This window comes from Ovis aries, chromosome 3, assembly GCF_016772045.2.
Source record: "Ovis aries strain OAR_USU_Benz2616 breed Rambouillet chromosome 3, ARS-UI_Ramb_v3.0, whole genome shotgun sequence".
In the NCBI taxonomy this organism is placed as follows: domain Eukaryota; kingdom Metazoa; phylum Chordata; class Mammalia; order Artiodactyla; family Bovidae; genus Ovis; species Ovis aries.
The window spans coordinates 100,124,936-100,232,337 of NC_056056.1; the positions used below are offsets into that span (position 1 = coordinate 100,124,936).

Sequence of the window (107,402 nt, forward strand, 5' to 3'; positions counted from 1 at the left end):
ATCCCCTAGAATACAGCGTGTGTGTGTGTGTGTGTGTGTGTGTGTGTGTGTACAGTCATGTACAGATGTGAGAGTTGGACCATAAAGAAGGCTGAGCATGGAAGAATTGATGGTTTCATATTGTGGTGCTGGAGAAGACTCTTGAGAGTCCCTTGGACTGCAAGGAGATCAAACCAGTCAATCCTAAAGGAAATCAACCCTGAATATTCATTGGAAATACTGAAGCTGAAGTTCCAAAACTTTGGCCACCTGATCAAAGAGCCAACTCACTAGAAAGGTCCCTAATGTTGGGAAAGACTGAAGGCAGGAGAAGAGAGGGTGAAACAGGGTGAGATGGTTGGATGACATCACCAACTCCATGGACATGAGTTTGAGCAAACTCCGGGAGAAAGTGAAGGACAGGGAAGCCTGGTGTGCTGCAGTCCATGGGGTTGCAAAGAGTCAGACACAACTTAGCAACTGAACAACAACAACAGTATATATATGAAATAACTGAAATCATGTTAGCAATTTCTTTCCAAAGGCAGCTGGACATAGGTAACAGTCACAAGTTTACTGAGCACTTACTGTGTGCCAGGCACCGTGCTGAAAGCTTCATCCACCTGCTCTTAGCCTCACAGCTACACTCACTGGTAGCGAGTGCCCTATTTTAGAAACAAGGAAAGTGTCTCTTAGACTTCCCCCAAGAGTGGTCAAGCCCATGGCCCTCTGCAGCCGTGTGACTTTGGACATGGTTCTACAAGCCTTGTTTTCCTCCCTGTAAAATGAGGCGAATAGTACTATCAATTCAAGTGGACTTACAGCTCGTGAATAGGACCCTAAGGGGAGCCATGTTCTCTTGCACCTGTGGGGTGCCGGGCTGGGGGAATCTAAATTTTGGGCTAATCTTCTAGAGTTACCCCATGTAATGATTCATTCAGCCCCCTGAGCCCACTCCCGGTTTCCTTAGGTAAACAGGATCTCTCTGTCAGTTTCTCTTCCCTCCTCTGCCTTTCCCCAGGATGGCCCAAGGCCACATGGGGTCTGTGTGGGAAGACCGCATCACTCATGGTTCAGGCCAGGCCACTCTGGAGCATGACAAAGACCGCTAGAAACAGTGGCACAAGGGCCTCAGGCATAAGCTGCACTGTCCCCGGCAAACCCACCCACGTGGGTCCCCTGGCACACCTTGCCCTCTTCTCTGGCTGCTGGGACTCAGAGGCTACGGCCTTGTCCTCTGGTGACAGGAAGGCCAGTGTCTGAGGCTGGGCATGGCTGAACCTCGGTCACCCTCCCTGGAGACTGGCTCCCTCTCCCTCTGGAGGGCTCAAGGAGGACCAAGGAGGTCTGGATGTGCCTACCCCAAGGTGGCTCCATGCCAGGAGACCCACCCTGTGACCCTGAGTTACATGACCTTTCCGATGAGATCCCTATGAACCACCGTTTGATGTGTTCTATTATACAGAATATTTGGGGTAGCCCTGTTTTCATTCCTAGCCCTTAGTTAGCGACAGTGATGGCTGTGGGTACCACCAGGTCAGGTACCACTGCAATGCGTTCTTACTGAGACCTCTGCAGCCTCGAACATGCATGTCCTATGCACGCGCTTCATAATTATTCACTGAGCTCAAACCTAGTCATCCCTATGCTGAGCCATGATCACCAAGAATACCTCAAAGTGGTCCCCTCCAGGTTGGTGTGGGAGCAACCTGCTCCTCCCAGAACGCTCCCTGAGAAGATACAAGTTTTAAAACCGCATCTACTCATCATAAGATCTTCTTTAACTAGCTCAAGGGCAAAGGCAATTTGCTGGAAAACACAGAGGAATCCTGCAGAACTCAGCTCCAGGAGGGACAGCTGAGCCACCCAGGAAATGGAAAGTCCTCAGGCATCAGCCCTGTCCAGCTCTCGCCACCTGTATCTGTGGCCCCTCACTGCAGAGAGCTTCCTTCAGCTCATCTACCTCCTGGGCAAGGTCCTAAGAAATGTGGCCAAGCTAAGTGATCCAGGTGGGAGATGGATCTCCCTTGACTGCTCAAGTGCACGTATACGTGGATAGGAGGGGTTATGTAAGCGTCTAGGCTTCCGGCACAGTGACGACACGTGAAAGTGACATTTGAGAATGACGATCTTGACAAACTGTTTACATCTTGGATTGGCTTCTTGGGGTCTTTTTTTTCTTTTTTGGCTGCACTGTGCCACCTCTGTGATCTTAGCTCCCTGAAAGAATAAGCACAGAGTCCTAACCACTGGACTGCCAGGAAAGTACCCTCTTTGGGGTCTTAATGTGAGCAATTTTTAACCCAAGTGGAGACATGCTTCTTTTCATCAAACAGACTTTAACAATATGTAGGCACCTATTGCAGAGAAGGCAATGGCACCCTACTCCAGCACTCTTGCCTGGAAAATCCCATGGATGGAGGAGCCTGCATTCCATGGGGTTGCTAAGAGTCGGACATGACTGAACGACTTCACTTTCACTTTTCACTTTCATGCATTGGAGAAGGAAATGGCAACCCACTCCAGTATTCTTGCCTGGAGAATCCCAGGGACGGGGGAGCCTGGTGAGCTGCCGTCTATGGGGTCGCATAGAGTTGGACATGACTGAAGCGACTTAGCAGCAGCAGCAGCAGCAGCAGCAGCAGCAGCAGAGACTTCAGTTAGAATGCCCTGTGCCAGCACTTCTCCAGATATTTTTCCTGCCTTCTTTGTGTTATCTTAGGTCAAAGGTTGCTGACAGATTTTTGGCCACTGGAAGGTCCAGCAGTAGCAGCAGCAGGCACCTATTGGGATGAGTACTTTGGTCTGGAAACAAAGCATCCAGGCAGATGTTCTTTATAAGACATGCCTCTGTTTTTAGATTTATTTTGTAATTATAAATTAATTATTTATTTGGAGTATAATCACTCTACAATGTTGTGTCAGTTTCTGCTGTGTGTATCAGCTCTATGTATACCAAGACACAGCTGGGAAAGTGAGAGTGTTAGTTGCTCAGTCATGTATGACTCTTTGTGACCCCATGGACTGTAGCCCACCATGCTTCTCTGTCTGTGTGATTCTCCAGGCAAGAACAATAGAGTGGGTTGCCATTCCCTTCTCCAGGGGATCTTCCTGACCCAGGGATTGAACCCAGGTCTCCCACATTGCAGGCAGATTCTTTACCATCTGAGCCACCAGGGAAGCTCCTATATACAGCTATATGTGCACATATATCCCCTCCCTCTTGAACCTCCCTCCCTCCTACTGCCCACCACCCCCCCCCCCCCACTCCCGCCACCATCCCACCTCTCTAGCTCATCACAGAGCACTGAACTGAGCGCCCTCTGATAAAGCAGGCTTCTTGCCTCTCCCAGCTGGGGAATTCTGTTCGCTGATTAGCAGGAGAGGGGTCACACATCCACTTGAAAAGTGTCTACTGTCCTTTAGTTGCTTTCAGAGAGATGTGGCAAACAGTGACTCTGGGGATGCTTTAGTGAAAGTTATCTCCTGGTGAGCATCATGAGATGATTCCATGCAGACAGCAGGGGACAAACAGCTGTCAGAGTATGTTTCACCAAAGAATAACATGAACTATGAAGCAAGACGAAGGTTTGTCATACCAGAGAGTCAGCTCACGCTACCATTTTAAAACTGCTTAGAAAATAATTCCTCCACTCTCAAGAAAACTTAAACAAAACAGTATCTATGGAAGTCTAAAGTAATTGCTGCGGGTTCCCCAATGGCTTAAGCAGTAAAGAGTCCACCTGAAATGCAGGAGACTCAGGTCTGATCCCTAAGTTGGGAAGATCCCCTGGAGGAGGAAATGGCAACCCACTCCAATATTCTTGTCTGGGAAATCCCTTGGACAGAGAAGCCTGGCTGGTTACAGTCACAAATGACTGCACACACAAGCATAGTAATTGCTTAATATGCTTTTGCCCATTCTCTTGGGAAATTATTAAATGAGTCAAGGTATAATTTATGATTTTGCACACGATCATGATTTGAACAAGTGCCTTTTGAGGTTATGTGACACCTAAAAAATGACTTTTTTAATTCCTATGTTCCTTTGCACACAAGGAAACCACTTTTCCCTTTGTTTCTGCTTTGTGTTCTATCAGCCTTCCAGAAAAATCCCACTTTGACTGTAACAAAAGAGTTCAAATGTGTTACTCTACAAATTACAGGTTACAAGCAGTCAGTGAGGAATGAAGTCCATTCCTTCTCTTTCCACACATTCTGAGAGTTCCCGGCAGATAATACCGTTGATCACGCTGCAGGTGGCCCACCTTTCACGTGAACCGAGAGGATGGGAGACCGCGGTCAGCGGAAAACAAGCTGTGCAGAAATGGCATGCCCCTGCACGGCTCCAGACCATGGGCTTCAGAGCAGGAAATGGCAGAGACGCACTTGGTGTGACTTGGAGCTGCCCATCACCCACATGCCAGGGACTGTCATGTCCCCATCAGTTTCAACGAGAGCCTGATCCAGACACTCAGAAGGTGAGTCCAGACCAAGGAAAATTTCAACATACGGTAGTGATCTGGAATCTCTCCAGTGAGATTGTCTTGATTGAGCACAGTTTGAAAGTCACCATGGTTTATGGGTTTAGAGCCCAGTGATCTTAAAAGGTCCCTTTCAGGGGCTTCCCTGGTGGCTTGGTGGTAAAGAATCCACCTGCCAATGCAGGAGACACAGGTTCCATCCCCGATCTGGGAAGATTCCACATGGCTTGGAGAGTTCCAGAAAAACACCTATTTCTGCTTTGTTGAGTATGCCAAAGCCTTTGACTGTGTGGATCACAATAAACTGGAAAATTCTTAAAGAGATGGGAATACCAGACCACCTGACCTTCCTCCTGAGAAATCTGTATGCAGGTCAGGAAGCAACAGTTAGAACTGGACATGGAACAACAGACTGGTTCCAAATAGGAAAAGGAGTATGTCAAGGCTGTATATTGTCACCCTGCTTATTTAACTTCTATGCAGAGTACATCATGAGAAACGCTGGGCTGGAAGAAGCACAAGCTGGAATCAAGATTGCCAGGAGAAATATCAATAACCTCAGATATGCAGATGACACCACCCTTATGGCAGAAAGTGAAGAAGAACTAAAGAGCCTCTTGATGAAAGTGAAAGAGGGGACTAAAAAGCTGGCTTAAAGCTCAATATTCAGAAAACTAAGATCATGGCATCCGGTCTCATCACTTCATGGGAAATAGATGGGGAAACAGTGGAAACAGTGGCTGACTTTGTCTTTCTGGGCTCCAAAATCACTGCAGATGGTGATTGCAGCCATGAAATTAAAAGACACTTACTCCTTGGAAGGAAAGTTATGACCAACCTAGACAGCATATTAAAAAGCAGAGACATTACTTTATCAACAAAGGTCCATATAGTCAAGGCTATGGTTTTCCAGTGGTCACGTATGGATGTGAAATTTGGACTATAAAGAAAGCTGAGCACCGAAGAATTGATGCTTTTAAACTGTGGTGTTGGAGGAGCTTCTTGAGAGTCCCTTGGACTGCAAGGAGATCCAACCAGTCCGTCCTAAAGGAGATCAGTCTTGGGTGTTCATTGGAAGGACTGATGTTGAAGCTGAAACTGCAAAACTTTGGGCACCTGATGTGAAGCACTGACTCATTGGAAAAGACCCTGATGCTGGGAAAGATTGAGGGCAGGAGGAGAGGGTGAGAGGACAGAGGATGAGATGGTTGGATGGCATCCTGACTCAATGAGCATGGGTTTGGGTGGACTCCAGGAGTTGGTGATGGACAGGGAGGCCTGGCATGCTGCGGTTCATGGGGTCGCAAAGAGTTGGACACGACTGAGCGACTGAACTGGACTGAACTGGAGCGACTGAGCCCACGCACCACAACTACTGAGCCTGTGCTCTTGAGCCCGGGAGCTGCAACTACTGAGCCCTGCAACCCCTGAAGCCCCCGCACCCTAGAGCCCGTGCTCCGCAACAAGAGAAGAAACCGCAACCAGAAGCCCGGACACAGCAACAAGAGAGTAGCCTCGCTCACGGCAACCAGAGAAAGCCCGCACAGCAACGAAGACCCAGCGCAGCCAAAAACAAAGAAATAAATTAAATTATTAAGAAAGGTCCCTTCCAGGCAAAAATGGAACATACAGTTGTCTGTTTTCTATAATGCTCTGTCTGTGCAGATGCCAAATACATTCTACTTTCTTGACCGAGTGCATCCGACTCATTAGCTGTGTTTAACACTACATCTATTGCCCAGAGACACCTGGTATATCTACAGAAAGCGAATACTTGTGAGGATTGAATAAAATTAAGCACCCTGGATCAGAGATGGTTTTGTGCAAGGAAACGGCACAGCTGTTGCCCTTTTAAAAGATGAAATGTGACTAACCGGATCACCTGGAAACCAGTTAGACTGAAGTAGGCAAAAGATATAGCTGTTTGGCAGAGGGGAGACAGAGCTTTGTGTGCACAAAATGTGACATCAGGAGTTGGAATTCTGTGGATATAAACTTTAAGATTTCCTTTCCCTTGTGATGACAAGGGGACATTTTGAGGGCAGATGCTGAGCCTGAGTTCGAGAGAGGTTGGACTTTTCAGGTGCAAGAGAGCCTATATATAACTAGGTCTGACTGCCTCATGAAAATTTTTGTTATGTCTGTGGCAAGGCCACATTCTTTGAAAAGAAAATGGATTTTATGCCTAATTCTCTTTAGCAGTCTATGTGGCTATATGCTGAACTCAAATGAAAGCTGTAATTATGCTGCTAGCGGAAGGATCGTGTACAGAGCCAAGTGTCCTTTCCACATCCAGCACATAAGGAAGGCAGAAACTGTGAAAAAAAACCTGACTGTTACAGTGCTAACATGTATCTATTCAAATGCTTCATCTGTAAGGGACTGGTTGAACTAGGGGCACCAGCAGTGGTGGGTGGAATTAACCTGTCCTTTGGGTGGAGGGTGTGAAATTGACCCAAAGGCCTCATTAGTAATGTCCTCTCACCACCAGACCTCAGTAGCTCTGGAACAAAACGAGGTAATGTGTGCACTTTGTAGCATCTCATGTTTGATGCGGTAAAGAGCAAAGAGGCCAAAGTCAACCAAAGAATCCTGGTACCTACTGTATTTCCAGGGTTTCTCGGTGCCTGGTGCTTGCCGGGGCTCAGTAAACATGTCAGTGTTACATAATCGGCAGTGACGCAATAGGGCCACAAGTTGGCCTTGAATAACAGTGAGCTCATCTCTTGGTTATTTCCAATCTCTGTGGAAATGGGTGGGCTTCTTGGGGAGCTTCTTGGGTGGCAGGGAGCTACTGCAGGACGGAAGCTGACATGCTCTCAGCTCCTACCAGCCACCAAAAAGGATGCGAACCGCTGGGGACCCAGGACCTGGGCACGCAGGCCAAAGCAAAGCCCATGAAGGGGCCTCACAGGGCCCCCACCAAGTGGGTGCTACCTCTTCTCAAGACAACCAGAGAAGAAGGGCTGCCCTCCAGTTACCTTGGAGGAGCTGCCATGCCATGTCCTTTTCCCGGTGGCTTCCTCTCCCCTCCTGCGGGTCCTCCTTCACCTCTGCCTTTCTGCTTTCTCCATCAACGGTGCTTCCTGGCACTGCCTGAAGCCTGTGCCAACCTGCTCCTTGCCCATGCCTCTGGCCTCCCATGCTTGCTCCATGAAGGAGTCTCTACAGACACTGTTCCCTTCAGTTCCTGTCTTGAGAGGGGCTGACGTGGGGTCAGGCTTTCCAGGAAGCAGAGTGATGAAGAACCTTCCTGTCAATGCAGGAGACCTGGGTTCAATCCCTGGGTCAGGAAGATCTCCTGGAGCGGGGAACAGCAACCCACTCCAGTATTCTTGCCTGGAGAATCCCATGGACAGAGGATCCTGGCGGGCTACAGTCCATGGGGTGTCAAAGAGTTGGACACGACTGAAGGGACTCAGCACGCACGCATGACACGGGGTCAGCTGTTCCCTGATGGATGTTTTAAAGCAGCCAGTCCATAAAAAAGGACATTCAGCTGAAAAGAGAACTAGGGCAGACAGCGGCCCCATCACTTAATTACAAGATCTTCCCACATATCCGCCCATCCTACTATTACCTTCCCCCAAAAAAACCTCCCCAAGTTTCAGGACCGGGGTGATCCCTGGCACAGCTCAGCAAAGGAGAGTCAGGTGCTGTCTGAGGTGGCTCCATTGACCTGGTCAAACCTCAAGGCTCAGACTCTGCAGTGAACATCCTATGATGTCTCCACTGGGACTGCCTTGGAGTCTTCCCCTGACACCCTGGTGATGGGGACCCTCTGACAACTACATCACAGTGCTGTCACAGGGAAGGCGGCTGACATTGTCTGTGGACTGAATCTCTGCCTTGCTTCCAGAAATGGTTGTCAAATGTACATGTGGTGTTATTGGTGGTGTCTGGTTTCCTGTTTTGATCTGTTTTTTGACATTTTTAGAAATTTTGGTAGAATACACATCAGTTCAGTTCAGTTGCTCAGTCGTGTCTGACTCTTTGCGACCCCTTGCACTGCAGCACGCTGGGCCTCCCTGTCCATCACCAACTCCCAGATTTCACTCAAACTCACGTCTATTGAGTCGGTGATGCCATCCAACCATCTCATCCTCTGTTGTCCCCTTCTCCTCCTGCCTTCAATCTTTCCCAGCATCAGGGTCTTTTCCAATGAGTCAGTTCTTCGCATCAGGTGGCCAAAGTATTGGAGTTTCAGCTTCAACATCAGTCCTTCCAATGAATACCCAGGACTGATCTCCTTTAGGATGGACTGGTTGGATCTCCTTGCTGTCCATGGGACTCTCAAGAGTCTTCTCCAGCACCACAGTTCAAAAGCATCAGTTCTACGGCGCTCAGCTTTCTTTATAGTCTAGGTCTCATATCCATACATGACCACTGGAAAATACACATAAAACATAAAATTTCCCATTTTAAAGTGTACAATTCTGTGGCACTAAGTACTTTTACATTGTGATGCAACTATTTCCACTATTAATCTCCAGAACTTTTCCATCATCCCAAACCGAAATTTTGTATCCACTGCACAACCCTCCATCTCTCTTCCCCCAGCCCCTATATGTGTGTGTGTGTGTGTGTGTGTGTGTGTGTGTGTAAATGTAAATGTCGCTCAGTCGTGTCCGACTCTTTGCGACCCCATGGACTATAGCCTACCAGGTTCATCTGTCCATGGGATTTTCCAGGCAAGAGTACTGGAGTGGGTTGCCATTTCCTTCTCCAGATCTTCCCAACCCAGGGATCGAACCCAGGTCTCCCGTGTTGTAGGCAGACGCTTTACCATCTGAGCCACCTGAGAAGTCTATATATATATACTTTATATATAATTCTTTGGTGATGGACAGGGAAGCCTGGCATGCTGCAGTCCATGGGATGGCACAACTGAGTGACTGAACTGATACAATTGTTTATATTTAATATATACTCTTTATCTTTACTCTTTTTAAAAAAATAACAGCAATTTCAATGAGTATGGCATGGTAAATCAGCATGGGTTTTGATTTGCATTTCCCTTTTGATGAAAGTGAAAGAGGAGAGTGAAAAAGTTGGCTTAAAACTCAACATTCAGAAAACTAAGATCATGGCATCTGGTTCCATCACTTCATGGGAAATAGATGGGGAAACAGTGGAAACAGTGTCAGACTTTGTTTTGGGGGGCTCCAAAATCACTGCAGATGGTGATTGCAGCCATGAAATTAAAAGACGCTTACTCCTTGGAAGAAAAGTTATGACCAAGCTAGATAGCACGTTAAAAAGCAGAGACATTACTTTGCCAACAAAGGTCCATCTAGTCAAGGCTTTGGTTTTTCCTGTGGTCATGTATGGATGTGAGAGTTGGACTGTGAAGAAAGCTGAGCGCCAAAGAATTGATGCTTTTAAACCGTGGTGTTGGAGGAGATTCTTAAGAGTCCCTTGGACTGCAAGGAGATCCAACCAGTCCATCCTAAAGGAGATCAGTCCTGGGTGTTCATTGGAAGGACTGATGCTGAAGCTGAAACTCCAATACTTTGGCCACCTCATGCGAAGAGTTGACTCACTGGAAAACACCCTGATGCTGGGAGAGACTGGGGACAGGAGGAGAAGGGGACAACAGAGGATGAGATGGCTGGATGGCATCACCGACTCGATGGGCATGAGTTTGGGTAAACCCCAGGAGTTGGTGATGGACAGGGAGGCCTGCTGTGCTGCAATTCATGGAGTTGCAAAGAGTCGGACACGACTGAGCGACTGAACTGAATGACTAATGATGTTGAGCATCTTGTGCTTATTGGCCATCTGGATATCTTCTTTGGGAGAACAAAATCCTTTGCTCAGCTTTTAACTGGGCAATTCTATTGTTCTTATGGCTTCCCTGGTGTCTCAGAAGGTAAAGAATCCTCCTGCAACGCAAGAGACTTGGGTTTGATCCCTGGGTCAGGAATATTCCCTGCAGAAGGGAATGGCAATTCACTGCAGTATTCTTGCTGGAGAATCCCATGGACAGAGGCACCTGGTGGGCTACAGTCCATGGGGTTGCAAAGAGTCAGACATGACTGTTCTTATCGTTCAGCTGTCCCATGTGTTTTTAATCTAGATGAAGAAGTCCTTCCTAGGGACTTTGGAGCTGTCAGTGGCCCAAGTAATAGTGGCCTGACTGAGCCTGTGTCCCTGCCACATGCCCTAATACTTAAACACACATGCCAGGCCCCTGAGAAGCGGGGTTAGGAGACAGCAAGCAGCTGGTCTCCCCAAAAGGGAGTAATTAAATAGTTCTTGAGGGAAGGACCGCTAAGGCAGGGCTGCAGGTCCAGGGACTCGTTTAGGGCAGGGGGCCTCACTAGGCTCCAGTTGGAGTCGCCCCCACCTCTCCTCCCTCCGATTCCCAGCACCAGAGGTTCTCACCCCAGGTCGAAGGTTAGCATCACTAACCTCTGAGGAGCTTATAAAAGTGAGTTTGAGCAGGCCTTCCCCTCAAACCCCAGACCCTCTGGGGGTGTCTCTTGGGAGGCTACATCTTTGAAACGTGCACAAGTAACTCCAAAGCGCAGTCAAGGTTGAGGACCACGGTTGAGGGATTCACAAGATGCCCTGACCTGACTTGAACTCGGTGCGTGCACTGGGTTTTGCGTGTTGCAACCTTGTTTGACTGGTTGGCAGGGGGAAGAGCGCCACGTGTATTTCTGTTCTACGGTCTTTAGATCCTGGGAGAAACGAGGACACCGCCCCCCAAACCGTCCCAGCAGGCACGGGGCGTGGCCCAACGCCACCACAGGCCCGGGGGCCTCCCAGACCGCCCCGCAGGACTACGCGTCCCCCCACTGCCCCCAGCAATCCCCCCACCCCGCGCTCTCCAGCCCTCCTCCAACCACGCGCCCCCCATGCGCGCCCCGCCCGCGAGGTCCCCCGCCCCTGCCCAGACCTCGCTGACCCCGCGCCCCCGCGCGCCTCCTCCCCACCCCCGCGCGCCCGGCTCTAAAGTAAACAGCAGGGAGCGGCGGCGGCCCGACGGTGCTGCTGCGGACTCGCCTCCTCGGAGCAGCGGGCGAGTCTAGCCATGGCCGAGGGCGTGCCGCCCTCCCGGTTGGGCGGCGCGGGCGGCCGGGGCCTGCACAGGGGCATCATCCAGTGGTGAGCGGCCTGGGGGCAGGGGGCTCCCGGCGGATGGGAGGGGAGGCGGGGGGGCGAAGAAGAGGGCACAGCTTCCTCCGCTACTGCCCCTGGGACCTCCGGCCAAGTGCCAGGGGCCACCGCCTGCGCCCGGGGCAGATAAAAGGCTCGAAAGGACAGCCGTTCACACGCAGGAAGGACCAGCGCTTTCTAATGTTGGTGGGATAGGTCTAGACACACACACACACACACACACACACACACACACACACACACACACACAAAATCGGCCATTTGGGTTTCCCACCTGGGGGCTACTTTGTTGGTCTGCCAGACACACACACACCATGACCCACGGGGGTTTCCCACCTGGGAGCTCCCCGACGGTCACACTTCCCTGCAGGAAGTAATCCAGCCCGCCCTCGAGGGGCTTGGTGGTGGGTCTGGGCTTCCATCTACATGGAGAGCACCCAGCTAGGCCAGGAGAGGAAGTGTGTTCTCTGACTGTGCCATTCTGCCTGGGAAGTTCTCTAATTTAAGGCAAAGCCGTTTTTTTAGCTCTAACAATGCACTCCACATTTGCTTGTGAAGTTCACTTCTGGCTATTTAAAGAGAGGAAGAAGAAACTGGAAGAAAAACACCACCAGCCCTTGGGACTGATGAACTCAAGGGTTTGTAGCTCTTCCTAAGTAGCAAAATAATTGAAACCAGCCCTAAAACCTTCGCTTTAGAAGGTGAACAATGAGTAGACAGCTGATTACTTCTCCTTTTAAGTTTTAAGGCGTATTTCTTCAGAAAGACTTTCTGAAAAGTTTCAGTGGGTGAGATAGAAAAATGAACAGTGTGTTTGTGATTGGAACCCAAAAAAGTCTTAATTGGTCACCCCTTTTCTCCAAAAGGCGATTCTTGACGTCTTTTCTCTGGCATAAGAAAGAAAATAAAGAGAATAAGTATTTTTTAATGTTTTAAAATAATTTTAAAATTTTAAAAACAATAACCACAGTACACACAGTATTTTCCAAGTGTTACAAGCAGGCCTCTGCTTCTTTCACACTTACTCAGGCCCCTCATCATATCAGCAACCTTCTTACAAAAAAGGGCTCTGAGGAGGCCGTTGTCAATTTTCAGGTCACCCTTTAGTCAGTTAGACTTTCTAGGACTGGAAAAAGTCTAGAGACTTGAGAGAATGATTCGAGATTCAAAAAAAATACCTGGAGCTTCTCCTCGGGTCTTTTGTAAACTGGTGGGATGCAGGCTGCCCACGAAGCTGGTGCCCTAAAGGCAGGATGGTGTTCAAGGCCTGTGTCGCCAGTTTTGCCCCCGCAGGCCTGGGATCCCTGGGTGGGGTTGCGCTCTTCAGGCTTGGGAGGGCAGGAGGTGAGGAGGGGCAGAGTTTCCCCAGGAAGACTGCTCTTTAGGCATCCAGTCTATGAGGTGCTAGAGAAGACTCTTGAGAGTCCCTTGGACTGGAAGGAGATCAAACCAGTCAATCCTAAAGAAAATCAACCCTGAATATTCGTTGGAAGGACTGATGCTGAAGCTCCCATACTTTGGCCACCTGATGCAAAGAGCAGACTCATTGCAAAAGACCCTGATGCTGGGAAAGACTGAGGGCAGGAAGAGAAGGGGATGACAGAGGATGAGATGGCTGGATGGCATGAAGAAGTTAGAACCCTTGTGCACTGTCGGTGGGATGTAAATTGGTGCAACCACTATGGAAAATTATAGCGAATCCTCAAAACATTGAAAAGAGAACCACCGTGTTATCCAGCAATTCCCCTTGAAAGCAGGGATTAGAACAGATATTTGTATCTCCATGTTCATAGCAGCGTTATGCACAATAGTCAGAGATGGAAGTAACCCAAGTGTCCATCAGTGGATGGATGGATAAACAAAATGTGGTCTATACATAATGCACTATTTTTCAGATATAGAAAGGAAGGAAATTCTGAAGCAGACAGCAACATGGATGAACCTTGAAGACATTATGCTAAATGAAAGAAGCTAGTTCCCAAAGGATAAACACTGTGTGATTTCAGTATATGAGGCACTGAGAGGAGTCAAATGCGTTGAGACAGAAAGAAGAATGGTGATCGGCAGGGGCTGGGGGGCTTCCCAGGAAGTGCTAGCAGTAAAGAACCTGCCTGCCAATGCAAGAACCTTGAAGAGATGAGAGTTCGATCCCTGGATCAAGAAGGTCCCCTGAAGGAGGGCACGGCAACCCACTCCAGCTTGCCTAGAGAATCCCATAGACAGTGTAGCCTGGTAGGCTACAGTCCGTAGGGGTCACAAAGAGTCAGACATGACTGAAGTGACTTAGTTCGCGCACACACACAGGCAAGGGCAAGGAATGGCCGGTACAGAGTTTTAGTTTTGTGAGAGAGCCAGAGTTCTCTGGATGGATGGTGATACACAACAAGGCACCAACAATTTCACAGTAATGAGAAGACAGTTAATGGCACTGAACTCTGCATTTTAAAATACGCTTTATGGTATATATATTTTATCAGAATTTTAAAAAATGAACAGTTAAAAAAACAAACAGAACCCCTCAGTTTGTAACAGAGCCAGCCTGGTGTCCTGGAGGATGTTAGAAGATGGCCTTTGCAGATGTAACCAGTTAAGAGGAACTCTCACTGGCCTTGGGGGCACTGGAGTGGAGCATCCATCCACAGCCGAGGAAGGCCAAGGGTTCCTGGCAGCTGCAGCAGCGAGGAGGGAAGGATGGAGCACATGCTCCCCCAAGCCTTAGGAGGAACCGACTTGGCTGACACCTGGTTTCTGGACTGTCAGCTTCCCCAACTGTGACAGCATACATTTCTATTGCTTAAAGCCACCTGGCCTATGGTAGTTTGTTACCTGAGGAAATCAAGACAGGGTCAAAGCTTCCCCCATCCCCGTATGTTGACTTTCCTCCTTCCAGGAAGCAGATGGGATTAACAACTGTGGCCTGTAGTTTGCAAGGACCTCAGCGTGCCTCATCCCAGAAAATAAGCCGTAGGTCATCAGTAAGAAAGGAGATGCATTGTTGGTAAAGTGTTAGTCACTCAGTCGTGCCCGACTCTGCGACCCCGCGGACTGCCACCCACCAGGTTCCTCTGTCCATGGGATTTTCCAGGCAAGGATACTGGAGTGGGCTGCCGTTTCCTTCTCCAGGGGATCTTCCCAACCCAGGGATCGAACCCGGGTCTCCTGCAGTGCAGGCAGATTCTTTACTGATTAAGCTACAAAGGAAGCCCACATTGTTGGTAAATTCCCTGCTAAAAAATGCTTCTGTGTTTAAAAACTGTGCTGGCTTCACCAAGGAGGGAAAGTCAGGGGTATGAATTGGGAGATTGGAATTGACCCATATATACTACTGATACTATGTATAAAATCGATACCTAATGAGAACCTACTGCATAGCAGAGGAAACTCTATTCAGTGGTCTGTGGTGACCTAAATGGGAAAGAAATCCAAGAAAGAGGGGACAGATGTATATGTACAGCTAGTTCTTTACCATCTGAGCCATCTAATTTTGATCCCTAGGTCAGGAGATCCCTGGAGAAAGAAATGGCTACCCACTCCAGTATTCTTGCCTGGAAAACCTCAGGGACAGAAGAGCCTCATGGGCCACTGTCTGTGGGTTGCAGCTAATTCTGCGTGGCTAGTTCACTTTGCTGTACAGCAGAAACTTATGTAACTGCAAATCAACTACACTCCAATACAAATTGATTTTAAAAATGAATCAAAATATAGTGGCTGTCCTAAGTCACTTGGGTTTAAAAGTTATGTAAACAACTGTTTCAGAGAAAGAGGGGGAGGGGAGGGCTGTGCATACATGTCCCAGGTCACAGGCGCATGGGGACCGGGAAGCCACATGAGCTCCAGCTGTCACCCCCAGGGGTATTGACTCTGTGGGGGCAGGGGGAGTGGCCTTGTTTTGTGTCCTGGTGAGTAAATAATCCTCTGTGTCATAGTTACAGAGATCTTGGCTGCCACCTTTGTAAAGTTACATGAAGCAGTGTCTGCTGAACACAATAATTTGGGCTTCTTATTAATATGCCTGCACACCAAAAAGATATAAAAGCAACAATACTGCACCATGTTGGAAGTCTAACGTCACAATCAACTTATTGATACTTAACTCTGGGCTAAGCACAAAAGGGTACATTGCAGATACTGACAGATTAGCCATGGTGTTCATTCAGTAAACTAAGTATGTTTCATTTAGTTAGATCCACCCTTGTCTCTGACCCTTATGAAAGCATCCCCTTCTAGAATCACTGATGCCAGCCTCCTCTTCCTGCTCTTCCTCCCCGCCCCACCCCAGGTTGGTTGACAATTTCTGCATCTGCGAGGGATACAGTGTGCCTCGCTGCCTCATGTATGAGATTTACGTGGAGACCTGTAGGCAGAATGCTCAGAACCAAGTCAACCCAGCCACATTTGGGAAGGTATGTTGTGAAGATAAAAATACAGTGTCCACTGAGTAAAAAAGTATGCAAGTTATTAATAATCAATGAGGAAATGCTGAAGAGTCGGACACGACTGAATGACTTCCCTTTCACTTTTCACTTTCACGCATTGGAGAAAGAAATGGCCACCCACTCCAGTGTTCTTGCCTGGAGAATCCCAGGATCGAGGGAATCTGGTGGGCTTCCATCTATGTGGTTGCACAGAGTCGGACACGACTGAAGCGACTCAGCAGCAGCAACAGCAAGTGGGTATAACCGGCTTCACCCTGGAAACCAGCCAGATGATTAGCCTACTTCCTCACACCTTCCCAAAGCCATCCCATCCTTTGTCCACACTTCATAGTGAGAGGCCAGGAAAGGGAAGGGTGGGGTTACATTCACCAGAGAGAATGCAGCTCTGGCAGCCCCAGAGACCCCCGGCGCTCAGCCAGGCTTGCTGGGTCATTGTTCCCTGCATAGACATGCCACATCTCAGGACCCCAGAAGCACTAAGAGCTGCCTTGTGAGGTCAAACAGCTGATCCTTCCCACAATTTGCTCATATCTAGAGAACTCTTGTGCTCTCAAAGGTTTCTTCTGGAGGTTAAGAGCTCTGTCAGGGGCTTTGTTTATACCACGCAATATGCAGCAAATGTTAGCACAAGGATGGCCCATCTGAGACCCTCTACATCCAAGAAATATTCATTGAGCAACTGCTACTTCAGCACTGTTTTAGATGCCGAGAGTACAGCAATTAACAGAGAACAGAGAGAAATTCCTGCCTTCACTGCACTTATTATTTTTTTAATTTAAATTTACTCTATTTATGTATTTATTTTGTCTGCACGTGGGCTTTCTGTAGTTGCAGCAAGCCAGGGGTTCTCTCTGCTTGTGATGCTCGGGTTTCTCAATGCAGGAGCTTCTCTTGTTGCAGAGCACAGACTCTAGAGTGCAGGCTCACTAGTTGTGGCAGGTGGGTGTAGTTGGTCTGTGGCATCTTCCCGGATGGACCAAGGGTCAAACCCATATCCCCTGCCTTGGCAGGGAGATTCTTAACTACCAGTTCCTGTGTTTATTATTAGTATATTATAGTTGATGGTGGCAGATAAAGAATATAAAATATGTAGTTATTAGATTGTGTAAATGGAGAAGGTACTGGCACCCCACTCCAGTACTCTTGGCTGAAGAATTCCATGGACAGAGGAGCCTGGTGGGCTGCAGTCCATGGGGTTGTGAAGAGTAGGACATCACTGAGCTACTTCACTTTCACTTTTCACATTCATGCATTGGAGAAGGAAATGGCAACCCACTCCAGTGTTCTTGCCCGGAGAATCCCGGGGACGGAGGAACCTGGTAGGTTGTCTTTGGGGTCGCACAGAGTCGGACACGACTGAAGTGACTTAGCAGCAGCAGCAGATAGTGTAAATGCTGAGTAGAGTAGAAAGAGTTAAGGATCCACGTGTGTGTGCCTGTGTGTGTATGTATATGGATGTGTGTGTTAGGGGAAGGCCTGTAATTCGAGGGGAGGCAAGAAGTAACTTTTGAGTCCAAACTTCCAGGAGATGAAACACTGAGTATGGGGCTATATGAGCAAAGAGCAGAGCAGGCAGAGCCAACGTCAAAGACGCAAGGCAGGAGGGGGCTGACACAGCAAGGAGGCTGCAGTGGTTGGAGGGCAGAGACCAGGGAGAGAGGATCAGAGGCTCAGCTCTGGCAGGTGGGAGAAGCCCAGGTGTGTAGGGGTCAAATCCTGGGTGTATTTGAAGGACAGCCAATAGGATTTGTTGATGGAAAGAATTAATAGAATCACAGAGCTTAATTGTTTTAGCAATAATAGCTTTCATATTGCTTCATATTTACTTTCCATCTGGTTTTCAAGAACAGACAGAATCTACTCAAAACAAGTTAACAGGATACTTTTGATTGTTATCATTTTTTAATTTTCTTTTGGCCACACTGGGTCCTAATGCTGGCGGGGGGCTTATCTAATTGCAGCACTCAGGATTCATTGCCCTATGACGTGTAGGATCTTAGTTCCTGAGCAGGGATCGAACCTTCATCCCCTGCAATGGAAGGTGGATTCTTAACCACTGGACCACCAAAGGTCTTGAAAGGAGAATTTTTTTAGAGGGATATCTCATTTAATCCAATTGCAAGAAGTTTGACCAGACCTCATAGAATCTAATCTAGTACTGCCCAATAGAAATGTAATAGGAACCAGATATATAATTTTTAAATACTCTAGATTTTCCTCTTAAAAGTTTTTAAGGTGAAATTGATTTTATAAATTTTAAATTTCACCCCAAATATCCAAAATACTATCATTTCAAGATGGAGTCAGTATTTAAAACTCACTGAGTTGTTTTGTTCATTCTTCTTGCTAGATCTCAAAAATCAGATGCATTATTTTACACATAGTTGTTCAGTCACCTAGTCGTGTCCGACTCTTTGCGACCCCATGGACTGCAGCACACCAGGCCTCCCTGTGCCTCATCATCTCCCGTAATTTGCCCATGTTCATGTCCATTGTGTTAGTGATGCTGTCCAGCCATCTCATCCTCTGACACCCTCTTCTCCTTCTGCCCTCAATCTCTCCCAGCATCAGGGACTTTTCCAGTGAGTTGTCTGTTCGCATCAGATTACCAAAATACTGGAGCTTCAGCTTCAGTATCAGTCCTTCCAGTGAGTGTTCAGAGTCGATCTCCCTGAAGATCGACTGGTTTGATCTCCTTGCTCTCCAGGGTACTTCCAGGAGTCCTCTCTAGCACCGCAGTTCAAAGGCATTAATTCTTTAGTGTTCTGCCTTCATTACAGTCCAGCTCTCACAACCGTACATGACCACTGGGAAGACCATAGCCTTGACTGCATGGACCCTTTACATGTACAGCCCATCAATCAGACCAGCCCATTTCAAGTGCTCAGTGGCCACTTGTGGCTGCTGGGTCGCCTCTCAGACAACCTAGACTAGATTCTGAGTCACCAGGCATCTCCTCTCTCCCTCTGGTGTGTCTGTAAACCACTATGATGCTGCTTCTCCTTCCAGGCCTGCTCCAGGCCCCATCCCAGAAGCCAGCGTCCTCCCCCAGTGTTACGATTTCCCATGATGGCTGCTTGTATGGTGCTTGCTTTCCAAGATGCTTTACTTGACCTTCTGCCCCAGGCCCTGACTCTGTAATGATCTGCAGGCAAGAGAGGCCGGCAGGAAGGATGGGTGGGTGGGAGGAAACAGTTGGCTTCTTTAATGCCTGGTCTTGTGACAGCCGTCAGCCGAGGCAGGTAGCGTTAGAAGTCAAGGAACAAACCATGAGTGAGTAAGGTCAAGGTTCCCACAGCCTGCTACAACGCGGGGGCAGTTGACTTCATTATGGACTTCATTCAATTGACTTCATTCAGACTTCTTTCCACCTGTTATTCCCTCAAAAGTATCCTGTATTCCCAAAAGACCTTGGAGGTCACTGGTCTAACTGCATATCCAATGACAAGCCCTTCAAAGTCACCTCCAACTGGGAGCTTTGTATGAGAACAGAATGCCCTCTGGGGGCAGAGAGAGGCCTGGGACTCAGAGCTGTGAGGGGGCAGCGTGTTTCTCTGTGTCCGTTACAAGGAAGTGACTCTTCCCCTGGGCAAACAGTCCTCCCCCAGGATCCGTGCTTGGCAAGCAGAGCACAGGCGGATGGAAAGCCACCTGGCTCCTTGCAGGCCTTGGGGCAGCTCACAGCCTGCTGGATCAGACCCCCACTGGAGCCCCCTAGCTGGTGCTGAAGTGACCTGGGGATAAGGAGCCTGCTCACAGGCCACAGAGGTGTCAGTCCAGCCTCCCTCTGGCTTCTAGTCTTTCTTCCCTTCCTGTCTGCTGCCTTTCTCAGTGTTCCTCAGTGGACAGAGTGGAACTGGCTCCTGACATGCCCTCACTTTCCATGCACTCATGGCCTGATTCTCTCAGGTTCTTTTGTTCTTTTAAACAATATGATAAGCATCTGTGAAGCCACCACCCTATAGGAACCATGTGGCCAGAAACCCCTCTCCCTGCCTTCCCCAGCTCCTGGGAACCATCAACCCCTTCATCATTATCTTGCCTTAAGCATATTTTTTTAATTTTGGGGGCTGCATTGTGCATTCTGTGGGAGCTTAGTTCCCCAACCAGGGATGGAACCCGTGCCCCTGCATTGGCAGCGTGGAGTCTTAACCACTGGACCACCACGGAAGTCCCTTTCTTGCCTTTTTAAAAAGAATCTTAGTACATTTATATCATTTCTTTTTTCCTTAAACTTCTGATCCCCTTAACCCATTTTGCCCATGCCCCACCCCTCCTGTGACCTCTGGCAGCAACCAGTCTGTTCTCTGTGATCAGTGAGGTTTTTATTTGTTTGTTTTTAGTTTCGCTTCTGTTTTGTCACTGTTTTTTAGATTCCACATATAAGCAAGATCATACCATCTTTGGCTTCCTCTGCCTGACTTATTTTATAGATTGCATTTCTTTCAAAAAGCCCGGTTTTCATTTTTGTGGCTTGACTTTTTTTGGAAGGAAATCATGCTATGTGTCATCTTTGGGGACTTGTCCACTTCCTCTTACATCAAGACTCCTCTACATCGTTTGACTGCTGTGTAATAGTTCAGTTGACTCGTTCGCTCTCCTGCTGATGAGCATTTGGGTTGTTTCCCAATTTTGCTGTTATGAATATTCACATGTGTCTCCTCCTGTGCACGTGGAGCTGTTCTCTTGGGTGTGTGTCTGGGGGTGAATTTGCAAGCTGATGGGTTATTTGACATCATTTTCTGAAATGATGGCTCCTGTTGGGCTCCCATTGAGAACCCATGGGCAATTCTGTGAATTCCAGTGATGTTTCCAAAGCACTGATATTCACTTCTCCACTGAATATTCTTGGCTCCCAACTTTTAACTTCCCTGCCCATTTGTTTCATTATGACTTCAATGTATTGGTGTTTCTCTTCAAAGATAGGTTCCCCAAGGGTACAACTCAGTGTCTCAGGAGGGCTCAGGACGGAGCTTTTATTTTTATTTTGTTTTACTTGTTTGGGTACTAACCCTTTTATCCTTCCCTGCCATTATGTTGGTTTCATTTAAAGCTTGTGGTCAGCAAAAGTTTTTTTTTTTTAATCACTATTTTTAATCACCATTTTTTTTTACACACGAATTAGAAGTAAGGTGGCTCAATGATGAAGAATCCATTTGCCAATGCAGGAGACACAAGAGATGCGGCTTCAATTCCTGGGTTGGGAAGATCCTCTGGGGTAGGAAATGGCAACCCACTCCTGTATCCTTGCCTGGGAAATCCCATGGACAGAGGAACCTGGTGGGCTACAGTCCTGGGGGTTGCAAAAAAGTCGGACAACACCAAGAGACTGGGCACAGGCCTCCCAAAACTGCTTTGTAAACTGAAACACTCCAGATAAATAGAATGTCTTGTCCTTGTTATCAGATTATTGTCAAGCAGATGGGTGTTGGAACCCAAGAGTGGCTGTTTCCTTATTCCAAGTTGTAGCTTCTTAGTTCTGACCTGCTGAATCTTCTAGACTCAGAGTCATCCAGCTGTGTCAGCTGCTGAAGCTCACACGTAGCCCTCCCTCAATAAATCAAAAGTGATGTGGGCACGAATGAGGTGTTAGGCTCTGGAGCTCCCTGAATGTCTCTGGGTGAGGTCTTCCAACCCACCAGGAACTCCCCAGCTGTCTTATCATTCAGCCCACATTTTGCCCTTTCATCACTCAACATATTGGGACACTTCCTCTAAGGCTTTTGAGTCTGGGCATCCTGGCACTACAGCACTTTCCTTATCTGGCAGCCTTATCAGATGGGAGTGGGGTGACTTGAGCTTGACACATTTGGGCTCTGGATCATCCCTGCCTCCTTTTTTAAGAAACCTAAGGCTCCTGTTCAAAACCTCTCTTCAATTTCCTTCTCAGTCGTTTCTCATCCAGGGTGGTCCCACTGCAGTGTTCCAAAGAAAGTGTTAAAAAGAGCCTCCGGTATGATCGCGGGCATTTGTCCAGTGTTTTTGATCTTCCGACTTCCTTTCAAATCCATCCCCCAAGACACTGGGGTCCTGGCTTTCAGTTCCTGTTGGGAATTTGCCCAAAGAATGAGCCAGTTCAGTGGTGCTGGTCTTGGAAAGGGACTCTGAGTTGCTGAATCTGTGACTCAAAGAAGGGAGAGGAAGGGGAAAAGGATGTGATCCCAAAGCTTGTTTACAAGAGAAATAGCAAAATACCCACTTCTCACTTCCTGCCTCTTCCCCTGGGAATGGAGTTGATTCCAGGTTCCACACAAGTTCCTGTGCAGATGTTGGGGTGTTTCTTGCTCTGCTCCACAGTCCCGGGTACATGTCGGGTCATCTCACTCCCAGTGCAAGTAACAGGCTTACGAGGATGAGGAAACTTCCCAAACGCTGACTTCATTTTTTTTAAAGTAACATTTCCTGATGCTTTTCTGATTATGAAATAATACATTCCCTTAATAGAAAATGTGGAGATCAAGAAACGTGTACAAAATAAGAAGGCAAATGTTGGCCGTGGCCTCATTGTCCAGAAATGCAGCCTGACCTCCCTAGAAATGTTGGGTAATACAAAGCCCCATTGTCATTCTGGTTTACCAAAGGGTACCTGTCTAACAAGGTCCAGCCGCATGTGACATCCACACACTCTGAGTTAAAGTGGAATGGTTTCCCCAATCCTCCAGCAAGGTTTCTCATGAGCAGACTACTAGGAATGGGGACCTCCTTTTCCTCCCTCCCCTCTCCCACCACCTCTCTGGGTTTTGGGAGAAGTAAAAGTGGACAGAAAATTTCTACCACACTTCTTCACATTTGGGGGCTAGGCAGACCCTTGTCTCCTGGTCCCCCAAGGGGCTTTTGCAGAGCAACCCTTGAGAATGTTCTAGAATGCATCCCTGGCTTTAGTGAATGACTCATTCCAAAGCCTGACTGCCCATCCTGGGGCCTTGCTAGGCAGAATCTGGGCCTTCTCACCTGTCAGCTCTGTTTTTTTTTATGATTTTTTTTTTAATATGGGCCATTTTTTAAAATTTTCTTAAAAGTTTTTTATTGAACTTGTTACATTAATGCTTCTGTTTCATGTTTTGGTTTTTTGGCAACGAAACATGTGGGGTCTTAGCTTCCTGACCAGGAATCAAACCCACATCCACTGTATTGGAAGGTGAACTCTTTGCCCCAGGACTGCCGGGGAAGTCCCCTACCTGTCAGCTCTTTATCACTTGTGGCCAGCGTCTGGCTGTGGAAACTTCTCAGCCATTTTTGTCTTGAACAGGCTGTGGGTGTGTTGGAGCCAGGGCAGCGACCACACTCCTCAGCCTGCCCCCAAAGCCACTGGCCAGCTGTCTCTCATTGACTTGGAGTCCTGTACCCAAGCCAGACGTTGAACGCAGGGGCCTCAACATCAGTCCTTGATGCTAATTCTTGAATCTTCTTCCCCAGGGTCTGAGGTAATTGGACTACCCCATCCTACCCACTCTTCACAGGTCAAAGGGTGATCTGAGGGAGCTCTGAGGGAGAGGCTCTGAGGGAGCTGTGAGCAAGATAAGGTCTGCAGGAGTGCTGAGAGAGCAAGGCTCTGAGGGTGGGAGGGCTGGCTGAGGGAGCCAGGCTTTCAGGGAGCTCTGAGTGAGAGGGTCTGAGGGTCTGAGGGGGCTCTGATCCAGAGACTCTGAGGGAGTGCTGAGAAAGGGAGGCTTTGAGGGAGCTCTGATCCAGAGAGGCTCTGAGGGAGCCCTGAGTAAGACAGGGTCTGAGGGGCCAGTGTGGGAGAGAGGCTCTGAGGGAGCAAATCTGGGGGAGCACTGAGGGAGGGAGAGTCTGGGGGAGCACAGCTCTGGGGGAGTCCTGAGGGAGCACGGCTCTGGGGGAGCTGGAGTGAGGGATGGGCTGCTGGTCTGAGGGAGCTCTGATCCAGAGAGGCTCTGAGGGAGCACTGAGCAAGAGAGGGTCTGATGGTCTGAGGCAGCTGTGAAAGAGAGAGACTTTGTGGGATCTCTTAAAGAGGGACTTTTTTGAGACAGCTCTGATTGAGGGAAGCTCAGAGGGAGCCACGACGAAGAGGCGTCGGGGGAGCTCTGAGTGAGGAAGGGTCCTTGGGAGCTCTGAGTGGAAAAGGGTGCGAGGGTGAGGGAGCTCTGGAGGTTAGTTGGTCGGAGCTAGCTCTGAGGAAGAGAGGGTCTGAGGGAGCTCTGAGTGAGGGTGGGTCTGAGGCAGCTGTGAGGGAGGGAAGCCCTGAGGCTCTGAGGGAGGGAGCTTCTGAGGGAGCCTCTGAGGGAGCTCTCCAGTCAACGGTTTCATGTCTGTTTCGGTTCTCCTTCCTTGATTTGGCCTCATGACTTTGATGTTAATTGTGCCAGACCGAAAGCAATTATACTCCAACTAAAATATATGTAAAGTGAATATGGAAAAAAAATAACGTTCCAGACCTGCCCTCCTCTCCCTTTCTGTGCCTCCACACCTGGTCCGGCCGGGCGAGGGGAAGTAGGGGAGCCTTCCTGTAGGAAGAGACAGGCAGGAGAAATGTTTCATGACATCCAACCCTCCCACTTGGAAGCTGAGAATAAAAGAGAGAGGAAGGCAGACCCAGAGACGTAGAGAATATGGAAGAAATCATTACATGGCCGCCTGGAACATCCTGCCCTCCTGCTCTGTAGTTTTGTAATTTTACCAGAATACAGGATTTCCCTTTCCAACAGTCATGCACTTGGATACTGTGTTTGTCACAGACCTTTAGACAGAACAGACTTCTGGTTTTTAAAAAATATAATTGGTAATAGATATCATATCAGTGCTAACAATGTACATCAGAAAGATAGTGTGTAGGGAGGGAGGTGGGAGGGAGGCTCAAGAAGGAGGAGACATGTGTATACCTATGGCTGATCCATGTTGATGTTTGACAGAAACCAATACAGATACTGTAAAGCAATCATCCTTCAATTAAAAATAAGTAAATTTTTTTTAAAAAAAAGATAATGGGGATGGGGACTTCCCTGGTGGTCCAGTGGTTAGGACTCTGCCTTCCCAATGCAGGTTTGATCCCTGGTTGGAAAACTTAAGATTCCACAGCCACTTGGCATGGCCAAAAATAAATAAATAACTGATGGGGAGATGAAACATTGAGTCAGAAGTAGCTCTCATTTAATATTTTGTAACATTTGCTAGCCAAATCTTTCAAATGAAAAGTAAATGAATAAATTTTAAAATGCCAATCACATTGGAAAAAGGAAAGTAGCATGATGGACTGTTTTGCAGTGTTAGTAATGCCCTGGTTTTAGAGGATTTTTAATGACAAGGGGAAATGTTTACAGTACAAGGTAGGGGAAGAAAGTGGAAAGCAGAGCTGCTGACACAAGAATTGTGACGATGCCAGTATTTCCAGTGTAGACTTGCAGAATCCACTCGCACAGCGAGGCTTTGGGAAAAAGTCAGGAATGAGCTGCGTTGGAGTTTACATGGTGGTTTCCTTGGAGTGCTGTGTTTTCTTCTTTATACTTGTCTGATTATTCCAAATTTCATTTATTTATATTTTCTTTATGATTAGAAAAGAGGGACTACAGTTTAAACATGGCAAGAGATGAAGCTGAAAGTTCTATTTCTAAAGTTTAAAATTGCAACTTTAAATCTAACTTATTCTTTTAGCTCGTGCACTTGGTTTTCCCTGATCTTGGCACCCGGAGGCTGGGAACAAGAGGCAGTGCCAGGTAGGTTGATCATTTTGGTTTTATTCTAAATGTTAAAAACACACATTTTGAAAAATCACAAAATGGATGACCAAAAAGTGCAAAACTAAACAAACTATAAATATCAAGTCTTCCCAAAGAATGTCCATAATTAAATGAAATTCCCAGTGCCTGGTACAATTCAGATGATGCCAGAAGTGAATTTGAGTCTCTGTTTTCTCAAGAGATTGTGTTAAAGTAAAAAGTCACAGTGTATTTTTCTGTTTCAACACTTTCAGTGTTTAGACATGTAAATGTCTAATAGTTAAGTAATGATAGCCCTAGAACAATAAAACTATTTTAATTACTCTTTGAACTAAAATTGCTAAGTGTTCCATCTAATTCACATATTTGAATTATATTCAAGAAACCAAAGTACCCAGGTGATATTTTTAACACAAAAGGAAATTCCAGCATTATCGGGTGCATCCTGTTACAATTATCACTCAGTTATCATTGTTACTTGTTGTTTGTTTTAAATCAAGAAAAGTCAGGAGAAATCAGTGAGAGCCAGAAATCACTAAGAAGGGACAGAAGCCAAGTTAGGGAAGGACTTGCCACCCATGAAGGAGTTGAAGGCATGGGAAGTGTTTGCCAAGTTAAGCATTGGGCAAGAGTTAATTTGAAAAAAAAAAATTTGTTGGGCTGCTATGAGCCCATACAAGCTGCTGCCTTTCCTGGGCTTAGCAGAGGAGGAACCAAACTTCCTTCTGGGGGTTTGAGAACCTGAGTCCATTCAGCAGAGGGAACACTGGCCTTGGTCTGCATTTCTTTGAGAAAGTCAATGGCAGAGACGACAGGAGGCTTTCCCTGTGGCATCCCTCAGATTCAAGTGTCATAAGTCGGGAAAGCAGAGGAGGACATACACGTACTTGCTTCAAAGCCGATGCGTGTGAGATAGTATGAAATGGTCCACCTACCAGAGCCTGGTCAGGCTGAATGACTGACTAGCTTTTCCTGCTAAATGGGGTCAATGATGAAACCCAGAGAACAGCTCTAAGTCTTCCTTGGCTAGTCTGTCCTGTCTCTTCTCTAAAACCCACTTAGTGGTTTGATACCATCTTTAAGACCGTGTTTATTTTTCAGGTATCATTACGATGGAATCTGTATCAAGAGAAGTTCTTTCTTCTATGCCCAGTATTGCTACCTTCTGGGTGAAAAAAGGTGCCCCAGGTTAGTACCTGTCACTTAGGTATTTTGGTCTTGGTCATAGCCTGATTCCTATTAGGACCATTGGTACTTGCTTTGACTTGAATTGGCTCTTTGAAGCATGCACGTCACATCAGCACACCTCTGACATGGACAACGTCAATCTCTGGCAACATCGTCTGCCAGAGAAACGTGTACCGCATTCATTTCCTCAGTTATGGATCATTTTCATCATCATCTCAACGGCCAGGGCCATTTTGCACCATCTTTGTTCTTCTCCTCTGTCAAATTTGACAGAATTGGCCACGTCCTTCTTGAAATTTCCTTCAGCCCTCAGGACTCTGAGTCATCCAGTCCCTTCCCTAGAATGAGCCCTTCTTGGTCTCCTGACCTCTCCCCTCCCCACCAGGACAGGCATCTCCCAGATACCGGGCGCTTCATCATTAATGATGCTTTTCCTACGCTTTGACCCCAGGACACCGCCTTCTTTTCTTTCACCTGCCGCTCCCTCCATGGACGAGTCCTCCTTCTGAATCACTTCTCCTGCTCCTCATCTCACCCACCCCCAGGGATGTTCTATTTGGCCATCTCCTGGACGTTTCCATGCAGAGGACCCATTGGTCCCTCCCACTGAAGACGTAGAACTTTAACTTCATTCTCTCCCTCCCGTCACCTCTGCCTCGTGACACCCTCAAATCCCAAGAGATAGAACCTATGCAGAGGGTCACCCCAGAGCCCTCCCTGACTCCCCAGGTCACAAGTCCTGTTAATTCTCCTCTCCTGGATCTCCTGATGGCTCTTCCTGGTTACAGATGTTTCCTGTGTGTCCTCGTCATCTCACATCAAGATTATTTTCATGGGTCCTGTGTAAGCTCCCTCCCTTCACCTCACCACTGTCTGAACACAGCCATGAGACTAACCTGCCCCTAGTTCTTCAGTTTTCCTCTCTCTTGCTTGGAAATCTCAGGAGCTTGCTCTTACCTCCTGTGTAGAGCCTACAGCCCCCTCTTCCCAGACTGGTGACCGTCCCCAGCTCCTTCGGTAGGCACTTCTCATCCATGTTGCCAATTCCTCCCGAATGCACAGCCTTGGTTTCAGCCATGCTCGCTTTGCTCTGAGGACATCAATCAAATGCGTGTCTGTCTTGGCTCCCCATCATCCCATCCTTGCAAGACGTCATTCCTTCTCTCTCAGTCCAGCTATCCGTCCAACCGCTTGGATGAATCCCCAGGGAATTACAGAGTGGGGAGCAGGGGGGCGGAAACCATCTCAAAGGGTTCCATACTGTGTGATTTCGTTTATAAAACATTTTGAAATGACAAAGTTTTTTCTTCCTTTCTAGTTGAAGGGTAGTTGATTCACAATGTTGTGTTAGTTTTCAAGTGTAGAGCAAAATGATTCACACACACACACACACACACACACACACACACACACACGTTTTCATATTCTTTTCCATTATGGTTTATCACAGAATATTGACTACAGCTCCCTGCGCTCTACAGCAGGACCGTGTTTATCCATCCTGTGTATAATAGTTTACATCCGCTAATCCCACCCCCCAAATCCATCCCTCCCCCACCCTCCTTGTCTTTGCGTCAAGCCTGTTCTCTATGTCTGTGACCCTGTGTGTGTCTTGTGGATTTGTTTGTTTGTGTCATATTTCAGGTTCCACAAATAAGTGATACCATGTGATATTTGTGAAATGGCAGAATTTCTGGAATGGAGGACAGCCTCCTCCTTGCTGGGAGTTAGGAACGTTGGGCTGAGGGAGCAAGAGATGGTGCAGCCACCGTCACCTTGTGATGAGACACGCACTGTCTCAGCCGCGGTGCCGGAGGCAAGCGTTTCCATAGGCGAGCTACATGCCCACATGCAAAAATGAGTTTAAGTAACACTTGGGAAATCCGAGTGAGATCAGTGAATTTGTATCAGTGTCAAAACCCAGATTGTGATATTGTACTTGAGTTTGGCAGGATGTCACCATTGGGGGAGATCAGGCAGAGGTAAAATGGAGCTCTCTGAATGATTATTTTATTTTTTATTGGAGTATAATTGCTTAATAGTGTTGTGTTGGTTTCTGCTGTACAATGAAATGAGTCAGCCATAGGTATTCATATATCCCCTCCCTCTTGGACCTCCCTCCTTTCCCCTCGCCCCATCTCCACCCCTCTAGGTCATCACAGAGTGGAGTCAGAAAAAGAAAAACAAATACCGTATATTAACACATATATGTGAGATCTAGAAAAACGGTGGTGATGAACCTATTTGCAGGGCAGGGGTAGAGACACAGACATACAGAACAGACATGTGGACACAGCAGGGGAAGGGGAGGGCGGGGTGAACTGAGAGAGGAGGACTGACGTACAGATACTGTATGTGTGTGAAACAGACTGCTGGCAGGGGGGCCTGCTGTTAGCGCAGGGCGCTCAGCTCGGGACCCTGAGTGATTTCTTACCCCTGCTACCTACATTACAAATCATGAATCAAGCCTGACCCTTCAGTCCAGGAAAACACGTGATGGCAGGTCCTAGGAAGTGGCCAGTCTTCTGCCAGTGTCTTCTGCTGGCGTCCATTCCCGCTTCGGCAGTTAGAGTCCAGATTGTCCCTGAGTCTCAGAGCCCTCCTCACTCTGGCCTCTGTGTGTGTGTGTGTGTGTGTGTGTGTGTGTGTGTGTGTGTGTGTGTGTGTGTTGGGGGCCGGGGGGCTGGACAGGTAGCACAGATGTTCACCTGTGCCCTAACCAAGCACTCCCCCTCTGTCCTCACACACCTGGAAGTAGGCAGGTCGCTGTGTCTGCCCAGGGCACACCCTCAGGTCCCGCTGTTAGAGCTCACTTGCATTCAGAACCCGGAGGGGATCCCCCAGCCAACCACAGACCAGCATCTTCCTTGTTCCCCAGAGTGACGGCTCCAGTGAGCCAGGCGCTTCTCTGAGGGTGCAGGCAACTGAGGTCTGATTAGCACTTTCCTGCTAATATTTGCCTCAGGAAGGAAAAGGCATCTGGATTTTTCAAGGGCATCTTGTGTTGTGTTTTTTTTTTTTGTTTTTTTTTTTTTTGTCTGGACCTCATGTTAAGGAAAAAAATGGAAACCTCGGATGAGAGCATCAGCATAGAGATTTGGCTGGGAGCCAGGCTGGTGGCTTTAAGGGACTCTGGGGGTTTTTCACTTTCTCATCACTGCCACCACCAGGCACTGCAGAAAAAGCAGGTAATCTAATTACAATCAGTTTAGTCTTGAGATAAGCCCCTGTCTCCTCCCTGTCTCCTCATACCATCCCTCAGAGCCCTTTCAGAGGAGAAACTCTACTGTCAGCTCTCTGCCACCACCCACCACGCCCTGTCCCTGACGCCAGCGGCTTAGCAGGAGGACAGGATCCCTAGCCAGGGACATCTTTCACTGGACTCCTCACAGGCGGCCCAGGAGCAAGCAGCCCGGGAGCCCCGGCGTCTGTAGCGTCTGTTTTCCCTGGAGGTGAGGGCGGACAGGGGTGGACGACCATGTTGTGGTGGGTCCCACTGAAAACTGCTGAGGCAGTGTTTCCAAGAAGAGACCAAGATTTGATCTGCAAAACCAACGAGCAGCTTGAGGCTTTTTTTTTTTTTTTTTTAGGAAAATGACTATAAATATGCAGTGTGTGCCAGATGCAAAGGGGCCCTTTCCTAACTCCAGGGTACTCCTGCCCTGCTCCCCTCTCCAGGGTAACATCTTTATACAGGGAACAGACCTCCCCAGATCCCAGTCTTGTTTAGCTGGCAGCTGGACTGAGCTCTGGACCAAGGTCTAAGCGCTGACCTAGAAATTCTTGGAGGATGGAGGCCAAAGTATAAAATGCTCTGTTATCGTCAGGGGAAGGGGAGGGAAATGGAGAGAGAGTGTGTGCCGTCACATCTAGAGAAACAGCTCTGCTTAACGTGTTTATTCTCTACCTCCTAAACACCATTCCTGGCTGACATATCACAAGGAAAACTTTGTCATTTTCCAAATAGATGAGACCCTGGTCTATCTAATGTGACTTCTGAGATTAGTGGGACAGAGGCCCAGGTTTCTCTCAGGACATATGAAAACTAGCCCTTGCCCTCATCCGTCCCCCAGTCCACACACACGCACACACACAAACACACACACTGACACACACACACACACACACACTCACTCGCTCACTCACTCAGCTTTTCCAACTTAGCATATTAAAAGCCTGTAAAAAGCTTCTAAAATTGGGCCTTCCCGAGTCACGCCTGCCTTTGTTCTCTGTGCCTTTGTTCCTCTGCCAGCTCATGAGCTCAGGGGGCTGCCTGGCAGCCTGCAGAACCCAGGACCTTGGGTCCATGGCTGTCTGGTTGTGCCCAAGGGAGCAGAAAGGCTCCAGTTTATCTTTCACATTCATCACCCTGGGAGGGCGAGTTCAAGGGAGCCGTCAGCCAAGCGATCGTGGGCACCACAGACCCAGAACATCTCGGTGACTCTGTGGAGTCTTTCCCGTGGAGTCCACGTGGCCCCAGCGCCTGCAGGAGATAAACCCTCCTGGGGCCAGCCCTCCCCTCACAGCAGGGCTCTGCTGAGTCCCTGGCGGCCTCCTTCTCAGGTATAATCAGGGGTCCAAGTTGCAACCCGCACTTGGGCCGTGTCCACCCTGTGCTTTGCAAGGCTGGTTGGAACTTGTTAAGGTGTTTTGTTTTTTAAAAAAAAATAGGCATTACCTGGTTGTTGTCTAGCAGCTCACAAAACATAGGCGTGGAGGATCCCGCCCTGGACTGCACCCTTGCTGGGGGGAGATTTGAAAAGCAGATGAAGCTCCCAAACCATCTCACCTGTTCAAAGCACCCCTCACATTCTCCTCTCCAGCCCAGACGCCCAGACAAGGTGGCATGCCATCTGCCGAGGAGGCCTGGCTTCCGGTTGCTGTTTTCCCTTGTGAACGATAGACTTTCAGCAGTTTCAAAGGTGTCCCGTTAGATCATCATTTTGTAATTAAGTTGCCCATAAAAATCTAATGGGAATAGAGTTAAGCAATGTAAAAGCAACAGCCCCCAGCACAGAAAATAAGGAATCCACGCCACTCAGCCACACTCAGCCAATCCAGTTTAAAAAGAAGGCTGTTCTTCCTAAATGGGAAAAGAATGAAAAAGAATAGATATATATATGTGTATAACTGAATCCCTTGGCTACACGCCTAAAACTAAGTCAACTTTGTTAATCAACTATGTGCCAATATAAAATAAAATAACCAGTGAGGACCCACTGAATAGCACAGGGAACTCTGCTCAATATTAGTAATAAGCTAAATGGGGAAAGAATTTGAAAACCAGTAGACACATGTATATGTGTGTATATATGTATGTCTATAAAACTGAATCACTTCGCTGTATACCTGAAGCTAACACGACACCGTTAATCAGCTATACTCCAATATAAAATAAAAATTTTTTAAGTTGCTCTTTTCCACTTTGTTTCAAAACCCTCGCATCTTCCTTTGCCCTCCTCGTGTACATTATTCATTACCACACATACGTGTGTCTTACAGCAGTGGTCCCCAACCTCTTTGGCACCAGAGACCAGTCTCATGGAAGACAGTTTTTCCATGGACTGAGGTGGGAGATGGTTTCGGGATGGTTCGAGCGCGCTGCATCTCCTGTGCACTCTATGTCTATTTTTATTGCATCAGTTACACCCCGGGTCATCCAGCATTAGCTCCCGGAGGTTGGGGGACCCCTGTCTTAAAAGATGGAAGCGTGGAAGAGGAGGTAATAGTGATGAAGATGTGAAGTCAGAGCTGGGTTTCTGGCTCTGGGAATTGTTTCTTGTTTCCTGTACGTAACTGGGGAAAATAATGAATTATTATCCGCTACCTACTGGATCGTTGTGAGGAGTAAGGGGGAGTGAATAAGGCACTCAGCGATGCGTAAATGCTCAGTACATTTTAGTCGTTAGTGTCATTGTCTATGTGCTTAGTGTGATCAAAAGTATATTAAGTAAAGCTTTTTGCAATCATAAGACCTATCCTGATATGAATACATACATTGACTATTTAACTTGAGATGTAAAAGTATCAAGTTGATAAAAAAAAATTAAGTGGGAAAAAAATATATCAAGTTGAGAGGCTTCCCTGGTAGCCCAGTGGTTAAGACTCTGAGCTCCCAATGCAGGGGGCACAAGTTCAGTTCCTGGTTGGGGAACTAAGACCCCACATGCAGCATGGCACGGCCTAAAATTTAAAAAACAAGTTAAGGGTGTCTTGCCCAAGTTCATTCCCTGGGTCAGGAAGATCCCCTGGAGGAGGGAAACAGCCACCTACTCCAGGATTCTTGCCTGGAAAATCCTATGGACCGAGGAGCCTGGTGGTCGCAGGGTCAGACACAACTGAGCAACTAACACACACTGCTAACCAAAAACAGAGTCGTTGATTCATGTTCTTTGAGTAAAAATGGAAATGAAGTCCTTCGACGATGAGGAGATGAAACACCTTCCCTCCGCAGTCTGAGGCTGAACAAGTCCGGGACGTGAATTCGGTTTTATTACATTTTTATCTTCTTACCTTTGCGCTTGCTTCCCGTTGTTGTTTCACTGCTGTTAGGGTGATTTGCAAGGGCAAATGATGATGCCAAAATGATGCAAACGAAAGTCTGGATTAATGACAAATGATGTCAGAACCTGAGAATGTGGATGCAAATTGTAGTTAAGCTAGAAGAAAGTTATATGCCAGAAAGCGTATTAAGCTAACACAACACTTGAGATTTTCCGAGGAAAGGAAAAAAAAAAAGGCTGAGTCGTGTGGCATATAATCATGTCCAGCCCTCTTACGCTGGACCCTTTTTAGCCAAATTGATCGTAAAAGCTAATTAAAGTCAAATGTGTTTTTTATGTGTCTACACTGAAGCAGACAGTCTGCAGGACCCAGGAGGGACCCTGACCTTCCTCTGACCTCCTTTGTGAGGCTGGGAGAATCCTCTAACCTTGGTGCACCCCCTGGAGACTCTGAGCGAAGGTTACAGGCTCTGGGGGTTGGAAAAGTTCTTTTAGTGGTGGGAGATTGTTATTGTTTAGACGCTAGCTGATATCCAACTCTTTGCGACTCCATGGACCATAGCCTGCCATGCTCCTCTATCCGTGGAATTCTCTAGGCAAGAATACTGGAGTGGGTTGCCATTTCCTTCTCCAGGGGCTCTTTCCAACTAAGGGATGGAACCTACCCCTTCCTTCCCCTTCATTGGGTGGAAAATTGAGGCTCTCAGAGCTCAAGTGGCACTAGAAAGAGCAGCCAAGGATGCCTGTCCTGTTGTGGAGTTAGCTGCCGCCTCCTTCCCAGGCTGGCCCTCCCTTGTCCCCCAGCAGTTAAATCTTAACCGCCTGGGCCCTGCCTGTGCGGACAGCCCACAAGGAAGCCGAGTGACCTCTCCGGGCCTCTCACCTCCAGGTAACTCCTGCGCCCTGGCTTTGTTTCTGTTGTGGTGATTTGACACCTATTTTGTTGTTGTTCAGTCACTAAGTCGTATCCGACTCTGCAACCCCATGGACTGTAGCTCAGCAGGCTTCCCGGTCCTTCAGTATCTCCCGGAGCTTGCTCAAATTCATGTCCATTGAGTCGGTGATGCTGTCTAACCATCTCATCCTCTGTCGCTCACTTCTGCTGCTGGGGAGTTGGCTCTTTGCATCAGGTGGCCAAAGTACTGAAGCTTCAGCTTCAGTATCAATCCTTCCAGTGAATATTCAGGGTTGATTTCCTTTAGGATTGACTGGTTTGATCTCCTTGCTGTCCAAGGGACTCTCAAGAGTCTTCTCTAGCACCACAGTTTGAAAGCATCAGTTCTTCAGCGCTCAGCCTTCTTTTATGGTCCAGCTTTCACATCCGTATATGACTGTTCGAGAATGGACTGACCCAAACCTAAGATCAAGGGAGAGCTCCTGGGACTTTAGAGAGGCTTGGAGGGGATGAAGGACCTTCTTGCGTGAGATGAATGCCATTTTCCTCCACTTCCTTCTGACTACCACCATCCCAGGCCATCCCTGCCTTGAAGACCATGCACTTGCGTCCAGAAGCAGAAGCAGAGTGTTGGTCTGCTACCTCACACCACATGCGCAGAACTGAATCTATTCTCCATGATGTATAGAATCTTCTCTCCAAGGTGACATGTGAACCCACTTGCTGTGGTGACATGGACCTTACATATTATTCCTTCTCAGTTTCCCTGTTCTGTGAAAGTGCCCTGCCCCATCCATTGACTCAGAAGATATTATCATTTCTGAGTTGATCATTTTCAAAGCTCCAAATCAGAAAATAGAAGACTTCATCTGCATAATGATTTTTCTTTTCTCACCAGAGCAAGTTCTAAGCATGAGGATATCATATTCTTGCTTCTGAAGGGAATAAACTTTTAAAAATAAATTTGTGGTTGTCACAGTTATACAAACGAATTTAAAAAAACCTTAAGCAGGTGATAATCAGCAGTTGTGGAGAGAAACTTGGAGGAGGGTTTTGAAATCAAAGTTGTGTGTGTGTGTGTGTGTGTGTGTGTGTGTGCTGTGTGCTCAGTCGGTTCCGATTCTTTGCAACCCTATGGACGGTATTCCCCACCCAAAATAACCTCACTGCAAAAGAACCTTTATGCCTGAGCTCAGAAATAAGGGTCTAACTAAAATTATTTCTCTCTTATCTGTTATGTCACAGTGGAGACATTGTTGCCTTTGAAAAGTCTACTAATTATAACCGCATTCTCCAAGAAGAAGGAGCAGTGAGTGTTGAATAAAATAGATGTGCTATGATAGACCCTGAAATATTCAGTAATTGTTGAATTAGATGCAATTATTTTCCTGTGTATAACGTTATTACGGCAGCCCTTAGCCACTCACCCCCCTGATCCTCAAGGTGATTCTGGCTGGTAATGAGGGAGCATCAGGTGAGGAGGAAGCTGGTGGCTGCTCTCAGTGAGCGCAGTGCCTGTGGGACACAGGCGGGGTGGCGCTCCTAGCCCTCAGGGTAGGGCGGGCAGTTCAGAAGACCTCTCTGTCCTCCTGTGGCTTGTAGACAAGGGCCTACTGCAAACCCACATGGACCATCTGCTAAGCGAATTGAGTAGCTCAGAAGGGAATAGCTCAGTGAGTAGTTTAGAAAGGCTCAGAGTGCAGAACGAGAAAGCCAAGGAGGATATACTGACCCTGGAGCTGTGCTGCCACAGAGCAGGCCATCAGGTTGGAGAGGATGGAGGGGGCTCCCCTGACCCAGGTGCAGTCCTCAGGGCAGGCTATGGGGCTCAACTTCCCACTTCCCAGGAACGCTCTCACCTACTCTATTAGAATGGAAATTATTCCAAAGATGTCAGGGAAACCCTGAAGAAATCATTTCAGTACAGTCCTTCATGCAAATCAGGAGCAGCCATGCCTCCCCTTGCTCCAGGGTGGAAGGAGGACAGGGAGGTGAACAGCAGTGTGGCTGACACAAGGCAGGAATGTTGAGTTCACTTTCTGCTGCGTTGCCTTTTTCCATTCTTAATGAAAATGTTTTGCACTCTGTAATCTGTTCTTCGAAAGGAAAGTCAGTGCCCCTCACTTTCCTTGTTTATTCGGCCCTGAGATTTTATATGTGACTGACCATTTCTGTAATCCAGGGACGGTGACACAGACAGGAGATGGTTGTAGTTCAAGGGTGGACGACCATGTAGACAAGCATTGTAGAATGTGTTTATGGCATCGGATTTTTCATAGGTAGTCTTTTTATTGTTACTATACTGCCTTTGTGGGCTTCCCAGGTGGCACTAGTGAAGAACCCACCTGCCAGTGCAAGAGACAGACATGGGTTTGATCCCTGGGTTGGGAAGATCCACTGGAGGAGGGCTTGGCAACCCACTGCAGTATTCTTGCCTGGAGAGTCCCATGGACAGAGGAGCCTGGCGGGCTACAGTCCATGGGGTCCCAAAGAGTTGGACATGACTGAAGCGATTTAGCACGCACACGCACATAGAACATTTGTAATGCAAGGCCATTTTGAAATATTAAATATGTGAAATATTAAATCCTAATTGCTCCTTGATGACTAGAGAGTATAGTCTTATAGAGGAAGGTTAGTATCATTTGCAGTGAAACAAGAGGGAATGGTTGCTGGGATCAAGAAAGTCCCCAGGGGTGTGGATGAAAGATTAACCTATAGCAGCAGTGAATAATTATCATCTGACTCGAAGAAATAATCTGTGTGAAAATGGTTTTAGGGTGACAGTCATTCACCGATCAAGACAGAACCTGTTGGATCCCCTTCATCTGAATTCAGGAGATGTCCATTCTGGGAGCAGGAACTGGCAAAGAAATACTCCTACCACACGGTAGGCTTGGGACTTCCCTGATGGTCTAGTGGTTGAGAGTCTGTGCTTCCACTGCAGGGGACATGAATTTGATCCCTGGTTGGGAAGTTTCACATACTACACAGTGTGGGGAAAAAAAAAAATTTTTTTTTTAACAGTAAGTTTGCACACATGAGGGAGACTAATGCTCCGTGCCTTGCTGCCTGGGGCAGTAAATGGCTTCTCAGTCTGCCAGTGACCACAGTTGTACGAAATGGACTAAGATTTGCCTTCTGCCAGGCCCGTGAGGACTGTCATTCCCTCCTGGGCTGGGTGATGGTCAGGAAATTCAGGGCTTCTCCTCATGCCCTATAAAAAGACTCCACCTGGGATCATGTCACATTCTAGAATAAGGGTCTCCATCACAGAGCAAGAAACAGGTCTGTGCATTTTCTAGCAACTGAGTCTGGGGGCATGTGGAAGGGGAGATGGGGCTTTAGAGGGAAAGGTGGCAAAGATCGGTGGTCTTTAGAGTGGGTGGTACAGACCCGGAAGTAAATGTTATGGCATCAAAAATGAAGCGACTTCAATTTTAGTTGAAAAAGTGAACTCACTCAGTCGTGTCCAACTCTTTTCGACCCCATGGACTGTAGCCTACCAGGCTCCTCTGTCCATGGAATTCTCCAGGCAAGAATACTGGAGTGGGTTGCCATGTTCTTCTCCAGGGGATCTTCTCGACCCAGGGATCGAACCCAGGTCTCCCACATTGTAGACAGACGCTTAACCTTCTGACCCACCATGGTGGTCACAAGTTATGCATTACTCCACATGAAATGAAAATGTCGCTCAGTCATGTCTGACTCTTGTGACATCATGGACTGTACCCCACCAGGCTCCTCTGTCCATGGGATTCTCCAGGCAAGAATACTGGAGTGGGGTACCACTTCACATAACTATCAGTAAAAACACACGGCCCCAGGAAAGAGTTTGGCTAATGTCACAGCCAGATAATATTATTATAGGGCCTGCAATGCAGGAGACCTGGGTTCAATCCCTGGGTCAGGAAGATCCCCTGGAGAAGAACATGGCAACCCACTCCAGTATTCTTGCCTGGAGAATTCCATGGACAGAGGAGCCTGGTGGCCTACAGGCCACGGGGTTGCAAAGAGCCAGAGACAGCTGAGCGGCTGACACACACTAGGGCCTCGGCAAGGTCTGTGAGAAACAGGTAATGCTAGAAGTGGGCTGCAAGCTGAAACGACTCTCTGTATTCTCCCAGGTGACCTTTCTTGCTGATGAATACTGCAACTGCTGTCAAGACATTTTGCAATATGTGAGGAACCAAGAACTCGAGAGGGTAGGGTTTTATCTACAAAACGCAAGCATTTATGATTTGTTCTTAACCTTTCTGCTTGAAGAGACCCCTCAAGGGATGTGGAGCAGGAATTCATCGCACTAAAGTGCTTAGAATGCAGCTGTTTTATAGTCAGTGAGCTCTTGAAGGTGATATTTTTATTCAGTTTAATCATCTGGAAATTTTCCAAGGTGCTCATATGGATAATTTTACACTTTAAATATAAACTCAGCTATTTTTAGATCCTCATTCCAGCTGATCTGAAGCAAAGTACTGATGGCTCAGTGGTAAAGAATCTGCCTGCCCATGCAGGAGAGGCAGGAAACATGGGTTCTATTCCTGGGTCAGGAAGATCCCCTGGAAAAGAAAATGGCAACCCACTCCTGTATTTTTGACTGGGAAATCCCATGGACAGAGGAGCCTGGTTGGCTACAGCTCATGGGTTGCCAAAGAATTGGACACAATTTAGCAACTAAAGAACAACAACTTTATTTACATCGGGATTCTCAGTGATGGTTTTCAGAGCTGTTACTGATACATGCTAATGCATGGAGAAGGCAATGGCACCCCACTCCAGTACTCTTGCCTGGAAAATCCCATGGATGGAGAAGCCTGGTGGGCTACAGTCCATGGGGTAGTGAAGAGTCGGACACGACTGAGCGACTTCACTTTCACTTTTCACTTTCATGCATTGGAGAAGGAAATGGCAACCCACTCCAGTGTTCTTGCCTGGAGAGTCCTAGGGACGGGGGAGCCTGGTGGGCTGCCGTCTATGGGGTCGCACAGAGTCAGACACGACTGAAGCCACTTAGCAGCAGCAGCAGCAACGCACAAGACAGTTTGAAGCAGGGTGCTCTGACATGGGAATCATCAAGAGTGGGTTGTATTCTAGAATTGTCCATGAAAGGCAGGAAGAAATCTTTTAGCCATTCTATCTTTTACCATATAAAATGAAAATCCAGAGAAGCAAGTGCACATTTAAACTTCTGAGGCTTCAGTGTTCTAAGCACTTCCGCTTTGGGAGATGATATTTACTCAGCATGAAGGCATTTCATGCTTTGTAGAAAACATTGGCCTGAAGGAGGGACCAGGCTGTCTTCAGAGTGACCCCTGGCCTATTAACACCATGTTATAAACACCCCCCAAGTTGAATATCCAATCCACTCCTTCTTGTCTATGATGCTTCTTCAAGTACAAATTGAATACTTACCCTGTGACCAGCACCATATCTGGAACAAAGAGGGTACTCCCTTGGAGTCTTGAAAAGCTGATAGTCTGGTACTGAAAGGAACAGTGTAAGCCAATGAGTGTGATACAGTACAGAAAGTTCTAGAACACGGTGTGATCGGACTGTTCTCGGCTCCCAAGGGAAGAAAAACAGAGATGCCTGGAGAAGTTTCCCTGGAAGAGGCCATGTTGCCGGCGAGTCTCATAGAAAAGCAGAAGTCCAACAGACGCTACATGAGGGAGAAGAGGGATTCTGGGAGGAACGCATGGTGCACACAGAGGCAGAGGGTGGTCACAGGCGTCCCAGGACAGGAAGGTCGCTAGGACCGGATTTATTATCTCACCGGCCCCGTGGGAAACTCTGACTTACTGAGAAGACGGTGGGTTGGCGGTGACATCAGATGCCATATTATGCGAGCAGAGGGTGGAGAGGAGGTTTTGCCACAGTCAAGGTGAGAAGGAAGGAGGGCTGGGTCGGGAACAGTGACAATGACATCAGAGAGAAAGAGGGACAAATCAGAGAAATATTTCTGTAGCAGGCGAACCGGGATGGATGACTCGGAACGTGGGAGGCGGGACGAGGGGTGGGCTGACACAGTGCTGTCTCATCCAGACCCATGAGCCCCAGGAGCCTCCAGCCTGGGGGTCAAAGGATTACTCCACCCTGCTCAGCCCGTTCTTGTCTTTCTCATTAAATACCTGAGTCTCTTTGGAGATGTCTTCTTTTGAACAGAAATTTGAAGAGGTTTTCAAATCAGGTACTCCGGGGTCAGCACTCACAGCCTACACAGAAGAGACAGCGTAAGAGTCTGGGGTTCTTGGAGTACCTGGAGTCAGTACTGTGTTGCCTCAGGATATCTGAGCTGCAGAAATCTCAGAAGGCCAGAGTCTTCATGAGCTGGCAACTCAGATGGGCCACCAGATCCGCACGGGAGGAAGTAAAGGCAGGGCCCTGCCATTTTGTTCCTCAACAGAAGTCTTTAAAGAAGGCTCCTTAGGCTCGGGGAAGAATGGACACGTGTATACGTGGCTGAGTCCCTTTGCTGTCCACCTGAAACTATCACAGCACTATTAACTGGCTAGACGCCAATACAAAATACAAAGTTAAAAAGATGCAGCTGGCTTTCAGGAGGTACACTCAGAATAAAGTGGCAAATACACTATTTATGGAAGTATAGGCTCTTTTATCAAGATTTATAGCATTAACCCAGATCATGATAAAATGCCATTTCACTTTAAAATGAATAAATATTTTGCCAATAATAAAAAGAAGTACCCTTTGTAGAATCACACTGGCACCCTTCAGCCGGCACTGTCCTTAGTCAAAGCTATGGTTTTTCCAGTAGTCTTGTATGGATGTGAGAGCTGGACTATAAAGAAAGCTGAGCGCCAAAAAACTGATGCTTTTGAACTGTAATGTTGGAAAAGACTCTTGAGAGTCCCTTGGACAACAAGGAGATCCAACCAGTCCGTCCTGACGGAAATCAGTCCTGAGTATTCACTGGAAGGACTGACGCTGAAGCTGAAACTCCAATACTTTGGCCACCTGATGCGAAGAGCTAACTCATTTGAAAAGACCCTGATGCTGGAAAAGATTGAAGGCAGAAGAAGGGGATGACAGAGGATGAGATGGTTGAATGGCATCACCGACTTGATGGAGATGAGTTTGAGTAAGCTCCGGGAGTTGGTGATGGACAGGGAAGCCAGGCGTGCTGCAGTCTACAAAGAGTTGGACACGACTGAGTGACTGAACAGAACTGAACTGTCGTAGGTGAATTCCAACGTGATGTCAAGGAGGAGGCAATATATCTTGGGTTATATATGGTTACACGTCTTCCTGAGCTGAAAGTAATTGAAGGGGTCAGTCCGTCACTGAAAATGTATTCTGAGCTCTGCTTTGTGCCCCCAGGGCCCTATCTTCCTCCTACAGTAATCAGTAGAGCCCCCTTGTTATCATAATCAGCCTTCTTTCTAGAAAACTGCTTCAGGACCAGTCTTCCACCCACCCAGCAGGTGCCCTCTGATGGATGTAAAATCACTCTAAAATACAGCTTGGGAGACCTTCCTTAATGCTCCAGTGGCAAAGACTGTGTGCTCCCAAGGCCGGAGGCCTGGGTTCCATCCCTGGTCAGGAAACTAGATCCCACAAGGCACACTAAGAGTTTGCATGAAAGTGGAAGTTAGTCGCTCAGTCGTGTCTGGCTCTGCAACCCCATGGACTGTAGCCCGCCAGGCTCCTCTGTCTGTGGGATTCTCCAGGCAAGAATGCTGGAGTGGGTTGTCATTCCCTTCTCCAGAGGACCTTCCCAACCCAGGGATCGAACTTGGGTCTCCTGCATTGCAGGCAGACTCTCTAACATCTGAGGCACCAAGAAGCCCTAAGCATTCGCATGCTGCAACTAAAAGATCCTGTGTGCCACAACTGAGACCTGGAGCAGGTCTTAATTATATTATAGATAAAATTATTATTTATTAATAAATATCATTTATAAAGCCTGGAAAATCCCATGGACAGAGGAGCCTGGTAGGTTACAGTCCACAGGGTTGCAAAGAGTCGGACATGACTGAGCAACTTCACTCACTCTATTTATTAATTAATAATGAGATTTACTTACTTAGATAAACATTTTTAAAAGTAAAATACGATACATTAAATACAGCTTGGAAAAGCCGACTGGCAAAGCTTTCCATGGATTGGAATGAAATTCATCCAGTTACCGTTCGGGGTTGATGAACTGCCTGTGGAGGACTGGTCTCACCAGGCACAAAAGCAGGGCTCAGAGCTATGTTCTGTCCCTCACGTCAGGTGGAGGACTTGCTGATGTCCTTCTGGAAGTCTCTGCAGCAAGACACAGTGATGCTCCTGTCTCTGCCTGACGTGTGCCAGCTCCTTAAGAGCTACGACGTGCAGCTGTACAAGGTAGGCTGTTCCTTCCAGGTGCTGGCTTGTGTCCTGTCCAGAAGTTGGCACCCAGTGCTGGGGGCTTCCCAGGTGGCGCTGCTGGTGGTAACAAACCTGCCTGCCAGTGCAGGAGACGCAGGAGAGGTGGGGTTGATCCCTGGGTTCAGGAAGATCTCCTGGAGAAGGAAACAGCAGCCCACTCCAATACTCTTGCCTGAAAAATTCCATGGACAGAGAAGCCTGGCGGGCTGCAGTCCATGGAGTTGCAGAAAAGTCAGACATGACTGTAGCGACTCAGCGTGCTCACACTGGGGTTAGGGCCACCGCCCTCGCCCTCTGGGGTGTCCCTGGATCTCAGATCTTCTGAGCAATCAGTGGTGGGGCCAATGGACCAGGAGCCTTAGCGCTTTCCCTCAGACTCAGTTTTCCTTTCTGAATTCACTGAGAATCCGAGTGACCTCGTGTAGAGAAAAAGCCAGTGAGTGTGATACAGTATGGAAAGTTCTAGAACACAGTGTGATTGGACTGTTCTGGGTGCTCAAAGGAAGAACAGAGATGCCTGGAGGGGGCTTTCCAGAGAAGGCCGTGTTGCCGGCAAGTCTTGCAGGAAAGGAGAAATTCCACGGACTGGACACGGAGGAGAACACACGTGGAGGAGCACGTGGGGCAGGCAGAGGCAGAGGGTGGCCACAGGCGCCACAGGGCGGGAAGGCCGCTGTGACCGGACTTACTGCCTCACTCGCCCTGTGGGACACGGACTTCCTGAGGAGACGGTGGGTTGGCAGTGACATTGGATGCCGTATTATTGGAGCAGAGGGTGGAGAAGAGGCTTTGCCACAGTCAAGGTGACAAGGGAGGAAGGTTGGATTGAGAGATCCGATGACTTCAGCGAGGAAGACAGACAAATTAGAAAGAGGGATGGACACAGCATGACTGGGGGGTCCAGTGACTCAATTCAGTGAACCCCGAATTGAGTCAGAGTCCTTACTCTGATATTTTAACAAAAGAGGACTTTTAAAAATAGGTAATTGGAGTCGTTGCTTTGGATTGTACACAACTTCTGGGGTTTGTAGGTTTGTTTTTTGAACTCTTTGTCTAGAATGATTAATTGTAGTTTGGGGGTCAATTACATATAATTTCTGGAGTGAAATGTACTTTCCTTAAGCTTGTCATGAACTTTTACCTTTTATTTTATATTTGTTTTTAGGGAAAAAAAAATTGGGGCTTCTAAAATTTTAACACAAAGGTTGAAAACTTGAGGTTGGGTTCAGCCCTTAAATATTTTGGTTTGACCTCAAAACCAAAACCAGTCTCAGCCAGCATTCATGTTGTATACATTTGTGAATCTGTCCTCAATATTTTGAAATCTTTCAGAGTTCTGATTCCAGCCTCTCCAGCCTGCTCTCCTACCCAGTGGGCAGCAGCGAAGGCTACGTGGTGGCTGCGTCCTTAGCTGGGTGGGGGCCCCTCTCTCGGGCTGTGGCTCACGTGACCCCTGGCCTCTTGTAATCGGAGGCTGCCCGCACTGGCTGGCGGCCATGTGTCTTATCACTTCTGTTGTAGGGAATTGAGGACGTTCTCCTCCATGACTTTTTGGAAGATGTTTCTATTCAGTATTTGAAATCTGTCCGGTTGTTTAGTAAGAAATTCAAGCTGTGGCTCCTCTCTGCTCTGGAGGGCTTTCCAGCCCTCTTACAGATCTCCAAACTCAAAGGTGGGTTTCCATGGAGAACATGGATTCTTTGAATTCCACGTGGGGTAGGTCGTCTCCCCTCTACTGCAGCCTGAGGCATATAGGATCTTAGTTCCCCAGCTAGGAATCAAACCCGCACCCCCTGCCATGGAAGCATGAAGTCTTGACCACTGGGCTGCCAGGGAAGTCCCCCTCTCCCCTCTGGTGTCACTTTGCCCTCGTGCACTAAAGTGCAGTCCACAAGTCCTGGCCGCTTCGGCTTTCTCAGCTTTTCCTATAATGCCCATCAGGGAGGCATGTGTTGATCCATCCAAACCCTCTTGCTGATTCCCCAAGCAGGGCCAAGGGGGTGGGGAGGTAGAAAAGGGCAAGGGGGAGGCCAACCAGCTCCACCATCCTTGGCTCACTGCCCACCCAAGCAGGGCCAACGAGCTTCCTGGCCTCTCTGTGCTCTGCTCAGGCCCCACGAGGCTCCAAGAGTTTTGCTCCCTCCTTAGAAATTCCTCCCAAGGCCCAACTTGCCCACGCTCCAGGCCTCCAGACGTTCACGCCCATGTGGAGTGTGAACGCAGGAGGCTGTTGGTCTGCTCAAGCCTGCAGCGGCCGCTCCAGGCCTTTCTGAAGCTGACTGTTGGTGTCCCTTCGACGCCATGGCCCTCATAAACTCCAGCACACGCCCTCTGGATGGACAGTGTCTTTTATGGTCCTGGAAATACCCTTGTCTCCCCCTCCTGCCTTTGTGAGGTTCTCCATCATCGCCTCTAGCTCTCCCCGCCCAGCCCCACCCTTCTGGGCAGCTCAGGCCTCTCCCAGCGCCCAGCCCTCCCCACCTATTCCCCTCCGTGCTGCAAGTCCGCCTCCCTGGCACCCTGTGTGTGCCATCTCCCCCGAGGGCCCACAGAACGGGCCATGCCTTATCTTCACCCCCTGGCACCCCCAGCACCCCTGGCTGCATTGATCCCTGTTTGACCCATTTGGAAACTCACAGGCCCAGGGCAAGCGATCACCAGTCAGGAATGAGGCAGGAAGGGTCCCCCAGAGAGAACAGTGAGGTCTGGTGCATGCTGGGAAAGGGGGCCCAGGATAGGGGTCCCGTTTTCCGGTGGCCGCTTCCCCACCTGCCCTCATCCTGCCCTCCGGCTCTTATCCCTCCGCCCCAGGCTCTTCAGTAGCTTCCACTCAGATGGTCCTGCCTCCAGCCTCACTCTCCTTGGTCACACGGCCCTCCCCTCCCATCACCCCCAGCACCTCTGGCTGTGTTGATCCCTGTTTGACCCACTTGGAAACTCACAGGCCCAGATTGTGTGATCACCATGTCCCCGTTATGTGGGTGGGCCACGCTCCTTCACTGCTTGACCTCTGACCCATCCCCGCTCACCTGCCCCCAGGGACCTCCAGCACCCACTGGTGCTCCCCAGAGACTCCTGACTCGTGCCCAAGAAGCCTTCGTTCCTGCTGCTGTTTGTACCCCATCGGCCTACCCCAACCCCTTGCCTGGCCAACTCCTGCTTACATGTTAAGACCAGACTGAAGATCCACTTCCAGGTGGAGCTGCTCCCGACACTTTCTACCCCAAGAAGCCTTCGCTCCTTTCTCCCCATGGCTTATGTTGCCATGAGCTCTTGCCCTGCTGGTGGGAGACTGTGCCTTGGTGACCCGTCCTTAGCCAGAGCCCCCTGGACAGTGGAGGTCGCTCTCCTTCCTCCAGCTGTGAAGGCGCTGGAGGGAGTATCCCCGGGAATGAACGCATGAATATAATGAGTGAATAAGTCCATCCAGGAGGGCGTCCCCCTCTCTCATTTTCGCATTTCTGGTCATTTCCCAAGCAGAGCATGCAAAGAGGAACTCAGAGTTCCTGGGCAAAATGGTCACCTGCACAGAGCCCAGGAGGCAGGTGCTGCTGACACCATTTTTCTAGAATTGGGGGTGGGAGAGCACACCTTGCCCCCAGAGGATCTAGAGCCATGTGGGAAAGGGCAAGGGAGGCAAGGGTACTGGGGGCCTGGCTGTGCGGGGCAGGCAGGCAGCTGTGCCATTCTGGGCAGACAGATGTGCCAGCTGTGGGCACCACCTGTGTGCGCCTCCTCTCCCTGCCTGCTCCCTTTCCCTGCCCCTAGTCAGTCATGTGAACTTGAAGTTATAGGATCAATAATGGCCGTGTGTATTGCTCTTGACAGAGGTTACTGTGTTTGTCAAAAGGCTAAGAAGAAAGACATACCTTTCCAACATGGCGAAGGTAGGTTTCCTGAGTGTCCCCTGGGCCCTGTCCTGGCCCCCCACCCACCCAGGTGTGTGTTGGGGCCACCAGGTTCTGGGCTCTGACCTTCTCTGTCTTGCGTGACCACGCAGCTTCAATGTTAGAGGCAGGGGGAGAGGAGCCAGAGAAAAGATTCTGGAATCTGTTCTGAAATCCCATGGCAGCAGATGGGGACAGAGCCTGGGACCAGTCCTCTGCCCTAAAGCAGCCCCGGGCAGGGAGGCGTCCAGCCAGGCCCGCCTTTGACAGTCTCCATCCTCCTGGCACAGAACTTCTTCCCCAGACCCAGCTCCTCCAGCTGGTTCCCCGTTCTGTGCTCAAGGGCTGATGGTCACGGCTCTGCAGCACAGCCTCCATTCCAACCCGTCTGCAGCAGCCACCTCAGGCTCCAGAGCCAGCCCTGCTCAGAGCCAGCGATTCAGTGTTCCCCGGGCGGGGGGTGGGGGGGGGGGTTTCTTAGTACCCGAGGGCCCGTTTCCTCTCCATAAAACTGAAGTGACTGGAGCGCCTGCTCCTGGGGCAGGGATACGGGTGACCCACCTCCCGTCCTACAGACCCTGAGTGTGGAAGGGATTGGATCGTCCCCTTGCGTGTGCATGCGTGTGCCCATTTGTGTCCGACTCTTTGTGACTGCATGAACTGTAGCCCGCCAGGATCCTCTGTCCATGGGGTCCTCCAGGCAAGTGGGTTTCCATTCGCTTCTCCAGGGGATCTTCCTGACACAAGGACTGAACCCCTATCTCCTGCGTCTCCTGCATCGGCAGGCTGATCCTTTACTGCTGAGCCACCAGGGAAGCATCCCCTTGGGCACTGGAGGCCAAATTCACTGCCCAGGGCTCCCAGGGGAAGAAAAGGCACGGCTTCTGTGTCCCCTCGGCTACCCTGTAGAGTCCGCCCACCTTTTGCTTTTGAGAAACACACTTGCCTTGTAGACCCCGAGTCACCCACTGGTTCTCCCTCTGGAGCATTCAGGCTCCTTGCTGGGGGCACGGAGGATAAGTGGCTGGGAGAGGAGGCGCCACAGGCCCTGAGACCCACCTGCCCCCAAGCAGAAGCGTTCCAAATGCTGCATTTCAGAAAGGCAGTTGTCGAATGTGGGAAATTCAGACATTTTCATTGTCAGCTGGGATTCCATTTTAGTGGGCAATACCCCCAATCCAGTTTTCTTTCTCTTTGATAACTACAAAATCATGGTAATTTGGAGAGGGGGGCATCAAGCCCCAGTATGATGATGAGATTTCAGTAAGTGTTGTGTGTGCCTTTGTCTTCAGACCATGAGGATGGTGCTGAGAAACACCAGAAGGGTCAGCATCCTGAAGTCGGATCTATGCACCATCTTCCATCAGGGCGTTTTGGATATTTCCCAGAAAGTCCTGTCCAGGGACCTGAGCAGCGCCGATGTCCTGGGAGAGAACACAGAGATGAAATGTAATCCTCCTTCAGCCGCTGCTCTGTGCAGTGTTTGGTATATGATCGGGGCTGGCGTGGCCATCCCCAGTATATGAATCTGCTGAACTAACTGGGGGCTTCCATGGTGGCTCAGTGGTAAAGAATCCGTCTGCCAATGTAGGAGACACGGGTTCAATTCCTGGGTCAGGAATATCTTCTGGAGAAGGAAATGGCAACCCACTCCAGTATTCTTGGCTGGGAAATCCCATGGACAGAGGAGCCTGGCGGGCTTACAGTTCATGGGGTTGCAAAGAGTCGGACGTACCTAGCAGCTAAACACCAGCAGTTCTTCATAAGTAGCCCCTCCCCCACCTCTCGTCTGTCCCTTGAAGATCTCCCTGCTCCCTGCTAACCGGCTGTCCCAAATCCCAGATCCTCCCCCAGGAGACTCCCCTCCAACCATACCAGCATCTGAAAAGCATGCACTGAACCCAGTAGACCTCAGGGCTACGGAAACCCCCCTCCCAGGCCACTGACTCCGCTAGAAATCCCAGGTGACTTCCCAAACCTTGCTCTCACCCTCAGCCCAAGCTCAGAGAGACCCAGGAGGCATAAGGCCTCCCCCGCCAAGTGCGTGCCAGCCTTCCAGGGGCTCCCTGGCTCCTGATGGCCTCCTGTGTGTCTCTCCAAGGGGGCACAGATCGGCAGGGAGACAGCATGACACCTGAGAGGTGAATGCTTGAGGTGTGCCTGGAAATACTTCCGGATGGAGCCTTGTGGGGCCTCTGCCAGGGCCGAGGCAGTCCATTGGGTTTCCAAATCTTCCTGGCGTGTGGTGGCACTCAGCTGGGGGGACCAAAGGCTGTCCTTCTGCCCTCTCTCCCCCACTGCTGCCTGCACAGGTGGGGGCCCCAGGTCCCTCATCACTTCCCAGCCTCCACCCCTCAGGTCTGTGCTGACAGAGTCCACAGTCCCCGGCAAGGCACCTAACATCCCTCAGCGGCTTTGATGTCCTTCATCCCCTTTATAAAAACAGTGGGGATGGGTGAGGTCATGTCTGTATCATGCAGTGAGCTCACTTGGAGCCAAGTTCTGCATAATTACAAGGTGTAGTTACGATTTCAAAATCTTTCTTCCCATTTTAACAAGGAGCAGAGGGGGTCGCTGGAAGGCAGGAGCACAGAGCTCTGAACCAGTCGACCTGGGGTGACACATCCCACCCAAGAAGGCATCCTTTGTGTTCACAATGAGTGTGAGGCCCCAGGGAATGCCTTTGAACTGCTGTGAGGATGTGGTCCCCTAGGTTACCTGGTATACAAATACCTACTGGGAAATTCTGCCGCATGGCTCACCATCTTTTGGTTTGTTTTGTCTGTTGATAGGTTTGAGCAGTTTAATTTCTTTGCTGGGGACGTCAACAGATCTCAGTGTATTCATGAATTGTCTGTCTTCAAATCTCCAAGAATTTGTCTTCCAGGTACAAAAACATATTTTTTTTAAAAAAGAGAAGAAGTAAGTGTTGGTCATTCTAGCTATATTATAGCACTGAGTGCTCAGGACCTGGTGCAAAGGGAAAGGGTTTTCTCTGGGGTTCTGGACAAAAGTGTGTCATGGTGGGTATGGCACTTCAGGACAGGGAAGTAATATCTCAGAGGCTTGTACATCATACAAGTGTGTGTGTATTTGCTTGCAAGTGGCACGTGTGTGCATGGGTGAGCATGTGTGTGGGTGGGTGTAGGCAGGTAAGTGTGAGTGTGTTTGCCCTTGTGAGTATGTGAACACCAAGCAGGAGTGTTTAGGAGGGAGATAGGTTTGTCCATTGACAGATATTGACTTAAAAATAAAGTCACAACCTAAAAGTTGAGAGTTATGTTTAATTCAGCAGAAATTTTCAGGACTTCAAGCCTGGGAGACAGCATCTCAAATGACCCTGAGAGAGCTGCTGCAAGGAGGCAGAGGGAAGAGTCAGGTTATATAGACATTTGCAACAAAGGGCAGGTAATCGGAACATCAAAAGCATTTTGTGAATTAAAGAAAACCAGATATCCCAAGTTAAGCAATTTAGTGCTTTTCTGTGTATGGAAGATGCAAGAGTCTGGGCTTTCTGAAATCATTCCGCTCATATGCATCTCAGCTATCTGGGGCCAGAATCCTGTGTTTTCCACACCCAGAGTTCCTCAGGACTCACCGTAGGGAATGGCTGCAGCCTTGTGGATGCCAGATTGCAGCTATTCTTTTCCTTCCTTGGTGCCCTTAGGGCTCAGGAATACACATTTGGAGGGCTGGAATCACTGATGACCGTGACATCCTTGTTTACTGATATGGCAGGAAATACTCCCTTTCTCAGGGAGAACGGTGCTCATATGGGGGTTTTACATACAGTCCCAGTAAAGCATCAGGCTTGGGTTCATGAAAGCCAGCATGAATAGGTTTTGGATGTGGGTGGGTTTGGTCCTTCTGACAGACATGTCCCTTGGGTTCAGTACACCCTTTGGCTTGATTGTCGTCATCACCGGGATCAGAAAGTCACAGTACTGAATCAGGTTCAGCCGCTCACTGCTCAAAAATCAATACTGGAGTGAAGCAAATGTTGGTAGAGAAGAAAATTGGTTTTGATCAGAATGCTTGCAGTCTGGATTGAGATGATGAAACTCGGTGTCCCCAAAACCACCTCTAGAGATTCTGCTTGGCCCTGAACGTCTTTAAAGGAAAATGGGGAAGTGATCTCAGTTAATCGCTGAGAAGAGGAGGGAAGGGTCCTCCCCGTCCTCCACGGCATGCAGGCTTGTGTGCAGCCTCGTCCGCTCCTGGCGGTCTCTCTCTCTCTCTCTCTCCTTTTATTTTTTGTCATGTGAATGTGTACTTCGGTCCTGTCCGACTCTTTGCAACCCCGTAGACTGTAGGCCGCCAGCCTCCTCTGTCCGTGGGATTCTCCAGGCAAGAATACTGGAGTTGCTTACCATTTCCTTCTCTGTAGATGCTTTCTTGTTCACACAGTTTGTTCAGAAGATTACTGAAGGGGAAGCTGGGAAAGAGATCTGGTCATCTGTTGATTCTTACTCTTCATTTCTACTTCTTTAATCTGCGGAAAGAAGCAGTAGGTCAGGCAAAGCACTGCATGATCAAAAGGTCTGAAAGGTGTGCTTGGGCAGGAAATGAGCAGGGCAGAGCCAGGGAGGTGGGGAGGGGGGGTGGTGCCTGGTTCGAGGTTAATGACAGAATGGAAGAGGCCTCCTCCAGACAGTACCTCCTGCCAAAGGCTGCTTCCAGTCACCCTGTCGGAGCTGACAATGCTATTTGGGGAACCCCAGCACCAGGCCCCAAATGCCTTCTGCCCATGAAGACACCCCCCTCTGAAAGCTAAGGCATCTGGGAATGGGCTTGACTAGGAGGCGAAGGGCAGGTAAGAGTAAATTAAGCTGAGAAAGGGAGACAGCATTCCTGAGAGAGGTCGGCAGGAGTGGAGTGGGCATAGGGAAAGCAGGGGACCAGTCTAGGGAAGAGGGGAGACATCGCTGCAGCAGAGAGCCCTGGAGGGCCTGGAACCAGAAGGTGACTCGAGTTTTCTCCAGAAGTCTCCAACAACAGGTCTTCCCAATCCCTCCCTCCTGCAGAAAGCCCAGGGAGGAGCTTGATAGCTGGGTTCTAAGCCTTGGCAGGTGTCTATTCTCATTCTTTGCTTCTTAGAAATAATCTTTTCAGATTCTGTGTGGGCTTTTTAATCATTTTACTCATCTGTTAATTCTTGGCTGGGTCTTGCTCCGTGGGCCTCTCTCTAGTTGCAGTGAGCGGGGGCGACTCGCCAGTTGCGGTGGCCCCTCCTGTGGCAGAGCGCTGGCTCTGGGGTGCACAGGCTTCGGCACTCGCAGCACGTGGGCTCAGTAGTCGTGGCACGTGGGCGTAGCTGCTCCACAGCATGTGGGTCTTCCCGGATCAGGGATCAAACCAGTGTCTAGGTTGGCAGGTGGGTTCTTTACCAGTGATCCATCAGGGAAGCCCTGCCGCGTGGTTTTGATTTCTCCTCCTTGGTCCTTGGCAGAGCTCACTTGTACCAGAGGTCACGTGCGCAGTTGCATAGCTGTGGAGACTCCGATTTGTTCAATAGGGTGAAGCTCTCTGTCCTCTGGTCCTTGTTTCAGGCACTCACGCAGCCTCAGCTGTGCCCCAGCCGAGCCCACTGAAACCACGGGTACCAGTCCTGCCCCACAGCAGCCCAGGCCAAGCCCATGTGACATGGTGTGTCCACCCTCACCCCCACAGCCCTCATGAATGAGACATCTCAGGAAGGCGGTGGTTTTCTGTCTGCCTGCATTTGATGGGGTTGTTTTTCTAAAACAGCTTGACTGATTAAAAAAAAAGACTACTGTCAATAAAATACTCAGACTGTTAAAATGTGAAGCCTCAGGCATGTCCAAGATGACTAATCATCTCAAGTTGTTAGCATCTGGAACACGGGGAGACGCTCAGCTGTGTTGTCTTTCATTTGGTTCCCCCAGTTCTCGTGCAGTTTGGGCCCAAGAGTAATTTCTAAATGTGGGAACCCAAGGTGTCATGCTATGGCAAGAGGAGGAAAGCTCGGGGGTTGGGCTGAAATCGCCCACTGCGCCTTCTCTGGTGGTTTAGGGACATCTTTGTGTGTGCTGAACCCCCTCAGGGGTCCTCCCAAGAGCCCCCCTATCCAGGAGGTCCAGAGGCATGAGGAGAGGATGCCCCTGCTAAGGGGAGTCTGTTTCCAAACCCAGGTTCATGTTCAGGATGCATTGTGAAGCTGAACAGACTGGAAGGTCAGAGGTTGGAGCAGAGAAAGGTTTATTGCAGGGACATGCAAGGAGAACGAGTGGCTTATGCTCAAAACTCCCCAGAGGCTTTCAGCAAAGCATTTTCAAGGGCCAAGTGAGGGGACGGGGCTCAGGGTGTGTGATTAGCTTGTGCACAATTCTCTGGTTGATGCTGAGATAACAGGGCAGTTAACGATACTGATCCTTAGACACTGGAAGGCCTGCGGGCTGTGTGCTCTGATCAGTAAGTAGTTAGTTTCTTCCGCTTGTTGGTGACGTTTAGCATTGGAAAGGCTCAGGAAAAATACAGAAGATGCTCTCATCTGGGTACTTCAGCAAGGAGCCTCAGCAGAGGATATGGGGGTGGAGGGGTGTGTCCCAGGGAGGCCGCCCGCATAGGGTCTTGCTTGGTTACAGGTCCACACCCACCCAGAGCCCTGAGTGGTCCTTTGAGAGTTCTCAGTGGGGGCTGAAGACAAGCAGAGATGGAAAGGCACCTCCTTACTCCTCGCCAGTCACCGCAACTCTTCCTTGGAGACTGTGGTTGAGACTGGGGGGGGTCCCTGCGCAGGGGAGGTTCAGGGGCTTCCCCCTAGCCTGTGCTGGGGAGCTTCTGCAACTCTGTCAGTTTGTAATTCACCAGAAGTGCAACCCAAGGCTGCCGTGTGTCTGGTGGGGGAGTTCCTTGGTCTGCACATACAGCATCCCCCAGTACCCAGTTAAATGCCACTCAGGCCATCGGATGACCACACAGGTGGGCCTTCCAGGCCTCGATAACTCACCCAGTGCAGCAGCCAGCTTGGTGCTTTCCAAAATCAGCCCCCTTCCTCCCATCTCTGTGGGATTCTGGGCCCCTTTATCACAGCATCCGATTTGCCAAGTATAAATTAGCCCCCGATGTCCCCAGTGGCAACTGCCAAGGGGGCCTCAGCGGGACTGCCTTGCAGGGGTTGCCCTGAAGGGGTCCTCACAAGTGACCTCTTTTTAAAAAATTGTGGGGATTAAAAAGAGAAGTAGGCCCCTCTCCCACCTCTTGTCTTCTCCCCACCACTTCAAAAGGTCTTGCTAGGAATCAACCCCGACAAGCGATGGCGAGAGACCAGGCCTGGGCCTCCTCTCCCCCTGCCCTTCCCGCCTCCTCTCCCCCTTAGGCCACATCAGTGTCTGTACCCGCCGTGGGCGACTTTGACAACATGCTCGCCTCAATTTTTATCATAAACCCCAGCATTTTTTCTCTCTCTAAAATGTAACAGCCAAGCAGAAGCAAAGAGGAGTTCATCCAATTGGCCGCCAGCTTCCAGCTGAGGTGGAATTTCCTCCTCACGGCAGTGAGCAAAGCCATGACCCTCTGTCATAGAGACAGCTTCGGTAAGTCCGAGGACACACAGTGGTGTGTAGGCTGCCGGCCAGGTGTGGTTACAGCTCAGTGCTCTCCTTTTTATGTAAAATAAAACACGGACACAGAGAATCACAGAAAACCACGCTAATCTTTTTATAACAACACGATGATTCATCAAATGGTTGGACCCTGCCTCCCTCTCCTGTCCATGAAAATAATCAGTAAACAATCAGAAATAAGAACAAAGTTTTACTTGAGCCAGACCAAGGACCAGCGCTCGCAGGTAGCCCTGGTGGGAAACAATCCTCCTGTCAATGCAGGGGTTGTGGACTCAGTCCCTGGGTCGGGAAGATCCCCTGGGGGAGGGCATAGCAGCCCACTCCAGTATTCTTGCCTGGAGAAGTCCATGGACAGAGAAGCCTGGAGGGCTATAGTCCATGGGGTCGCAAAGACTCAGACACGACTGAAGCAACTTAACACACACACACTAGGTCTAGCCCACAAGCCCGCTCCCCAGACGACCCTGAGAAGCTGCTCTGGATGCTCTGGAGAGCAGCACAGTTTCATTTCTTGTCAGAACAAAGAACATTAAACAAGCCATTTCCTCAAGGTTTAAAAAGAGAGAGAGACCAGCACGCACACAGCAAGTCAGCATGGACTTGACACCTGGAAGGGGGCGGGGGTTCTTATCATTGACGGAGGACCAGCGTTGGTGTCCCCAGAAGGCAGGCATTTAATCTCTGTTTTCAACATGGACGTTCTTTACTTCTGGTCAATACGTCCTTTTCTCTAACAGTCAAAGCAGAGGACCTGTGTAGGGTTGATAGGCCACAAACTTGATACTATTTTCGTTAGCATCAGAGTCAAGTTCACTCATGTATAAAGCCAGATGCCTCCTCTAGAGTTCAATATGTGGAAGTTTCTTTTATCATTCCCCTGCCGTCATTGTCAGATACGCAAGAAATCTCCTCTGACTTTTTAATTATCTGCTTTGGGACATTCTGAGAAAAGAACCAGGCACCCACTTTTACTCCCCCCTGAGATGGAGGGAAAAAATGGGTTCTTTGGGGCACCTGGATTTAACTTCCAGGAATAACAATTGATAAAGCTCCCTCGGTGGACTTCCCTGGTGACTCAGACAGTAAGGAATCCGCCTGCCCATGCAGGAGACCTGGGTTCAATCCCTGGGTTAGGAAGATCCCCTGGAGAAGGGAATGGCTGCCCGCTCCAGTATTCTTGCCTGGAGAATTCCGTAGACAGAGGAGCCTGGCGTTAGAAAGAGTTGGACACGACTGAATGACTGACACCTCTGTGTGCAGACGGTGGGAAGAATGAAGCAGAGTCTGTCTTGCAAACTTTCTTGCCAAGTGGATGGTCTTCCTGTGCTGGGGGAGGTCTCACCTGTCACAGCTGTGTGCAGATGCGTAGGACAGGAGAGTCGTGGGGAGGGACAGTCATCCCTGAGGCCCACAGCCCCGTGGACGGGATCACTCGTTCCAGCAGGTATCTGTGCATCCTGCAAAGTCCCAGGCTCCTTCCTGGACACTGGACACACAGCCATGGACAGACGGACAGAGCCTCCACCCACGAGCTCACACACCAGTCAGGGTGAGGAACCCCTGCCCCAGGGCTGCCAGAGGCCCTTGCAGTGGGTACGGGGATCAGGAAAAGCGGACAAAGAGCAGAGAAGCCCTATTCTAGGCCATTCTGCAAACTCGGGGTCTCTTTGGAGGGTAAGCAGCCACACAGGTGACACCCATTCATCATGAGGCTCTGCCCATGAAGGTCAGGATGACAGGCTTAATGTTGATGCTCTTCCAGGGCAAAGTTCAGGTACAACCACAAGAGGAAAACCAGCCCTGTCTGTAGTTTGTACTGCTGACTGAAAAAAAATGCACAATCTGAAAGTTAAGAGTTATGTTTTATTTAGTGGACAAAACTGAGGACTTAAGCCTAGGACACAGCATCTCAGGTAGCTCTGAGGGACTGAAGAGGTGAGGGGCGGAGCCAGGATGTATATGAGTTTTTTGCAACAAAGACCAAGTAGTGGCAACCTCGAAAGATTGCTGTTAATTAAAGAAAGCCTGACATCTCAAGCTAAGGAATGCGTGTGAGTGTGTTAGCCGCTCAGTCGTGCCCGACTCTTTGCCACCCTGTGGACTGTAGCCCCCCAGGCTCCTCTGTCCATGGGATTTTCCGGGCAAGAATACAGGAGTGGGCTGCCGTGCCCTCTTCCAGGGGATCTTCCCGACCTAGGAATGGAAGCTGGGTCTCCGGCATTGCAGGCAGGTTCTTGACCATCTGAGCCTCCAGGGAAGCCCTGAGGAGTTGAGTGCTCTTCTGTCCGTGGGAGGATGCAAGAGTCTGGGCTCCCTGAAATCATTCCTTTGATATGCTTCTCTGCTCTCCAGGCCGCCATCCTGTGTTTTCTCACCCTGAGTCTCCTCGGGGGGGTGCTGCTGGGGCGGCTGCAGCAGCTGATGACTAGATGAGGAGTGGACACCTTGCCTCCATCCCGCGTTCCCCGAGGGCTCACTGTCGGGGGCTGTAATGTGGTGGCTTGGTGGCCGCAGCACCCTTTGATAACTCATAGAGTGAGTGCCATTCTCGGCTTACAGCGGTTTCCCCCTCCACCTTCTTGGACCTTTATACGACGTCAGAGTATTCACACCACCCGTTCTTCCTCTGCACATGGACCTTGGTTTCACAAAGTCAAACAAGCCAAGAGTTGTTTCAGGGTCAGACTTATTCCAGACCAGGCCATGTCATGTCACAGAACTAGGCTCTCTCACTCAAGACCTAGCAGAGAAGAGTGGACTTTGTGCAGAGCTTTGAATTGCGCAGAAAGGGTCAACACACCCTTCTGGGGTTGTTGCCGTCGATCATGGTCTGAGTTATTTTATAGCTCTTGCAAATCGTATCAAACAGGTAATACGATTCTCCTGCCCAGAAGTGCCAACTATAGTGTGTCGGGTGGGCGCAGCTGAGGACAGCCGTGTGGGGCATCTATTCGTAAATTAATGTCAGCGGCATTCTTTACTGTCTGTGTATGTTTAGTCCTTTGAATTCTCTTTTTCAAATTTATTTTTTATTTGAGTATAATTGCTTTACAATTATACTGTTGGTTTCTGCCTTTCAACAACATGAATCAGCTGTATGTATACGTATATCCCCTCCTCTTGGGCCTCCCTCCCGCTGCCCCATCCCTCCCCAGTAAGTCCTCACAGAGCACCGAGCTGAGCTCCCAATGCTGCAATCAGCTGCAGCAGCTTGCTGTTTCTCTGATTAATTGAGTCCCATAAAATCTTTGAAATGCATTCATTTTATATCTGTGTAAGAATCACAGTTTTATCTTCATTAAAAAAATTACCTTTTGATGTGTGGCAGAAACCAACACAATTCTGTAAAGCATTTATGCCTCAATTAAAAAATAAGTAAATTTGAAATTTAAAAAGATTTTTAAAGATTAATTTTAAAAATTATCTTTTAAGAAATGTTATAAGCCAGATATCCCCCCCACCCCGTTTCTCAACTGAACTGTTAATTATCCTTTTGTTTTCTGGAGCCAGAGGCCTTGGGATTCAGAGCACTCAGCTGGTGCCTGCCCGCCAGCTCCCTAAGGACAGCCCCTGCACCCCTCATGCGTTTCCCCCAGGAGATGCAACCAGGCAGTGGGTGGTCGAGGGGCTCGCTCTCCACCTCCCGAAAGGGTACCCGTTTCCCTGCAGGTGGCCCTCCTCCCAGCTCACAGAAGCTGTGCTCATGTTCCCTGTCATGACTCAGCTCACTGAGCACCTCGTGCTAAAGCCACCTTCTGGGGTCCTCTGGGTATGGGATGCTGCGAGGGTGATGGACGCTGCAGGGACTCGGGCTTTGCCAGGGGGAATGAGGCTCTAGTGCACGGGAGCTGAGAGCCCTGGAAAAGCTGTTCGTTCCACCGGGATCTGTTTACCTGTCCATCTGTCTGTCTGCTTATTCACTGGGGGGTTGTTATGTCAATGTAGGCTCCTGGCACCTGTTTCACTTGCTGCTTTTGGAATATGTGATTCATATACTTCAGTCGTGCATTGAGGAGGAAGATGAGGAGGACAACGTGGGGAGTCTCAAGGAGATACTGTCAGATGACCAGTCTCCCGTCCAGCCAGACCATGAGCCCCACCACCCTCCAGACTGCCCCCCAGCTCAGGAGCGTGAAAGCCTGAGTGCGGATCCCCCCCGGGTGATGCTCAGATGCAAAGGCCAGAGCCCCGGTGCCACGGCAGGGAGCAGTGTGGTGGTCAGGGTGCCTGGCTTCCTGGTAGACACCGTCACGGGCAACAAGGTACGCACACCGCGGCCCGGCCTTCCGTCCACCGGTGTTCTCAGGGAAGTGAGAACCCAGAGGGCTAGGAAACCCATGTGCTGTGCATAGCCACTTAGCTGTGTCTGACTCTGCAATCCCGTGGACTGTAGCCCATCAGGCTCCTCTGTCCATGGGATTCTTCAGGCAAGAATCCTGGAGTGGGTTGTCATTCCCTACTCCAGGGGATCTTCCCAACCCAGGGATTGAACCCAGGTCTCCCGCATTGCATGCAAATTCTTTACCATCTGAGCCACCAGGGAAACCTAAGAAACCCATAGAGGGGGTTATACACTGTCCAAACAAGGACACGGGATTCTAGATTCATCTCTACTTTAAGCGATTTTGCCAGTGTGCCTGTTGACCACTGCTCAGCTCCAAAATGTGCCTGGTCTGATGAGAGCTGTGGAATATGGGGACAGCTGAGCCTGCCTGGCATGAACAGACTCACTGAGCAGCAGATCACTACAACTAAGAGGAGTGACATGCACTGAAAATGCCTCTGGCAGCGTTTAAAGAAAGGAAACACTGAATAGTCTGAGTACAAAGGATTTTTGAAAGGATGGAATTGGGGTCCATCTTGAAAGATATAAAAATAAGGATTGCAGGAATTCTCTGGTAGTCCAGTGGGTAGGACTGTGCACTTTCAGTCCCAGGGCCTGAGCTTTGATCCCTGGTTGGGAAATTAGGATTCTGAAAGCCTTGCAGCATGGCCAAACAATTAAAATAATGAAAAGTAAGGCAATTTCTCTGGTGGTCCAGTGGCTAAGACTCCACACTCCCAGTGCAGGAGGCTGGGGTTCGATCCCTGGTCAGGGAACTAGATCCTGCATGCTGCAACTAAGACCTGGGGCAGCCAAGTAAATAAAAAATAAATACATATTAAAAAAATAATAAAGTAAGAATGGCTACTTATCAAATGTACTGTGCACACTTGATATTTATTGTCTCAAAGCCATACAACCCTGCACAGTATCTGTTCTTATCGTTTTCATGCCATGGATGAGGAGACAGAAGCTCAGAAAAGCTAAGTAGAGGCCCAGAGTCACACAGCAAGTAAACGGAGGCTGACACCCTGGCCTGCCTGATCTCATCATTCTTCTCCTACAGTGCTAGATGGGAGGAGGATGGTCCAGGCCCCCAGAAAGCTAGGACACAGGATGCAGAGATCTGAGAGGGGGTCGCGAATGCCAGGGAGGGGAGGCAGATTGAGCAGGAAGTTCAGCTAGATGAGAGGCAGGAGAGTGGGCTGGTTGGGGAAATAAACCTTGACAACAACTGTCAGTAGTAATTTCTAAAACTCCTGCACACATGTTTGGAAGCTTGGCCTCTTTGCGTGGCATTCTTTTCACATCCACAAGTTCCCCAGACCCCTGAAGGCAGGAGTGTGACCTCAACCTGGATGAAACGTGGTCAAAGCCACGTGGCTGAGTCACAGCTGGAACTGTCTGTGCCCTGCAGGCATCCTAAGTCGCTTCAGTCGTGTCCAGCTCTTTGTGACCCCATAGACTGTAGCCCACCAGGCTCCTCTGTCCGTGGGATTCTCCAGGCAAGAATACTGGAGTCAGTTGCCGTTTCCTTCTCCGGGGGATCTTCCACACCCAGGGATCAAACTTGTGTCTCCTGCATTGGCAGGACGCACCACCTGGGATGCCCGTCCATGCCCTGCAGCCCTTCCCCATTCCAAGCGCACAGAACCTCGGCAGGCTGTTACCGAGCTGGACTGGACGAGACACCCACTGACCTGGACAAATGAAACAGGAGCCAAAGAGCCACTTCTCACAGTCACCAACCCTCTGTCTCCATCAGGCATTCATTTGCTGACCTCGAAATAGTAAATTCAACACCCAGTGCTTCCGCGCTCTCGGTGCTAGAGGCTCTAATGTGAGTCTGTAAATAAACTCATCTCCCTGGGAGTGTGTATATGAAGTCAACAAGACAGAGACCGGGAAACGGGAAAACACTGGCCCCCAATCAGGACTGGTGACGGGGGAGGGGTGCTGGGCCACCGAGAGAAGGAGCAGATGGAGGCGGTTCAGGCTGTACTCATTGAGCTGCTGGTTCAGGGCCGTGGGCAGAGAGAAGGCCCAGCTCAGTCTGGAGAAGGGACAGGTTGGCCAGACTGTGCCCTAGAGAACCCTCTCCTGGCCCCTGACCCTTTGGAGAACACACCCTGTCCCGGGTGACAGGACCCACCGGAAGGGCTTATCCTAATTGCTTGGGAGCCCCAACAGGACGCGTGTCTGAGCTGGATGTTCGAGTCTGATGATTTGGGAAAATATCTGTAGCCCACTGTGAGCAATCCCACGTCTTCCATTTAAGCGGGTTTCCTAGGTGGCTCAGAGGTAAACTCCCCCTGCCAACGCAGGAGATGGATTCAGTCCCTGAGTCGCGAAGATGCCCTGGAGAAGGAAATGGCAACCCACTCCAGTATCCTTGTCTGGGAAATCGCATGGACAGGGGAGCTGAGAACATTCGGCAAGACGCTTTATTTGCCTGCTCAGCTTCCTCTTCTACAAAATGGAAATAAAGACATCTAATTCCATAGGCTATAATGAGGTATAAATAAGTTAATTATTTGTAAAATTCTTAGAAGCATAAAAAGTACCCATAACCCTAGTCATTGTTATTATTTCTCCAACAAAACCTCCTAATCTGAACGCCCTTCCAGAACATTCTCTCCCCAGTCCCCTAGCCACTCTGGAGTTTATTGCAATGGGTGCATTCCACCTATAATTAATTGGTGGCAACAGTAGAAAGGACATTAAATAATTGAACGACATAATAAAGCAATACAAGCAGATACATGTCAGATAATCCAAGGTAATATGCATTAGAGATTAATTAAACCTGCTTGTGCTCGTGCGAGCCTGCCAGTTTAGCCATAATGACTTAAACACTCGAACACTGAAAAGTTAGGCTCGTCTGGTTTCCATTGCACTCACTAGTCAGCGTGTGCACTTGTCTTCAGCAAAAAGGCACACGCTCAGGGTCCCATGTGCTTTCCTCTGCCACGAGTTAACACCTGTTCAGCTGCACCTCTGGGGCTGATGCCCCTGAACAATTCAGCTCAGTCCCTGCACCTACAGCAGCAGCTCAAGTCAGCAGTCCCCACCACCACTTCCATCTGTCGCTCTTGTCCATTCTACCAATGCTCAAAATAGTAAGATGCCAAGGCATGTCTTAAGCATAAAGGAAAAATTATACTGCTATTAAATAAAGGCCATTCTCCCTAACCTGGCAACCAGTTCCAGTATTCTTGCCTGGACAGAGGAGTCTGGTGGGTTACAGTCCGTGGAACTGCAAAGTCAGACACAACTGAGTTTTCAGTTTAGGTCATATACTGAAGCATGAAAGCATGGCAAAAATATTTAAAAATAAGTGACTTCGGCCAAAAGGTAAAGATGAAGACAGGTGGTATTTGTTTTTGTTTTTTGTTGTTTTTTTTTTTTTTGCTTTGTTTTTTGTTTCGAGGGACAGAAGAAAAACATCTTTTCATTGGTTGGTGACGGTTATCATTGAATTTATGGAGAATGGGTGAGATATGTACTTTCATTAACCTTGCATTCAAAGTCATCTTTTGCACATCTTTGTCAAAATATGCTAGCTTATGGAGATGGAGGGGGCACTGTTGAAGAAACCAGACCAAGAAAATACATCTCTGTCAGTTTGAAAGTAATCATATCTGGGGATTTGCCCATCTTTCGAATACCCTTGGAGCTGAGGGTGGCGTATTATCCCTGTTTCTCTGATAGGAAGGGTTGCTCAAGCAACTTGATGACTATCTGAGAGCCAATATAAGAGTCTGTGAATGTCTCATGTCAATTACTACCCTATAGAGTGTTAATGTACAGAGAAGGCAATGGCACCCCACTCCAGTACTCTTGCCTGGAAAATCCCATGGATGGAGGAGCCTGGTGGGCTGCAGTCCATGGGGTCGCTAAGAGTCGTACACGACTGAGTGACTTCACTTTCACTTTTCACTTTCATGCATTGGAGAAGGAAATGGCAACCCACTCCAGTGTTCTTGCCTGGAGAATCCCAGGGACAGGGGAGCCTGGTGGGCCGCTGTCTATGGGGTTCCACAGAGTCAGACATGACTGAAGCGGCTTAGCAGCAGCAGCAGAGTGTTAATGTAACCCATGAGAGTCTTCACAGACCTCCTCCTTTATACACTGGTCTATTTGACCAGTGGTGGAGGGAGGGTCTGTGTGGGAACTTGAGCCAACTGTGCCGGCTCATAGGGTCAGTATCCATCTGGAAAGCAGCCAAGGTGACGAGCATTACAGCTGCGAGGAGACCCGTGAGCACTTCACAGGCTCCCTCCTGACTTTCACAACTGATCCAGGCTCTCTGAGTCTGTTTTAATTTCTAATTTTTTGGCCGAGCTTCGTGGCATGAACGATCCTAGTTCCCCAACCAGGGATCGCACCCACACCTCCTGCATTGGACGCACAGGATCTTAACCCCTGGACTGCCGGGGAAGCCCCTGCCCTGTGCCTTCCATGGCAGTGTTGCTCCCCTCTCTGGCCTCACAAACACCTGCAGTGCCCCCATCCTTCTCCTCAAGGGAGCCACCTGCTCCCACTCTTGCGCCAACTCCCAACACCCTCTCTTGTGCCATCCTGGGTTTCAGATTCCTTCCACAAAGTCTTCAGCAGCCCCTGAGTGCTCCCCTGGGAAGTCAGGGTCCCCTGCGCTAGGTCCAGGGTGAGATGAGTGTGTGGTAGGAGAATTCAAATGGTGGATCCTGAAACAGGAAAAGTGTAACTTTCTCTTTTCATTTTTTCTTCTAAACACCGCCTCCCCGCCCTACCCACCCCACACAGCTCATCCAAGTATTGTTGGAGGATAAAGCCACAGAAAGTACCATCAGACTCAGCCTTCCTCTGGGACAGGAGACCCTCATAACCCTGACAGATGGACAAAAATTTGTGATCCACGTATCGGATGTATCCCAAAGCTCTGAGGATATTTATCTTAGGGAAAGTCATGCTGACACGGGAGATTATTTATTGGACTAGGACCTGAGAAAACATACATGTTTTTCATTCTTAAGGATAGAGTAAATGATAACACTTTTGTATTGGTGAGAAAGAAGATTTTATGTAAATAATAAAGGTAGCACTGTTTTCTGTTTATATGTATTTCAAGGAATTGGTTTTGATGAATCATATAAACTGATTTGGAGAATAATTTTTGCCTCTGTTGCCTTTATTCAGAGTATTCAAAATACCTTTATTTTGCGGTATTTCTGTGGGGACTTGAGAGAAATTTGAGAAATCCTGTTGGTAATAAAAACATGGATCATTCTCCAGTGAAAGATAAAGTTCGTAGAATAGCAACCAGTACAAGCAGTCAAAGTGAAGTGAAGTCGTTCAGTCGTGTCCGACTCTTTGCGACCCCGTGGACTGTAGCCCACCAGGTTCCTCCGTCCATGGGATTCTCCAGGCAAGAATACTGGAGTGGGTTGCCATTTCCTTCTCCAGGGGAACAAGCAGTCAAAGGCCTCTCATAATATTTTTCGTCCTCTTCAGGAGTACCCTAATCAACATAGAGTTTGTAGAAAGATCCCTTCAGGCCTTGAGGAAGAGGGGAAACTCAATTATTTGATAGTGCTGTTAGAGTTACTCACTGCTCCAACACAGCAGGGGTCCCCAACCCCCGGGATCTAATGCCTGATGATCTGAGGCGGAGCTGATGCAATATCAGTGGAAATAAAGTGCATGAGGGATGTAACGCACTTGAATCATCCCCCAGGCCCCCAGTGCATGAAAACATTGTCTTCCAAGAAACTGGTCCCTGGTGCCAAAAAGTATGGGGAGCCCTGCTAAGGATCCCACCTTGGCCTCATTCACATGGCTCTTTTCTTAAAGTGATACAGAACTATGAACCCAACGGTGTCCGCCACGAATGTGGATGTCCTGCTGATGCTCTGTTCCTCTCTAGCACAATCCCAAAAAACCCTGAAACTGAGCATAGATCCCTGTTAAACCAGACCATTTGTATGTAACTGATTATGATACTTGAAAGGAATTTAACAACTCATGCTTAACACAATGTCTGGTAGCAGTGGAAATAAGGGAATGTTTTATTGATCTCCTACTACATAAATGAATTAAATTTCCCGAAATGCTTGGGAATTTTAAAGAAATATCAGAACTCTAGACCACTAGATTCATTATTCATCGTTATGGTTTAAAAACTAATCATGTTTTAGAGCCTTTACTACTGCATTGAATATGTGATTTCGTTTCTTAAGCCATCTGGGGGCAGTTATTTGTCAAAAAAAAAAAAAAAACCACACTCAGAGGCCTGCATCCCTTGGCTTACTGTTACAGTGACTTTGCATATCCTTTGTTCACATCTAAGTGGACAGGTGATGGGCTGAGTCAGGGAACAAAGGCAACAATAAGCTTTATGGGTCCAGGAACAGTGAATTGTGTTTGCATACTTTGGGGTAAACTGATTAGCTGAGAGCTGACAGAGGGCATTCATCCTTGAAAAGACCATTCAGGCAATCAAAGAAAATTCCACTTATCTGTTTTTCTGCAGGGTTTGAAGTTAGGATAAGGGGTGGGGGAGGGTGGGTAGTAACAGAGAGGAGAGGAAGGGGCTTCCGGGGCCCTCATCGGCTCCAGCTCTTGGTCTGGGGGTGGCCCTACGGCATGTTCACCTTGTAAAAATGTGTTTCAAAGCTTCACATTTGCTTTGATTGCTTTTCTGTATATGTTTTATATGACAGCGTACTTTTTAAAACAGAAGTCTGTGCATGTAAGGAGGGGGTGGGGGAGAGAAGGACAGGGAGTTTGAGGGTTAGCGAACTATTATTATAAACTACCACAGTGAGGGCTGACTGCTCAGTCCCTTAAGTCATGTCTATTTGTGGCCCCGTGGACTGTAGCCCGTCAGGCTCCTCTGTCCACGGGATTCTCCAGGCAAGAATACTGTAGTGGGCTGCCATTTCCTTCTCCAGGGGATCTTCCCAACCCAAGGATCAAACACAGGTCTCTTAAGTCTCCTGAATTGCAGGTGGATTTTTTACTGCTGAGCCACCAGGGAAGCCCATAAATGACCACAAACTACATACAAATATATATATTATACTACTGTTATATATAGGATCAATAAACAGCAAGGTCCCACTGTATAGCATAGGGAACTATATTCAGTGTCCTGTGATAAACCATCATGGAAAAGAAATTTTTAAAAAGAAGGTCTATATATGTGTGGCTGAGTCTCCTTGCTGTATGGCAGAGATTAGCACGACATCACAAATCTACTTCAATAAAAAGTTTAAATTAAAAAAAAAAAAAGAAATCCATGCACACATTGTGGAGATTGTGCTGGGGGTTCCCAGTAGGAGAGAACAAGGCTAAGATGCACACAGGAGGGTTTGGAAAGCAACGAGAGCCCTGTATTTCTCATTCCCCATCATCAGCAGGTGCTTGGATGGTTCTGCGAACCTGGGCTGGGCTCACTCAGCCAGCTGCTGTCCCTGACAGGCTCGTGGGGGCCGGCAGGTCTAGGGTGGTCTCCCCTGGGATCCCTAGGCTCCTCTCCCACATCCCTCCGGCAGCCCAGCCCAGGCATGTTCTCACAGCAGAGCTGGGGGCCAAGGAAGCAGAAATAGAAACAGGTTTTCACGCTCCTGTTTGCATCAGTGCCTGCCCCATTATCCAAAGCAAAGTGGAGACGGTTCTAGGAAAGGGTGTGCACACAGAGGGGATGTCGAATGGGTGGATTTTTCCAATCTGCCATATAGAGGTCAATGCTACCTGCTACCCAAATCATTATCCCAGATGTTTGATTAGGGAGACAGTTTTGCAGGAGAATGACCTGCTCGAGGTCATCTGGGCAACACTGAGAACCTGACCATCAGAACAGGGCCCACAGTCACCCCATGGCATCATCCACTGCGACGTTTTGACAGCACTGCCTTCATGCAACGTAACCTGATAAGAAACATAGACATTAGCTCCTTAGTGCTGCAAAGAGCCCATAGTAGTTTCCGCAACAGTCGCTTTAAGTAGGAATAAGGATGAGAACTTGTACAGATGGAAATCTCCCCAGGGCACATCACTGATTGTCAGTGTGGAGCCTACAGCGAGAGCAGCACGTTGAATTTTCTTCACATAATAATAATAACTACACCCACGTAGATCCTGGAACATGCATTTTCACTCGTGATGATGGTGAGTTGGAGGCCCACTAACACTCTGTCAGTGGATTTTTCCAAAACCAGAAATTTTATCTAAAAGGTACAGTGATGTGTTCCAAAACTCATGCATTCTTTTACCAGGTCCTTTTTAAATATGGGGGATCATCAATGAACAAAAGAGGCATCTCCCTGCTCTTAGAGGATGAAGAAGTTCAGAACAAGCCTCCCCAGAAAGTTCCACATTGGCATGGGGGCCGTGCAGCCTTCAGAGAAATATATTCCCTCCCTTGACTATGTATGCTTGACTCTCATACTTTGGCCACCTGATGTGAACAGCCAATTCACTGGAAAAGACCCTGACACTGGGAAAGATCGAAGGCAAAAGGAGAAGTGGGTGGCAGAGGATAGGATGGTTGGATGGCATCACCGACTCAATGGACATGAGTTTGAGCAAGCTCCAGCAGATAGTGAAGGACAGAGAAACCTGGCATGCTGCAGTCCATGGGGTCGCAGAGTCAGACACTTTGGACAACAACAACCCTGACTACCTAAAAGAATTTAAAGCCAAGAAGAGAGTCCTCACCAGATATCTGCTGGGCCCTTTATCCTGAACTTCCCAGCTTTCAGAACCATGAAAAATAAATGTCTTTTGTTTGAACCGCCTAGCCTATGGTATTTTGTTATAGCAAACAGACTAAGACAGCCCTTTGTCCCACGTTGAGTGACATTAAGAACTGAGATTGGTCAGTGGACTCAGGTGTGATGCGGACCAGGCTGATCCTTCCGTTACAGGATTCCACATAAATATTTCATTTAATAATTTTTATATAGATTATTGCTGCCTATACTGATTGAGTCATTCAGTTCTGTTCAGTCACTTAGTCATGTCCAACTCTTTGTGACCCCCACGGACTGCAGCACGCCAGGCTTCCCTGTCCATCACCAACTCCCGGAGCTTGCTCAAACCCATGTCCATCTAGTCGGTGATGCCATCCAACCATCTCAGCCTCTGTCATCCCCTTCTCTTTTTACCTTCAATCTTTCCCAGCATCAGGGTCTTTTCCTGATGAAGTCAGTTCTTCACATCATGTGGCCAAAGTATTGGAGTTTCAGCTTCAGCATCAGTCCTTCCAATGAACACCCAGGACTGATTTCCTTCAGGATGCACTGGTTGGAGCTCATTGCAGTCTAAGGGACTCTCATGAGTCTTCTCCAACACCACAGTTCAAAAGCATCAACTCTTCAACTTTCAGCTTTCTTTATGGTCCAACTCTCACATCCATACATGACTACTGGAAAAACCATAGCCTTGACTAGATGGACCTTTGTTGGCTTTTTAATATGCTATCTAGATTGGCCATAGCTTTTCTTCGAAGGAACCAGTGTCTTTTAATTTCATGGCTGCAGTCACCATCTGCAGTGATTTTGGAGCCCAGAAAATAAAATCTGATACTGTTTCCACTGTTTCCCCATCTATTTGCCATGAAGTGATGGGACCGGATGCCATGATCTTCGTTTTCTGAATGTTGAGCTTTAAGCCAACTTTTTCACTCTCCTCTTTCACTTTCATCAAGAGGCTTTTTAGCTCCTTTTCACTTTCTGCCATAAGGGTGGTGTCATCTGCATATCTGAGGTTATTGATATTTCTGCCAGCAATCCTGATTCCAGCTTGTGCTTCTTCCAGTCCAGTGTTTCTCATGATGTACTCTGCATATAAGTTAAATAAGCAGGGTGACAATATACAACCTTGACGTACTCCTTTCCCAATTTGGAACTAGTCCATTGTTCCATGTCCAGTTCTAACTGTTGCTTCTTGACTTGCATACAGATTTCTCAGGAGGCAGGTAAGGTGGTCTGGTATTCCCATCTCTTTAAGAATTTTCCACAGTTTGTTGTGATCCACACAGTTAAAGGCTTTGCCATAGTCAGTGAAGCAGAAGTAGATGTTTTTCTGGAATTCTCTTGCTTTTCCTATGATCCTATAGATGTTGCAAAATAATGACTTTTTCAATTATATAATTGTTTCTAGACATATTGGCTGGAGTTCATATAGAAAGCAAAATTTTCCCTCATCAGCAATTTGGTGGTTGTTGTTGTTGAGTCGCCTAGTCGTATCTGACTCTTTGTGATCCCATGCACTGCAGCATGCCAGGCCTCCCTGTCCCTCACCGTCTCATGAAGTTTGCCCAAGTTCATGCCCATTGCATCAGTGATGCCGTCCAGCCATCTCATCCTCTGGTGCCCTCTTCTCCTCCTGCCTTCAATCTTTCCAGCATCAGGGACTTTCCCAACGAGTCTGCGTTTGCACCAGCTGACCAAAATACTGGAGCTTCAGCTTCAGCATCAGTCCTTCCAGTGAATATTCAGGGTTGATTTCCTTTGGGATTGACTGGTTGGATCTTGCTGTACAAGGGACTCTCAGGAGTCTTCTCCAGAACAATTTGGTTATCTTGAAATATGATTCATAGAGGGAAGGCAGGATCAATGCTTGAGTTACTTTTGCTTAAAAAAGAATAAAAGTGGGGGAAAGATAAATTGGGAATTGGGGATTGACATATTCACACTAGCGTACATAAAATAGGTAACCAACAAGGACCTACTGTATAGCACAGAAAAACGTTTTCAATATTCTGTAATAACCTAAATGGGAAAAGAATTTGAAAAAGCATAGATAGATGTATATATGTATAACCAAATCACTTTGCTATACCCCTGAAACCAACACAATATTGTTAATCAATTGAACTCCAATATAAAATAAAATGTTTAATTGTTTAGAATTATTTCGGGGGAAAAAAAAAAAAAGCTTTTTCAGATTAAGCTGGATGTCCTAACAGTTTCCACTGATGATGAATGAGGATTTCTTTTCAGTTGTTTCTAATCATTATTAACTCAGAGACGTGTGCACTCTCTTCCCGGTTCCCCCCAATACTAATTCACATAATTAGATTATAACATCAAAAGCAGGAATTTGCCATGGATGCAGTCTGTGTGTATAGGTCTAGGACTTTCTCTCGCCCGTGGGCGACGAACCCCACAGTCAAGATACAGAACTGTGATTCCGCCGAGCTCCCTCATGCTACAGCTGTTTACAGCCACACACAGTCACTAACCCTAGCAACCTACTGTTTGCCACTCCTACCATTTTGCCCTTTTGAGAATGTTATGGAAATGAAATCACACAATATGTAACCTTTGAGACTAGCTTCTGGTCTCAGCAGGATGCTTTTAAGATCCACCCAAGTTGTTGCATGTATTAATAGTTTGTTTCTTTTTAATGCTGAGGGGTATCCCATGGTATGGATACACTGCTGTTCATTCACTTATTGAGGGATATTTGGATTGTTTCCAGTTTGGGGTTATCGTGAATAAAGCTGCTATGAACAGTGGTGTATATAGGGTTTTGTGGGGAACATTTTTCTATTTCTCTGGGATAAATACCCAGGAGTGCAATTGCTGGGAAGTATGGTAAATTGGTAAATGTAAGTTTGGACTTTTTTTTTAACTGCCATCATTTTTTGTTTTGATACTTAAATTATTCCATCTTTTCCCAGTAGATCTTCAAAGTTGCTTCTTTGACATGTTCAGTTGGTCTTTTCTAGCTGCTGCTGCTTTCCTTTCTTTCTTTTCTTTTCTTTCTTTCTTTTCTTTTCTTTCTTTCTTTTCTTTTCTTTCTTTCTTTCTTTTTTTTTTTTTTTGACCCAAGAAAACCTCCCAGGCTCCTCTAGTAAATCTCCAGCCCCAAATTTAAATTGTGCTTTGTTACTTTTGACTGTGTGCCTCTCATTTTCCTTAACAAATTAACGGGAAGTGATGGGTGAGCAGCAGACCTACACTCTGATTTCTCCTATTACTAGTCAAATCTGCTTGTAAATATACCAAGGACCAATTTCCCGCAACCAAACCTCACATTGTTTGCTAGTAGAGGAATACTTTTCTGTAACTACACATACATGATGGTTCAGGATTGTTTACAACACACAAACCTGAAACCTATGGGAAATGTTACTAAACCAAGTAACTGAGCTCCAGTTCCAAATAGCTCCTTTGCATCATTTAGCGACCTCATGGAGTGCTCATATATTCCCAGTAGGGCTATAAATGGCGCACACACACAAAATCACTTTGGAAAATGGTTTGAAAGTGTTTCTTTTTGCTTGGGTTTTCATAACAGAATGTCATAAACTGAGTGACTTAGAAAAGAAACCTTTGTTCCTCCTTTGGAGTCAGTTTTCTCATGAAGGCTCTCCTCCTGTTTGCAAATATCTGCCTCTGGCTGTGTCTGTGCACGGGCTTTCCCGGTACATGAAGTGAGGCAGGGGTATGGGCACTCTGTCTCTTCCTTTTCTTATAAGGCCATTAAACCCATCAAGACCTAGTTCAGTTAGTTCAGTTGCTCAGTCGTGTCAGACTCTTTGCGACCCCATGAATCGCAGCACACCAGGCCTCCTTGTCCAGAACCATCTCCCGGAGTTCACTCAGACTCATGTCCATTGAGTCAGTGATGCCATCCAGCCGTCTCATCCTCTGTCGTCCCCTTCTCCTCCTGCCCCCAGTCCCTCCCAGCATCAGAGTCTTTTCCAAGAGTCAGGTCTTCACATGAGGTGGCCAAAGTACTGGAGTTTCAGCTTTAGCATCGTTCCCTTCAAAGAAATCCCAGGGTTGATCTCCTTCAGAATGGACTGGTTGGATCTCCTTGCAGTCCAAGGGACTCTCAAGAGTCTTCTCCAACACCACACTTTAAAAGCATCAATTCTTCGGCGCTCAGCCTTCTTCACAGTCCAACTCTCACATCCATACATGACCACAGGACAAACCATAGCCTTGACTAGATGGACCTTAGTCGGCAAAGTAATGTCTCTGCTTTTGAATATACTATCTAGGTTGGTCATAACTTTTCTTCCAAGGAGTAAACGTCTTTTAATTTCATGGCTGCAGTCACCATCTGCAGTGATTTTGGAGCCCCCAAAAATAAAGTCTGACACTGTTTCTACTGTTTCCCCATCTATTTGCCATGAAGTGATGGGACCGGATGCCATGATCTTCGTTTTCTGAATGTTGAGCTTTAAGCCAACTTGTTCACTCTCCACTTTCACTTTCATCAAGAGGCTTTTTAGCTCCTCTTCACTTTCTGCCATAAGGGTGGTGTCATCTGCATATCTGAGGTTATTGATATTTCTCCCGGCAATCTTGATTCCAGCTTGGGTTTCTTCCAGCCCGGCGTTTCTCATGATGTACTCTGCATATAAGTTAAATAAGCAGGGTGACAATATACAGCCTTGACATACTCCTTTTCCTATTTGGAACCAGTCTGTTGTTCCATGTCCAGCTCTAACTGTTCCTTCCTGACCTGCATACAGGTTTCTCAAGAGGCAGGTCAGCTGGTCTGGTATTCCCATCTCTTTCAGAATTTTCCACAGTTTATTGTGATCCACACAGTCAAAGGCTTTGGCATAGTCAATAAAGCAGAAATAGATGTTTTTCTGGAACTTTCTTGCCTTTTCCATGATCCAGCGGATGTTGGCAATTTGATCTCTGGTTCCTCTGCCTTTTCTAAAACCAGCTTGAACATCAAGGAGTTCACGGTTCACGTATTGCTGAAGCCTGGCTTGGAGAATTTTGAGCATTACTTTACTAGCATGTGAGATGAGTGCAATTGTGCAGTAGTTTGAGCATTCTTTGGCATTGCCTTTCTTTGGAATTGGAATGAAAACTGACCTTTTCCAGTCCTGTGGCCATTGCTGAGTTTTCCAAATTTGCTGGCATATTGAGTGCAGCACTTTCACAGCATCATCTTTCAGGATTTGAAACAGCTCCACTGGAATTCCATCACCTCCACTAGCTTTGTTTGTAGTGACGCTTTCTAAGGCGCACTTGACTTCACATTCCAAGATGTCTGGCTCTAGATTAGTGATCACATCATCATGATTATCTGGGTAGTGAAGATCTTTTTTGTACAGTTCTTCTGTGTATTCTTGCCACCTCTTCTTAATATCTTCTGCTTCTGTTAGCTCCATACCATTTCTGTCCTTTATTGAGCCCATCTTTGCATGAAATGTTCCCTTGGTATCTCTAATTTTCTTGAAGAGATCTCTAGTCTTTCCCATTCTGTTGTTTTTCTCTATTTCTTTGCATTGATTGCTGAAGAAGGCTTTCTTATCTCTTCTTGCTATTCTTTGGAACTCTGCATTCAGATGCTTATATCTTTCCTTTTCTCCTTTGCTTTTTGCCTCTCTTCTTTTCACAGCTATTTGTAAGGCCTCCCCAGACAGCCATTTTGCTTTTCGCATTTCTTTTCCAGGGGATGCTCTTGATCCCTGTCTTCTGTACAACGTCACGAACCTCATTCCATAGTTCATGAGGCACTCTATCTATCAGATCTAGGCCCTTAAATCTATTTCTCACTTCCACTGTTTAATCATAAGGAATTTGATTTAGGTCATACCTGAATGGTCTAGCGGTTTTCCCTACTTTCTTCAATTTGAGTCTGAATTTGGTAATAAGGAGTTCATGATCTGAGCCACAGTCAGCTCCTGGTCTTGTTTTTGTTGACTGTATAGAGCTTCTCCATCTTTGGCTGCAAGGAATATAATCAATCTGATTTTGGTGTTGACCATCTGGTGATGTCCATGTGTAGAGTCTCCTCTTGTGTTGTTGGAAGAGGGTGTTTGCTATGACCAGTGCATTTTCTTGGCAAAACTCTATTAGCATTTGCCCTGCTTCATTCTGTATTCCAAGGCCAAATCTGCCTGTTACTCCAGGTGTTTCTTGACTTCTTACTTTTGCATTCCAGTCCCCTATAATGAAAAGGACACCTTTTGGGGTGTTAGTTCTAAACGGTCTTGTAGGTCTTCATAAAACCATTCAACTTCAGTTTCTTCAGCATTACTGGTTGGAGCATAGACTTGGATAACTGTGATATTGAATGGTTAGCCTTGGAGACGAACAGAGATCATTGTGTCATTTTGAGATTGCATCCAAGTACCGCATTTCAGACTCTTTTGTTGACCGTGATGGCTACTCTATTTCTTCTGAGGGATTCCTGCCCACAGTAGTAGATATAATGGTCATCTGAGTTAAATTCACCCATTCCAGTCCATTTCAGTTCACTGATTCCTAGAATGTCAACATTCACCCTTGCCATCTCTTATTTGACCACTTCCAATTTGTCTTGATTCATGGACCTGACATTCCAGGTTCCTATGCAATATTGCTCTTTACAGCATCGGATCTTGCTTCTATCACCAGTCACATCCATAACTGGGTATTGTTTTTGCTTTGGCTCCATCCCTTCATTCTTTCTGGAGTTATTTCTCCACTGATCTCCAGTAGCATATTGGGCACCTAATGACCTGGGGAGTTCCTCTTTTGGTATCCTATCATTTTGCCTTTTCATACTGTTAATGGTGTTCTCAAGGCAAGAATACTGAAGTGGCTTGCCATTCCCTTCTCCAGTGGACCACATTAATCTAACCCTAATTACCTTCAAAAAGCCCCACCTCCAGATATCATCCCATTAGGGGTTAGAACTTCAACATATGAATTTCGTGGGCACAAATATTCAGACCAGAACAGAAAATTCTGTATAAAATTAAACATATACCTATTCTAGAACCAAATGATTTCATTCCTAAGTACTTACCCAAAGGAAAGAAAACATATATTCACAAAAAGACTTGTAAAGAGGGCTTATAGCAACTTTAGTCATAATAGATAACACCTGAAAACAATACTAATACCCATCCATCAGTTCAGTTCAGTTCAGTCACTCAGTCATGTCTGACTCTTTGCGACCCCATGAATTGCAGCATGCCAGGCCTCCCTGTCCATCACCAACCCCCGGAGTTCACTCAGACTCATGTCCATTGAGTCAGTGATGTCATCCAGCCATCTCATCCTCTGTCGCCCCCTTCTCCTCCTGCCCCCAATCCCTCCCAGCATCCATGGGAGAGCAGATAAGCCAATTTCAGTGTATTTATGGTATTCATCTAATATACCACAGACTGATGGCTTAAACAACAGAAGTTTATTTTCTTATAGTTCTAGAGCCTGGCAAGCACCAGATCAGGTACCAGCTGGTCTGTGAGGCTTGTGGGCTCTCGAAACTGACAGCTGACAACTCAAAGGCTTGAGAACCAGGGGAAGCAATACAGTGGGTCCCAGCCCAAGTCCAAAGGCTCCAGAACGAAGAGTGTCAATGTCCAAGGGCAAATGCACAAGGGTGTCGCGATCAGGCAGAGAGCAAATCGGCCCTCCCCCTGCCTTTCTGTCCTGTTCAGGTCCTCAGTGGATAATGCCCACTGCATCAGTGAGTGTGATGCTCTTTATTCAATCTGATTCAAATGCTAATCTCTCCCAGTAATACAGACACACCCAGAAATAATGTTTTACCAGCTATCTGGGCATCTCTTTCTCCAGCAGAGCTGACACATTAAATTAACCATCACCACAGGCCAAAGACAATTTATAACACAACACCCCAAACCAGGAACATAGGAAATAAAATTAATTCTTATGAATCAATACAAGAAAACACAGACAACCCAATAAAAACAGACAAGAGGTATTAACAGGCATTTCACAAAATGAGAATATCCAACTGACCAACACATGCATGAGGAGACAATGAACCACATGAGCCATTAAAATAAAAATGAGTTATCAGGGACTTCTCTGGTGGTCCCGAGATTAAGACTGCACCCTTCCAATGCAGGGAGCACAAGGTCAATGTCTGGTTGAGGAAGGAAGATCCCACATGCTGTGCGGCACAGCCAAAAAACAAAAATCAAACATTTTTTAAAAAATGACTTATCATTACTCATCCATAGATTGCAGGGGTGGTTAAAGAACCTAACAAGAATATGCCGATGAGAATATGGAGCAGCAGAAATCACCAGACACTAATGCTAGTGATAAACTGATACAATCATTCAGGAAATCAGTGTGACGTTATATAATAAAGTGAAACACACTCGTGGCCTAGACCCGCAACTCCACTGCAAGGTACGTTCTCTAGAGAACCCTTGTGTGTGCGCACCTGGGCCTGAGCTTGGCTTCCTCCCAGGAACTGAGTCTAAGAAGCGGACTTGACGTAGATGCTCGCTTCGGGATGTGGTCCTGCAGAACCACAGTGGAGGGCACTGGCCAGAATTACGGGGATATGGCAGAAGGAGAGCCACTCCAGGGGAGGATCACTGAGTTGCTTACCACTGTGAGGAACCGGGGCTCAGCCCTGTTGGAGATCCTCCAAGAAACTGTGTAGCATGACCTTCAGAATCATCCACCTGCAACTTGGAAGTGGGGAGCGTTCATCCTCTGGTTCCTAAACCCACTGGTCAAAGGTTGTCCCAGTGGGGATTAATGTTCTGCAACTGTGGGTTTCCATGTTGCTCAGCTGAACCCTACTTATGTTCCATGTGGCAGCTGGCATGAAGGCCCTGAGGCAGAAAGCAAGGGGCATGCAGACCGCTGAGGTGACCTGATGCTGTCTGCACCTCATTAGACAGTCACCACAGCAACAACCGGAGAAAACAAAGGGGCCGAGAGTAGTGAGAAAGGGCACAGATGATGCCAACACACCGAAATACAAGACTGTTTGTAGAACTCTATTACTGGAAGGGAAGGGAAAGTGAAGTCGCTCAGTCGTGTCCGACTCTTTGCGACCCCATGGACTGCCACCCACCAGGCTCCTCCATCCATGGGATTCCCAAGTCAAATTCCCATCCACCAGTTGCTATTCAGTGGCTCAGTCGTGTCTGACTCTTTGTGACCCCACAGACCGCAGCACACCAGGCCTCCCTGTGCTTTCCTATCCCCTGGAGTTTGCTCAGACACACGTCCATTGAGTCAGTGATGATGCCACCCATCAGTCAGAGACTGTTTTTACATAGTGGTCCTCTCGTACAGTCCTCTGTTACACCATCCTGGCCACATTCTCTCTGGGGGCAGGCATTTATTCTCCCTCTCTCCATCAGACTGCGCCAGGGTCTCAGCTGACCCATGAGGGATAATCAAGAGGTCGCATGCTCCGTGAAGCATATGAACTTACAGGTGGAACATGTGTGATCCAGTTCCTCAACCAGGGACCAAACTAGGGCCCCCTGCATGGGAGCTGGAAGTCCCAACCACCAGACCACCAGGAAAGTCCCTCACCTTTATTTTAGCGTATAAGTGCAGGGGTTAATAGTCAGCTGCCTGTTGCTCTGGCTAAGCCTTGAGAAAATCACCATGGGAGAAGAATAAAAGCAAAACACAGCAATACAGCATAACCCAGATGAAAAGCACATCGGGTTGATCAGTTGGGGTCGGCATACCCTGAGAGGCTAAAGAAAAACAGTGTGGACCTTGGAACGCCGGGTCAGCGCAAGTTCAGAACGTTGCTTGTGCACACACTAAGACGTTTTCCCAAGGCATATGCAGGTTTATGACCTCCAGGCAGGTGATAGCCCTTGTTAAGAAAATAACAAAGATAGTTTAAAGTAATCAGTAAAATAGGAGATGTGACCGGGGACAAGGAGGCTGACTTCATCATACACAACAGATACTTCCTGCTTGCCAAGACACTAAATAAAATTGATGTGGGCCCGAGGAACAGGGTTCTGGACCCAAGAGGTCTTGAGTCCCCTGGTCCCATCTTTCAAACTGTAATTCTGTCTCTAGTCTCTTTTCCCCAAACTATACGTCGACCACTTGCGATCCGTATCTGCTGCTCTGGCCACAACACGTAAGTAGTGAGCAATTTGATTATGATTTTAGATGTCCTGCCCTGTGCTCAGCCGTGTCTCATTCTCTTCGACCCCATGGACTGTAGCCGGCCAGGCTCCTTCCTCTGTCCGTGAAAGTCTCCAGGCAAGAATACTGGAGCCGGTTGCCTGTGCCCTCCTCCAGGGGATCCTCCTCACCCAGGGACGGAACTTGCGGTCCTGCAGGTGGGTTCTTTACTACTCAGAGTCTTAGATGAACGGATGGCAATGCCCTCCTGTTACAGCCAAGTGTAAGACAACCACGGTCCTTACAGAGCAAGAGGACAGGGCTTTGGCCTCAGAAGACTTGGTAAGACTAATCATACCTTCCCCCTTCGCTCAGCTTCCTCCTCGACCAAACGACAACCACCCCTGCCTCTTGTCTATTTCACAGCACAGAGCGCTTGCTTCATGCCACGCACTGGCCTAAACCTCTTCAAACATTAACCGCTTTCACCCTCCCATCCCTCACCCCCGCGACGGTAGATACTGTTTTCTGTGTTTCCTAATGAAGGAACCGGGCACAGAGAGGTTACGTGACTCGGCAGGGCCGCACAGTTGGTGAGTGGAGGAGTGCGCTGAGCCGGGACCTCAACGGCCCCGCGTCTGGCTGCAGAGCGCTGTGCCATCCACCCGGAAAAGGAGCGCAGCCCCGGCCGGGCGCGCAGGGAGGACCGCGCACCGGGGCTGCAGTGCGTGCGGGAGCCCCACCTCCCGGCGCAGCGCGCGGCTGCGAGGACCGCCCGGGGCCCCACCCGGGCACCCGCGGCGGGGGCGGCGCGTGCCTCTCGGGGTCCCCGGGCCCCGCGCTCCGCAGGATGTCGCGGCGCGGCGGCCGGCGGCCCGGGCCCCGCCTGTGCTGGCTGCTGTGGTGTGGCGCCCTGCTGTCCCCGGCCGCGGGCTACGTGATCGTGAGCTCCGTGTCCTGGGCCGTCACCAACGAGGTGGACGAGGAGCTGGACGGAGCCTCCACGGAGGAGACGCTGCCCGCGCTGCTGGGGGACTCGGGCAGCCTCTGGCAGCGCAGCTTCCCGGCCTCGGCGCACAAGGAGGACGCGCACCTGCCTCCCGCGGAGGGCGCCGCCCGCTCCAGGCCGCCCCCCGCGCCGCCCGGGATGTTCTCCTACCCGCGCGAGGGCGGCGCGAGGCTGCGCCCGGGCATCGCCCGCTTCCTGGCCCACGCCAGCGCCTGGGGCTGTCTGGCCACCGTGTCCGCCCACGAGAAGGTAAGCCGCCCCCGCCGGAGCCGCGTGCAGGGGCGTGCCTGGCGCGCCCCGGGGACCCGGAGAGCCTGGGGCCACTCCCGTGCTCCGATCCAGGTCTAGCAGACGCGCGCGGGGGTCTGGATCGGCGTGGGCAGCGTGTAATTGATGAAAGCAGATTTTGCTTCGGTTACCCGGGCAAACCCGGGACGGGGAAGGAGTGGGTGAGGGGAAGGACAAGCAGGCTTCCTGCCAGGTGGATGAGGACCGAAGCGCGGTCTTGAAATGGCCAAAGAGGGGGTGTAAATCACCACGCCTGACCAGAGGCCTGGACAAAAGAAGCCGGAGCTGCCTTTGGCATCGCCAAGTGGCACACCGGCCCCTCCCCGCGTCCAGCCCCTCCCCGCATCCAGCCCCATTCCTGCCCGCCGCCGGCCGGAATTGCCCTGTCACCTGCTGACTCCAGAACAGTGGGCTTTGGTGGAAATTTACATTTAAAACCATGGCATTGGAGAATTGTTCTGGAAAGGAGGCTCACTGTGCCGAAGCTGTGAGTGTTGGAGCGACAGCGCTGTCCCCAGCTGCAGCTCTCATCCTTGAGTTCACAGGTTATTTTATTCACCTGTTAGACATGATTCCTCCTGAAGCTGAAATAACATGGACACTTGATGAGGATGTAGCATTCCTACATGAACACCCTCCGTAAAGCTTTTAGGGCTGTTGAGATAGATGTAAGGAGTCCAGTGGTGGTCCAGTGGTTGGGACTTGGCCTTCCCTTGCAAGGGGTGTGGTTCCATCCCTGATGGGCAGCCAAGATCCCACCTGCCTTGCGCCCAAAAAGACAAAAAACAGAAGTAATATTGCAACAAATTCAGTAAGTGAAAACAGTCCACTTAAAAGAAAAAACTAAAAAAGAGACGTATGGCAAAAACGATCACAATATTTTAAAGTAATTATCCTCCAATTAAAATAAATTAATAAAAATTTAAAAAGAGATAGTTGTAAGGGTTTTATTACAGGGCAGTAATTTGAACCCCTATTTATTTAATGCAAAAAATTTTTATTTTATTATGACGTTTGTAGCTCATGGGGTAGGGTGGCGGGGGAAGGTTCTGGCCCCAGGTCCGAGTCTCACCAGCTCCGAAACTGTGGCTAAGTCATTGGGTCCTTCACTTTGCTTTCCTCATCTATGAAATTGTGTTGGACTAGGTAGTTCTGATGGAGAAGGAAATGGCAACCCACTCCAGTGTTCTTGCCTGGAGAATCCCAGGGAAGGCAGAGCCTGGTGGGCTGCCGTCTATGGGGTCGCACAGAGTCGGACACGACTGAAGCGACTTAGCAGCAGCAGCAGCAGGTAGTTCTGAAGGTCCTTTTATGCTTTGGAAAAAAAAAAGAATCTAAATGACAACTTTATTCTGATGATGGTGATGATCTTAACGTCTCCTACAGCCTTCAAATAGTTTTTCACAGCAATATCTTATGTTCCTAAGACACACCTTCAGAGGATATGAACCTGGTCTTGGTTTAAAACATAGATCACTCTCAGCAATTAAAAGTCTAATGCCAAAGTATTCAAAGATATTATGACTTTCAACATTCCTTTTCTTAGCCTTGTTAGTAGTTCCCTTTTCCACTATTGACATTTATACCAAATCCAATAAATTCAGAGAACATTTACTACGTGCCTGGCATGTGTGCCCAGCATGACCAGCCAGTTTGCAAATCAGTTCAGTTCAGTCGCTCATTCGTATCCGACTCTTTGTGACCCCATCGCAAAGTCTGTGAATGACCAGCTGAAAACAGGATCTGGTAATGACATGTTACCATTTTGTAGGATTTCTTCAAAGGTTAAAGCCACCCCTTATCATAATTCTACATACTGTTGTTAAGTGATACTTCAAAGACAGCCCCCGAGTGCTGAGCTAAGTAACAATGAGAAACACACTCTATAAAGGTCATGATGCTGGACCCAGCAGGGCTTGGGAAAAACCTGAGAAATACTTGTGTGTATGTCTGAGAATTTCACCTGCTGTACTGAAAGATCGTGAACAGAAATTGCTTTTGCATGCTTCTGTGTCTTCCTTGACGCTATTAGGGTAAGAAATAAATTCCCTTAAGTTACTGAATTATATGACTGAAATATTACTTACTATAATAAAATATATGAGTGATAAGTGAGGAAGTGGTATAACCCGAAAGGAAACTGTAACAGAAAGTTCCTGGATTCCAAAGACCAGGTAAGATATGAGATTTAAATTCTATCCCCAGAGTTGCCAAAAATTTGGGGGAGGTGGTGAAGGCAGTGGGATTCCCGGGGCAGCTTGTGAGAAAGGTCTTTAGTAACCCTCCACCCCTCCATGAATTTCATTGCCTTTCCCCCAAATAACTTTCAATTTAATAGAGTGGTTTTTAATTAATTAGTTTTTTATTTTGTCCCTTAATTTTTTGGTTTGTTTTGGGCCACACCACATGGCATGTGAGATCTTAGTTCCCGGACCAGGGATCGAACCTGGGCCCCCATGTGGAAGTATGGAGTCCTAACCACTAGACCACGAGGGAAGTCCCAATACAATGTGTTTGCTGTTTTTCTGAAGCTTCAAGAATACTTCCCTCACCAGCCCCCATCCACAGGTGCCACTGCTAAGCTCCTCTATAGAAATCATGAAGCCACCAGCGTGTACTGTGGAGAGATTGGGAACCACTCTGCCTGGGTTTACGACCTGTCAAAACTGTGGTGATGTCATGCTGCCTTTGCAGCCCCAGTGCTCTTTTTTCTGGTCAGAGACACAGACTTAGCTCCCAGCTCAAGTCAGTCCACAGCCCTGTATTGAAAAGGCCCCCCCTTTTTTTTCCCTTGATGTTTGTTAGATCCCAGGCCTGCCATTTGGGACCTGCCTCCCCATCAGTGATGGCCCCTTCAACAACAGTACAGGGATTCCTTTCTTCTACGTGACACCCAAGGACCTCCTGGTGGCCGATCTGATGAAGAACCCCATGGCCTCGCTCCTGCTGCCAGAATCCGAAGGAGAGTTCTGCAGGTAGGCAAGGGCCTGGCCTCCCTCACCCAGCTCCTCCACACAAGGCAGGGAGGTTGTGGCGTTCATGGGGCCCTGAGACGCAAAGCCGTTCCTCACCACTCGACCAGGGCTGTTTCTGCTACTGGCTCTTGGTCTCACCAGGCTCTGAGACTGTGGCCGAGGCACTGGGGTCTCCATGCTGCTTTCATCATCTATGGAATTAAGCGATGAACTAGGTAGTTTTGAAGGTTCTTTTTTGTTTTGAAAAAAATTATCGAAGCAACAACTTTATTCTGAGGTTGGCAATAATTGTAACCCCTTAGGCAGCTTCCAAATGGGTTTTCACATTTCTGTTTTATGTCCCTAAGACACACCTTTGGAAGACAGGAAACTGAAATGTGAAGCTGATCTTGGTTTAAAATACAGATCATTTCAAGCAATTAGAAGTCTAGTCCTGGGGGGATTTCCCTGGTGGTCCACAGGCTAAGACTTTGAACTCCCAGTGCAGGGGGCCTGAGTTTGATCCCTGGTCTGGGAACTACATCCCGCATGCCACAGCTAAGACCCAGCGCAGTGAAATAAATAAACAAATAAATAAAAAAAATTTTAATATATTTTTTTAGAGTCTAACGCCAGGGACTTCCCTGGTGGTCCAACAGTTAAGACTCTGTGCTTCTAACACAGGGGGATCCCCAGTTGGGGAACTAAGATCCCACCATGTGCCAAGGCGCACAGCCAAAAAAAAACAAACCTATAAAAGTCTAGTGCCAGTGTGTTCCAGATACATTGGCAACATATGTTATAAGAATGTATTATAAAAAAAAAAAAGAATGTATTATAGGCCGTGGAATCAGATCGATAGAATTCTACCATTCATGAGGTGTGTGATTTGGGGCTCAAAGTTATTGAACTTTGGGAGCCTCCATTTCCTCATCTGTGAAATGGAAATAGCAATTTCTACCTCCTAGGGTGATGGGGAGGGTTGGAAAGATTTGAGTGTCTTGCAAAACACGGGTGAGTAAATGAGAGGTCTTGCTGTGATGGCAAAGGTGGAGGTGGGGAGGAGAGGGTAGAGAAGGAAGAGCCAGTGGCTTGTCCCCCAGGAATAGGCTGCACAGAGTCTAGTCAGTGTTTTTCTACCGGCCCCCATGAGGCATGCGCGACGAAGACCCAGAGTCCCTAAAATCACTTACTCAAAAACTATCTAGGGATTTCCCTGGTGGTCCAGTGGCTAAGACTCTACATTCCCAGTGCAGGGGGCCCGCATTTGATCCCTGGCCAGGGAACTAGATCCCACATGCTGAAACTAAAAGGCTTAGCTAGCACAGCAGAATAAATAAATACACATTTTAAAATAAATAAATGTTACTTCTTTTTAAGAAGACAACTCTCTAAAAGAAAGGACAGTTAGGCAAAAATGGAACACTGTCTGAAATAAAATGTGGTGCTGCTGGGGAGATGTCTGCACCCAGCTAGCTTCTGGAGGGGGATGCATGGAAGGGACACCCCCACAGGAGTAGCAGAGGTGCCAGGAGACCTCGGGAGAGTCCCTTCACCCCCAGAGCCGCAGTTGTCTTCACCTGTAATGTAGTGATGAACTCAGGTAAAATTCCTCCCAGCTCCAAAATGCTGTACTTCTGTATGCAAAGCATGAAAAACACATTAAGTGAACAGACGTCAGTTCTTAAGGGGCTTCATTCATGTCTGACTCTTTGCAACCCCATGGACCCTAGCCCACCAGGCTCCTCTGTCCATGGGATTCTCCAGGCAAGAATGCTGGAATGGGTTGCTATGTCCTTCTCCAGGGGATATTCCTGACCCAGGGATGGGACCCGAGTCACCTTCATTGTAGGAGGATTCTTTATTGCTGAGCCACCAGGGAAGCGCTTCTTTGGGGCAGGGCGGTGGTAATAATCAGAGCAACAGTGCGCCATAAAATGCAGCATGGATAAGGCCCTGTTGCTTACACCCCACCTCCACCCTTCACCCATCACCCCCCATGCCCCACTGCTCCCCGCCCCGCTCCCCTGCACTGGAGCTGACAATGGAGATCCAGCCAGCCAGCCAGAGGCAGTTCAGCTGACCCAGTGCTTTACCTGGGCATCTTTCAAAACCCAGACAAGATCCACAAGGTCCTAAGATTCTCCCACCTAAACTCTTTCATTAGGAAAATATAACAAAATTCTGAATATGGCCTAGGAGACTGCCTGGGAGCTCCACCTACCTCTCAGAATAAAAATAATGGCTGATCTCTAATAGTTAATATGATCCCTAATAATTAAGTTAATGCCCCTAATAATTAATAATTGACTTAATATGTGGTTTAGGCCTTACTTCATTGCAGGAGACACTGGTTTGATCTCTGGGTTGAAAAGATCCCCTGGAGAAGGGAATGGCAACCCACTCCAGTACTCTTGCCTGGAGAATTCCATGAATAGAGGAGCCTGGTGGGCTACAGTTCGTGGGGTCACAAAGAGTCAGACAGGACTGAGCAACTAACTCTATTAAGTGAGAGCTTTAACCTGAAAACTTGTCATCTAAGCTGATGTATGTGTTTGGCAAGTAGCTCAGAAGTCCTTTTTTAAAAATTCTGATAATTGACATGTTGATTTGATACATTTATGTATTACAATATGTTACCCCTGCAGTCCTAGCTAACAACTTGATCACATCACATAATTATCATTTCTTTTTTGTGGTGAGAACATTTAAGATCTAGTCTCCTAGCAACTTTGACATTTATAACACAGTAATGTTGAATATTCATTGGAAGGACTGATGCTGAAGCTCTAGTACTTTGGTCACCTGATGCGAAGAGCCAACTCACTGGAAAAGACCCTGATGCTGGGAAAGGTGGAGGGCAGGAGGAGAAGGGGGCGACAGAGGATGAGATTGTTGGATGGCATCAATGACTCAATGGACATGAGTTTGAGCAAGCTCCGGGAGATGGTGAAGGACAGGGAAGCCTGGCGTGCTGTGGTCCGTGGGGTCGCAAAGGGTCGGACACGACGGAATGACTGAACGACAGCAACGTTGGGTATGATCCCTGTGTTGACTCTAGATCCCCAGGACCTAGTCATCTTCTGACTGCAAATCTGTGCTCTCTGAGCAACATCTCCCCAGTTCCCAAGCCCCTAGACCCTCAGAGCCACCGCTGAGTCTGTTTCAGTGTGTCCGGCTTTTGTAGCTTCCACGCATAAGGATATCACGCAGCATTTGTCTTTATCTGGCTTAGTGTGATGCCCTCAAGGTCCATCCACGTCGCTGCAGACGGCATTCTTTCACTTTTTATTGCTGCATCATAGGCCATTGTACACCTGTGCTGCCTCTTTACCCACTCACCTGTCGACAGGCACCTGGATGTTTCCATGTCCACCTACTGTAAACAGTGCCGCTGCGAACTTCCGCATACATGTGTCTTTCTGAATCAGAGCTTCTGTCTTTTCCAGATATATGCCCAGCAGTGGGGTTTCTGGGTCATGTCATAACTCTATGGTTAGTGTTTTAAGGAACCTGCATACTGTTCTCTGTAGTGGTTGCACCAATTACGCTCCCACCACGAGTGCAGGAGGGTTCCCTTTTCTCTAAGCCCTCTCCAGCATTTATTATTTGTAGATTTTTTGATGGTGGCCATTCTGACCAGTGTGAGGTGATACCTCACCGAGGTTTTGGCTTGTATCTCTCTATTAATAATCAGCGATACTGAGCATCTTTTCATGTGCTTATTAGCCATCTGCGTGTCTCATTTGGAGAAATATTTATTTAGGTCTTCTGCCCATTTTTTGACTGGGTTGTTTGTCTTTTTGACATTGAATTTTATGAGTTGTTTGTATGTTTTAGAGATTAACCCCTTATCAGTCGCATCATTTACAAATATTTTCTCCCAGTCCATAGCTTTTCTTTTTATTTTGCTGATGATTTCCTTTGCTGTGCAAAAGACTTTTGCGTTTGATTAGGTCTCATTTGTTTATTTTTGGTTTTGTTTCTTTTGCCTAGGGAGACTGAGCTAAGAAAAAATGCTGCAATTTATATCCAAGAATGCTTTGGCTATGTTCTCTTCTAGGAATTTCATGGTGTCGTGTCTTCTATTTAGGTCTTTAAAACACTCTGAATTTGTTTTTATGTGTAGTGTGAGGGAGTGTTCTAACTTCACTGATTTATGTGAGACTGTCTTTTCCGCATTGTATATTTTTGCCTCCTTTGTCAAAGATGAGTTGACCATAGGGTATGGGTTTATTTCCGGGCTCTATTCTGTTCCGTCCACCTATTAGTATGTGTATGCCTTTGCTGGTACAGTTCGCTCCACTCCCGTCTCAGGCCACATTGAACTGAATGCTGTTACCTGCACTGCGTTCTCTTGGGCTTCCTAGGTGGCTCAGTGGGCAAAGAATCCGTCTGCAATGCAGGAGATGCAGGAGACGTGTGTTTGATCCCTGGGCCGGGAAGATCCCCTGGAGGAAGGCATGGCAACCCACTCCAGTATTCTTGCCTGGAGACTCCCATGGACAGAGGAGGGCTGTGGTCATAGGGTCACAAACAGTCGAACACGAGCGACTGAGCACATGGCCTCTAATCTGATCTTCTGCCTCCCTCTCTAAGGAGCCTTGTGTTTACCTTGGGCCCGTCCAGATAATCCAGGATAAACTTCCCATCTCACAGTCATTGACTTAATCATATGTAGGAAGTCCTTATTTCCATGTAAATAACAGTCAGACGTTCTGGGGACTAGGACGTGGACATCTTTGCGGGGAGGCTTTATTCAGCCCGCCACAGATGGATGTACAGTTTCAGTGCATTTGCAAGCGTGGAGAGAAACATGGTAATTCATTCTGACGTAGGCTAAGGCTCTCCTTGGTATTTTGAGGGAGTCATGATTGTTCCTATTTATAACATACATGTTTTTTAAATATAGATATTAAAATGACTCACACCTGATATGCAATCAATTCATATAAATCTTAATATATTCTTAGCACAGCAAAATGATAGAGAAAGGTGAAAACTGCAGACAGGTGGGTTGTAAATTGAACGGTCCTGTGAGATCGTGACTCGCCCGTTAGAGTGAATCCCTGCTGCTCTCCCGCGTGGAAGTGGACCTGGCTCCCCCTTTTGCATGTCTTGTCCCTCTGCACGTGTCTCTCTGGAGTCTATTGAATCACAAGACTTGATGGTGGATCAGAGAAAATCCTAGCCCAAGACACTCACAGAAATGTTGCAGCCTGTCCTACAAAGACACATGGCCAAGGCTTCCAAATGACAACGAATTCATCCCAAGAAACTCAGAGAAGTCGTGGATAAGAACATCAACCAGGAGTGGAAATGGCATCAACAGCATGAAAATGGACCAACTTGTTCAGAGTCTCAAAAAATAGAGGCTGGAAGGGCCTGCTGCTGCTGCTGCTAAGTCGCTTCAGTCGTGTCCGACTCTGGGGGACTGCAGAGACGGCAGCCCACCAGGCTCCCCCGTCCCTGGGACTCTCCAGGCAAGAATATTAGAGTGGGTTGCCATTTCCTTCTCCAATACATGAAAGTGAAAATGAAGGTGAAGTCGCTCAGTTGTGTCCGACTCCTAGAGACCCCATGGGCTGCAGCCCACCAGGCTCCTCCATCCATGGGATTTGCCAGGCAAGAGTACTGGAGTGGGGTGCCATTGCCTTCTCCGGAAGGGCCTGCAGATGAACCCAAATAACTTTCAGTTATTCCAGAACAGACTGTTTAAAAAAACAATAGTGTTGGGCTTCCCTGGTGGCCAGTGGTTAAGGTTGTGTGCTCCCAAGGCAGGAGGCACGGGTTCCCTGGTCAGGGAACTAAGATCCCACATGACAAAAAGTAAAAATAAATACATACATAAATTTGGCCAAGATATTAAAAAAGAAAAAGCCTATTTGAAAAGAAAACGTGACCCTTCCTGAGATGGATTTGCTCCCCTCCATTATCACCACCACCTCAACCTCAGTCACACAGAAATGCACAAATGCAAAATCGGCCGCAGTCACTATTAAAAAGCTTTAATAGTGAGGTTCTCTTGCTCCATTAGGAGCCAAGGAATGAAGTTAAGCTAGAGTCAGAGGTCAAAGAGTAGCAGATGGTGTCTCAGACTAGGGAGCCTGTGTGCATGCTAAACAGAAAACAAGGGGAGTACGGAAGACCTCTAGGTTCAGGAAGGCAGAACAGGCGGTTCCTCTGTGCCTGCTAACACCCCCAGCTAGGGGAGTGGGCCCCTAAAAACCCTGGACTAGTCCGACAGAACAAGGCCATTCAAGGCTTGCAAACAGTACCAGCAGCATCTCTTCCATTATTGTGCTCTAAGAAGCACAATAGATGTAAGATTTTGTCTAAAGAAGAGATAACAGGCTTCAGGGAAAATTCATTCTCTTGCCTTTTCCAGCTTCTAGAGGCTCTCTTCTCTCCTGGGTTCAGCCCCACCTCCCATATTCAAAGCCAGCTATGGCCAGGAGAGTCTTTTTCCCATCACATCACTCCAACTTTCTGTTTTGCCTCCCTCTTCCACTTTTAAGGATCTTTGTGATCACACTGATCCCAGGTTGATAATCCAGGTCAGCTGATGAGCTCCCCTTGGCCATGAAAGGTGACACATTGGAGAGTTTGGGGTGGCCATGTACACACTGCCATGTTTAAAATGGGTCACCAACAAGGACCTCCTGCACAGCGCAGGGAACTCTGCTCAGTGTTATGTGGCAGCCTGGGGGGGAGGGAAATTTGGGGGAGAATGGATCCATGTATTTGTATGGCTGAGTTGCTCTGCTGTGCACTCAAAACTATCACAACACTGTTAATTGGTTATACGCCAATATAAAACTAAAAGTTAAAAAAAAAGTAACACAGTCACATGTTTCAAAGATTAGTATGTGGACTTTTTCAGGGGCTATTATCCCCCCATCATAGTGGGAAGGAAGTTAGAGGGGTTATCTACTGTGTAAATGAAAAGCTTTCAATTTACCTATTTAAACACATTATCTTCTTTCTTGGAGAAGGAAATAGCAACCCACTCCAGTTCTCCTGCCTGGAGAATTCCGTGGATGGAGGAGCCTAGTAGGCTACAGTCCACGGGGTCGCAAAGAGTCGGACACGACTGAGCGACTTCACTTTCTTTCTTTCTATAGTTCCTTTCGGAGAAGGAAATGGCAACCCACTCCAGCATTCTTGCCTGGAGAATCCCAAGGACAGACGGGCCTGGTGGGCTACGGTCCATGGGGCTGCAAAGAGTCGGACACGACTAAGGAAGTAACACACACACATACACACACACATCTTCTAGCTGGTGTAATCACCACCAATGGAGATGGAAAATGCTCCCTTCTTAAATGCAATGTGTTCTTCTATGATGACTTACTTATGAATCCTCACTTCACTGCTTTCATGAAGGAGCAAGTTTGTGGGGAAAAAATGGCTTTACTAGCAAACAAATTCAGTACAACTGATGACAGTCTTGTCGGGTACATGTAAATTTAGTTCCCATTTACTATTTTTACTTTCTCCTATCCATCTCAGGTTTTTATGCAAACTTCAATGTCAATTCAGTGTTTACAGCTGTTATGTAGATTGCCTCCCATCCTTCTTTCATCTTAGAAAAATTCACAATTCAGCAACAACACTATTGCGGTTCAAAACCATCATGAATGGTAACACTTTCAAATGGTACACAGTGTTCTCACATGAAGCAATTTATGTGGGTGTGTCCACTCTTTCTCTTGTTGTGACTCAACAGAGTGTGTAATAAAGAAAAACTTGTAGGCAGGTGAAAACAAGTTCCCTAAGTATAAGCAAGACATGTGTTTTGCTTAACAAATGTACCTTTCTCAAGTTAATGTTATAATGGACAGGAATGAGTTCTAACGAGTCAGGCCTCAAAGCCGCCGTTTCATGATATACACCATCTTTGAAAAGAGCATCCTCAGAGTCTCCTTGGTCATCTGTACCTGGGGTCCCAAGACCACCCTCAGGTTCCTTGGAAGAACTCACAGGACTCAACAGCTCATGGTTTATTCCAGTGAGAGGATACAGATCACGGTCATCAAGGGCAAAAGGTGCATGAAATAAAGTCCAGGAAAAACCAGGCCTGAGCTTCCAAGGGCTCCTTCCCGCTGAAATTACATGGAGATACCCTTAATCCTTCCACAAATGATGTGAGACAATAGGTGCAAGATACTGCCGACCTGGGAGGCTCACCTGAGCCTTGGTATCCAGGGTTCTTATTGGAATCCAGTCCCTTGGCAGTTTCAACATCTGCATGATTGATCTCAGCTACTCAGACTCAGGGCCCGGGAGGTCAAGCTGACCCAGCACGGCCCAGGGCCTCAGGCACAAAAACATGCTTATGAAGTAGGGAATCTCAAGGGCTCAGAGGCATCTTCGAGGAGCCAGTCAGGGGTTGATCCTCCTGAAGACAGGCCTTTCAGAACCCAGGTCTGCTGAGTTACCCCTTCACTGCCCACCAGGAGATAATGGTATGTGACCGTTATTTTTTTTTTTTTTGGTCTTTTTCCAGCTTTATTGGGGGTATAATTGACAAAATTATAAGATATTTAAAGTACACACCCTGATGATTTGATATACATACACATTGTGCAAAAATTCCCACCACCTTACAGCCAGTGAGAAGAGTAGAGAGATTCCTTAAAAAAGTAAAACTAGAGCTCCCATATGACCCTGCAATCACATTCCTGGGCATATATGTGGAGAAAAACATGATCCGAAAGGATACGAGCACCTCCGTGTTCATTATAGCACTGTTTGCAATAGCCAGCACATGGAAGCAAACTAAATGGCCCTCAACTGAGGGATGGAGGGAGAAGATGTGAAAGAAAGGGCGGTGTGTGTTTATATACAATGGAATACTGCTCAGTCATCAAAAAGAATGAAATAATGCCATTTGCAGCAACAGGGATGGACCCGGTTTGTCGTCGAGTGAAGGAAGTCAGAGAAGCAGTAATATGGTATGACATCCCTTATACGTGGCATCTAAGAAAAAATGATACGAATGAACTTACCTACAAAACAAAAAAACACTCACAGATTTAGAGAGTGAGCTTATGGTTGTGGGGAGTGGGAGGAAGGAAGGGGAGAAGGGATAGTTAGGGAACTGGGGATGGATATGCACACACTGCTATATTTAAAATGGGTCACCAAGAAGGATGTACTGGGTACCGCAAGGATACACAGTGTTACCTGCTCAACGCGACATGGAAGCCTGGATGGGAGCGGAGTCTGGGGGAGAAGGGATACATGTATCTGTATAGCTGAGTCCCTTTGCTGTCCGCCTGAAACTATCACAACATTGTTAAATGGCTATATGCCAAAACAAAGTAAAAAAATTTTTTAAATCCCACCATGTAGCTAATTAACATATCTGTCACCACTGTTTATCTTTTTTTGTGGGAACATTCACGTTCTCTTCTCAGAAAATTTCAACTATACAATATAGCATTGTTAACAAGAGTTGCCATGTTATAAATTAGATTCTCAGATTTTCTTCATCTTATAAGTTCATACCCTTTTACCAAACTCCCTATCGGGCCCCTAGCCCCTGGAAACCACTTTTCTGCATTACATAATTGTAATAGTCAAAGAATACAGAAATATATAAAATAAAAAAGAACTTTTCCCCAACACCTCAAGCCCCTCAAATCTCTTTCTGACTTCACTCAGTGTGATCATTTCTAGGTCTGTCTATCCATGTCGCTCCAAATGGCATTATCTCACTCTTTTCATGGCTGAGTAATATTCCATTGTATGTATGTACCACAAATGTCAGAAAGAAAAAGACAGATATCATATAATATAACTTATATGTGGGATCTAAACTATGACACGATGAACTTATCTACAAAGCAGAAACAGACTCACAGACATAGAGAACAGACTTGTGATTGCCAAGGGGGAAGGTGCTGGGGGAGGGATGGACTGGGAGCCTGGGGTTGGTAGATGTGAACTATCACATTTAGGATGGATAAACAAGGTCCTACTGTATAGCACAGGGATCTGTATTCACTATCCTATGATAAGCCATCATGTAAAAGAATATTTTTAAATAATAAAATATATGAAATATTTTAATATTATATATATATATATATATATGACCGAAGCACTTTGCTGTACAGCAGGAATTAACACAACCTTCCAGTAATTTTACTGGAACACAGTACATCAACTGTGTTCCAATAAAATTTAAAAGTTAAAGTATTTTCACACAGCCAGTGTGACAGGTGTGTTTGTGCACACTAGATGTCAGTCTGCATTCTCGGGCCAGGAGACAACTTGGGAAGTGTTAGTCAAGGGCACGCAGGCCAGGGCAGGGCTCTGCAAGGCCCTCACTGGGAGCCCCTGCTCAGTCAGCTCACTGCTCTGTACAGCTCCGGCGGCGCCGCTCGCCTGACCCCGTCTTCATCCATCCATCTGTCGGTGGACACTGAGGTTGTTTGCTTGTCTTGGCTATTGTGTATAGCACTGCAGTGAACAGTGGGGTGCGTGTATCTTTTTGGATTATGATTTTCTCTGGGTATATGCCCAGGAGTGGCATTTCTGGATCATATGTGTCAAAGTATTTTCAAGTAATTCCAGAAAAATGTAAAAACCTGGATGATATAACTAGCGATGTAACTATTATTTTCTCTTTTTAGTAAAATCCTTCATATGTCCTGCTGATGTTCTGTCATCATTTTAATATCTGGAAAATGTCCTTCAAATGCAGAAAAAACATCGTGGACCCAGAAGATCCTCGCTGTGCCCGGTTAACGCTCACTGGTCGGATGGTTGCAGTGTCTCCAGAAGAAGTAGAATTTGCCAAGCAAGCCATGTTTTCAAGGTAGGTATGTGGTTTTAGTGTTTGTTCTTACCAAACCCTTAAAAGTTACTACGACACAGGCATCAGAAGTGCCTTCCTTCATGTGCAGATATTTGTGGAGTTATTGACCCGCCCAGGAGATGGCACCCCACTCCACTACTCTTGCCTGGCAAATCCCATGGACGGAGGAGCCTGGTGGGCTGCAGTCCATGGGGTTGCGAAGAGTCAGACACGATTGAGTGACCTCCCTTTCACTTTTCACTTTCATGCATTGGAGAAGGAAATGGCAACCCACTCCAGTGTTCTTGCCTGGAGAATCCCAGGGACGGGGGAGCCTGGTGGGCTGCTGTCTATGGGGTCGCACAGAGTTGGATACAACTGAGCGACTAACACACACACACACACACACACACACACACACACACACACGGATTAAGGGGCTTCCCCCTGTGGCTTAGCCTTAAAGCATCTGCGTGCAATGCTGGAGACGTGGGTTCGATCTCTGGTCTGGGAAGTAAGATCCCACATGCTGTGCAGCAACTGAACCCAAGCAGCTCAACTACTGAGCCTGCACACCATAACTAAGGCCTGGTGCAGCCAAATAAACAAACAGCAATACTAAAAAGCAGAGACATCCTGCCAACTATGCCAAAAAATAAAAAAACAGAGACAGCACTTTGCCAAAAAAGGTCCACCTAGTCAAATCTATGGTTTTTCCAGCAGCCATGTATGAATGTGAGAGATGGACCATAAAGAAGGCTGAGTGCCAAAGAATTGATGCTTTCAAATTGTGGTGTTGGAGAAGACTCTTAAGAGTCCCTTGGACAGTCCCAGGATCTCTCAATCCTGAGAGATCAACCCTGAATGTTCATTGGAATGATGGATGCTAAAGCTGAAGCCCCAATACTTTGGCCACCTGATACAAAGAGCTGACTCACTGAAAAAGACCCTGATGCTGGGAAGGATTGAAGGCAGGAGGAGAAGGAGACGATAGAGGGTGAGACGGTTGGATAACATCACCGACTCAACAGACGTGAGTCTGCACAAACTCTGGGAGACAGTGAAGGATGGAGGAGGCTGCCGTGCTGCAGTCCACGGGGTTGCAAAGAATTGAACATGACTTAGCGACTGAACAACAACATTTATTTGTATTTATTTTGGCTGCACTGGAGCTGCTTGCTAGCTGTAGCTCATAGGCTTAGTTGCTCCGAGGCATGTGAGATCTTAGTTCCCAGACCAGGGATTGAACCTGAGTCCCCTGTATTGGAAGGTGGATTCTTAGCCACTGGACAGCCAAGGAAGTCCCAATAAATATTTAGAAAATAAATACTCAGTTTTTAAACAACAAAATAAAAAGAGAGAGGGCTCGAAATTCTTTTAACATCTCATACAGAGACATTTTAAGCCTTTCTTGATGCTTCCTGATAGCAATGACCCACGTCCCCTGAACACTTTCTCCATGCAGGTTCCTTATGAGCCTCACTGGCTGTTCCCCACGCAGCCCTGTGATCCCAGCAGCATCCCTCTCACCCCACATGAACAGTGAGGAGAGGGCAGATAGCGCATGAGGCTTCCCAGTTTATCAGCAGCCAAACTGTGGTTCAAACCACGTTGCCTGGCTCCAGACTTGCGCTGTCCACCACCCTCTGGGGACGAGAGTGTCCTGCCCTCCTTTCGGGGTCCCAGACCCCAGCCCTCCCAGGGACAGAGGAGCCGGCAGGGGCTACAGTCCATGGGGTCGCAAAGAGTCAGACAGGATTGAGCAGCTGAACACAAGCCCAGGAGCCCTGGCATCTGGCCCTGTGACCTGGCCAGGGCTACGTCTGGCCCTGTGACCTGGCCAGGGCTACGTCTGGCCCTGTGCTCCAGAGGCGCACCCTCTAATGAAAGCTCCCATGTGGCGACTTCTTTATTTCCGCAGACACCCAGTGATGAGAAAGTGGCCTCGGCCATATGAATGGTTCTTCATGAAGATGAAGATAGAACACATCTGGCTTCAGAAATGGTATGGGGGAGTAGCCGACATCTCCAGGGAGGAGTACTTCAGAGCCGTTCCAAGAAAGGCCTGATGGAGGGAGAAGAAAGTCCTTGATGCTTGCGTAAAATGGAAACCTTTTACGCAGCGCTGCCGGACAGCGGTTGACTGCTGTCTCTTTGTGGAAGGGTTCACAGCAGGCAAGATGAAAGCAGGTCACCAGGGACCCCTGTGCTGGCAAGAGAGTGAAGTGGCCGTTTGCAAATACCCAGATCACACAGGGACTCCACCTAGAGAGTCTGTTCACGTGCTTTCAAACCAGACTCACCTGTGTGGGAGCATGTTGAGACAGCTGCTGTTCCATTCAAACAAAAATTATGCCTGTATGTACAACGTGATTGTTTTGTATTATAAGAATGTTTGTTGCTTCTTGTGCCCAAAGCTGTGTCTTGGTTCTAAGCTCACTGCAACCACAGAAGAACTAAATACGCATATACAGCTGTCATCTTGTGTTCAGGGTGAGGGTGCAGGAATCTTTGTCTATGGGTTACTATCCTGCTGGGCTCCCCTAGTGGCTCAGTGGTAAAGAATCCCACCTGCAATGCAGGAGATCCAGGTTCGATCCCTGGGTCGAGAAGATCCCCTGGAGAAAGAATCGGCAGCCCACTCCAGTATTGTTGCCTGGAAAATTCCATGGACAGAGGAGGGTCACGGGCTAAAGTCCACGGGATCATAAAGAGTTGGACATGACTGAGCGACTAACACTTTCACCTTTTCACTACCATCCCTCTCTTGAATGGTGGATGCATTCTTGAGTCTCATTTGCTAAAATGTACTGGTCACTCATGAAGCTTTTTTCCCCACTGCAACGTGACAAACCACGTGAGAACCCCTGAGTTTGGTGCACAGCCCTGTTCTAGGCAATGATCAGGTCATGATAGTGCATGAAGGGAGGGGCAGCTTCGGCATCAGGCTCCCCAGACCCCCTCTCCTGGTGCAGTGACAAAGCGTCCCCTTCTCTTAGACACAGGGGGTGGTACTCAGTCTGTGGTGCAGAGAGAAGAGGGGGAGAGGGAGAGGCTGGAAAGGAAGACGAGGCCACGTGTAAGAAAAGGGAGGAAAGAAGTCAGTAGCTGAAGGCACGCTTCCTGCCCATCCGTGGGCCAGGCCCTCGACAGGATCGTCTCCCTGGAGTCTGACAACCAAGGAGACGCATCATCGTTGCCACTTTCAGGCAAGAACACTGAAGCTCAGAGCGCTGAAGTCAGCATCCCAGGGTCTGACTCCAGCACGCGCTGCACCCAGAGGACAGACTGCCACCCAGACGGCCTCTGGTTCTCCCAGCATGCACTGCGCGCCATGGACAGAGTGGTGCCCGCACAACTTCCAGCTCTGAGAGCAAGACAAAGAGTTACTGAAATACACAGGCAGTCACTGAATCAGCAAAATCCGTAAAGCGATGACTAACCTACCTGTGGATGATCAGCTACTACTTTCTACCAAAAAAGAAAAAAGTCTCTGAAATCTGATTCTTACTTTAGATTTTAAATTTTCTACAAATTACACACAGGAGCACCCACATCATACCTTTGTACACACCTAAGACCTTCAAGGACCTATGAGTACACATTTGAGACCACTTATGTTTGAAATTTATAAGGAATCTAGCAAGGCCCAGTTTTCTGCCTTTTATATGACTCTAAACCCTCTTTGGTGGGTTAGGTATGTTGTATAAACATTAAGAACACAGCCTGCAAAATATAGGAAGTATTCACTTAAAAAATGAATAATAGTGTTATTACTTGCTACACTTTTGTTTAAAAAGTAAGACATGAAGAGAGTTTGAGTTGTCAAAATATTTTTAAGTGCCTATTCATAAAAGCATAGTCAAATGCACAGAATTCTTTATTTATCACAAGTCAAGTCACAAAAGCATTCTTTAACAATAGCAATGTCTAATATAGAAGAATAAAGTAAATTTGAGGGTAAAAATAGAGATACCATATGACCCAGCAATCCCACTCCTGGGCAAGAGGAGAGAAAACCATAGTTCAAAAAGACACACACACCCTGACGTTCATAGCAGCACTGTTTACAATAGTCAGAACGCGGAAGCAGACGAAATGTCCCTCAGCAGAGAAATGGATAAGGAAGATGTGGTTCCTATATACAACAGAATATTAATCAGCCATAAAAATAAAACTGCAATTTGAAGAGACGTGGATGGACCTAGAGACTTATACAGAGTGAAGTAAGTCAGAGAAAAACAAATAATGCGCAATGTCACTTGTATGTGGAATCTAGGGGAAAAAATGATACAGATGGACTTATTTGCATAGCAGAAATAGACATGTAGACATAGAGCACGATGCATGGACACTGGGAGGGGATGGAATGAACTGGGAGGCTGGGACTGACATACATACGTTACTATGTATCAAATAGATGACTAACGAGGACCTACTGTGTAGCACAAGGGACTCTGCTCAAGGCTCTGTAGTGACCTGATGGGGAAAGAAATCCGAAGAAGAGGGAATACCTGGAAACATGTAGCTGACTCACTTTGCTGCACAGCAAAAAATAATACAACATTGTAAAGCAACGATACTTCAATAAAAATCAATTTAAAAATAGATCAGAACCCTAAACATGAAATGTAAATCCATAAAAATTTTTTAAAAAATAGAAAATCTTTGAGACCTAGGGCTGATCTAAGCTAAGCCTTCTTAGACTTGACACCAAAGGCCAAAAGTCCATAAAAGGAAAGTTTAATAAATTGGACTTCATCAAAATTTTAAACTTTCATTCTACAAAAGATCATCATGTTAAGAAAATGAAAAAACAGGCTACCTACTGGGAGGAAAAACCTGCCGATGGCATATTCCACAAAAGCCTACCATCTGGAATAGACGGAGAATGCTTAAAACTCAACAGTTTTTTAAAAATCCAATTAGACGATGGAGAACATGAACAAACTTCCTCTGAAGGTAATGGCAGATAAGCACATGAAAAGATATTCAACATCATCAGTCATTAGGGAATTGCAAATTAAAACTCCAATAAATACCATGGGGCACCTACCAAAATTGCTAAACTATAGTAACAACATCAAACGTTAGCAAAGATGCAGAGCAATGGGATCAGTCTATAGCTGGTGGGAAAAATCAAACAGCCACTCTGGAGAACCAACTCACAGTTTTTTACAGAGCTAAACAAGTGAGTGTCATACCACTCAGCAATTGCACTCCTGGGCATTTATCCCAGAGAGGTACAAACTTATGTTCACACAGAAACTTGTACATGAATGTTCAAAGCATTTTTATTCATAATATTCCAAATCTGTAAACAACCAGATGTCCTTTAACGGGTGACTAGTGAGACAAATTGTGATACAGTCAAGCCACGGAATACCATGCGGCAATAAAAAAATAATTTCCGATACAAGCAACCACCTGGATGAGTCTTCAGAGAACTATGCTGAGTGAAAAAGCCCATCCCCAGAGGTTACGTACCATGTAGCTCCGCTTATAGAACATTTTGAAATGTGAAGTTCCAGAACCTGAGACTAGGTCAGGGTCACCAGGGAGGAGGGTGGAGAAGGAGAGAGGCAAGGGTGATCTTAAAAGTGGTACTCACTGTGATGGAAAAGCTCTCTAGCTTGTCTGTATCAATGTCAAAACCCCGGTTGTGATACTGTATCATTCTGCAAGACTCCGGGCAAAATAGATAAAAAGCAATCCCTATTCAATCTTTCAACTCCCTGTGAATCTACAATGATCGGCAATTCTCTCAGAACCTACAATTCTCTCAGAGTAAAAAGCTTAACAAACAAAATTGAAGGCTTAGCTTAAATAAGACATTTATGTCCTCTCACTGGTTCCTAATCAAGTTAAGAACTGATCTATGTGCCAAAGCCTAGCAGAACAGACGGCAGTTTGTTTTCTTTAGCCATTAATATATGCACTGTTTGGAGGAGGGAGAATATTTCTATCAAAGTTTTCAAGAGGTATTCAACTTAATACAAATTAATAAGAATTCAACAAATCTGCTGTATGGATTTTGTGTGGGACACTTAGAAGAGGAGGTAATCTTCCAGTTTCTGGCAGAAACACATTAAGGTACAGGCGTATATAGGCCTCCCAGTCTGGGCACAGTGAGTCTCCACTGATGTTCACAGCAAAGAGCTGTATTTACAGTCATTCTCCAGTAAGGATTCTTTTTGTTTCTATGAATAAGCTATATCCTGCCCGACGCATTTTTATTTTCCATGAATGTACGCATCTATGATGTTGATGTAGACAGTGTAATTCTGATATGACTTGTTTCAATATGCCCTTTATATGTCAACATATACGTATATATTTGTATATGTATACATATACATACATGACATATACAGCCTTGTATATGTCGATTCATTCTAAGAGAGTTGTCTGGAGTTGATATGTATTTCTACAATTTTTCCAGAAAGTCTGTATTTCATTTTTAATAATTTAACCATCAAATACTGTTCTGAAAATAAAACTTCTCTAGAATAATTTCTTGATGCTTATTTGATTGCTTATACCAAGTCAAATGCTAAAAAAAAATTTGAATTATAATCAAGCTACGGTTTGCGCTATGTAATGCATGTGGAGTGTAAAATATATTTTTGCAACTGGATATATCTATCTAATTAAACACTATTTCATTCCGGATATGACTTCCATGCTCAATTAAATAAATGTATAATATTTCTACACAGCCCTTTCATGGAATATTACCAATTGACATTATTAGATTAATAAGAAAATAGATGCCATTATAATAAATCAGCAGTTACATTTCCAACAGAAAGAAAAGAACTAGCTGGGTGACTGTTGTTGATATGGCTTTTTTTTTTTAATTTAGCTGCAGCACACATCTTTGTCACGTGCGGGATTGGCATGTGGGATCTCCTTCCCTGACCAGGGATCAAATTCAGACCCCCTGCATTAAGAGCACTGAGTCTTAACCGCTGGGCCACCAGGGAAGTCCCTTGATATGATTTTTTTAAAGCTCTGAGTATAATGCAGTTAATTTGCAGACTGGAAATGCTGATATAACCACATTTCAGTGTTCCCACTCTTAGACATCTTTGCCATTTTTAGCATAGTTGTTATTCCTAGAATTCAGGGCTACCAAAAAAAAAGCTCCCTTTTGCTGATGAGAAAATAAACCACACACACTTAAGCCTAGGTCAAAAGAAGACACATGCCTGCAAGCATGATCGATCCTGCAGCTTTCACAGACCACCCCTGACACTCAGGCTTCTCAGAGATGCTCTTGTCTTAGAGACAAAGCAGAGCGAGACCAGCAGCCCAAGTGACCCAGGACTGAGGGGTGCCCGGGACACAGGACTTTCAGTGGCAAAGTCAGAAAACTCAGGGCAGATAAAGATGGATTAAGTCAGAAAACTCAGGGCCAACCAAGGTGGATTAAGTCAGAAAACTCAGGGCCAACCAAGATGGATTGGTCACCCTATCTCCACTCCATCTCACACTCCGGGTCCTGAGCAGGTCATTCCCAGGACCGACCAACCTCGGAAAATGCATTCGGACATCCAGGCATGTCCTCCAACGTCTCCACCCTCCTCCCAGCCCTCTCTGCTGCTGGAGCCCCGAGCCTCTTCTCTGACACCATCTGACTCGCTTGCCCAAGCAGGCGTCTGAGAACGCGGTGGGATTACAGTGGAGAAGAAGGCGCAGCCCCCAGGAGCCTTGTGTTCTGTAAACGATAGGTGAACAAGCAGGTTTTGAAGTCAGGTGATACGGTAATGTCTGTGGATTCGGCTCCATCACGTTAGCCAGGATCCTCAGCATCCCCACTGTTTTCTTTGGGAACCACACAGCAGACCCTGTCCTGGATAAATTCCGTGACCATCTCTGCAGCTTCACTTGTAACAGAGAAATGCCACAGCCACCAGGAGCGGTCTCAGCTTAAATCAGGGCTCCTCATCCTTGACCAGGCCTCCGGCTGCCCAGGGACCCCGACGTGGTTCTCCCTGAAGCTCTCCCTGGCTCTCATACACAGTCGTCTCCAGGGCTGTCCACAGTCGTCAGCCCCTGGGAGCCCATCCCCTCAACCGCCTCACTCTCAGCGGAAAAAGAAAAGAGTGCTTCCCGGAGAACCGTCAAATAAACACAACCTCGATCACAGAATTGTCTCTTCCTCCGTTGCTCCCCCTCTCTGAACACTCTCTGCAGCTGGGTGAGTTTTCTGGATGCAAGTGTGAGCAAGGCCAGGTTTATGGGGGATAGTAGCAGTGCTAAGGAGGAGGGTCAGACAAGGGGGAGTTTAGAGTGTCTTTAAGAGTAGGGGCTTGAAGGGGTAAACTCAGGGGCTTCCCTGCTGGCTCCGCGGTAAAGGATCCGCCAATGCAGCGGACACAGGGTTAGAGACGAAGGCGTCATTTGTCTCATTATTTTCATGCGCATGTTGGTCATCTGCCCCCGGGTCCGCCTCCTCGGTGAGGCTGTGAGCCACTCCAGGGGCTGATTAACACGCCAGCCGTTTGTGGCTGATGGTTAAGTGCATGGCAGATGGTAAATGATCGGTGGGCTGTGGGCCTGAGCCCCTACCTTTCAGTCACACGTATTCGTTCCTCCTCCCCCGGCTCTGGCTCTCCTCCTAGCCTGTGTGTCCTCACGGAGGTCGTCCATCCTGACCTTTTCCAGATGGGCCTCTGACCCACCCTCGCAGAGCTTCTGACAAAGCTGTTAGTCCCAACAGCTGCGCAAAGAACCGTCGCGCCCCCTGGTGGCTAGATCGGGAAACTTCCCCTTGTTGAGACCAGACTCCTGGCGGAGGAAGAACCTAGAATGTATACAGTCCAGGCCAATTCCCAGAGGCACCAGCCATGCGCACCGAGTGCTCTGCACTCACTTGGAAAATACAGTGTTTTCCTGCATGTGATGGCAGGACAAACTCAAATACTTTGACATTTGGATAGTGATATTTTCATTAATAATTATTAATTACCTGGCGGCTCAGAAGGTAAAGAATCCACCTGCAAGGCAACGGACCTGGGTTCGATCCTTGGTTTGAGAAGATCCCCTGGAGAAGGAAATGGCACCCCACTTCAGTGTTCTGGCCTGGAGAATCCCATGGATGGAGGAGCCTGGTGGTCTATAGTCCCTGGGGTCCCAAAGAGTCAGATATGACTGAGTGACTAACACTTTCACTTTTAAATTATTTTTTTATATTTTAGTCATTTATAAATAATTAGCTAACTGCAGTGGAGAAGGCAATGGCACCCCGCTCCAGCACTCTTGCCTGGAGAATCCCAGGGATGGGAGAGTCTGGTGGGCTTTCATCTATGGGGTTGCACAGAGTCAGACACGACTCTTAACAGCAGCTAACTGCAGCAGTTACTATCATTTAACTCATCCTGTGAGCTAGGTATTTTATATACTTTTTGAGAAATCTCTTTTAGTTTCTACATCCACCCTGCAAGGAAGGAAAAAAACTTCAGTTTTCTGTGTGAGAAATCTGCTCAGTAAGCAGTTCTCAGACCAGCGTTCCTGGGAACTAGGACCAGGTAGGAGGCCCAGTGAGTACTGAACCCAGGGCCATCTGAGGGCTGACACCAGCCTCCTCTCCCTCTTCTCAATGCTTGGGTGGGCGGGGAGGGGATTGGAGGAGAGCCAGGTGGATCTCCGTAGTTCTTCTTCTCTGCCTTCTTTCCGTGGCCCCAGGCGAGTGGCTGTTCCGGGTGTGCCCTCAGGCTCAGGGAGGGGCAGGTGCAAAGACAGTGGAGAAGTTACTAAGCTCTCTGTTAGCTCTTCACAAGCTGGACCTGGTTTAGTAGCCTACCAACCGTGGGATGTAGAGAATTCTGTCTAATTGCCAAGTGAGAAAACCTGAACAGAGCCCAACTAGTAAATGGTGATGAAAAAAGAAATCATTATCAGGACTTTCCTGGTGGCCCAGTGGTTAAGAATCCACCTGCCAATGCAGAGGACACGGATTTGATCCCCAATCCAGGAAGATTCCAGAGAAGGCAATGGCAAGCCACTCTAGTACTCTTGCCTGGAAAATCCCATGGATGGAGGAGCCTGGTGGGCTGCAGTCCATGGGATCGCTACGAGTCAGACACGACTAAGTGACTTCACCTTCACTTTTCACTTTCACGCATTGGAGAAGGAAATGGCAACCCACTCCAGTGTTCCTGCCTAGAGAATCCCAGGGATGGGGGAGCCTGGTGCGCTGCCGTCTATGGGGTCGCACAGAGTCAGATACAACTGAAGTGACTTAGCAGCAGCAGCATCCAGGAAGATTCTATGTGTCATGGAGCAACTACACCAGTATGCCACAACTCCCGAGCCCAGGAGGCACAGCTGCTGAAGCCTGAGCACTGAGAGCCTATGCTCCACAACAGGAGGAGCCAGCGCAGTGAGAAGGTCTCACACCACAACGAAGAGTAGCCCTCTGCTCTCCACAACTAGGAAAAGCCCGAGCAAACCAAAGACCCAGCGCAGCCAAAAAAATGATACAAAAACAGAGAGATAAACCCAAAAAACATTATAAGAAATGCCTAAACAGAAATTCTTACGGTAAAAAGTGAAGAAGTAAAGACCCTCTTGATGAAAGTGAAAGAGGAGGGTGAAAAAGTTGGCTTAAAACTCAAAATTCAGAAAACTAAGATCGTAGCATCTGGTCCCATCACTTCATGGCAGATAGATGGGGAAAGAATAGAAACAGTGACAGACTTTATTTTGGGGGGCTCCAGTCACTGCAGATGGTGACTGCGCCTTTGAAATTAAAAGATGCTTGCTCCTTGGAAGAAAAGCTATGAGCAACCTCGACAGCATGTTTAACAGCAGAGACATTACTTTGCCAACAAAGGTCCATCTAGTCAAAGCTATGGTTTTTCCAGTAGTCATGTATGGATGTGAGAGTTGGACTATAAAGAAAGCTGAGCACCAAAGAATTGATGCTTTTGAACTGTGGTGTTGGAGAAGACTCTTGAGAGTCCCTTGAACTGCAAGGAGATCAAGCCAGTCAGTCCTAAAGGAAATGAACCCTGATTATTCATTGGAAGGACTGATGGCTGAAGCTGAAACTCCAATACTTTGACCACCTGATTCGAAGAACTGACTCTTTGGAAAAGACCCTGATGCTGGGAGAGATTGAGGGCAGGAGGAGAAGGGGACGACAGAGGATGAGATGGTTGGATGGCATCACCGACTTAATGGACGTAAGTTTGAGTAAGCTCCGGGAGTTGTGGATGAACAGGGAAGCCTGGCGGTGGTGCAGGTCATCGGGTCGCACGCAAACAGTCAGACCCAATTCTGCGACTGAACGGAAACAGAAACCACAATTATATAGAGCCAGGTGACCAGAAGAGGGCGCTCTCACGCTGCGGGAGGAAGCTGCCCTACAGGATAGGAGAAAGTCTTCTCTGAGTACAGCTGAAGCAATGGAAATCCATGGGCTCTTTGTTTACTCTAGCCCTCCGAGCTTCCTTTCCCCACTCCAAAAGAGTTCTTCCTTTGCTGTGCAGGGACTTGCACTTGCTCCCCAGGGTCGCAGACCCCAGACTATGTTTCTCTGCTGATCCCTGTGCCTGCTCAGTCGTGGCCGACTCTTTGGGACTCCATGGACTGTAGCCAGACTCCGGTGTCCATGGGATTTCCCAGGCAAGGCTACTGGAATGAGTTGCCACTTAATCCCTTTTTTTATTTTTATTTTTGGCTGGAGAAATAGCTGACCTTTGTTTAGGTCAGCAGTGGCACCCATGTGAGCCCACCCATGCTCTGAACCACCACCCAAGAGGCTTCCTCAGGCTTCTTTGTGTCTTTTTCAGTATCAAATTGTGATTCACATTTTAATTTTGATTCAATAATACTTCCAAGAACAGTAACTCAAGTGTGGACTCACAGCCTCCAGCCAGGCTTTTGCCATCTTCCCGGCCCCCCACCCCACCTTCCCAACCTCCCACTTCCTCAGATCTTCCAGCTTCTTCTTGACCAAGTCCCTGCATTAAACCCCTCTTTACTTGAAATACCTGGAGTGATTGAATGCTGCTTGACTTGCCTTTCAACATAAAAGAAACGTTTGTGCCATTGATCTCTGAGTTTCTCATGCAAGAAAAAAGCCTTTGTTCTGTCGTGACTGTGTCTGACATTTCCTAATTTATCATATAATATTCTAATAAACCTTTGTTCTGAACTTATATGAATGCCACTGTTTATAGGCAGTTTAAAAGGATTTTGTAGTTGACCTAAAAAAAGTTCCCAAAAGTGTCTGGAAATAATAAAACAGGGATTTTTGTTTATTTGTTTTTTTAACATAGCAGGGTTTTTGTCTTTTGTTTGTTTGTCTTTTAAATGTATGTAATTTCTTAGATGGCAAAGGACAGGGAAGGCTGGCATGCTGCAGTTCATGGTGTTGCAAAGAGTCAAACACTGTTTAGCCACTCAACAACAAATTTCTTTTTTTAGATTTTTTTTTTAATGTGAAGTGAAGTCACTCAGTTGTGACCCCTTGGACAGTAGCCTGCACCAAGCTCCTCTGTCCATGGGATTTTCTAGGCAAGAGTACTGGAATAGGTTGCCATTTCCTTCTCCAGGGAATCTTCCCGACCCAGGGATCGAACCCAGGTCTCCCGCATTGTAGACAGATGCTTTACCACCTGAGCCACCAGGGAAGTGGATCATTTACAAAATCTTTTGTTGAATTTGTTACAATATTGTTTTTGTTTTTATGTTTCAGTTTTTGGGCCATGAGGCATGTGGGATCTCAGCTCCCAGAGCAGCTATTGAACCTGCACCTCCTGCATTAAAGGGTGGTCCTAAGCACTGGATCACCAGAGAAGTCCCTAAAAGTTATTTTTAAATAAAAATTGTACTCATGGTATCCTTCTGGAATGTAGCTGGTGATTTTTAAATTTTTGAATAAAGACTCAATTCTCTCTCCAGACACTATACTGAGAAAGGAAAACTGCCCTGTCCTTGCCCTGAACCTGACTGGCACACTAGACATAGAGTCAGTTGCAAACTTAACTGGAGACGTTTCTCCCAAGATCATGCTACAAATGGAAAATGTCATAACCAACCCCTTTTCGAGTGACTTCTGATTTCTCAGTGAGAAATCATGTTCTAAATTCAGCAGCTGTCAGAACCTTTGATGTTTGAAGTCTAATCAGTAATGGTACCACAAAATTGGGCTCACTTCTTGGTGAGTGTCAGGCCAAAAGGCACAACGAAGGCACAGATTGTTATGCCCAAGTCTCGAAATCTCCCAGTGACCGCCAGGGAGCCGATATCCGATGCAAAAGCAAGAGAGTTTTTATCACCAAGCTCGAGCTGGGGCTCCCACCGTTACCGTTGCAGCGGCTAAGGAGAGGAGCCCGAGTTTTGGGTTACACTGCTTATATAGGGAATATTCAGGTGAAAGGGTAACAAAGGGGGTGTTCAGGCTGAAGGACTACTGATTGGTTACCCTCTTCTATAGGGTTGTGTGTGGATTTCTGATTGGTTTTTTTACTTCCACGGTAAATCATTACTTCCAAGGTAAATCACAAAGGTAAATCATTACTTCCAAGGTAAATCACAAATTCTTGAACTTAAAGTCAGAAGGTTTAACCTAAGGGCTGATTGGCTCATGCACAGTGGGGCAAGTTTAGGCAATATCCAAAGTCTAAGTCTGTTTGCCCAGTACCTTTGCAAAATGGAGTTCTTTTACAAGATGGAGTAGCTCAGGCTCTACAAGATGAGAAGGAAGGATGGGAAAGAAGGAATTTATTACCTGCAACAAATAAGGAGAACACTGGGGATCTTTCCCAAAGCAGTGCCTCCCAAAATCGAGATGATTTTAAGCTAAAGGGTACATGCCCATGCATGAGGGGCTTGAGTATAGGAGAATTCGCACAGAACTGGGGCAAAGGTCGACAGAGTCCAAGCTTTAGTGGATAAAAGTCAAGGGTCAGGAAAAGTTAACATCATCATCTCCAGTCTATCAGTTCCGTCACTCAGTAGTGTCTGACTCTATGACCCCATGGACTGCAGCACGCCAGGCTTCCCTGTCCATCAACAACTCCTGGAGCTTGCTCAAACTCATGTCCATCCAGTTGGTGATGCCATCCAACCATCTCATCCTCTGTTGTCCCCTTCTCTTCCTGCCTTCAATCTTTCCCAGCATTAGGGTCTTTTCCAGTGAGTCAGTTATTCGCATCAGGTGGCCAAAGTATTGGAGTTTCAGCTTCAGCATCAGTCCCTCCAGTGAATATTCAGGGCTGATGTTCTTTAGGATCAACTGGTTTGATCTCCTTGCAGTTCAAGGGACTCTCAAGAGTCTTCTCCAAAACCCAGTTGAAAAGCATCAATTCTTCAGTGCTCAACTTTCTTTACAGTCCAACTCACATTCATATATGACTACTGGAAAAACCATAGCTTTGACTAGATGAACATTTGCCTTTGTTGGCTTTTTAATATGCTGTCTAGGTTGGTAATTGTGCGGTAGTTTGAGCATTCTCTGACATTGCCTTTCTTTCTTTTCTCCCAAGGAGCAAGCATCTTTTAATTTCATGGCTGCAGTCACCATCTGCAGTGATTTTAGAGCCCAAGAAAAGAAAATCTGTCATTGTTTCTATTGTTTCCCCATCTACTTGCCATAAAGTGATGAGACCAGATGCCATGATCTTAGTTTTTTGAATATTGAGTTTTAAGCCAGCTTTTTCACTCTCCTCTTTCACTTTCATCAAGGGCTATTTAGTTCTTCTTCACTTTCTGTCATAAGGGTGGTGTCATCTGCATATCTGAGGTTATTGATATTTCTCCCAGCAACCTTGATTCCAGCTTGTGCTTCATCCAATGCAGCATTTCACACAATGTGCTCTGCATATAAGTTAAATAAGCAGGGTGACAATATACAGCCTTGACGTACTTCTTTCCCAGTTTGGAACCAGTTGGTTGTTCCGTGTCTGGCTCTAGCTGTTGCATCTTCATCCGCACACAGGTTTCTCAGGAGGCAGGTAAGGCAGTCTGCCTTCTCATCTCTTTAAGAAATTTCCACAATTTGTTGTGATCCACAGCCAAAGGATTTAACATAGTCAATGAAGC

At 47.6% G+C, this 107,402-nt stretch overlaps 2 protein-coding genes across 3 annotated transcripts; both read left to right on the plus strand.

Moving 5' to 3' along the window:
* Positions 1-11,422: 11,422 nt before the first annotated feature.
* RFX8 (regulatory factor X8) lies at positions 11,423-63,612 on the plus strand. Of its 2 annotated transcripts, XM_012173753.5 has the most exons (15): positions 11,423-11,576; positions 15,868-15,991; positions 25,640-25,701; positions 26,806-26,892; positions 35,536-35,599; positions 37,070-37,180; positions 38,418-38,495; positions 42,526-42,639; positions 44,185-44,335; positions 46,492-46,550; positions 47,843-47,999; positions 49,343-49,437; positions 53,992-54,106; positions 58,082-58,398; positions 63,246-63,612. In XM_012173753.5, exons 1-15 carry the CDS (start codon positions 11,503-11,505, stop codon positions 63,438-63,440), a joined length of 1,803 nt encoding a protein of 600 aa, XP_012029143.3. In that variant the 5' UTR covers positions 11,423-11,502; the 3' UTR covers positions 63,441-63,612. The 2 variants fall into 2 exon arrangements, with proteins under 2 accessions (XP_012029143.3, XP_042102344.1); XM_042246410.2 differs by lacking the exons at positions 11,423-11,576; positions 15,868-15,991; positions 35,536-35,599 and having other exon boundaries at positions 25,681-25,701.
* Positions 63,613-78,053: 14,441 nt separating this feature from the next.
* CREG2 (cellular repressor of E1A stimulated genes 2) lies at positions 78,054-99,017 on the plus strand. The gene is made up of 4 exons (XM_004007333.5): positions 78,054-78,545; positions 81,390-81,559; positions 92,253-92,366; positions 94,267-99,017. The coding sequence occupies exons 1-4, from the start codon at positions 78,138-78,140 to the stop codon at positions 94,412-94,414; spliced, it is 840 nt and encodes a 279-aa protein (XP_004007382.3). The 5' UTR covers positions 78,054-78,137; the 3' UTR covers positions 94,415-99,017.
* The last annotated feature ends 8,385 nt before the right edge of the window (positions 99,018-107,402 follow it).

Excerpts from the sequence above, each read along its gene's own strand:
- RFX8 (XM_012173753.5), top strand. The coding sequence starts at position 11,503 with ATGGCCGAGGGCGTGCCGCCCTCCCGGTTGGGCGGCGCGGGCGGCCGG. Across the intron at positions 38,496-42,525 it reads GGAACCAAGAACTCGAGAGG|GTGGAGGACTTGCTGATGTC; the intron begins GTAGGGTTTTAT and ends CCCTCACGTCAG. Across the intron at positions 46,551-47,842 it reads ACCTTTCCAACATGGCGAAG|ACCATGAGGATGGTGCTGAG; the intron begins GTAGGTTTCCTG and ends CTTTGTCTTCAG.
- CREG2 (XM_004007333.5), top strand. The coding sequence starts at position 78,138 with ATGTCGCGGCGCGGCGGCCGGCGGCCCGGGCCCCGCCTGTGCTGGCTG. Across the intron at positions 78,546-81,389 it reads CCGTGTCCGCCCACGAGAAG|ATCCCAGGCCTGCCATTTGG; the intron begins GTAAGCCGCCCC and ends GATGTTTGTTAG. Across the intron at positions 81,560-92,252 it reads TCCGAAGGAGAGTTCTGCAG|AAAAAACATCGTGGACCCAG; the intron begins GTAGGCAAGGGC and ends CTTCAAATGCAG.